This window comes from Enhydra lutris, unplaced genomic scaffold, assembly GCF_002288905.1.
Source record: "Enhydra lutris kenyoni isolate GAN:26980312 unplaced genomic scaffold, ASM228890v2 scaffoldscaffold2, whole genome shotgun sequence".
NCBI lineage: Eukaryota > Metazoa > Chordata > Mammalia > Carnivora > Mustelidae > Enhydra > Enhydra lutris.
The window spans coordinates 90,853,371-90,997,549 of record NW_019154086.1 but is presented as its reverse complement, the minus strand read 5'-3'; positions in this window follow the sequence as shown (position 1 = coordinate 90,997,549).

The window sequence follows — 144,179 nt, the reverse complement described above, 5'->3', positions numbered from 1 at the left end:
AAGTTTCAGGGAATAAGGTCAATATAAGGTAATGTTTTAGTTTCAAGGGAGAACTTGTGACCTAAGAGGGCAGAGAAAGAGAAGACATATATTTCTGGAACTAATAAACTTATAAAAGACTAACCCTTTACTTATTTATGACCTCATCCCAACCAAATGTTATATGACAATTCTTGCATTAAGATGTGCAACCACTGTGTGGCTATATAGAGCAAACGCTGCCCAAGCTACTTGACAGTATTAATACCTTTTCCGAAAGAATAAGTGCATGTCATCAAAGGTGCATTGAACTTTTATCCAGGGAGTTCATTCCTGGAAGACTCTGGTTACTCAAAAGAATTATGGGGCCAAGTCATGATGGTTTTGGAGAACAGCCTAGTCTGAAATTGATCATTTAAGAAAACCAGAAATACTATTTAGTGTGATAGAGCAAAGACTCACATTAATAGCAATATGTATTAGGTACTATATGAATATTATTATTCAAGGAAAGATTGTTTGTAGCAATATGCAGAGAAGCAATTGACTGTGAACTCACGATAAAATATTTAAACAATGCTAAATGACATTAAAGGTAAAGTCTTTGTTATTGTATTCAAAAAATGACTGTACAAATCTTACAAAATTACATAGCCAAAAAAGTAGCATAATATTTAAGAAGTAGATCTGGTTATTAATGTTCTGCAAAAACAATAACAAGTAATTTAAGAATAACAGTTTGTTGAATATAAGCTAAAATATAAATATTACTTAATACTTTACCTTAATAAGGTAAAATGTAACTATATAGAGTAAGCTAAAGCAGATCACATTTTTTTCTAAGAAATACATTTTCTATTTTTCTGGGATATGACTGCTTCTCTCTGAAATAATATAATATGTCTTCTCTGTCATTCTAAGAAAAGGGGAGTATTTAATACCATAAAAATTAGAAATTAATCCTTGATTAGTACTTCATATATGAATTTTATATTCTGTAACATAATTTTTTAAGTAGAGCTACATGAAAGTTTTAACCTGGGTTTTAGTTTTAAAAGAGTAGTAAGCACAGTTCAGCATTAGTCTAATCTCGTTTTGGGTATCCCTTTTTATAGACCTAAACTTTTCCTTCCTACTATCTTCACATCATAAGAAAGTGGCCTTTACAAAGGATTCATTTCATTGATGATATATAATATTTTAATTCATCTTCATAAGAAATCTGCACAGTTTACAAATAACTGACACTTTGTCAACTTTGTCAAGTCTTCCAGAAAAACAAATGAAACTCTCTATTTACTTCCGCAGAGCTAAGTTAAAATGCACCTGTATGTATCTCATATAATGCAAATAAATATATTTTCAATTGTTTAAAAAATCTGATTAGATGAAACAATTAGTTGGACAAAAAGGAGGCAAGTAAAAATTCCTTTATACGTAGGCCACATTCCAGTTTTCTCATGCATTAAAAACTGACCAATTTAACTGAATGTGATTAACAAATTAAAAAAAAAAATTACTGCCTAATGTAGGGGGAGGATCTGTTCTTTCTTGAGTCAATGGAATTTCTTCTTGTTTAAGAATAAGGTCTTTAAACTTGAGAGAAAATGAGGAGCATACAGATTCTGGAACGGACCAGAAATTCTTAGGTCTCTCTCAGATAAATGGATTTATGATACTGTTATTAGCCAATGCTAACTCCTGGCCAGAGAATTCAAGATTAATCCACTAATCAGACTGGAACCTTGGAGTCAATGGAAAAGGGAATTTTGAAAGAAGAACATCCCACAAGGTCCCTGATAGGGACCCCATTGACCCCATCCTGTGGTAATACACCCTCTGGTTTTTTTTTTTTTTTTAAGATTTTTTATTTATTTGTCAGAGAGAGAGGGAGAGAGAGCAAGCACAGGCAGACAGAATGGCAGGCAGAGGCAGAGGGAGAAGCAGGCTCCCGCTGAGCAAGGAGCCATATGTGGGACTCGATCCCAGGACGCTGGGATCATGACCTGAGCCGAAGGCAGCCGCTTAACCAACTGAGCCACCCAGGCGTCCCTACACCCTCTGTTTTGTTTTGCTATGTTTTCCATTTGTCATCTGTTTTCAGTTCCTACATTGCTCCCTAGAATGAGAATTATAATGACTTAAATGGCCCTGGAAAAAGCCTTGGAAGTTGCATTTCCTATACAAGTAGTCAACTAATGATAATAACAGTTGCGGGGAGAGGTAAGATTGGGGATTGCTAATATAACCTCATTCAGTTTGTTTGTTTAGTCAATGCGGAGTATCTATGGATCCTGGGGAATGTTGGCAGATTATCATAAATTTAACCTCATGATGAAGCAATTGTACAGCTTCTCTTAGGGTGCAGTCCATTTGCTGGAGAAAATCAACAGAGACTCAATTTACATGCAACTGTCAGTTTGGAAAATTATCTTTGGTCTATAATAATTGTTAAAGTACACCAAAAGCAATGTACTTTCAATTGGCAAGTTTAACAATATCCTTTCATGTTTTACTTAGTAGCTGTACCACTCTCTGATCTCTGATATAATTTTGTCAACATGGACAGAGATAATCTCAGGGTCCAAACGATGACACCCTTCTCATCTACATTGAGGAGATAATTCTGATAGGAATGGGTAAGCAAAAAGTAGACACACCTTAGATTTCTAGGAAAGAGATATACTTGCCAGAAAACGAAAGATAAATTGCATGTGTTAACATATAATGAGATTTTGTTGTTGTTGTTGTTTGCTTGTTTTTAGTTTTCCCTCTTCACAGAATGACAAGATATGCCTTCCAAATTGAAAGGCAAATCATTTTTAAGAAAGAGGTACAACATTAATGGCATACTGTAAATTCTGAATGTAGAATGTATCACATCTAGTATATTATCTGCTACCTGGGACTGTATTTTAACCTACAGCAAAAGGGGCTCTGTCAGGGGCTCAGTTAGCCAGAAGAGAGAAAACTATACTCTCAGATATTAGAGTAACCAATTAAAGCAATAAGTCAAAAATAAAGAGTTAAGCTTCTAACAAGTTACTGTCATGTAGCAGCAAGAGTCTAAAACCAGAGAGAGTGCTGACTCCCTCTTTTCCATTTGCTTTAATGGAACAGCACTCTGGTTGAAGGGTCAGATGGATCAGAACGGATGTGGGGGAGTCTCACTGTTGAAGTAGTCCTGGATGAAAGTCTTTGGAAGATTTATGGAGCCTGAGTTGGGAGGGAGAGAGGGCTACTAGGCACTGAATAGTACTGGGTACTCAGTCGGTAGGAAAAAAGTGTTTTCAAGGTTTCCTCCTCTTTTCCCTTTAAGCAGTTCTCAGGGGAGGGACCTGAAGAAAATCTCCATCCCTGACCTCAAATACAGAGACCTTGAAATGAAAGCTCCTGGGTAGGAATGTGGATATGTGTAAGAACATGGCCAGCCAGGGGGGCCTGAGTCCTTGATTGCAACACCTTTCAAAGACCACAATGCTCTGGCTGTGCATCTATTGTCAAGCCTAAGAAAATCACACCTAACTTTTTAACTAGGAGCCAGACTCCTCAGTCTCCAAAATCATTTTGATTCCAAGATAAAGTTAATTAGCAGTATATGCCAATTACTAAGAAAAATATCTGTCCTGTTCCCTCAATTTTAACAATAAAAAATGTTTAGAGCCTTCTGATATTTTCTTAGTTCTTTATATCTTGAAGTTCTTCTGTTTTCTTATTTCTTGCATGGCATGAACTAAGATATGTTGTATTATTGGAAAATTCCCATCCATATGTAAGACCAGGCTCAAATGCTATCCAGTCTGAGGAGCATTTACTGACTTAATAGTTAAGCAGTTTACCATTAGTGTTCCCAATATGTCTTATCATAATACTTTCAAATTTATGATATAGTATCTGATTGTAGTTACTCAATGAGTAAATTTTGAAGTAATTCAGGCAGAGGAAATAAAAATAAAACAGTAAGAACCTGATGGATGGAAGCAATATAATATCCAGTCATTTCTAGCATTAAATAAGATACACATAGGGGCGCCTGGGTGGCTCAGTGGGTTAAGCCTCTGCCTTCAGCTCAGGTCATGGTCTCAGGGTCCTGGGATCGAGCCCCACATCGGGCTCTCTGCTCAGCAGAGAGCCTGCTTCCCTTCCTCTCTCTCTCTGCCTGCCTCTCTGCCTACTTGTGATCTCTGTCTGTCAAATAACTAAATAAAATCTTTAAAAAAAAATAATAAGATACACATAAAAGGAGTATGAAGGGTAGTAGAACATGCCACCTCAAAATGCCACTTTGTTATAAAGATTATTTTGAATTGAAGGCAACTGTTAAAAAAAAAAAAAAGCAGATACATAAATATTTCTGCTCTCCCTACTGCTTTCTCTATGAGGAAGGGCAGAATAATTCTGAAATCACCAGAGACAACTCCAAATACAGCCTTAGAGGAAACTACGTAATACTTTACTAATGACCCCCTACCTTCTATTGGCTCCCCTTCTATTTGTCTTCACACAGTTTGCTCTCCTAGAAACTCAAAGTCCTTATTTTTGTTTTGTCACTTCTCTAAAGATTTATTATTCTTTTGTAATTCTAACAACCCCTCTCAGTTACTCATCACAAGGTGCTCCCATGACTACTCAGGAAACACGTTAATAAACGTCTGTTTTTCTCTTATTAATCTGTCTTTGTAGATCTGATTTATAAGCTTCCTACAAATGAACCTAAGATGGGTAGAGGAAAACAGTTATTCCTCTCCTACAAATACAATAATATAATTTATAAAAACAAAAACAACAAAAAAAGGACTTTTTTTCCTATTAGTCAACAAGTTAAACAGTAGTAAAAATTATCCCTGAAATCTCTATTAAGTTCTTGTTTGTTTGTTTTTAAAAAAAAATCTTAATTGAAATATCTCCCAATTTTTTAAATGATAAATTACTTCAAATTGAACTTAAGTTCTTTCTCTTGCTCATTTTCAGGGCATATTCATAAGTCTTTTGTGTCAACATAGAGTTTTAGAGTTGTTCAAAGCAGAGGGGAAAAAAGCTGGAGGATCACACACTAGGTCTTAAATACTTTTGTCTCAGAATAACACATTTATTTTCAATGCTGATTAGACAGAATTTTAATCAAATGACTCCAAAAGTATAAAGGCTGGAGAATGGGGAAAATGGAATATATAAGAATTTAACAGCAGTAGAAGTTTCTGTCACATATCTGTTTATACTATTCTAAAATTTCTCTAAGAAATTAAATCACCTATTTTAAATTAAATTGTATAATGCCATTCTTTGAAAGGAAAGGACATCATAGAATTATAAAAGCACAGACATTAGAGTTATAAAATGAGGCTTGCCTGGGTGGCTCATTCGGTTAAACATTTGCCTTCAGCTCGGGTCATGATCCCAGGGTTCTGGGATCCGTGTCCCACATCAGGCTCCCTGCTCAGTGTGGAGCCTACTTCTCCCTTTCTTCCCTACTCTTTGTGCTCTTTCTCTCTATCTCTGTCTCTCTCTCTAATAAATGAATAAAATCTTTTTTAAAAAGAGAGCTATAAAATGACTGAGTAGTCCCTTCCTAGCGCAGTAGGCAGTGTGTCAATCCCATAAAATGACTGGGAATACCAGATGTAAAACTGAGATCAAGGTTTTGGTAACAAGTTATTTTTCAAAGCTATGCACAGTTTTGTTACATCTGCTATTTACATTTTTCTAAAATTTCTAAAGCATATACGATTTGTATTTATCTACCACTTTCTTTCTTTCTTTCTTTCTTTTTCCTCACTAGTAGTTTCAATGAGATGTTATAGTGATAATTCTAAAGTACATCAGTGCAATTCCAAGAAACTATGAAAGGGCACAGCATCATAAGAAATGCAAAATAAAAGAGATGTGAGTTATGGATGACAACTTTGTTACTTAGTAGCAGCATGACCATACATAAGCAAATTAGCTTTTCCTAGTTGCATTCTTGCCACGTTAAGTCTTATGTAACAGTTTGTTATCAAACTGATGTAAATAACATAATGCTTATAACTTATTTTAGCACAACATACAATACTGTTATTTTTTACTCTTGACCAATTATTTTGAGGATACCATCTTTCATATTTTAAGTTGTATTTATGAAATAGTGAAAGATCTCTATAATCAATACAAGGTAAAGTAAGAAATAGTTGTTGTATGTCATCACCCAAATAATAATAAATATACTGAAATTGAAGTTAAAGAGGTAAGATTGTCAATAGAAAACAAATTTCAAACTTTCAGCAGCAGGAATCCATTCCTAAGTCAGCCATTCTTTAGAATACTGATGTAAATTATTTTAAAACCATGACCGATGCTTTTAAAATTTGAAAAAGATGACATTAAAATTCGATGTACTGATTTTTATGTCTCAAGTAAAAAAAGCGTGATGTTGTATTTAAGGCTGAAACTATTTTAAGTAATTTAATGAAATCATGTACTTGAGGTTGAAATAAGACATGAAAAAATCTCAGTAGATTTTATTTTGGATTCCTTCTTTCAGAGGCTCAGCTGACAGTCCAGTTATACCAATACAAAATGTGTCATTCTCTAATCTAAGGATAATACTTTCTTTTAATTGAACACAGAAGTTTTTATAATGAGTTGCAAATAAAAATTGGGACGTGGAGTTAATAGGAAATTAGGTCACATTGAAAACACCTGAAAAAGCAAAAACAAACAAACAAAAAAACACCTGAATTAGTTTGAGCTTTTAACATGTAGCAGTATAAATAAAATACCTTTTAATATTTTTTCTGTGACACATTCTCTCTATATTTTTCTTTTCAGATGATATGAATCTTTATTTCTGTGATGCAAAATTTGGTGATTCTTATATGAGCATATATCTGCACCAACCAAATTTTAGCTTTGATTTAAAATGAGACACCTTAAATCACGGTCTTTCTTCAGAAAACACAGTTGTTTGTTCTTCTTAAAGTTCAAATACCTGCAAATATTCTAGTTCTTTACAAAGAAGAGAAAAAGGTCAGACTATTCAGGAAACTAGTTCAGACAGGCCCGAGTAAGTTTCAGGAATTTGGGAGTAGTCAGAGCTAATGTAGTCATGATATTGGGTCAGCGAATTGTAATCTAAGACTAGCACTTTGCAGCCATATATGAAAGCTGACTTTGTATTGCCTCCCTAAACATTGCCAGTAGATTTTTACTGATGTATTTTAGAGAAGAGAGATTGTCTTTTATGATAACCATTTAAGATTTCCCTGAGTAAGTGAATATTGTCTGGTTCTTGGGCCAAATTCAAAGATGACACTGTAGGATAGAGTATTAAAGAACACATTCAGGAGAATTTTCAAATGTAGGTTTTTGAGAGTTACAGAATCTTAGTGTGCTGGCTTCCCTGCTGTGATAATACTTGAATAAACAGTATGCAAGAACTTTCAAAGTTAGGAGACCTCTGAGAATAATTTATCTTCAAAAGCAGAGGAGTACTCTAACGCTACACATTATCAGGCAGAGGCTTATGCAGCTGTGACTCTGGCAACATCAATGTACAGAGGAAAATCCTAATAGACTTACTACTTCAACAGAGAGTCACTGCCAACTAGCTGATGGTTATGCAGTCATATCTGGGGTGGAAATCTGTGTGTCAAAGGTCTCAGACAGACTAGTGTTGGCTTGTAGTTTTAGAAATGAGGTGTCATCTTCATTTACCACCTGTGCAAGTGACCAAATGAAAAATGGATTTGGGCTCTTGAATTCAGTCTTACATTACAAATCCTTGTGAAAGAGATACTGAAAGAGATATGAATGTGGTCTTTTTCAAGGTTTTCTTACTCTACAGGTGAAATAACAATGTATATGGTCAAGACAGATTCTTAAAACAAAAGAAAAAACATACAATAGGTAAAGGAATTTGCCCAAATTATATAATCATTATAAGAATACATTTCTTTAGATTAGTAATAGAAACTTCATATATCCATATATATATTATCCATGTATATGTATGTATGTATGTATACACACACACACACACACACACACAGATATACCTCTAATGGAATATTAGTACAATAGTCAATTATGTGAAATAAATAATTTCCTATCACCAAGCTACCTTTGTATACAAATACAGCTATATAATCTATCAGTTTTTCTTGAAGACAGAATTATTTGACACTGAAAATTTGATAATAACTTTTTAAAAAGATTTATTTATTAGAGAGAGAGGGCACACAGGTGAGTGAAGGGAGGAGCAAAGGCAGTGGGGGAGAGAATCCTTAGGCAGACTTCACTGAACGCAGAGCCTGATGAGGCTTAATCCCAGGACCATGAGATCATGACCTGAGCTTAAATCAAGAGTCAGATGCTTAACTGACTGAGCCACCCAGGTGCCCCTAACATTTAATAATAATATTTAATCTATCAAATATTTCCATCTACTAAAGTCAATCTAGTTTTATATTTTAGCACTGAGATGATTTAAAATCTCAGGTGGTAAAGCTAATATGATCATAGTTAAAATCTTATTTTTGGGGTGCCTGGGTGGCCTCAGTAGGTTAAAACCTCTGCCTTCGGCTCAGGTCATGATCCCAGGGTCCTGAGATCGAGCCCCACATCAGGTTCTCTGCTCAGTGGGGAGCCTGCTTCCCCGCCTCTCTCTCTGCCTGCCTCTCTGCCTACTTGTGAGTCTCTCTGTCAAATAAATAACTAAAATCTTAAAAAAAAATCTTATTTCCTATTGAAATTATAAACTATAATTGTTGAGAGTAGAAATATAATTGAGTGATTTAAATACATGCTAAGTAAACTACATAGGTAATAAGCAAAATATACAATTTATTATCTTAAAAGTAGTATTCTGAATATTAACAAAATGTTCCTATTGGCCACAGCATAAGGTTAAACATCAATATCATAATTAAAATGAAATAGAAATATTTGATTTATTATGCTTTTATAAAGTAATCTATCATAATGTAATGGATCCAACTTCTGTCCAGATTTTTCAAGTACAGTTAAAAATGCAGTAGCCTTAATATATTATTCTCTAGGCAACCATACATTTATTGATTTTGTTAAAGGTGTATAACAATATTGTATTTCTAGGTCATATAGTCAAATGGATTTACAAAGAGCATATTTAAGACTCAGTTGTCCAAAACATAGAAATATTATGTCAGAGTCATTATATTATAGAATGGAAGGAAAAATGGATTTCATGACACATAGCTCTGTTAATATGAAATTATTTAGAAAGAAATCTCAAGCTATAATTATTTCAATAAAAATGAAGTGAGAATTTTTTTCCTAGTTGGTCACATTTAAAATATTTGTTATCTTCTATTATTTTTAAACATTGGAACTATTGGCTTCTGTCAAAGAACATAAAGGTATGTCTTTGGAATAAGAGTTCAATCTAATGGAAAATAGACTAAATAAAGAGTAAATAATTTTGATTTCTGGAGTTCAAGTCCTAATAGCCATATTTATTTGGCATGTTACTCAAATTTAATTTCTAGCATATAAACTAGGACTGACCTCATTGCAGCCATATGTACTAACTAACTTAAGGATTTTCTAAATATTCTATAAATGAATAATATATTACCTTTTCATCACAGATGGATACTTGTAAGCATCACATTTCTTTCTCTTTTTTTAAAGATTTTATTTCTTTATTTGAGAGAGAGAGAGAGGAAATGAGTGGGGAGAAGGACGGAAAGAGAGGGAGAAGCAGGTTCCCTACTGAGCAGGGAGCCTGATGTGGGGCTTGATCCCAGGACCCTGGGATCATGACCTGAGCCAAAGGCAGATACTTAACTGACTGAGCCACACAGACACCCATATCCCATTTCTATCAGATGGAGGGAAGGAAGGAGAGTGACAAAAACAGATGAGTTGGCAAATAGGGACCAGAGTAGATTTTTTAAATCTAAATATGAGGGTGCTTTAGATATAGAAGTAGAAAATTACATACTTGGTCAAATAAGAAATTCCAACAACAGGAAAAATTCCAACCTAGGATAGCAATCCAAAGACACAGGATAGAATGTATGAAAGAAAGTTCAAGCAACTGGATTGAAATGATGAAGGGGCCCACAAAAGAAGAAACTTCAAGAAAGAATAGTAGTTTAAATGGCAAGTAGTTTGCAACAATTCAGGAAATGTATTACAAATATAACAGCCAAATGAAGATGTTTATGGCCCAAGCTCTGGTTCAAAGGAACTTGAGAGGGGCCAGTGATGATCATTTGTAGATATTTCAAGGTCTGCAACTTAAAAATGAATAACTCATAAAAAATAAGTTTCCAGGGCACCCGGGTGGCTCAGTCAGTTAAGCATCTGCCTTTGGTTCGGGTCCTGATCCCAGGGTCCTGGGATCAAGCCCCACACTGGGCACCCGCTCCGTGGGGAGCCTGCTTCTCCTTCTACCTCTGCCTGCAGCTTCCCTTGCTTGTGTCTGTGCACCCTCTCTATCAAATAAATAAATATATATTTTTTAAATTAAAAATTAAAAAAGCTACCAGTTCAGTAAATCACAGATGTGGTGAAAGTTCAGTCTTTAACAGATATATAAATATATATTTAAATTACATACAATAAAAAAGCTTCAAATATTAGGTTTACTTTTAACCTAAATAAAACCTTTCAGAACCAGATAGAACCCTTTTATCTACAATCTAAAGCTTCTAGTTAATGTATAAGGAATAAATTTAACTTTGAATTGGAAAAAAATAATGTAAAACATGAGGTAGTTCTTTCTACAGAAGAATAAATTGGAAATTCACACCATTTGGCTAGTTTTACAGTTTTTCAAAAAGCCATGGGTTCTTAATTTATTGTAATGTTTGAATTAATTTGAAAGCAATTTTCTGAAATCAAATTTGAAATTTAACTTCACAGAAAAATACCTGAAGGCCTAATTAAGAAAAATACTAAAACAATAAGAAATAAATTGTTATTCGTTAATTTTAAAAATAAGATCAGATTTCTCTTTCAATATTCATGGGTTGTAAAAAAGAAATGTGCTTGACAAATTAAATTGTGTTTCATTTTTGCTGTTCCTCATGCACTGGTGATTCTGAACAGACACAAAAGGCTCCATATTTATAAACAGTTTATAATCTCCCTAGACAACTCAATTAAGAAAGTAGAGAAACATAAGTGTATTAAAATTCATTACAGAAAATATTCTCTGAGTTTGGAAAGTGAAACTCTAGAATTCAAATACATGGTGTATTTTAAATATCTTTTTAAATGGTTAACAACTGATCCAGAGTTCCCATTGTATTAAGCCGACAATACTCAAACCATGTTTGTAATGTGATTCCCCAGACTTTCATAATCACAATGTTTACCAGCATTAGCATTCAAAAAAATGAACTGAAAATAGAATTTTATGTCTGGATACCTGTGTATCACATTTTTGATGTACAAGCCCTTAGATACAAAAGGTGGAGAAGGTAGACTCCATTACTAGAAACATTTTAAATTTAATAGAGCACACATATACATTCCCGTCAATGATACAAGAGAGTTACTGGTATTTCTTGTTTCTTAATCATATATTGCCATGTCAATCTATATGATTTTCTTCTTAGATAGGCAAGATGATAATGATGATGATGATATTGATAATATTAATACAATAATAATATTAATATTATATTAATATTAATATTAATACAATAATAAACATAATCCCACACACACAAAACAAGGCACTTCTCTGATGATGTTCTAACAATGAATATTCTCGTTTGAGGGATGCCATCCACTGTATTTCTTTAGTGAATTAAAATATTGGCTTGACATACTATCTTGTGGCTCCCATTGTTTTCCTGCAGCAGTTTCTAAACTGAAGGGTGCTCTAGTTTCTGCTATCAATTGTTAGGGTCTTTTCCCATCATCTGCTAGCATAAGGGCCCTCAGTTTCATACCAAGGCTGGAACATTCCATTTCTATCCACTAGCTGGGTATCAGAGTATATATTTTCCTATGCATGTGAGCTACAACAACAGCCAACCAGTAAGCCAAATGGAAGTCTGCCCATTTTAGGGAGACTATTCTAATCTGTTCTGCTGTTGCCAACACAATAGAGAGTCGTGTTTCCTTCCTGTATTACAAGATAAAGAGAAATTATTTCTCTGAAAATGTGGGCTCCGTAATTTACTTTCTTTTCCAAGTAAAGAGTTCCTGGTATTTAAATAAAAATGTTGTTTAATGTCACAGTTTGAGGGCCGTGATGAGAATAATCTTAACTTTTGTTAAACTAAGAAGTACTCTTAAGCTTTCAGATTCTCATCCATCGATTCACTCTATTTTGTAATGGGTTCTACAGAGCCTAGGTCACACAAAATATAAACAGGCAATCCATAAATTGAAAAAAAAATCACTTATTTCCCATAAGGAATTATACGATTTTGCACAAGGTATGTATAGTTCTAGCCAAAACATTATTTAATCAGCATGTGTATGCTACCTGGTTTGGAACTATATGGTCTAAAGATGAAAATACATGGGTGCTGTGTGTAGGAGTTTCCTGGTCTTGTTCACTGAACATTATTTCCAGTGAATTCATTAAAATTATTTTTCTACCTTTGCTTAAACAGTCCTTGCCATTTTAGAGCAGAGAAACCATATTCTAAATTTAGAGTGCAGATAGCTTGTCCAGGATAGCTCTGGCTTATGCCTATTATTCCCACATGATCATTAATAGTAATAACTCCTCATTTTACTCTCAAAAGTGTGGTAGTTTGAGTACCAGGTTACCTGTTTGCCAACTGGCTCTAAGATCTCTTCCACAAAGCATCAAGTTTCTCATGTCACCTTCAACAGGACCAACTACTTCCACAGAGTGATTATGAGGCAGTGCAGTTCTCTCTACAGAGCTTATTAATGAAGTTTCACTTCTCTACATCCGAGGAAGCTGTCAGACCTGTGAGGAAACCACTTTCTCTTTACTAGAAGGACCATATATGCCTTTGCAGCTCCAAACATTTTTTTTTTTTTTCTGATCACTGAGGTGATTCCCCATCCCCAAGTGGAATTTGTTTATATAAATCATTACCTCTGTAGGAGCTCCCAGAAAATAATCTCCAGCTGTCAGCCATTTTCCTCCTTGGGAAATTTAGGGCCTTCAAGGAATGCTCACGTCCCCCTGATAGATATTATGTTTCTGGCTTATTGCTGAGTCCTGTGGTGCATATAAAATGCAACTGTACTACTCACTTATGACTACTATTTTAAAAAGCTGTTTTAATCTATTACAGGAGAGCCAACAACTCTCCTGCAATACTTAAGGACATAGTAAGAAGAATGTTGCTCTTTTCCTTTTTTTTTTCTTCTTCTTCTCTCTCTCTTTTTTTTTTTTTCTTTCAGGAGAGCTTCTCACGCTACAAAACTAAACAAAACAAAACAAAAAAACTACAAAACACAGTTTTGAGTCTCTAGTCGTCTTAGTCTGTTTGGGCTGCTATAATAAATTACCATAAACTGGGTGATTTAAAAAGCAAACATTTCTCACAGTTCTAAAGGCTGAGAAGTTCAAATTCAGTGTGCTGGCAGATCTGGTGTTTGGTGAGAACCCTCTTCCTGGCCTGTAGATGGCCACCTTCTCCTTGTATACTCACATGGCAGAGCCCACAGAGAAAATTCAGCTCTCTTAGAGAGCACTAAGGCCATAATAAGGACTCCACTCTCATGTCCTAATTACTCCCCTAAATCACCCTCTCAAAACTCTTAACATCATCCTGAGGATTATGGTTTCAATACAGACATTTTGGGGAGTCACAAATACTCAATCCATAACAGGCAGTAATCACATTATTGGTATTCTCTATTACCACCGCTCCTGTAGCAAAATTCCTCTGTGCTATTATACAAAACACTATTCCATCATTGTTGGTAGACTGGGAATTCTGGGAAAAATGGATGGCCTCTTAGTGAAGCTTGAATACATCTTTACACTAAAAAATCTTATTTTTCGCAGACCTACTAAAACAATCATTATCTTTTTCTAACTTTTCCATAGCTCCCATGAAAGATTGGGGATTATTATAATGGGACAATTAAATTATCATAATTCCATGCTATTAAGAGCTTTTAATAGACATTATGTAAATGTTACCAGGACTTACTTTTCAGACACAGATTACTTCAAAAGAAAGTAAAGGTTACGAAAATAAGCATAAACAAAATGAGTATCAAACTGAATCAAAATAAAGGAACATTTATTGACAGTTAAAAACAAAAGCAAAAACAAAATGTAATAACAGCATTACAAAGGAGTTAAATTAAAAAGTCTTGCAAAGAATGTGAGAATGTGTAGAACATTATATGTTCATATGGAAATGGACTTTAAGAGGCATGAAATTCTCAAAGGATTACGTCATTATTTTCCATTTGTACTCAGCATAGGTTAAGTCTTTTATTGTATTGCTTTACTGATGTTCTTTTTTTTTTTTTAAAGATTTTATTTATTTTACAGAGAGAGAGAGAGATCACACGTAGGCGGAGAGGCAGGCAGAGAGAGAGGGGGAAGCAGGCTCCCTGCTGAGCAGAGAGCCCGATGTGGGGCTCGATCCCAGGACCCTGAGATCATGACCTGAGCTGAAGGCAGAGGCTTAACCCACTGAGCCACCCAGGCGCCCCTTTACTGATGTTCTTGATAGAGCAAAAGTATTTCATGGGAAAATCAAGAAGTTAATGCCAAGGAAATTGATTACATACTAGAGAACTCTCGCTATACTCCATACACATGTAAAGAAAATATAAATGGATAAATTATGGGACCTACCTATGACATCAAATGACAAATTCAGAACACGTTCCATAATGTTGTAAAGAACAGTTGTTCAACATCTCAAAATTGATTCAAAAATCAATTTAAAACACATTCACATCTTGCTGTAGCTTGCACCTGTCTTGATTCAAGAAACTTACCTAAATTCTAATATGTCTGGTTTATCATAAAACAAGAAAATAGCAGGGAAAACTCTCTTAATTCAAATGAAAACTTAAGGTGTTAAAGGCAAAAATACTGGGACTTCATGGAAAAGGAAGAAGCTAAAACAACCTCAGGCAAATAACTAGGTTTCAGAAATTCTCATGTGAAATAGAACAAATAAATTCATGTCACAGTGGTATTGTATCTATTGACCCAGGCAGGATAAGACATTTCACATAGGGAAATTTGCTTAGCAGAGGGGCTTGTAACAACTTCAACCACAGGCAAGCAACTGTATCTGTCAAGACTTTGTGAAACCTTCTGCAGTGAAGGCAGAAAAATAAGAAACATGTCTAAACACAAATTAATTGTGTTTCATTTTCCCTAGCCTGACAATCTCTGTTAACTCTTATGAAAATGTGAAGGAAAAAATGATCCAAGTAAGAAAAATGACCATAATATTTCCTTTCCTTTAATTCCAATGAGTTAATAATCATATCTTGCAAGGAACACAGGCGATACTTTTATTAACATCATACGCACTAATCATAATGTAGGACTGCACTGTAAAATTCAGTTTACTCTTGTTCCAGCACATTATAATGAATATAATGACAAATTAAACTACTTTACACTTTTTAACACATGTATATAGATAATACAAAAATGAGTAGATGTTATTTGAAATGTATATCAAAATTTAAAATACATGTATTTCTACTTAATTGTAAAGCTAAACATATGGACCCAGTAGAGATTGTCCATAATTTAAGTCAATGTACTCTTAGTAAGAATCCATCATGTACCAGGCTCTTTGCCAAATGCTTTATAGAAATATTAATCTTTAATTCTCACAGTTATATGGAGAAGGATACATATGGCTTCAAATGTACAGATAGAGGCTCAGAGAAGTGTCACTGTAGAGATCACATATCTATCAGATGACAGAACTGCAAATCCAATTCAAGACTTCTGCCTATGGGTCGGGCACAACTCTTACTGCAAATGTAACCCCCTCACTCCATGAGCACCCTCAATAGTTTTCAGGCACTTAACATATTTAAAATGATGTTACCTGCTGTTCCCATTGATATTCTTACATAGATCAAGTTTTAGTTGATTAACATATGCAATCCATTTAAAAATATCCAGTGAGTTACTTATTTGGTTTAGTGGTCTTACTTAAGGCCTGAATAACAGGAAAAACATTTACATTTGATTTAAATCATTTCGTCTTCATCACTGAATGTTAAAGCACACAGCAAAGAGCTTAATAAGTGTTCATTTTCTATACTTTCCATAAGGTAAACATATTTTAAGCACCCTAGCTTTTCTGTATAACAAAGATTTCAAATATGCAATACTTTACTATTACTTCTGTTTACCTCAAACTGATATCTCCTTGGTAAAAAGCAAACACATATATTTAACTCTAAATACATCTCATTCTCTGCTGCTCTCTTACACATGGTCTTATTGTTTCAGTTATCTTTTAAAAATGTAATACGCTTGAAGATATGCCTCTCCCCTTTGTTGCCTTCTGAAATCTTTTTGTTTCAAGTATCTGGATCCCCAGGACTTCACATTGAAATAATAGTATGTTTAATGGATTAATGACCTGTTGTGGTTTATCTTGTCTAAAGCCTGACTTTAAGAATTGAAAGTGGTTCATATGTAGAAGTTAAATGAAATTTAAATGCTGCTGGCTGTAGAACCCAAATGGGACATTCCAAAGAATTTGTTATCCTTGGAATCGCATGTCGCCCAACTAAGTGACATTTTTCTGTCCCACATATAAACCTATAAACCTGGGAGTGATGATTGTCCAAAACCTCCTCTTCTTTGCTGGTCTTGTTGCTTTCATTGCTGCTGTTGTTAAAAAACTAACTACCTAAGATCAGAATGAGGCACATGCTAGACTGTTATCTTTTACATTGGGACTATTAATAATTTTTATTATATGCATATTTTGAGTGATACTCATTTCCATTAATATTTCAGTTAAATACTTGGGATATGAGTTTATGAACAAGTAGACTATCTTACCTTTGATACATCATGAACAATTTGTTTCGAATGTTTGAATTAACTTAGATTGCTTTTCTGATTAATAGGAAACTTTTTTCAGGTAATTCAATAGGAACTTCATATAAGAGTGAGATTAATCTTTCAGTTGTCACTGGATATAATTATTTGGCTTATTTCTAACCAGTGAATGGAAATATGTAAACATTTATAGCAGAACCAAACAACATACTTTATTTTTCTGAATATGGCCTATGAAAAACATTCACAGGTAATGGAAGAACTGTTGATTAAGTATTTGAATCTAAATCAAAGAACAAATTGATTTTGATTGCTAGAACAATTATTTAGATAGAAATATTTTACAAAATTAAAGTTTTATATTAATATATTTTGTAGATTTTTAGGGAAATGTTTCTCTTAAGTAGGTTTGTCTATAACAAGAGAAATAATTCTTCCTTTATGTAAATGTATAAATTAGATAAACTGTGTAAGAACCCTATCTATGACATACTGTTTTAATAAAATGATTTATTGTTAAATGACTAGCTGATCTTTTACATACTGAATTATAATAGCATTGAAATAAAGAACAAAAGGGCAACACAGAATGAATGAGAAAACCAGACACAGAAACAAAAGAAGCACTGATAATATCATCACTGAATACAAAATGTTCCTCTTTTTGGGGGGGGGGGAAGTAAAGCTGCCTTGTTCTAGTTAAAATGCTTAGGGAGTGGGTCATATGATTGCTCTATAAAGAAGAAAGAATACAAATGGATCTGTATTCTACTTTGAAAATAGTAATCTCTTAAAAGATATAACTAGGAGCATTATATGGATAAAAACTGAATTTAGTGCCTTATTTGCATTCAGGAAGAAACCAGTTTTATTATTCTAAGTAGATCTTTGAGAAAAAAACAATGGCCAAATAATAACTGTTAGAATTAAGCAGATACATGTTGACTTTCTTCAGAAATAATTATATTTTACAAGTAAAATATTTCAATACGTCTTTTAATATTGTTTAACTTCTTTTTTTACATGGTCTAGAATATGTAAAAAAATATTTCCTTTTTTGAGAGTCCTTACAATATTATACTTATGGATATTTAGTTTCTGTCTTATAACAGAATAAAAATTTTTAAAAATGTACCTCTCTTTGTCTTCTGGTAACTTCGTATTATCCAGATAATAACCGCTACATTGAAAATTGAAGTCTCTTAGGAGTTTTACTTTAAGATGAAGAAGTATTCCTAAATAAACAAATACACAAATTACTGATAAGTAAGAGACCATATCGTGTGATCTTGAAAGGTGAAATTTTCATTGAACCCTGATCATACATATTACAAACTTCCATATGGAAATATTTCAAGGGCAATAAAATAGATCAGATTCCAGGTATTACCCTCATTTGACCATATTAATGTTCAAAATGCTCATCTATTCCATATTTACTCTTTTTATTCTCTTATTTTTTCCCAGATATACTACCATACATACTGTTGACGTATAACATTGAATAAGTTTCAGAAATACAAAATGTAAATCTATATAAAAATAATTATTACCACCATAGCTAACACCTCCATCACATCATGTAATTAGCATTTCATTTCTTCTTCATGGTGAGTACACTTAAGATCTACTCTCTTAGTAACTTTCAAGTCTTTAATACAATTATATTAAATATAATTACCGTGCTGCACATTAGCTCCTCAGGACTTAGTCATCTTGTAACTGGAAGTTTGGGCCCTTTGTCCAACATGCCCCACTTCTCTTAACCCTAGCCTCTGTAACCACCATTCTACTCTCTGTATCTACAAGTTCAGCTTTACTGAATTCCACAAATAAGCAAGATCACACAGTATTTGTCTTTCTCTTCTGATTTGTTTAATCAAATCATAATGCCTCAAGGCCCAACTAAGTTGTTGCAAATAGCAGGATTTCCTGCCTTTTCATGGCTGAATAATATTCCTTTAAATACATATGCCACATCTTTTTTTTCTTTTTCTTTTTGTTTCAATTTTTATTTAAATTCTAGTTAGTTAACATGCAGTGCAACATTAGTTTCAGGAGAATTTACATATAATACACAGTGTTCATCTCAACAAGTATCCTCTTTAATCCCCATCACCCGTTTAACCCATTCCCCACCCCACCCCTCCAGCAACCCTCAGTTTGTTCTCTATAGTTAAGAGTCTGTTTTATGGTTTGCTTCTCTCTTTCTTTTTCCCCCTAAATTCATCTGTTTTGTTTCTTAAATTCCATGTAAGTGAAATCATATGGTATATTTTACATTTACTCTTTAAAAAAAAGGTCAAAATAAAATATGATATTTTAGATAAACTTGTGAACTAAAGTTTGTGTTATCCAGTGTATTCACAGCAATAGTGAAGAAAATTTGGGATATTTAGCATTCATAAAATATATTTTCACTATGAAGATTTTCAAATATTCTGTAGTGAAGACTAGTTTCTCTTCAATGAACTTTCATCATTTTGACATATTGATAAACATCTGGTTGAAGAATATATTAGAAATATAGAATTACAAATATGATCTGATAGAAATTTAAGGAAATTATTTTGATCTGACCACCATTTTCAGGCTAGTACATTGTTAATGTACTAAGGTTATATATGAAGTGGCTGAGAAACCCAGATAATAAAGAAAGAAGGCAGAAATTCTTCTATATCCTAACAAGCTACTCTTTCTTCTATGCTGAACTTATTCAACATCTTATTCAACATCTAGCCAAATATGTAGATACACACACACACACACATATATATAAGAATTTTAAAGCTTAAGAATGCTTTCTCTATTTGAGATCAACATGAAGATTTGTGGTGACTTGGTTGCTAAAAATTAAAGTGGTGATAGAAATTCTAAGCCCTTATACAGTAACATTTCTTCTGCCTTTTAAAGGATTTTTAAAAATTTTATTTATTTATTTATGTGACAGAGAGAGAGAGATCATAGGCAGAGAGGCAGGCAGAAAGAGCAGGGGAAGCAGGCTCCCTGCTGAGCAGTGAGCCTGATGCGGGGCTTGATCCCAGGACCCTGAGATCATGACCTGAGCCAAGGGCAGAGGCCCAACCCACTGAGCCACCCAGGCGCCTCTTCTTCAGCCTTTTCAAACTTATTTTTATACTGTTATTCAGCAAGTTAGTTAAATACATTGAATTAAGTCTGTGAAAGCTATTTTTTATTTCTATATTACCAGTGAAAAACAAAATACAATGACATCATACAATGTTTTCCCTTATAACATAGAAATGGTAACACATGGTAAGATCATGATAAATTACTTTGAAAACAACACAATCATAGTAAATATTACTGTATTTTTCTTTCTCCAAATCAGAAAATTTTCCAAAGTTAAAGGTTGTATTTATTCTGTTCAACATACTGATATGCCAATTATGCTTGCTCTGTACATGGGATCAATATATATTTTATGAGTTAATTTATGTTGATCTCCTATGGTATCTACTTCAGAAGTTTGGGAATACCCTCAGGCCCGCCACAAAAATCCTTAATGTACACTGAGTTATAATCTGTGAATACATAATGTGATTTCTAAATACATAGTAGACCTATATTTTTACAACTGCTTGTATAAACACATAGTATCAATAGGCAAAGAGCTTTCTTAAACATTTTCCAGCTTAACTCTGCCTTGGTCAAAACAAAATGTATTTTAATATGCTCTAGAAAGTCATGTATCACATCTTGAATAAAAAACTACTCACAATCAAAATCTCATAATAGAAAAAAAGTATAAAGGATAACAAATTATCTGAAATACAAATAAAATCCATTTTCATTAGTGAAGTTGCATGTCTAAGAAAGCTACTTACCCTGATAAGGTAAAGACTATTTGCATTTAAAATGCCAACCCTACCTATTACTTGCATGATTATCTATGATTTCATGTTTCTGAAGATTATTGTGACAGAAAAATGTAATCTTCAGTCATTCATGTCTGTCTTTTTTAAGTTGTATCACCTCTGACTTTTTAAAAAGTTTGTGATTTTTTTCTTAGACAATGTCTGGAAAGACACATAGCTAATACATACACAGTGTTTCTCAAACTCCAATGTGGCTATGAACCACCCATACATATGAGCCATACTACTATTATGTGGATTTCAATGCAGTAGTTCTAGGATGGAGCCACCCAATTCTGCATTTCTAACAATATCTCACAAAATGTTGATGGTACTGGTCTAATCTAGAGACTACATGTTGAGTAACAAGATTCAACATGTTGACAAGGCATAAGAGCTTCCAGTCCACAAGGAGACAAAACATGCAATTTTGAAACTGTTCTACCTTTGAGGGTCTCTCTACTAGTTCTAGAGAAATTAAAGAGACCTAGTAGTCCTAAAGGCCCAAGTGCTGGTAGGGTAGGCTGAAAAACACACCTCCTAAAATATATGCACCTTCTATTCCTGAAAACTGTAACTGTTACCTCACATGACACAAAAAGGAGTCTTTGTAGATATGATTAAGTTAAGGATTTTGAAATGGAGAGGTTGTCCTGGATTATCCCACCAGGATAATCATGCATCTCTTTGTGAGAGAGATGCTTAGAGAGGCTTTAGACACAGAAAAATCAATGTCAAGATGGAGGAGAAGAGATTTGAGGAGACTGAACTGGATGTTTAGTGATGTAGCTATAAGCTAGGGAGTTCCAGGAGACACCAGGAGCTGGAAGAGGCAAGGCATGATTCTCTCATATGGCCTGTTGTCATGTTGATTTCTACACAGTGGTACTGATTTCAGACTCAGAAATCCAGAACTGTGAGGAAATATGTTTGTGTTGTTTTAAGGCACCAGGTTATTTGTTATTTGCTAAAAGCAGACATAGGAAACTAATATAGATAGATTTTTGTCAGAAACTTTTTTTTTAAGATTTTATTTTTAAGTAATGTCTACATCCAACCTGGGTCTTGAACTCATAACCCCAAGATGGAGAGTGACATGCTCTACTGATTGAGCCAGGGGCCCCAGAAACTTCTAATTAATATGTTAGAGTATTCATAAACATGTTACCCTACTGCTTAGGGAAAGATATCCCTCAAGAACCTGATGCTTATATGAGTAATTTTTTAGTGATCCTATTTCTATTTTAAGTTCTAGGGAGTAAGAATATTTTGGTATTTTGCATCAGAAGCTATAAATTTTAAAATTTTGAAATAAAATATTATAAATTCTTAGAACACTGCATAAACAGATATAATGCTAAAAAAATCAAACTTAAAAAAATGATAGCAGTAGAGAATATTCGCCAAATAAATCAAGGAGTGAAATCAGTAGGATATGGAAATTATGCTTTTTAAATATCACTTAATATTTTTAGTGATTAGGTTTTCCAAAAATGAAACTCAAGTAATAATTAAAAAAAAAAGATTGTCAATTCTAGCCCATCTACATAAGTTTAGCAGCAATATGACTCTAATTAAAACACAAATGGAAATTAAATTAAGTCAATTTTGATTTAAACCTGAGGTGTTTCAATCAGAACATTTCATCAAACTAATCAAACTAATTCCCACCTAATATTATGAAGGTAATTGGTGCAAAGCAACAGAAAAACAAATTTTCAATAAGCATTTCAGCAGCTAATTTCTATTACAATGTATTCAGAATCAATAGAAATAGAATAGAATAGAAATAGAAATAGAAATAGAATCTAGATGTATATGCATGTGTATGCCTAAATATATTACATTAATAATCCATAATTATATGTTATCTTGAAAAAACAGCAATTATTATTTTAACCAAATTTAGTAATTAATAATTTCTTTAAAATATCATAGAATCAACTGAATAAGACACTTGAGGCTTGGAAATAATCTTTTTTTTTTTTTTTTCATTTGAATGTTCATCAACATTAACAAAGGTTAATACAACATGGAAAATAGTCATGTAAGTTTTCTCCATTTATTTTGTAAATAGGTACAGACAGCAATTTCCTTCATCTCCTACACATATGAAGAATTGGCACATATTAATATTGTCTTTTTTAATTAAATTTGAAAATTAAATGATTAAGTGCATAGTGTTTAAATAGTGAAAAGATACTATAAGGCTTACTATAGAAATAGTTTTCTCCATGTACACATTTATCTATGAATCACCAGATTCAACAAACTTTAGCTATTTTAAGTTTTCTTACACTACTGGCTGGCTTTTATCTATTTAATATGCATATTATATTATCTCTTGATTCTGAACTTTTTAATGCTATCCAATGGCTAAACCGCAATATTACCTCCCAAACCACCACACTTACTGCCCTGTTTCACTGTCCTTCCAAGATCTTTACACTAGACACTTTACTTGAATCAATATTCAGCATTTTTATTATTAGAATAAATATTGTTTACAACTAAGTAATTTACTATTATATGTCCTAATTTATACAACGTTCATTCTCTTTTACTCAACATTCATATTTGCTTGTTCTTTTAGCTCTTTTTCTTGCTGGTAAACACTCATTAATCTGAAAATTTCTGTTAAATTGTAAAATTGGAACACTTGTCTCCTTAGAGAAAGAACACACTAAATAATTTACTAGTTCTATGTTTCTTTTTAATGACCACTCTCCTATATGTCTCTAATTTACACCGGTTAAATTCTTTACCAATAGAATCACACAATTTTCTTTCTGTTTTTGGTAGAGAATATTTTCTTATAGCTTTCTCAAAAATGGCTCTTGAAAGATAAAATTGCTGTGCTCATAAACAAAAATTAATTTATTTCCTGTAATGATTGACTAATGTGTGTCCTTCTTTTAGTCAGGGTACACTATACGAGTTTATAATCAATGAGAAAATGGTATTGGCTCCTTGGATATTGGTCTATTTTTATTCATAGAAATGCAAGATCCCAAGATCAAGAGTCCATCCATCCAGGGCTGGGTGACTTTGCGGTCTCAACCAGTGAGGTGCATAAAAGAGAAACAAAAAGTAGGATTACATATAGGAAATTTTTTTTGTGACTTGCCTGGCAATATCATTAGCACATTCATCCCATTAACCAGAACTCAACCACACAGCTGAATACAAGAAAATCTGTGAAGTGTGGCTTAGCTAAGTAGATGTGTCCAAGTAGATTAATAAATGGCTGTGGTATTGCTTTTTGAAAGTAATATATATTTTAATAAATATAATTATGGTGGGAAATTACAGAACTTTTACCAAATTTGTATGTATGTTAAAGCTAAGTAGTTTTGGTACCAATAACAGATAATCACTTACCTAATAAACATTAAGTACAAGGTTACAATAGCGAATTTGTGACTTTGAACAAACCACGTAATATCTTGTGCCTAAGCCAATTTCTTATCTATGAATGTGGGTACTTTTAGTATCAACATAATAGGGTAATTATGAAGATTGAATTATTTAATTGACATTTATTACACAGACATGTGCCTGACACTTGGTAAGCACCCAACAAATTCTAGGTGTTTATATTTACATGTGTACTTTAAAAAAATATATATACAATCCTAGAAATTATGCATTCCTTCCATTATGTTACAGATAAGGCAAACAAGCCTCAAAAGATCCTTCAATAAGTCACTTTTCACTTTAACAAGTAGTAAACTAAAACTGTATGACATTAAATTTTACCAATATGGATCAGGATAAAGCTAATTTATACATAATGGGTAATACATAAAAAAATGCTCACACTCTAACAATAGATTTAGGCTCTTTTGCTAATAAGATTTTCCAAGTTATTTTTAACTGGTAAGCACTCTATTATTTCTAGATAATATTAAATATATTATACCCACAGAAATTAAGCTTATTTCCCCCAAAAGTTCAAGAACTCAATGTGAGAAGCATGTTCAGTGAATTTAACAATAAAAAGTGATTAACTTGCTAAGTATATTCTTTCCTCCTTCTTTATAAGGCTTTATTTTAAAAACTATTATATTATGTTCGTCACCATACCATACATTATAATGCTTTATGATACTGTCCTGTATGTGCTTTTACATGTATATTTAGGTTTTTTGTGTTTTTTTTTTAACCTGGTAACTTACAAAATCTCTATCCCTTCTTAAGAAGCTAATGAAAGATATACTCCAGCAAAACAAAATGTAAATCCAAAAAAAAAAATTAAAAGATTATATAAAGCACCTCCAGTTGGATGTCCATATTGCAGACCCAAAGAGCATACAATCCAAATGGCATTCAGAGAGCTATGGATTCCTGGTGGAGATCTTTAGGGAAAAAACAAATGGAGCTTATGTATTTGAACACTGAAGCTCCTGGTTGAAAGGCAACTGGATACATTGTTCACTGGTATAAAATTAATAACAACATAGGAAATGATATAAGTGAAAAGAACTAGACAATAGTTAAAAATAAAAAGATGCAAGAGAAAAGAGAAATTGTATTATATTACTTAGACTCAGTATTGATTAGTTTTTGGATAGACATCATATGCAGATTATCTATTTAACCAAATATTGTGATTTAATTGTGAGGAATGACAAGGATGAAAATGTTGGTTGAAAGAATTTATCTATCTTGCAGCTGTCATGAGATTATGGCTAGAATACATAAATCACAGAATAGCCATTCAGTTATGTAACCTAGAAATGCAGAGATAAGTTCTATGAAAAATTACTATATGAGCTGAGGAGGGCTGCTTTGAAAGTGGAGAAGAGATAGAGAACGTGAGTAAGTTTTCATTATAAGATTTCTAGACATATGTTTTGAAAACAATGAAGCTATATTACATCAATGAAAACTTCTAAAATATTTAAATTTGGGGGGTACAGATTTTTCTGATTCATATGTTTTAAGCAAACAGCTCTAGTTTCAAAGATGGACAATTACATTCTAAATCAGAGTTGCTTTTCCATAATGTGTATCCCTTCAATTCATACACAAAGATTTGTCCATAACACTGTATGTTAATTATACTTCAAAAAACTTGGCAAGAAAAAAAGAAAAGAAAATGCAGTTGTTTCTGTTAGAAAAAAGAAAAGATTTGTCAAAGTATCCTGTTTCAAAACAATCTTTTTAAAATTTATTTTGCAGATGTTTTCTTAATTAGCATCTATATTTTTTATATATATGATTGAGAGGAAAGCATTCTAAATCTGGAAGAATATTGGTCATGTTTACATTTCATTTTATAAATATTTGAGACTGTTTAAATATAAACATATTTGTATGAATGCTATATGTCTTAGTTATTTATTTAATTTGTTAGCAGTTCTAAGGATACATGTGCATTATTGAGCTGTAGTTTGGAACTGCTGTCTCATGTCTAAGAATCTGAGAGATAAACCTGCACTCATCAGAAAATGGGTATCTTTATACTTGTAGAATTGGGTATTTTTAAATTTCACTTGTTATTTTGCTTCTTAAGTCTCTTAGCATTTTATTTATTTATTTTTAAAGATTTTATTTATTTGACAAAGAGAGACACAGGAAGAGAGGGAAGACAAGCAGAGAGAGTGGGAGAGGGAGAAGCAGGATTCCATCTGAGCAGGGAGCCCGATGCGGGGCTTGACCCCAGGACCCTGAGATCATGACCTGAGCTGAAGGCAGATGCTTAATGACTGAGCTACCCAGCCACTCCAAGTCTCTTAGCATTTTAGAATATCTTCTATTATGTCCCAATCCTATGAATATCCTGCAAATAAAATATTTGTCCTTAAAATATACTAGATTTTAACCCTACTATTAAATGCCTTAATCAGTATTAAGGTAAGTCACTATAGTTTTCTACACAGTAAACATACTAAATTGCTAAGTTTGCCAATGGCAATGACTCACAACTAAATGATAGTGGTTTCATTAGAAATGCAGAAAGAGAGACCATAAACATCATTTTATACTATCTTTGGTCCATCTCTTTTATGGAAACATAACCCTTCAAAAAGGTTAGTAAATGTCCTCCAAACAGTGTCATCTCTCTGTAACTATATGAAAGACTGTATTAAAATATTCAAATTTATTATGTCAAAATGCAAAACTCTATTGATGGCAGATACATACGAAGTCAATTCTTTTGAAGGAAAATAATGTAAAAGTATGAGGTTTAGATTTCAAAATTAGTGATAAGATTAATATGATAATATATAAATGGATAATTTATATTAGCTTTATACTTTTTAGTCGATGCATCTGAAAGTAAAAGTGAAAGAAAATGGACCAAATAATCTGTAGACACCATTAACAGATTTCTGGCCCATATAGATTTTAAACCATTTCTGTTATTTTCCCCCTTTTGGTATGCAATGTCTTATTAGTGCTATATAATTCAGTAACATTTCAGGCTGTTGAACTTTAGAACACAGCAGAGATATGCAATTATATTTGGGTAATTCACTTTGAGGAATTGCTAGCATGTTCTATAATTCTATCATTTAAACCTTCTCCTTTAATTTTATCTGTTGATAATTTCAATTATTTTATATTGCCAATAAGTCACTGATGACTATACCAGTGAGAATTTGTTATAGATGTTAGAGAAGCAAATTAGCTTAAATTATGTACTGTGCAAAGCCAGCAAATTTTTTAACATTGAGAATTGGCACTTAATATTAACTTTATACATGGATTATTTGGGTGCACTATTCTTAGAAGATAATTTGTGTCAGGTGTCTCTCCTCAATTTGGAGCATACAAACTTGTACATTCCCGAAAAACATTTTTCAGCTCTCTTTCTTGCTTGCTGGCTCATTGATTTTATTTTGTTTTGCAGGATGAAGGCATTTCTGATAAACATATTGCTGTGGTCAAATGCTTTGCAAGGTTGTGTGTGTGTGTGCATGTGTATGTGCATGTGTGTGTCTGTGTGTGTGTGTGAGAGAGAGAAAGAGAGAGATATGTGACCAGTACTTATAAAACCTATCACAGTGCCCTTCCCATAATTTCCTGCTGTTGTATATTGCCTAGAGAGCAACACCCTATATCTGATTCCACACTGTCCACCTCTGCAACATTTTCTTCACAATCTGCCCAATCTTAGATTCCAATTCTTAGAGGACTCTACACATAGCTTAGAAAAGTTTTATTAACTACTCTTTTTTTTTAGGGAGCTGGAGAGAGAGAATCATAAGCAGGCTCTATGCCCACCGTGGAGCCCAAGTCAGGGCTAAATCTCATGACCCTAAGATCATGATCTAAACTGAAATCAAGAGTTGGATGCTTAACTCTGTGACCCATCCCGGCGTCGCTAGTTAACTATTATATATACCTTTGAAAATAGTGCCTCTTTTTTTTTTTAATTACACCATTTTACTTTGCTTTATTTTGAACAATATGATATAAGAATTTACAGTAACTTTAAGTAATGTTATCATGATATTTATTAGTGGTTTATGTATTAAAAATTAAAGTCTTCAATGTAATTTAAAAAATGCTTGTGGCCATGAGCCATATTTTGTATTGCATTTAAATCACATAGTACCTCCCACAAGGCTAAGTATTTTGGTAAGTCAATCTACCAACTCCATTTAACTGATACTAATTTAACTTATTTATTGCCTACATACTGTGTGCTAGATACTGTACAAGGTGTTAGGTACATTTGTCTCTGATATCATGAAGCTTTATTTAGGCTCTTAGTGGTAAGTAACAAGGTATTAATTTGGTGACTTATGAAAGAGTGTATTTAAAAGTTTTATGCCTAATAAAGTCTATGCTTAATGAAAAATTCATGCTAAGTTGATTTCACTTTAGAGTTTTTATATCTTGCTTGTCATCAATGAAAAAATGAAAACTAGCAATGGGGTTATTAAAAATTAGACAATGTTGAATTTGGGGAATATATGAATTTTGAAACTTCACAAATAAAACATCATAATCTATAAAATGAGGGAGCCTTTCATTGAGTTACACTCAACTGACAGGCTGTCTTCATCCAAAAGCCAAGTGAACTCTAAAAAAAACTCTCTTCCTGGCAGAAGCAAGTAAGAAAATATGCAGAAAAAGGCAAAGTTCTGAAAGTCAAAGAGAAGTAGCACAAAAGGAAGCCAATTATGACGAAAATTGCAGATACAGAGTAAATATACTAAGGCTGCATTAAATGAGAGAATTTTCTTAAAATCTTTGAAAATACGAAAAAAAATTGAAAATAGAAACAGACATAGCTGTAAGTAGGAAAATTAAACTGATAAAGTGAAGAAATATGGACAGGAAAACTGAAAACACAAATATACACACATGCATTCTATGTCAGATTTTAAGGGTCAGTTTGGGTAGGCCACGGTACCGAGATATTTGGTTAAACACCAGCCTGGACGTTTCTGTGAAGGTACTTTTTTAGATGAAATTAACACTAGAAGTAGCAATTTTGATTAAAGCCCATGACCATCCATAACGTAGATGGGCATTATCTAACCAGGAGAAGGCTTTAAGAGAAAACAAACGGGGGACCCCAACAAAGAGGAAATTCTACATCCAGACTGTCTTTGGACTCAAGTTGCAGCATAAACATCCCCAGATCTCCACCCTGCAGCCATACCCTAGAGGTTCTGGACTTGCCATTTTCTGCAATCATAGGAGACAGTTCCTTAAAATAAACTTTTCCTCTCTGTAACTAAATTTCTATCTGTATTGGGGTGCCCGGGTGGCTTAGTCGGTTGAGCATTGGGCCCTCAATTTGGGTTCAGGTCATGACAGGAAGATGGTTGGATCCTGCTGGTGTCAGGCTCCTGGTTCAGAGCTGAGTGGGTTTGGTATTCCTTCTCTACCTCTGTCCCTCCTCTCTCTCTCTCTCATTAAATAAGGAAGTATCTCTAAATTTGTATCCCTATCTATACACACCTATTTATATATCTACCTCTATCTGCCTGTTTACCTACCTAGATTTACATATCTCTATGTATTTGCCTATATATCTATGGCTAGCGTTAGATCTGCAGATAGATGGATGGACAGATGGGTAAGAGAGAACAGTAATGCCCTGAGGTGGTTTGTTCAGGGGAAAGACTTGAAGAACTGGAGGCAATGGTTTCCCCGGACGAATTTTAGATACTTTGAAGTTACCAGGAGGAACAACTGGGCTGAGGATACGCAGTGGAACATGCATTCAGGTTGCCGCGGCCTCAGACCATTAAAGACATGGAACTGGGGCAGGGTGTTTGTCCCTGCCCCCGTCCTGTGTAGTCTTTGCCAAAACCTATTTTCTTATACCTGGGAAGCCTCTCTGGCAAAGGACGGGGTGAGGAGCCTCTGATAGGGGTCCTTTCAGGTGACCAGGAGAATTGGGGTTTGCATGACAAGCGGTGGGAGCCAGACGATTCCTCGCTGATTAGTCTGGCACCAGGGGCCTCCAGCATCCTGGCTAGCCAGATGTTCCCATTCCAGGGCTCTCCTGCCAGCCACCTGTAGAAGCCTGGAGATCTCCCGAGACCCTGTGCGATTGGGCTGATTTGGAGAAGAGGGGTCAAGTCCGCGGTGGTTGGGGGCGGGGGTGATTATGCAGTTCTCGGCGCTGCCCCTTACGCTCAGGAAATCCCCAAACCACGCTCACCCTGGTATCTGTAAGTTCGCGGCTTTGAGTTTCCCGCATGAAGTCTGAAAATGGCCCTGGTGCACTGAGGACAAAGAGACCCTGAAGAAAACGGCAGAGCCCTCCTGATTGGTAGGCGGCAGTTCAGTAAGCAAGATGTTGAATAACAAAAATTCAGCTCAGTCCGTTCTAAAAGATCGAATTGACTTTATTAAGTGGTTCCTGAATCTGTCAGCATTGTAACTATGAAATAGAGGGGCACTCTGAGGAGATCTACAAAATAGAAGAGTTTTTGTTGTTGTTCTGTGTTTTGGTTTTTTAGAAGGCAGGCGGGGCAAGAAAGTTAATAGCAAAGTAAAGAGGATTGTTACTTGCAAGGTGGCTTTCCCTGAGGGGGAAAAGCGGGCAGTCTTATGCAGATGACCTCTTCTTTCTTTGGGGGATGGAATGGACCCAAGTGGCATACTCATTAGCACTGATTGAAAAATTGCAGACTGACCTATGAAGGTGACATTTCTGGGGGGCAGGGGTTGAAATTGTTTGTTTGTTTCATTTTTGTTTGTTTGTTCATTTTTAACAAAGGGAACTTACATATGAGGCTTGTCTTCATGGCTGCAAAATGAGGAACTCTCTGCACCCACATACTAGACTCTTGAGTTTATACAGAGGACTTAATGGGGTCCAGTTAGTCTCAGTAATACATCGCTATCTCAGGGGCTGCTAGTGTTGGAAAAGTGGGCCAAATGCATATTCTAAGGACAAGTGGGGGTGGGGAAGGTGGGCAGGGGGCTGGGTAAGGAACTTCTCTAGTTGCCTGGCTCCAGCTCTCTGGTCAGCTGGTCAGCTGGTGGTCAGGTCCTCTTATGGCCTTTTGACTAGCTCATAAAATCTTATACACCCCATCTCAGACAGTGTGACTTGATCAGTCAGTAAAGGGTTTTCTTAGCATGGAGGTGGTTCATTTGGTGGCTGTCCGGCTGCATTGGAGGCAGATGCCACAACAATATAGACACATGCAGGAGAAAACACAGATTAAGATAATGATTTCCAAAATAAGTAACAATTTTTTTCTACCAAGAGCCTCATGATCTGAATCACTGATTTATTAAGTCCCCTAAGCTGGGGGTCAGACCACTCAGGGCATTCATTTGTGTCCTCATGTGACTTCATAAAGATGACACATTAGCAGACTCATCAGTTTTGAACACACAGCATTCTGTTTGGATAATGGCACAGGTGCCTCCTTATGAGACAGTAATAATACCCAAAGCCCATCTGATTGTGGAAGACAGTTTTTCTATTAGAGACATTTCAGTGTTTAGTAAGACAGGCTTTGTTGGCTATAGTGTGCTTGGGCGAATTTACTAAGGGCTTCTGTGTGTGCAATAACTTCCTCCAGGCCAGTGGAGGGAACAAAGGCAGTGACCAAATGATCATACCAGGGAGAAAGAGAATGTGCCCATCTGGCCTTGAGAGAGAGGCTGGCAACTTTTGTTATAGTGGGGCAGATTCTATCCTATGCCCAGGGAAAACCCAGGATGCAGTGGCCCAACCATCCTGGTGGAAGCCAGGGCCAAAGATTTGTGCCACACAGTCATTGGGTCCCACTCTGGACCACTCAGTAGATATCCAGGCTATGCTACTAATCAGCATCACACCAGTTGCTAACCTTTAATGTGGAAGAATGACTACACAGTTCCAGTGATGTCCATCTCATATTACTGGCACCACTGTTTAGAGTGATTTTTCTGTTCCCAATATAGGACTGCTCAAAAATCCATAACCAGAGGTAAGCAACGTGAACCCATCCCAAATCTGAGTGTAGCCACTCATGGCTCTGATGATGGTATTTTTAGGACCCTTCCAGTTAGCCATTTGAAGTCTTGCCTGTGCAGTTTGATAGTTAGGAGAAAAGAATATACATGCACAGTGTAATATAAAACAAATTGAGAGTATAATCCTAACTTGTTTTCCTTAATATACTGCAGTAGTGGCTTCCTGGAGTGGTGATACCTACCATGGCAGTTTGGAAGAGCTAGTGAAGGGCTGCTGTCCATATACCCAATTGTTGGGCTGATTCCTTTGCTGGGCTTACTGGTGGACTGCCTGTAGAAAGATATTTCTATCAGGGGCCTGTCCCTTGACTGTACACCACATAAGTCACAGTCTAAGGTCAAAAAGATGGCTATTTAGTAGGAACTTGTATGAGGAGGTCTCCCTTCTATAAAAAAAATCACATATGTGGCCTTATCCTTGGTTGTTAATGTGGTTGCAGCTTTAGGAACTTAACCTATTGTGCATACCATACATGTTGGCAAGAGGAAGCATCACCATCAAGCATGAAGGGATGAACTAGATTCAGGTAAACCAGACCAGAACCCCTACCTTCTCTCCTCTTTCAATGGTGTATCTTCAATTCCAGGTACAGTGCATTACAGCAGTTCCAACTTGCAGCAAGAGAACAGGATTCCATTGGAGACTGAGTAGTTCCCCCCATACAGGGAAACTGTCACTCACCCACTTTGCTGGAAGTCCTGTTGCAAATTTCAGTAGGTAATGCCTTCCCCAGGTGATAATGCCTTTCCCAGGGCCTTAGGTGTTCTCAGCAGCATAACACAGTGATCCATAGTGAGAGAGCAATGACTGTTTCCCTCAACTTCCATACCTTTATGGTTTTGGGTGACTTGGCCAGAGTTCCCATCTGGCATATGGGGCAGCATGCCCTACTTACTGATCATTCAAATATAATAAAACCTGGGATAGTACTTTAGTCCATTAGGCCAACCAAGGTGGTTTTACTTGTTAATAATGTTAAAGGCTTTAATATTCTATTTTTCCTTTCTATCAAACCTGCTATTTGTGGATTATAAGGGAGGTGGGACTGCCATTCAGTATCATGTTCCTTTGGATACTTGCACATAATAGCCTTTGAAATGTGACTCCTGATCACTATCTATTCAATGGTGTTATCCATATATGGTTCTTAGCTTTTTGAATCCCCTGATGATGGCAGCCTGGTTTGCTTGGCAACGAGCGACCTTGGGTTAGGACGCATGCAACGTCCACACAGACCAAGGCATATTTAGAACTTTCATTCAGAGCAGGGGAGCCAATATAATCAATTTGCAGAGGCATCGATGGTTGCAAACTCTGGCGGATGGCCCTAGACTCCTTTGGCAGTTATTTTGGATATTGTTTCGAATACACAGGACATGCTGTCACTTCATTAATCAAGTCAGTGTATTTCAAGGGGAAATCCAGCATTCTTGGCAATATGCCATCCCCACCAGGTGCTAAGGTGCCAGCTCTTTCTAAGCACTCAGGCTGCTCTGCTTACTGACTTGTTGGTTGCCCAGGCTTACACCTGGGCTAGGGCATCTGCTTCCTGAGTGCCAAGGGGTGGGAGCACCTTATGAGCTAGGACTTGGGAAACAGTGAGGACTGCTTTGGGCTCTTGCAAGTCAGCCCAAATGTCTTTCCACATAGTCTCGCTTAGTTGTGATCATCCACCCCTTGGCTTCCCTTGGTCCAAACCATAAGGTTAATCCCTTTAGAACAGTCCGACTGTCATTGCAAAGGGTTTATGGTAGGGCTCCTTAATGATCACTAGTCAGACCACTAGTTCAATACACTGGCTGTCATGGTTTGTTCTGTTTCCATCCAGGTGGTGCCCGTGTTGGTTTGGATAGTGACTGCAGTCCATGTGGGTGTATCGCCCCAACTAGACCCATCTCAATGTTTAGTTACTTCTCATTTTTAAATAGATACCACACACACAGTTCAGTATGTTATAGAATAATAACAAAAATAATGATGATAATAGAACTACAAGCTTTGTTATTTGTAGTTATGAAGACACAGATATAGCATGTTTATTTTCAGTGTCAGTCACTGAAATACCAAAAATTGGAAAAGTCATTAAACTGAACAAAGATTTTGATTTAAATTACACATTTAGATATTAACAAGGATGCGATATTTTCCATCTGAAGCCTCAACTCTTCCATGTTCTCAATTTAATCTACTTTCTACCTTCAGAAGAACTTGAAAAATAAATGATAATGAATTTACTTTTATCCTTCATAACTACTTTAATGTAGGGTTGACTCATGAACAGGAAGATATGCATTCGACCCTATCATGAATCTCAATCAGTAAAATACTCTGAGAATAAATAGCTTTCCTGGTGAAGCAAATTAATTTCTCCAGGACAGCAGGTAATTTAGTTAATCATCTTTTCTACCTTTGTACATAATGCCCTGCTCTCCTGAAACAGTTACATTTGCCTTGCAGGAGGAAATTGCTCAACTCCAGAAACCTTTGCTCATCAGATTTACTTTGCACTTATATCCAAGACTCATTTTATTTCACAATTTCCCCGTATTTGTTTCCTAAAAAATGAATATTTATACAAGTAGGTTTTCAACCTTTCCGAATATTTTATATACTTTTGGCTCAAAACACCTTAGCAATTATCAGGAAGAATCCATTATTGTACTACTATAAATATACAGATATTTCCTTTATTTTCAAACTGAATGAACTATATATTACACTTAGCTGTCAGATTTCCATTTCAGGAGACTCAGTAGGGAAACCAGGAGATGTCATTAATGTAATTTAAAGTAGAAACTGAAAACAAAAATTAGTATGAAATACTCTCCTGCCATTGATTTAACAGAAAAGGCTTTAAGAACAAATGAGCAGTAAAAATATGTGGTAACAACAGACATAAATTGTTCTTTGTTTTACTTGACACAGCACTACGACCTACCAGTTTATGAAGTACGGTTATACTCTCAACACCAGAGTTTGATGACATTGATTAAATAATATGACTGTTAACACCTAAAGCAATGGTAGTTTAAGCAACACTGTAATAAAAAGATTACTATGAGCACATTACATTAGGTAGGCAGTACAATGAAATTTTCTAAGGCTCTCTAAATATTGTAATTTGGAGGAAAATATAAATGATGGTCCATTGATTTCTATATATTTTCTGCTTTATGCAATAGGACTAAAACAAAAGTATCACATAAATAAGGACTTGTGACAGTAATATATTGAAAAGTATATTATGAAAAATTTTCATTTTTTCACTAAGAAGATTTTATTTTTAAACTCATTGGTCTATGCACTTAAATTACACGGTAATGTTGTAAGGGAAGAGAAGAGATAAATAAATGAAAGGCACTTATTCAAAAATAAAACTTAAGGGCTGCGTACAAATCACAGTGAGTTTCAGATTGTGACATTTATTGTAAATGGCACTAAAACATTAAGAGTTCTGTCGTAAAATTATTGTTTTATCTTCCAATTAAACGAGAGCATTCATCAGAGGTTTAAACAAAGTGGTTCACAGAAGAGAGGTATTTCTGTCAGACCAGACAAGGATTAAAGGTTTCTCAGTTCTACTCCATCTCTGAGCAGATTCTACTGTCCAACTTGCATTTCATTATCTGCAAAATGGCAAACAGTATGACCTACATTTTCATTAACGTTTGAAAGAAAAGGGATGGGCATGCTTCCATTCCTGCTCTAATGCCATAATTATCTCTATGCTATCCTGAAATACAAACCTCTGAGTGATTTTAAACTTCTCTCTGCCTTTTACATATTCAATCAAAGTCTGCTTCTTCTTGCTTTGTTCCGAAGCATAGTTTTATTTTATGTTACCTCAAAAGCACAGTGTGAAACAGGATGAGGATATAGGCAGTATGGGTGGCGGGAGGTGAAAAGGAGTGCAGGAAGGAACAGTCTGGGAGAGAGGCAGGAGAGGAGGTGGAGAACTGCAACTGACTTCTCATGCCAGTTGTAAAGGACCCGGTTCATCCAGGACATCTAACTCTAGTTGCCTCCCAGAATTGTCTGTTCAAAGGAAGGCTGTCTGGGACATTTATCAATGGGCTCCCAACCTTTCATTGTTCTTGTTGGGAGGGGGGAGGCACATTAATTCACTTCCCAACTGCACTTGTCTATGGTTTCAGTAAAGAACCTGTAGCAGAAACCAGAAAAATGTCTACCATGCACTTGAGGTGGCATACCGAAAACAGGTTGACCTCGGGGCGGGATGCAGAAAAACAAAGGATCTGGTACACAGAGCCTTATCCTTTTAGAAGTTGGATAACATCATCATTGTGCTGGTGTACCCTGCCCACCCTTTATAAAAATATGCCTCATATGGTTTATGATAAGTCACAAAATCAGAGGTTAAGTTGAAAGGATTCTTACTATCCACACTTAAAATGGTCCCTGATTTTCTCTCTGTGGCTAAGAGAAAGAGAGAGAGGTGACTGAGAACAGTGGGAAGTGTTATGCTTAGGAAAGTCTAATAATATTAATAAAAATCTTAAAAAGAGGGATTTAGGAGTAGAATTTCTAGAATTCCTAAGAGACAATGGAAGGGACATGTTTTTTGTTTTTGTTTTTGTTTTTGTTTTTTTGGTTTTTGTTTTTTTGGTAGAAGTAGATGACAAACATTCCCTTCGCTTTTTGACAAATTACCCCTTTGACTTTTCGAAATGCTCCAAAAACTGTACATAAAAAAGTACATCGTCATAGTTATAAGAAAATAATTTGTGAATAATGGTGAGAAGTAAGTCTTTCTATTTGATAATGCAAGTCCACCAAATTTGTTCCTCTTTAAGAATATCTTTTCTACTTCTGGCCATTATATTTTCATATACAATTTATAATCAATCTGTCATTCACACACTGCTGTAATTAATTTAAATCAGTATTGACTTAAATCTACAAATTAATTTAGGGAATCAACATAAAGTATTCTGTAGTCTACGTATATGATCTATCCCTTTTTTTTTTTTAAGTTTTCTTTAGGTATTGTTGTGGGGGTTTTTTTGTGTGTGTGGAGATCTTGCATGTGCTTTGTTGATTTAATGAGAGATATGTGATTTTTAGGTTCACACAAAATTGATGGGAAAGTACAGAGAATTCCCTTATACTTAACTGTGCTCACACATGCACAGTCACACTATCAATACCCCATATCACAGTGATACTTTTGTTATAAATATGAAATAACACTGATACATCATTAACACCTAAAGCCCATAGTTTACATTTGAGTTCACTCCTTGTTATAGACTTCATAGGTTTTGACAAAATATGATGGCATGTATCCATCATTCTAGTATGATACAGAATGGTTTTGTTGTCCTAAAAGTCCTTTGGTCTTTTCATTCCTTCCTTTCCCCACATCCTGGCTCCACTGATCTTTTTACTGTCTTTATAGTTTTGCCTTTTTCAAGATGTCATATAGTGAGAATCATATAGGATGTAGCCTTTTCTGATTAGTTTCTTTCACTTAGTAATAAACATTGAAGATCCCTCCATATCTTTTCATGACTTGACAGTACATTTCTTTTCTTTTTTTTAAGATTTTATTTATTTAATTGACAGAGAGAGGAGAGGGAGTGAGCACAAGCAGGGGGAACAGAGAGCAAAGGAGAAGCAGGCTCTCTGCTAAGCAGGGAGCCAGGAGTGGGGCTAGATCCCAGGACCGAGATCATGACCTGAGCTAAAGGCAGACTCTTAACCAACTGAGCCACCCACACATCCTGACAGTGCATTTCTTTTTATTACTGAATAATAATCCCTTATTGAATTGTCTGGATGTATCATAGCTTATCTATTCACCTACATCTTGATTTCTTCTAAGTTTTGGTAATTATGAATGAAACTGCTATCAACATCAAAGTTTGATTTATCTTTTAACATTAATTTGAATTAGCAGTAAAGTAAACTTAGCCAATATATATTATCTAGTTATGTATTGCTGAATTCAATTTGTTAATTTTGCTTAAAATATTTGAATTTATATTTATGCCAGAGATTTCCTTTCCTTTCCTGTAAGTTTCCTTTCTTGCACTTCTCTTCTTTGCAAGGTTATAGTATTAGTAGTACGATAGCTTCATAGTTTCCTTTCTTGTACTGTATTTGTAAAGTTTAAATATTAATGACATGTTAACCACATAGAATGTCTTGGAAATGTTCCTTTTTTTCTATTCTCTAAGAGTCTCTAAGAAATTGGTATTAATGCTTCTTTAAAATATTTTAAAAATTCTCTAAAGAAACATTTTAGGCAAAGTTATAGATTATTGATGAAACTATTTCTTAAATATACAACTGTTTTATTTCTAATTCTTATAGAATTAGTTTGAAAATCTGTGTTTCTCAAGAAATTCGTCTATTTCATATAATTTAAAAATTTATTGGCATAAAATTGTTATCCTCTGATATCTTAAGATCTAACTGAAAGAATTCATTTATTTTCATTCTGATATGCTATAAATTGTAGCTTCTATTTAATTTTTTATCAATCTTTCTAGAGATATGGGCATTTTATTAACTTTTTCAGAAAGCCAAATTTTAACTCTGTTAGGTTACTCCTTTATATTAACAATTTCTAACTCAATGCTTTTGTTTTCATCTTTAATGTATCCTTTTTTGATGTAGTATATGGATTTTTAGCCTCTCCTTATTTCTGGCAAATTCATTTTAACTGTAAATTTCCCTGTAACAGTTGCCTTGGCACATCTACAAATTTCATGTCATATTTTCATTCCATATCAAGCCAAAATTTTTTTTAAATTGGATTTAATCTTTAACTTACAAGTTGCATTATATTATTTATGTGTAAGTCTAGTCCTTAACTTCTACATCTGTAGGTGTTTTAGCTATATTAAATTTGAATTTAATTCTGTTTTGAGATACCACATTCTAAAAAACTTTATTATTTAAAATTTTGTTAACACTTGATTTATTGCCTATGGTTGTTTAAGTTTAGATTGTATATATCCTGTTTTGGTGAATGCCCCCTGTGAATTTAAAAATAAAATGTTCTGCTGTTGCTCATATAATGTTTCATATATAAAAATAAAGTACAGCTTGTCAATCATAGTGCCAAGTCCTTTATTTATTTACTGATACTATGGGCTGTTTTATAGTTTACTGACAAATACTTTTTAAAATCTGCTGTATAATTAAGGATTTGTTCTTCTATCATAATTATCATATTTTATGAATATAATAAGTAAAATATAGTTTTCAAGGCATAATAAATAAAAATTAAAAATACATAAAATATAATTTTTATTTCTAGTAGCATGTCTTGTCTAACATTTTGTTTTAGGCAATACTGATATAGCTATGCTAGCATGTGTGTGTGTGTGTGTGTGTGTGTGTGTGTGTTATCTATTATTCTTTTACTTTGAGTGCTGTGTATCCTTATAAATACATAGTTCATAAGCAGTGAATAATTGTAGTATAATTCTTGTAAAATTACAGTATGCAGTTTATGACAATTTATTTTATGACAGTTTATTTTCTAATATTTCTAAGTGGAATATTTCTTTGATTTAAACTTAAGGGTATACATATTTTTAGATTAAATCTACTACTGTATTCTTTGTTTGCTATTTTTCTATCTGTTCTTTGTTTTTTCTCTTTATCTTCTTTTAGATGAATCAAATACTTAATATTATTCTATTTGTCCCGTTATGAATATTATGATTATAATTTTAATCACTTTTTAGTCAGATACAGTTAAAAAGAGTAATGCTCATTTGATTAAAAAATGGGCAGAGAATAAAAGAGAATGAAATTTTGCCATTTGCAATTATGTGGATGGAGCTAGAGTGTATTATGCTAAGTGAAATAAGTCAGAGACAGACAAATACTGTGTCATTTCAATCACATATGGAATTTAAGAAACAAAACTGTGAACATGGGGGAAAGAAAAAATTAAAAAATTTAAAAAAAAGAGGGAGGCAATCCACAAAAGAGACTCTTAACTATAGGGAATAAACTGAAGGTTGCTGGAGAAGAGGTGGGTAGGAGGATGGGCTAGATGGGTGATGGGCATTAAGGAGGACACTTGTGATGTGCACTGGATATTACATGTAAGTGATAAGTCACTAACTTCTACTCCTGAAACCAATACTACACTATATGTTAAGTAACCAGAATTTAAATAAAAGAGTTAAAACATTGAAAATATAAAAATACTTTAAAAATGGCCACAGGACCTGAATAGACAGTTTTTCCAAAGAAAACAGACACATGGAAAGATGCTCAACCTCAGTAATCATCAGGGAAATGCAAATCAGAAGCACAATGAGATACCATCTCATACCTGTCAGAATGGCTAGAATCAAAAAGACAATAGTAAGTGTTGATGAAGATATGGAATAAAAGGAATCCTCATGCACTATTTGTAGGAATCCAAATTGGTACAACTGTAGAAAACAGTATGGGTGTTCCTTAAAATAAATAAATAAATAAATAAATAAATAAATAAATAAAAATAGGAGAACCTGGGTGGCTCAGTCCTTGGGCGTCTGCCTTAAGTTTAGGTCATGATCTTGGGGTCCTGTGATCAAGCTCTGCATTGGGCTCCCTGCTCAGTGGGAATCCTGCTTCTCCTTTTCCCACTCCTTCTACTTGTGTTTCCTCTCTTGCTGTCCCTGTCAAATAAATGAAATCTTAAAAAAATTAAAAATAGAATTATGATATGATTCAGTAATTCCAGTAATGGATATTTGCCCCCCAAAAATGAAAATAAAAACAATAATTTTAAAAGAAATATGCACACCTCTATATTTACTGAAGCATTATCTGCAATAGATAAGATATGGGAGCAACCCAAGTATCCATCAACAGATGAATGAATAAAGATGTGGTGTGTGTATATGTATATATGCACACATACATACACATAAACACTCACTGGAATGATACTCAGCCATAATAAAAAATGAGGTCTGCCATTTGCAACAACATGGATGGACCTAGAAGGTATGTTAAGTAAAATAAGTCAGAGAAAGACAAATACCATATGATTTCAACGTGGAGGCCAAGAAAATTAAGGCCATCCCACCTCAAGTTTAGCTGATGTAGGAAACAGAGACAGAAGAAAATCATTAAAATTCCTTACCTACTGACAAGCCCTTGAAACAGACAGAGTGGCTCTCCCCTGGGGACTTAACTGCCCTTACCTTGAGGTTTTGCTAAGGACAATCCTAGGCTGACCAATCCCCTACCCCAACAGGTCTGACCAGGATCCTGTAAGTCTATGCTAGGAAGCTTTATCTCTAAACCTCCAAGATAGTGTCAAGAATCATTCCCAAGCATATGGCCCACTGATATATATCTAAAGGGTCTCAAGAGAAGATTTTTACTACTGGTAATAAATAACCTTTCTCCCAACAATAGCTAGCCCCTCAAGGTCCTGGAGACCTTGCTTCCTTAGAGACTTACATCATCCATAATCCCCTTTGTCCTCACCCACTGCCAAGTCCACCCCTACTCTGCCTTTAAAAACTCTGACTATGATCTGGTGTGGGGTCCAAGTCCCTACTCTGCTGTGTTGGGTATACTTGGGCCCAAGCTTAAGCTTGTAAAATAAACCCTCGTGTGATTGCATCAGTGCTTGGCTCCTTGGTGGTCTCTCAAACGTGAAAACTCGGGCATAACACATTCATATGTGGAATTTAAGAAACAAAACAAATGAACAATCAGGAAAAAAGGGACAAATTATAAAAACAAACTCATAAGAACAGAGAACAAACTTGTGGTTACCAGAGGGGAAGTTGGTGGGGGAATGGATGAAATAGATAATGGGGACCAAGAATATGCTTATTTTGGTGAGTACTAAGTAATGTATAGAATTATTGAATCATTATATAGTATATTTGAAAGTATTATAATTCTGTATGTTAATTATACTTCAATAAAAATAATAATTTTTTTTAAAGATTTTATTCATCCACTTGACAGACAGAGATCACAAGTAGGCAGAGAGGCAGAGAGAGAGAAGGAAGCAGGCTCCCCACTGAGCAGAGAGCCTGATGCGGGGCTCGATCCCAGGACCCTGGGATCATGACCTGAGCCGAAGGCAGAGGCTTTAACCCACTGAGCCACCCAGGTGCCCCTAAAAATAATAATTTTTAATTATTTAAAAATATTTACTCTAATGATATTGTGTATCTTTGACTTGATACAATGCATCCAAAATTAATATTTTTATATTTTAAAGAATAAGAAGGTCCTAAGGAGAACAACTCTCAAATTCCAGTTGTTTCTGGAAGTTTATGTACATAGATGCATATATAACATGTACGGATGCATGGATTGTTGGTATACAAATACCACTTGGGGGTTAGCAGATATCTCCAGGGGCTGTTCATACTTAGTTTAAACTCAGTTATTTCTAACTCTCTTCTCTCTGAGATCTTGGCTCCTCAGCTCATAACCACTTTCAAAGTCTAAACTTCAATCACAGTCTTTCCAATTTATTTATTTTTTAAAAGATTTTGTTTATTTTCTTGACAGAGAGAGATATCACAAGTAGGCAGAGGGGCAGGCAGAAGGGGAGGAGGAAGCAGGCCCCATGCTGAGCAGAGAGCCTGATGCGGGGCTCAATCCCAGGACTCTGAGATCAAGACCCAAGGCAAAGGCAGAGGCTTAACCCACTGAGCCACCCAGGCACCCTCAGTCTTTCCAATTTAGTTGCAATGAAGGAAACACCAAGCTAGCTGCTGCTTCCCAGAAGGCCTCTGTTCTCTCCACCTACTATATCGTTCTTTCTCTCTCTTCAGCCTTTTGATTGACTTGATTGCTCTTTGTAATGAAGAGAGTGACTTTTCTGGAGGTACTCGGAGTAATTTTTTAGAGTTTTTCTCAGTGAGAGGATTATTGTAACATCAGCTACTCTCTTATGTCCAGAAAGAGACATTTGTCATAGTCTTTATGTGCTTTCCTGACCCCCTTGATACCCAACATGGTGCATGGTACACATACTTCTTCAAGAAATATTAATTTAATGAAATATTGTAGAAGCCATTTTAATAATGCAACACCCTTAAAACTACATGGAAATGAGAACCATGCAAAATACTAAATCTATGAGTACTTTTGAGAATTATCTGAAATATGGAGTGAATTCTTTTAAATGAATAACAATGAAAATGGTAACTGTTATATAAACTTTTAATTATAGAGAATCTGACTAAAGGATAGGTAAGTAAAATAATAATCATACTGTATTATAGTAAATACATTTAAAGATATAGTAAAGAACCATATGTGAACTGGGAAGATGAACATTTGTATCATCAGTGGAAAGTTTGAGAAGGCTTCCTTGAGGTTAAATTTTGCCTAAAACTAGAAAGTAAATTAATAATCCAAGTAAAGAATAAGAAAAGGTCATTACAGACAAGAGGAATGGCACATGTGAAGGCCCAGAGGTATGAGAGTAAATCTACAACAAAAGAAAGGGGCATGCAAATGTAACTAAATGCTGGAGGCATAATTGATCCCATTAAATATTAGTCAAATAAAGAAAGGATAGTATTATAAATCCTTGACATTTGTTAGTCACATAGTAATTAACCCCTCAATATGAATAGCCTCAAGAATGGTTGTGATAAATTAAGAAAGATATCAGGATAGTGAGGAACACTGAGTTATTGAGGAGCAGAACTCTAACCCGTATTAGCTCACATGATTGAGAAAAACTACTATGTCTCCTACAAAATATTCACTCCTGCTACTCTTGGGGGCAGTGCACTTTATTGACTAATCCTTTTTCTGCTGAACACAGAAAGTATTTTCTTATAAAATAGATGTTCTAGATAAAAGCCCCATACTGTTTTGACACAGTAAGTATGGTCATATTTCTATATTTATTAGTGGTCCAAGTGGTCTAAAATACAAATCTCTACATCAAAAACTAACAATGATACAGTAACTAACATAACAATAAAAAATACAGATCTCACTTACCTTTTTGAAATGAAAGTATTGATGTTGATATGTTTTCTACAAACACAATTTTTTAAAAGATTTTATTTATTTATTTGACAGATGGAGATCACAAGTAGGAAGAGAAGCAGGCAGAGAGAGAGAAGGAAGCAGGCTTCCCATGGAGCAGAGAGCCCGATGCGGGGCTCAATCCTAGGACCCTGGGATCATGACCCGAGCCGAAGGCAGAGGCTTTAACCCACTGAGCCACCCAAGTACCCTAAAAACACAATCTTAACTAAAGAGTTTTCCCCTGCAGAATTTTTTTTTTTGGAAGAAGAGTAATATATTATGTCCACAACTCACTTCTCAGAGCTGCCAAATAGTAGGCAGTTATTAAATTGTACTTAAATATATGAACATGAACCTCAAGTGAGTTGTTAAAAATCATCATTTTGTTAGCAATGTTTAGACCTAGAAAAGGTCTTATTCATTTTAGTGTATTAAGTATAATGTATAAAAATTCTCAGATCCGGGGTGCCTGGGTGGCTCAGTGGGTTAAGCCTCTGCCTTCAGCTCAGGTTATGATTCCAGGGTCTAGGATCAAGCCCCACATCGGGCTCTCTGCTCAGCGGGAAGCCTGCTTCCCCCTCTCTCTCTGCCTGCCTCTCTGCTTACTTGTAATCTCTGTCTGTCAAGTAAATAAATAAAATCTTAAAAAAAAATTCTCAGATCCTCATTAAGAACATTAGACTTCTAAATATAAAGTTTACTTAATACCCCATTATATTTTGAGCATACTTGGTACAATTTAGAAAATGTGTTGTTACAAATCAATAAAAAAAAAAAAAATTAAAGAAATACATAAGACCTAAAGAAGAAAATAGCTTTTCAGTAATTCAAGGCAGCACATAAGAACTTAAAAACCTGGAATAAGAAACCTAGTAACTGTCAGCTTAAACTTGGGATTCAAAACTAGCAGTAAAGAATTAGGATTGCCTTATAAGTGCAACACAGGGTGTCTAAGGAATAATAAAAAAGGAGTAAGTTTAATTGCCAATATGTTACAAATGGGTTTCATTTTGCTACTTTAAAGTGTTGCCCTATTTTAACATCTTTTTCTAATTAAAAAGCACGTTTTAAGAGCTTAATTGTTAATACAACTTCACCCTTTTATTTTAAATTATTGATATGCTCAGGGCTGAAAATACATTTCTCAGGGCACAGGCTGCCCCAAATGAATTCAATGGCTAATTCTCTAGGATAAAGATGGCTCTACAGATCTATAAAAATCAAAGAAGTGGAAAACTGCAGACTTTAAACCGTAACCAGTTGTTCAAACTCAGACTATGCTTCATAGGCAAATAGGTGTTAAGTCACACACATTGGAGCCTTTATTAAGTGGCCCAGTGATATTTTGTTAAATTGATGAGTTACTATAAGTTATCTTGATATTGATATCAAGGTATCAGTGTGGTTACAGCTATACTTAAGAGAAAATTAGAAATCCTTGGAAGAGTCTATAAGATAATTCCTTTTCTTTTCAGGGAATATACATTTTATGAAAGAAAAGAAAGAAAGAAAGAAAGGAAGGAAGGAAGGAAGGAAGGAAGGAAGAAGGAAGGAAGGAAGGAAGGAAGGAAAAGAAAAGAAAAGAAAAAAGAAAAGAAAAGAAAAGAAAAGAAAAGAAAAGAAAAGAAAAGGAAAGAAAAGAAAAGAAAAGAGGTGCCTGGGTAGTCAGTCTGTTGGATGTCTGCCTTCGGCTCAGGTCATGATCCTGGAGTCCCTGGATCAAGTCCCTCATGGGGCTCTCTGCACAGCCCCATGGGTAGTCTGCTTCTCCCTCTGACCCTCCCCACTCTCTTGCTTTCTCTCTCTCTCTCTCTTTCACATAAATAAATAACATAAAAAAAATAGAAAACTTAGTTTTCTAGTATAACATGTAACTTCATTTAAATCAGGATTTGCATATTTTCAAATATTGCATGTCACTATAGTGACTGTGAAATAATTAAAACAATAAAGATATGTTAATTATTATCAAAAGAATGGTAACAGATTTAGATAGTACCTTCATTTTTTAAACTGCTTGAAATAGTGTTTTCTTCTTCCTATAATTAGAGTTAAAGAATTAAGTCAACAAAATTAAGCACAATGGCAGTCTGTTAGTTTCATAGCTCCTAACTTCATAATTAAACCTCTATGATTATTCTCTTCATTTTGTATAATTTTGATGTTTCTAAAATAATGTCTTTATTCCAGACATGGAATAAATAATGTCTTTATTTTTTACTAAAAATTATGTTTGTTCTAAAATTCTTGAAGTCAGTATTCATCAAAGTGTATTGTGTCCAAAGGCAGAGAAACAGTCCAATCACGTGAACCTGAAAAATTCAGAAGAAAACTGATTTTCTCTGCTCTTCTTCCAATACTGACTTTATTTAGAAAAGTGAAACAATAATAAAATAAAGCATTTGAGCTTCCAGAGTAAAGTTTAATAGCTAACAATAAAAATGTTTTAAAATGCATATTTAATAAATTACAGAATGGCAAGTAAAAGAAATTTAAGTGGTATTTGGCATTTTCAATTGAACAATGTATCTCTGTCCTTCAAATATAAAAAAGCACTCATAAACTATCAAGTAGTTGTTCAGGCAGTGAAATATTTTCAGAGCATATCTAATGAAAGTAGAAATGAAAAGCAGTGGAAATCATTTGAAGTGTCAGTTTGAAAAACTTACTTTAGATATAGTTTTGCTTATTTTTTTTCTACAAGAAAGGTATTTAAAAAGAAATATAGTCATTCTCTTTAATGCGTGAACAAAATAAATCACCAACTCAGTTTTAGATGGTGAATTGGTTAAGATTTCATATCTATGGAAGGGTTTCATATGTAGTGGTTTCAAGAGAAATAGTACCTAAATCTGTTTATTATGTGTAATCCTTATGAATTATAATAGCCAGCATGTATTAAAAAAAAAAAACTAATTTGGTACAGACACTGTGCTAAGTATTTTCTTGAATTTTCTCCTTTGGGCTCCATGACAACTCCATATAGTAATTATTAGTAATTATCTTTCAAAAATTAGAGAACCTACATAACTTTTCCAATTTCACAGAGCTCAGAGTGGCTGAGCTGGAATCTGAAGCCACATCTGTTAGCTTCCAGAAACTAGTTCTTACTTTCATGGCATACATATTCTGTCATTTATTTTATTATTTTATTTTATTATTTTGTTAAGATTTTATTTATTTATTTGACAGACAAAGATCACAAGTAGGCAGAGAGGCAGGCAGGGGAGGGGGGAAGCAGACTCTCTGCCAAGCAGAGAGCCCAATGCAGGGCTTAATCCCAGGACCCTGAGATCATGACCTGAGCCGAAGGCAGAGGCTCAACACACTGAGGCACCCAGGCACCTCCATCTTCTGTCATTTTAGAAAAGTGTTTCTGATAACTTTCACTTTTAAGCAGAGAAACTTTGTTAGAAGTTAGTAATAGCATCCACTGCAGAAATAAAATGATGTGTTGTTTATGACTTGATTAAAATATATTTCTACCATATTGACACCTTTAAGGAATAGGGGGAAACTGATTTATAAATTAGGAATTTATACTGTATAATGACTCAGTTATGTAGTATGTTACTTAGCAAATTTTTAATCAAAATTATAAATCCCACTTTGTACCAAATAAAATTGAGGTCATGAGTGTTAAGCAGTTTCCCTTTTTTATAACTTTTTACATACTTAACATAGCACAGTTGCAAGAGTAGTAAAATAATTTACTTATACTTTTTACCTAGATTTAAAAATTTTGTCATTTTTAATTTATGTATATATTATATATATGTAATTTTTATGCCCTGTCTCTCATCAACTTTTTTTCGGTGGATCTGACATCGGTTATTGAATCTTACCTGAAACAATGATTAATATCATGATTGGTAAATGACAGTTTTTAAAAATCTGCATCATTCCATCATTCCTGTTCAAATCTAAATGCTTAACTCTCTTTCTCCCTCTTTATATATTTCTTTATTTAGGTGTGAACACATGATTTCTCATTTTATTTATTGGGTTAGAATTTGTAGGCATTATTACTGCATCAGGCTCTGTTCCTTGGAGTCAGACAGGCTGAAGTTACACAAAAAGGTAGGGGTCTAGAAGCAAGGCCCCAGAGTGCTTATTGAGTCAGTTGACGCAGAGCTCAGAGCAGCAGTCTGAGGGATCTCCCAGTGGCAGGAGATCAGGCTGGTAGCCCACAATTTGTGTTGTTGATGTAATTAATAAAATTTTGCTACTTATCATTTGGAATCTAAACTCATGGAAACCTTTCTTGCTGGTGGTTTAGAGCAATTCTAAAGTAAAAAATTTGAGAGTTTTAAATTTCACTAATGAATTTGCTGCAGGAATCAGACCAGTTTAGTTCTGTATCATCTATCTATAAATACATAGGGAAATAGGATTTGAATTAAATCAGTTTGTACATATGAAAAATCTTAAACATAGCCTAACATATAATAAGCACATCACAAATGTTAGTATCTACTGTTGCTGCTATTAATGGTGATGTCATTGCTATAGCAAGAACCATTTCCAGGATAGCCAGAACTCTGAGATTGCTAAAAACTTGGTCGAGTTTTGCTCTTCTGTGGTGCATAATTGCAGCATGGCTTGAATCCTCTATCACCTTAGGCTTCTCTGTTTGCAAATACCAGGTTCCTGGATATTGAGGTTTAAATACTTGGAGGGATCAAATATTAGGCATTTCTGATAACCTTCTATCCATCTCCTCAAAAATATATCCTATCTTTATTCTGTTTTGGTCTTACATGACCCCAGAAATATATCTGCTGGTATTATCAAAGCCCCAAAGGAAGCATATGTGACAACAAAGTATGAGAAAAATCGCCATCCAAAAAAATTGCTAGACCAAAAAAGGACTTGAAAGAATGGATTGTCCGGGTGGCTCAGTTGGTTAAGTTGTCAACTCTTTGTTTCAGCTCAGGTCATGATCTCAGGGTCATGAGACTGAGCCCCACGTTGGCTTGAGCTCAGCACAGAGTCTGCTTGTCCCTCTCCATCCTCTGCTCCTCTCCCCTTCTCCTCCTCTCTGCAGGCAAGTGCATGTGCTAGCTCTCCATTACAAAGCAAGTAAAATTTCAGGTAGAGAATAATTTAATGGGCTAGCAGATCCTCCTAAGAGATGCTCTGTTTAACTTAATAATGTGGACAATTGATTAAAGCACTTTTCAGTTGTTAATTTGTTGATATAAACATGAACCTATATCTTGCAATCACTGAAATGAGAAACTGGAAATTCACTGATAGCGATGATGGGAGGGGAAGTTTTGAATACTCATTCTGTTCCTGCTTTCAGTTATGTCTCCTCCCACCCTTGACTCTCTTCTTGGAAAATTATGTCTTTCCTCAAACATTATTTAAATATTGACACCTGAAACTTCTCCTGACGTCTGTGACTACAATGCCTTTGAAATTTACTTAGATTGTAGCCCATGACACGTTATTGTAATAGGATAGCGAGCAGTGAGATCATGGTAGTTAACTAGCTTAAATAATGCTTTGTTTCTTCATTATAAAAGAAGGGAAGATGTTATACATATCTCAACCGGTTCTTAGGATTTAAAGAGAGTATGTATTGAAACAGTGAGAATCAGAAGAATGGTAGGAGTTACTTCTTTGTAGCTAGAGCATGTTTATTTTCACATATAAATAAAGAATATTCAAAGCCTGTGTAGCCAAAATGAAATAATTTTGTTATATCTACACTTAACATCTTGGCTACAACTATTAAAATTAGCAGTGCTTCTCTGTGGTTCATCTATTTATGTATCAAGGAATGCATTTGCCAGTGAAATGCAATGATGAGTGAAAACAGACATAGATCTGCTTTCCAAAAGTTTACAGATATTGACCAAGGAACAAGCCAATAAATAAACAGATAAGTAATAGTGATCTGTGAAACTTTTCTAAGCAGATAAAACAACATTTGAAAGGACACTTATTGGAGAGAGAATGGCCCATTCAACAGAAAGATGCTGCTGTCACTGACAAGAAAAGGATGTAGGGTCAGTAGTAGTGCCAGCAACCAGTGTGGCTGGAGCAGATAGCAAGGAGTTAAATCATGTAAGATTATAGAACAAAGCTGAATGGATGGCAGATGCCAGATCATATATGGCTTTGCACTTATCAATATTATTTTTATATTTATCCTAACAGCAATGAGACAAAATCTAGCAAATACAAATTAACAGGCCCAAAGACAATATTTCATGAAGATACGATGTATTAGTTTCCTAGGGCTGCTCTAAGTATATCAACTGGGTGTCTTAGGAGGAGAGAAATGTATCTTCTCACAGTTTGGAGGCCAGAAGTCTGAAATCAAAGTGTGGGAAGACACATGCTCCCTTTGAAGGTGCTAAGGAAGGATCTTTTCAGTTATCTTTCCTAACTTCTGGTAGCTCCTTGGCTTGTGGCGATATAACTGCAGTGTTCTCATGGCATTTTCTCTGTGTGTGTCTGTGTTCTGGTTTCCTATTTTTATAAGTATGTCAGTCATACTGAATTAGAGCCCACCCTAGAAGCCTCATCCTAACTAATCACACCTGCAGTGATCCTATTCCCACATAAGGTCATTATTTTAAGATACTGGGGGTTAGTAATTCAACATAAGAATGTGGGGGAGAGGGGCGCCTGGGTGGCTCAGTGGGTTAAAGCCTCTGCCTTCAGCTCAGGTCATGATGCCAGCATCCTGGGATTGAGCCCCACATCGGGCTCTCTGCTCGGCCAGGAGCCTGCTTCCTCCTCTCTCTCTGCCTGCCTCTCTGCCTACTTGTGATCTCTATCTGTCAAATGAATAAATAAAACCTTTAAAAAAAAAAAAGAATGTGGGAGAGACACAATTCAACTTATAAAACAATACATATTTTAATGGTACAAAATTGATCATAGCTATCAAACAAAAAACTACTTCTTATTAATTCCTATTTTATTTTTATTGTTACTACTAAACATCATTGTGTATTTACAGCTTATTGTCCACCATATTTGAGATCTTCTAAAAGATTTAAGTAATTTTATTTTATAGACTAAATGATATTTAAGATATACATACATAAATTATATGAAATTAATGTTAGGGTAACTGCATATTCATTTTTCATTAATTATGTAGGGTTCAATTTAAAAACTATGCTAGGATTATATTGTCACATATGTTTTCTATATAAAATCTAAACAACATTTGGATTAACATGGCACTCAAAAGTCACATGTATTCACCTTACCTTTTATGATAAACTAACACTACAAAATGCAAAAAATAAAAGATTTGAAAAATAAATAAAAAAGGACAGAATTTAGGAAGTGAGGCATGAATAGGAGATTAACAATTCTGGAAGAGAGAAGGAGAATAGAATTGGGAAAACGTTAGGAGCAGTAGAAATGTGAATGAGGTAGGGCCTTCATGTACCTGGTGGAGGGAAAAAAAAACACACAAGATAACCAGCATGAGGGCATAGAGGTAAGTCAGAAGAAAAAAGAAATTTAAATCAACATCACACTTTTAATTAATTTTAGTAAAAAATATTGAGCACTTACCACATTTAAATAATAAATATGACATCTAAGCAGCTAAAAATTAAAAAGTCCTAAATATTAGACACATGACTGGTGAAAATAAAAATTCTATGGAATGACTGGTAGATAAAAATTCTGAAATGTTTTCATATGTGGTGGGGGAAAATAATCCCAGAAAATATAAGAGAAAAGAAGCATATATAAAAGCAATAAATAAGAGCAAATATATAAAAAGAATCCTGCAAAAGAAGGAAAATAGAGTAGAAGGAGTATTACACATGGGCATGTGCACACAGTATACCAGCATTGTAAGAACTGAGATGTAGCCTGGATCTTTAGATTGAAAATGATCAAGTGGGAAAAAAAAAAAAGTGACCAAGTGACTAGAATTGTATTTAAAAAGGAAAAGGAGAGGGGTGCCTGGGTGGCTCAGTGGGTTAAAGCCTCTGCCTTTGGCTCAGGTCATGATCCCAGGGTCCTGGGATCGAGCCCCACATCGGGCTCTCTGCTCAGCAGGAAGTCTGCTTCCTCCTCTCTCTCTCTCTCTCTGCCTGCCTCTCTGCCTACTTGTAATCTCTGTCTGTCAAATAAATAGATAAAATCTTTAAAATAAATAAATAAATAAATAAAAAGGAAAAGGAGATATTCTTATAGTTATTTGACTTTCTCTAAAATGCCAAGGGCAAAATCAGGTAAAGATCTAAGAATAAAGGTAAAGATTTAAAAATTAGGTGTCTTCTAAGATGCCTCTAAGATTTAGTATCGCAGAAAACTTTGAAACCCTTATAAAAATACACATAAAATTTATAGTACATAGAAATAATGAAGGCTACTACCAGCAGAAACTTTCCAGCAGTGTGAACTGTGATTTTATAACACTATGTAAATATGTCCTATGACCTTTCAGAGGTGTCAGCCAGAATGTTGGGTAAGCAAAGTGTTTGTTACAGTTGGAAGAGAGATGTTATGTGCCAATAAAAGTCATGTCGCTGCACAGATTATATTCTTCAGCTTGTCATCCTTTCAGCATATGTCAGTTAAAAAATGTGTGAGTAGTGACATCAGTCATAGTAGTTCATTTTTTTTTTTAGATTTGCACCACAAACGTTAAGTTGTACAAGTTAAGAAATACAATAGATACAGCAATGAAGGAAGCTGAAGATTAAAAATTAGTGACAAAGGGAAAGATCTTTGCATTCCTTAATTTAGGGAGATATTTGAATATTCCCAGCCTTCAGTGTATGTTTGCTATATGGAACTAGTCTGTAACCACTACACTGATTAAAAATAAAAGTTCAGACTCATATTTGGGAGAATTGTTTTGAAAGTATTGAAGTTTAACATCCAAAACTAATGATGTACTATATGTAAGCTAATTGAATATAATAATAATTTTTTGAAAGTACTGATGTTTACATTGCTATGATAAAAAGTAAATTGCAGTGGAAGTTACACAACCAATTAAGTAGATTTTTAAAAATAGAATTTACACTGTGTGAATATGTATTTCTTTCTTATGAATGACAATATATTGTATCCAAATCTAATCTAGTCGAGAGAAATTAAAATTCCTGGCATTGTGTTTTATGAAGGAAAACACTGACTTTCTATTACTTCTTAATATGTCACTCTGAAAATGCAATGAGTTTAAATAAAACAATTAGCTTAAGGACATGAGCTGTAAAATATTGTTTATTTAATTCTCTTGAAGCTTTCATTTACATAATGCATTTATTTCATGTGCATTCTTTTCCAATGTATGATGTAGATTATAAGGGATGATATTTTAGAACAACTAAATGTATTTCCAAAAAAATAATTGGAAAAGATAATTGTGGATTGAGAAGGACAGCAATGTCTTTAAAGTGTCTTCACATTGATTCTTCATGGTCACAGGTGAACTTTTATTTTGAGAGAAAAATGGTTAGAAGTGATTTTTTTCCTTTTTTTTCTTTTTTAAGAGATTTTACTTATTTATTTGCCAGAGATAGAGAGAGAGATTCCCCATAAGGGGCTCAATCCCAGGACCCTGAGATCATGACCTGAGTCAAAAGCAGAGGCTTAACCTACTGAGCCACCCAGGAGCCCCAGTAGTTTTTTGTTTTTTTTTTTCTAAAAGTTTAATATAAGAATTTTTGGACTTAATCTGATTGTAGTCATCATTTTTCAATGGCAAATAGGGGGGAAGTGATTTTTTTTTTTTTTTGGTAAAAATATTGTGTATTGTGATAGGATATAAAAATATAAAAGCCAAGAAGTATTAAAAAGTTCAAAGCTGGGGCCACTGGGTGGTTCAGTTGGTTAAGTGTCTGCCTTCTACTCAGGTCATGATCTCAGGGTCCTGGGATGGAGCCCTTTATTTTCATCAGGCTCCCTGCTCAGTGGGGAGTCTGCTTCTCCCTCCTTGTCTGGCCATCCCTCCTGCTCATGCACACTTTTTCTAAAATAAAATCTTTAAAAAAAAATAAAAAGAATTTGGCTAATTTTATTCATTAAAAAATGCTGCCATATATTACACAATAAAACATAGAAATTCACGTAACCAGAAATCACAATAAATCAAAAGATGAAAAATATATATTTAATACCCAAAACAAAAAAAATTAAATATAAAATATGCTATGAGAATGAAAACTAATGAAAACATTATTTGTTATTTAGGATAGGTGTAGCTAGGTATAGCCAATCTAATTTATTACAAATAAACTGTTAGTGAGCTTGTTTAAAAAAAAAAAGTACATATATATGTATGTCTAATATATAACAGTTAAACAAATACTTGCTAAAATGGATTGTTCCTTTAGAAGGACATGTCTTTTTTACTAACCTATGAAAGTTTTGCTCTTGTTGCTTAGTTTGATATTATTTTTTTTACTCTTAACTATATAGTTTATAAAAGATATACCACCATGCATTATCAAAGACTTCAGTAGAGTTTCTTAGATTAGGTTTTTATATAAGCTTTTACTCTTTAGCCCCAAAGAGTCAGATTATAAAAGATAATTAAAGATAATTCGGATACTGAATTCAAGTCAATTGAATAGCGATAAAACAGTTTAGAACTAATGTTGAATGAGATGGCATTAATTTTATTTAGTCTGGACAAAAATCCTATTTGATACACTGGAATCCAATATAATTCAACCATTGAATAACAAGATCATGTAAGTGTCCATACCCAGTGTTTCTACTAAGTAACAATGCCAAATAAATAAAGTAAAAACAGCCTAACAGTAAAAAGGTTATAAGGATTTGAGAATGAACCTTCAACATTAAATGAGTCCATTTAACTATATTCATGAATCTGAATTATTGACAAATATTGTTTAAATGTAAGCAGAATAGAAGCAGCTGCAGCTTTGGTAACTGAAACAGAATATGGTGTCATGGTCCCCGTTGAAATGCTGGCAGAGTTCTGGCAGGAATTTGGCAGGGACAGTTGATTGCAGGATTTAAATGTAAAGATACAACATCAAGTGAGTTTAACTCCAGGGAAATTAAAAAGATATAGAGTAATTCTCTGAAGAAATTATACACTGTTTGGGGGAAGCAAATTTTTTATAGTTTCGGTAATCATCCAGGGCAAGCATTTATTTAAGAAATACCACCTGTGGGGCAGGTGGCACTAGTTTTCAAGCAAGCATGCAACATGCAGCTTCATCCAAATATGTGCCCAAGAGGAACAGACTTATATAGACTAAGGCAGAAGAAACACACATTGGACAACCAAGCTGATAGTTTTCAGTATAAAAAGTGACAAGAGCTATATAGATAAGATAAAACACAAATTAAAAAAAATGGTTAAAGATGTGGGAAGAACTATAAGTTAATTTATAGGTGAAAATACATGAAAAAACTTCCTTAGAGATCAATGCCTACACAAGAGGTTTACTATATACTCTTTAGTATATAGTAATATAGTGATGTAAGAATTATAGAAGTATAGGATTAAAAGGATATTATGCAGAAATAAGCAATAGGACAAATGTAGAGTTGATGCAAGTAAAAATTATGATTGACAAGGAAACCAAAGTTTCAAAAGAAGTATAAGAAACTATCTACAAGATAATTCTCTTAAAATTAGGAGCAAAGATACGAGTAAGGAAAATATATGAGAAATGGTAACAGATAAAAGATACAATAACTGAAAATAACAATCTAAGAACTTGTAAGAAAAGAGATTATCAATCAAATAATAAAGTTTCCAAGAACATTTGGAGAATAGCTTTCTAAGAAAAAGGGTCCACTGCGTACTGTATCAAATAATCGGACACATGGTAATTACTCATTTATGGAGTCTCATGTCTACAAGAATAAAGAGAACCCAAGTGATTCATGTCATTTACAAAGAAATACATGTCATGTTGGCACAAGTCTTGTTATCTGCAAGTCCGGATGCCAGAAAATTATGCAACAACTCTTCAAACTTTGAGATGAAAATGGACTGCATATGGATTATATTAAAGTCCACAAAAATTGAAATAAGTCAAAGATATGAAGAGAAAAGATATGAGAACCAGAAATAGTCACTCCCATGTGGAAAACCGTGCAGGGGGTAATATAGAGCAATAGCTTTAGTGCAGTTCTGAAGAGTAAATAGGTCAAATTAGAGGTGGAAGACAGGACACTAGGGAAGAGGTCTACAGGAAGGAAAACAGGATTCCGCTAAACATATGCTATGTTACCAATCTAGATAAGTGCAGAAATAAAGCAGACCTGTTTTTGTAAATAGAAAAAATAAGGTTAATTTCAAAATATCACATACACTCCCCCCCACACACTCATACATGCACAAACACAAATGGCATAAAAGAAAATGTTAATTCATATTCAAAGCAAACAAATATGTAGCAGGGTTTTCGGTAAGTGAGGAGTGTTAAAAAGAAAGGTGGGGGGGACGAATATCAAGATCTCAAGCAGACTCTGCCCAGCTTCTCCATCCCAGGACCTCAAAATCATGACTTGAGTGGAAATGAAGAGTTGGACTGAAACTTCCTTCCAATTATATGTAATTATGTTGCTTTTCTGGCTCAGATTTCAGGAATGCTATTCATTGATAATACCCATGCCTTTGAATGACTTTTATCCTAAATTTTATTGCAGGTCATCTGCTTTATGTATAAAAATGTTCTATAGAGTATATTTCTATGATTTTATGTATTTTACCATAAACATACGTTTAGTTAAATTTTATAAATTTTAGATTTTTCTATATGACTCTAATGTAGTATATTATTTTCATTAAATACATTATGTTATTTTTTAAATTCTCCATATATTCCATCATAATTACTAATATGACAAAGAAAATACTCTAGTTCTCCACTGTCTCCTGTTTTCTAATGTTTTATTTGAAGTTTTTGTGTTAGTATTTATTAACGTGATTGCAAAGGTTTTCTTGTTTTTAGATAGTTTTGAATATGAGTCATACATGATTTATAACATAATCTGTTAAGTGTTCATTCTGTTTACTCTGGAATATTATCATACACATGGGATTTCTGCATCTTATAAAGTTGCAGACTTTGATTCCAATATGTAGTTTATATATAGGGGCTATTCTTTGGTATACAGTGATGATTAGAAAACATCGGGTACTGGAGACAAGAAAGAAAGCTTGATTGACAAGACCACAGATGGGATCCTGGAGGAATTAGATATAATGGATTGTAAGTCAGTATAATGCCAAGGGCTTCTTGAAGCCTGTTGAAAGGAAGGCAGTATTTGAAACTAAATAATAATTCATGAAAAAATAAAGGCAGAAGATTCCACGGGTGGAATGTAAATATATAGAAAGTATTTATTATATTAGTGGGTGAAACTTCCAAGCAACCAACTAATCATATAAAGATTTCTCAGTCAGCAAAGCTTCCTACTGGGAATATAATAGAAGCCGAGGCTATATGTGGTCTAGTAATTCCTGCCGGTAGTGAGTGCCCCGTGGCTGAGAATGCGGGGAACAATCTCAGTATACAATAAAACAACCTCCTGGTAGTTACATGTCTCCAAACAATAAAGTAGGCCTTTGAAAAATAGTAGGCTCTTGTTATGAGCAGATTCTTTGACAAATTATAAAAGATAATAAGTTATAAAGGGCTTTTCTATGTAAATAGAAAGATGATTCCTGATTCCTGTCATTTCTGATTCTTTTTTTTTTTTTTAATTGAAGTCTGCATAGGAAGCTAGCATGCACCAGGCTTAACTGACTGATTTTTAAAATTTAAAAGAAGAAAAAGAAATGAAGACCTAAAATAACCTGCTGGGCACCTGGGTGGCTCAGCCAGTTAAACACCTGGCTCTTCGTTTTGGCTTCAGGGTCCTGGGATCAAGCTCTATGTCAGGTGTGTGGTCTGCTTAAGGACTCTCCCTCCTCTCTCTCTCTCTCTCTCTCTCTCTCTCTCTCTCTCTCTCTCTCCTTCTGCGCCTCACCCTGTTGTGTCCTCTCCCTTTCAAATAAATAAATATTTAAAAAATAAAATAAGCAACTACTAAAGTTCATAGAAAGTTCAAAAAAATCAGACAATTTTTATCATTCACTCAACTACAATTGCACACAAAAAAAGCAATATTACTTAATGGTTGCAGTACTGGAATTGAATATTAAGCAGAAATAAAAGAATGGGTCTATATTTTTTTGTTTTTGTTTTGTTTTGTTTTGTTTTGCCAAATACTGAGGAGGGAAGTATCTTTACATGGTAACATCACTTTTTCAGTTTGTTTCATCTTACTTTTTCATCTTATTTTTTTAAATTTATTTTTTTTTATTTTTATAAACATATAATATATTTTTATTCCCAGGGGTACAGGTCTGTGAATCGCCAGGTTTACACACTTCACAGCACTCACCCCAGCACATACCCTCCCCAATGTCCATAACCCCACCCTCCTCTCCCAACCCCCCTCCCCACAGCAACCCTCAGTTTGTTTTGTGAGACTACGAGTCACTTACGGTTTGTCTCCCTCCCAATCCCATCTTGTTTCATTTATTCATCTTATTTTAAATTAGAGTTGGAGGGACGCCTGGGTGGCTCAGTTGGTTAAGCAGCTGCCTTCGGCTCAGGTCATGATCCCAGCGTCCTGGGATCGAGTCCCACATCTGGCTCCTTGCTCATCAGGGAGCCTGCTTCTCCCTCTGCCTCTGCCTGCCATTCTGTCTGCCTGTGCTTGCTCTTTCTCCCTCTCTCTCTGACAAATAAATAAATAAAATCTTTAAAAATAAATAAATAAATAAATAAATAGAGTTGGACATCCTTGTTTATCCTGTTTGACTAAAATATCTTTCCTTATTGTAGACAAATATTGAAGCTTCCTTAATGATAAATTTAATGCAAATCAAAATGGCTGAGCTTTAAAACTAAAGTTGTTACTTAAGTATGTTTCTAGGGATACCTTTATTTCACTGGTTTCTTATATTCCTAGTGCTCGCCATCAACTTATCCTGAAAAGGAATAGCAAAGTAGGATTTTATTTTACTATAAATGAAAAAAAAAAAGGAACTGTTGCATAAAAGGTGGCTTTTTTGTTGTTTGTTTGTTTGTTTTAGATTTTATTTATTTACTTGATAGAGGGAGACACAGTGAGAGAGGGAACACAATCAGGGAGAGTGGGAGAGGCAGAAGCAAGGTTCCCATTGAGCAGGGAGCCCGATGTCAAGCTCAATCTTAGGACCCTGGGATCATGACCTGAGCCAAAGGCAGGTGCTTAATGACCAAGCCAAGGGTGGCTTGTTTATACCATCTGAATTTGAAGAACATCAGTTTTCTTGGTTCATAATACAAATGATCGGTAACTATCAAACCTAAAGGAAAATATGTTTGCTAGAATTCACGTAGTTTTCTATTTAATGTGCTTCAGAGATTGAAAATAAATTATTTAAAGATATACGTATTTTATGTTCTCCGATTTAATAGTTCCCAAAATAAGTCATAACCCATCAAATATTTTAAACATGGCTCTTATTTCAAGCTTTTATATCAACATTTTATAACTTTTTATTAATTGCATGTTTTATATTCATAATAGCTTGGTGAATATTTTTTAATTAATTTATGGCATTCAACTTTGAAAAATAAATATTTGACAAATTTTACAAAAACATAGTAATTTATCTACCTTTTTCATTTTTTTACAGTAGACACTCTGGTGTGGAGCTATTGTAGCAGCAAAACTTGGATACATGGATACATGGATACAAAACCTGGATACATAGATTTTTCCTTATTCAGATACAGGTTAGATTCACTGCATGTAAATAACATGGCATATAGAAAAATCTAAATACATAAAATTTGGTGGGTTTATTATTAATTTAACCTCAGTTGTAATTTAACCATGAACTTTTAAGTAATTTATGCAAGTATAAATACTTATAAGCTTGAGGAGTAAATCTTCTGGTTCTGTGTTTTAATTCTCTTAAGTCATCACAAGTTTGGGTAAATGAAATTTGAACCTGAGAAACTATTTGTTAAATAAAAGTAAAATGACATGAAATTTCAAAATATACCTGAAAACTCTTTTTAGGCAGACATAATGTCATTTACATTAGTATGAATAGATTTCTAATCTATAAAGTCTGTCATTTTGATAGTTTTGCTTTATTTTCAACTCTACTCAAGTAATTAGTGAATTCTCCAAATTTAAGAAATAGAGAATTGTTTTATAACTGATATTGAGGTTTGTTTGTTTGCTTTCTGTTTACATATAGACCCAAGAAAGAATCCAATCCTTTATTCCCTCTCCAACGAACTTTTTAGACTTCAAGATCTTGAGCACAAGTAGTCTTGAGAATTACTGGATATAAGAGCATGTCATATACATAAGAATATTAAGCACCAAGGAAATCGGGAGACTGTCCTGCAATATTCAGTATTTATATTATTGAGATTATTTCTTTATTTGTTCCATAACTGAAAGACTTTACCTCCCGTTCCCCTTCACCCATTTTGCCTATCCCCCCACCTCCCTCCTCTCTGATAGCTTTCAGTCTGTTCTCTGTATTCATAGGTCTGATTCTGACTCTTCTTTGTTTATTGATTTGGTTTTAGATTCCATGTATGAGTGGAATTTGACTTTTCGGTTTTAGCAAGTATGTTTAAGATCTGTATCATTTAGAATGGAATACTATTTGAATTATTTCTTTGTAAATAATAACATTATAAATCTTACAAGGGGTTCAAAAATAAAATATTCGGCACATTTCATATTGGATTTTGCTGGCTTTTTCCTACTTTCTATTGATCTAGTTTTCAGTGTTCATTTATTCAACTAGTAATATAGTACTTTATAGTATTTTGACATAATTAAAAATGTATTTCCAACTACAGAAAGAATTTCTCTTACAAGGTAAAGAAACCCAATTAAGCCTGTATATCATGGAAAAAAGTTGTGTGACAACAAAATATTCCAATATATTAAAATGTCTGCTTCTCTAGTCATGTCAATAAGAATTTTTTCAGTTTTGTTCACTATTTTACTTCAGTGGCTAAAATTATGCCTGGCACATACTAGGCACTCAATAAATATTTGTTGCAAGAATAAAAAATCAATGAACATTTTTTTTCAACCCGATCACTACTTTCATCACAATAGTCAATTTGTAACTAGTGCAACTTAATTTTACTATGTTAAGCATTCGCATGTACCAAATTCTGGAAAGTGATTTAAATCATTAACACATATAGAAAACAAGGAAAAAAAACACCCTACACTATTAAAAACTAATGTATATACTAAGCATACAATTAAATTAATATGTAAATTACAATATGTAAGATGTGAACTTTAGAAAGAGAAACAGAACATAATTATTGGCTGTGGAATATGGACATGAAATGACTCCACAGTACTCTAAATTATATTCTCTCAATCTGTCTCTTCGTCCCCCTTCCTCTCTTCTCTCTGTTTCTCTTTCTCACACACACAAATTCACTCGAGAGACAGTCATATATTTCTACACGTGAGCCATTGTGCTAAATGTTCAGAATAAGGCAGTAAACAAATAAATAAAGACTGTCCTAATGGAGTTTATATTCTAGTGGTTGAGGCAGATAATCCAACAATTATGTAAACTACCACTTGTGTGACAGGCTAATGGTAAGGCAAAGCAATCGCAGATATGAAGCTTATTAGCAAGGAAGTGTAGATTCTGAAGAAAAGTATCTGATGGCAGAGGTTAACTAAAAATTTTTGGAAACCCATCCATATTAACAGTTTATTTCTAGTGTGGAACTTCTTAGACTATTGCAAAGAAAACCTATTTTGTAAATCTGTAAGAGAAAGCCATAGTAAATAGCATTTGCCAAATTAAAAAGCCATAAATGGAAATGTTTGGTATTTAAAGGAATGTCAAGAAGACTAAGAAAGGTAGAATAAATTAGAGGAAGAGTAGAAACATGGTTTGAAACAATGATTTTGTTTTTGAAGAGGTATAATGTATTTATCAAAAATTCTTTTTTATTCTTTAAGAGTCACAAGAGCACATGGAAAGAACCCCGATTTTATTTTAAATATAATGCCATTTGGCTTTAAGCAGGAACTGGCTTGACCCAAAGACTACACTGAGGTCTTTGTGGAGAAGAGACTGCAAATAAGTAAAAAAATGAAAGCTGAGCAATTGGTAGGAGGGCTATTAAGGCTGACCAGGTATGAAAAGATAATAGAGTGGGATTGGGGTCCTAGGGATGGAATTGGTGAAAAGTGATCTGATTTATAATACAACTGGAAGATGTGAGATTTTGCTGATGAAATGAACTATACAAGAGAGAGTATAATATGTATTCTAAGCTTTTAATATGGGAAAAACCCACAATAGAGAAACTGAAAGAATCACAGATTTGAGGCAGGGAATCATGTTCATTTAAAATTACTCATTAGTCATCCAGGCAGGTGGATAATAAGTTTGCAGTTTCAAGACCATTTCAGGACTTGAGAGAGATATTTGGGCATTTGGAAGCATATGCATGGTATTAAAACTGTATAACTAGATGAATTCATTCAAGTGGTGGGTAGACAGAGAAGCCATAAAATGTGAACTCATATTCCTAGAGAACTCCAATAATTAGGGTCAGAAAGAGGAGGAAATTCAGCAAACAAGATTGAAAAGTAGTACTCATCAATGAGAGGGTTACCTGGGCACGATGGTATCTGTGAAACCAGATAAAAGTATTTTAAGGAGTCCTCAATAGTTTCAAATGGGTTGAGAATATGTAGGGCATCCAAGAATGTATAAAGCAGTTTCAAATTCATAATCTCATTGAATAACCAAATAAACATCACACAATATTTATTTCTATTTCCATAGTATAGATTTAAAAAATAGGGTCTGAAGAAGCCACATAGTTAAGCTATCAAGTAACGTAAGGAAGAAATTAACTCAGGTTTTGATTCCCTAAGTGCACATCCCCAAAATAATAGATCCTGTCACTGTTATCTCCCATTATGTACACCTTAAAATGCCTTTCTTGCATTGATACTAAGTTTAAGGTATTCTTGAATATCAACATCCATATGCAAAAAAAAAAAAAAAAAAAAGACTCCAGGCACAGATTTTACATGTTTCATAAGTCACTTCAAAATGTATTGCAGACTTAAATGTAAAAATCAGTGGGGCACCTGGGTGGCTCAGTGGGTTACAGCCTCTGCCTTCAGCTCAGGTCATGATCCCAAGGTCCTGGGATTGAGCCCCGCATCAAGTTCTCTGCTCAGCGGTGAGCCTGCTTCCCCCCTCTCTCTCTGCCTGCCTCTCTGCCTACTTGTGATCTCTGTCAAATAAATGAATAAAATCTTTAAGAAAAATGTAAACATCAAAACTATAAAACTTCCAGATGACAACAGAGCAGAAAACTTGCATGACTTTGGATATGACGAAAACTTTTTACATATAACACCAAAGGCACGATCCACAAACAGTATATTGATGAACTAGACTTCATTGAAATTAAAAACTCTTGCTCTGTGAAAAACAATGTCAGGAGAATGAGAACACAGTCCTAGATTGGGAGAAAATATTTGCAAAATACATATCTGCTAAAAGACTGTTATCCAACATGCACAGACTTCTGAACAACTCAACAATAAGATAACAAAAAACCCTATTAAAAAATAAGATAAACAACCCTATTAAAAAACAGCCCTATTAAAAAATTAAAAAATCTTAACCACAGAAGATATACAGATGGCAGAAAAGCATATAAAAAGATGCTTCACCTCATATGTCACCAGGGAAATGCAACTAGAATAACAGTGAGGGGGATGCCTGGGTGGCTCAGTTGGTTATGCATCTGCTTTCAGCTCAGGTCATGATCCCAAAGGTCCTGAGATCAAGCCCCACATTAGGCTCTTTGCTCAGCAGGGAGCCTGCTTCTCCCTCTACCTACCACTCCCACTGCTTGTGCCTACTCCTTCTCTCACTTTCTCTCTGACAAATAAATAAAATATTAAAAACAAACAAACAAACAAAACAGTGAGGTACCACTACACACCTATTATTATGTCCAAAATCCAGAACACTGACAACACCAAATGCATATGAGGAATGGAGCAACAGGAACTTTCATTCACTGCTGGTGGAAATATAAAATGATCTAGACACTTTGGAAAACAGTCTGGTGATTTCTTTCAAAACAAAACATATCCTTACCATACGATCCAACAGTTGCATTCCTTGATATTTACACAAAGAATTGAGAACTTATGTCTGTATAATCACCTTAACATGAAAGTTTAAGGCAGCCTCATTCATAACTGCCATAACTGTGTATTTAACTCTTGTGGTAAAATATATGGTTAAAATAAAGTATGAACAAGGGTTGGAAAAATTTTTAAACACTTGCTTTTTTTCAAGTATGTAGTTATTTACCTGTTAATTTTAATATCCATTTAGAGTAATTAATGCTCTGTATTCATAAATAATCTATGCTTATAAACACATTTTTCAAGTACACGTATATACTTATATATACATGTATATATACATGTATATATAATATATATGAACCAATCTTATTGGCATGTGATATATTTCTGCATTTTCAGACTTCCGTTTTGATTTAAATTGAAGCTAATTTTCAAAAGCTTAATTTTCTGCATATCTCACAATCAAAGATTCTGAAAGAAAGAGAACATCGGAATATAATTTTATCTTAACTGAGATTCTTAAAACCGATAATCCTCTGCATTTTTGTGGATTAAAGGTTTTTCTAGTACACCTTTGGACCTTTCTTGTTTTTATTGTTCTCTCTAGTTCTTTCTCCACTTAATTTGGTGAATTCTTGTTTTTTTCTCCATTTAATTTGTGCATTCTTGTTTCACTTTTGCCAATTGGCTGTATATTTTATTTTTGTGATCATAAGCCTACATGTGTAATTATCTGCACCCCTTAAGGAAGTTACCCGAAAGCATCTGTCTTGCTTTAAAATAGGAAGAAAAAGCCTTCAGTTTTGTGGTTATAAGACTTAGGAGATAGGAAACCATCCCCAGAAAAGCACTTTCTGTCACATCTTATTGCTTCATACCCTTTTGATTGCATTGGGAGAAATGAAACGATATAGAACCTTCTGGAGCTAGATTGCACAGGAAACAATTGGTATATTAGAAAGCTATTACAACTAAAATAGTTTCTGGAAATGTTACTGAAAGTATTTGAGTAAAGAATAATTGAGCTTTGATGGGGGGGGGGGGGTTGGGAGAGGGGCGGTGGGGTTATGGACATTGGGGAGGGTATGTGCTATGGTGAGTGCTGTGAAGTATGTAAACCTGGCGATTCACAGACCTGTACCCCTGGGGATAAAAATATATGTTTATAAAAAATAAAATTAAAAAAAAATAAAAAAAAATAATTGAGCTTTTTGATATTAGAAAATAACTTAAATGTATTTGAAAGAAAATGCTAGCGCTTGTTTTAATAATGAAAGTAGAAAAACATGAAGCTAGAGTTTTGTGTTCTGATATGTGGCATCTAAATTCTCATCGTATATACAGAACTGAGTACATTGCTTTCATACATTTAATATTAATAACTTCTATACAAATTACTTTGCATATACATTTCTGTTTTTAATTAGCTGTTTCTTTTAGGTATAGAAATTTTTATATCATTTTCATATTGTAAACATGCCCCAAAGACAGTTATTTTAAACTTCTTAAATAATAATGACAACTGATATATTTTTGTTCTTTAACATATGACACAATATCTCCTCACACTATATTAAGGCAAGATGAGTGATTTGAACTTTTGTGCACCCTTTCTTGTATATGATGTCATCGCTGATGCTAAGTGAGGACGGACTTGACAATATCTAAGCCCTAAATTTTCTTGTTCCCATAATATAATAGATCAAAATAAAAATCACAGGAAACTGATAATACTTGACGGAGGAAAACATGTCAGACTTCTGTTTTAATTTTTTCTAGCCACACATGCTTGAAATAAGCTTTACAAGAAGAGAACATAACTTTTGATGCATGCAATGGATTGGTTAGTGCATATTTAAGGAAACGTAGGTACTCTTCTTCTGTGAAGGACAACTACATTCCCTAACTGAACCAAAAGACAGACAATACATGCATATATTTTCCAAACCAACCAACCACACAGATGTAACATTGTTACAAGAAGTTATCCACTGAAGCACAATTAAATAAACAAAAGCAATAAAGTGAGAACATTGAAGAATACCTATTATAGATTAAACAGATAATGTTATCTGAATTTTTGTAGCCTTAATACACCTGTGTTCCTGAGAGAATATTTTCCTCTAAATTACTTACATTCCTATTCCTGTTCTTCCAATTCCTTGTTAAGTACAGCCAACAATTAGAATATCAACAAAGGAAACAAATTGAAACAAAATTACCCCAGAAGTTTTTGTGTATTGTAACTCCTATAATGCTCTGTTTTTCTTTTAACTATTCAAAGAAAGAAAAGCAACATGAGCAGAAGGAAAAAATCATCTCTCATATTTGTTAAAAATTCATGAATAAAATAAAATAAATTAAATGAATGAAATAAAGATGGCAGAAAACATGGGCAAAGAAAAAGGGGGAAAATGAATTATGTCAAGATGATGTAAAAGTGGGCCACTCAGATTCTACATAAACTCAAGAAGCCTATCACACAAAGAGTGATTAACTCCGAATCACTCCGAAGCCATTGGGGAAGTTTGATGTTGTTTTGTTTGTTTGTTTGTTTGTTTCCAACAGCAGATTTCTTTCTTTGAGTAGGATTTGCTATGATAGCTAATAGATGATAGAGATTAAAGTAAGGCTGCTTAGCTTGAAGCAGATGGGTGAATGAGGCCCCATAATTCATACCTCCATGACTGCTAAGGGCTCTATGTATTTTGGAATAGGCCCCTTTGCTAGTGATTTCTTTTGGTCAGGAATATAACCCACACTTTCTGCATTTAAAAAAAAAAATTAGGCTTTCACTTCTTATTTCCTTAAAAATAGAATGTAATAAAAAATAAGGTATATGGAAGAGTAAAAAAATATTTTTTCTAACTGCTATAATGAAAAGTTGACATCCAAGGGCAGAAATTTTGATTTGTATTAATACTTAGTTTTATATAATCTGAATGCTAATAAAACTAGAAATTATTTTCAGTTTTAGGATACTGCTTTCTGGGGTCCTTACACATTAACACCCTTTGCACGTTGTTATTTTGTAAGATGGCTAAAAATTAACACTTAGAAACAGTTTCTTTTTCTGGTGTGAGAAGACAGTTTTAGTAAAGCATGGGGACAAGACCTATGGGCAGAAAGGTTAGAAAGGTTAGAAAGACCCGTGCCTAGAAATAGTTATTTTTCAACCATTTCTTGGAAAGCAAAAACAAATCCTAAATTTAAGAACAAACCATGGTAATATGTTTAGAGCAATATTTAAAAAGTATTCATGCTCTGTTAAGTTGCAAACAGAAAGATAAAATGTTAGCAGTTTATTTAGTAATGGTTTATGTAATTAGAAAAATAGGTTTTTTTAATACATGGAATTTATTTTCATGAATTCCCTATAAGATACTATGATATTTGCCTTTAGCTTTTCTCTAAGTAGTTTTTGTTTTATCATCTAATTTTCATATTAGTGCCTTATAGTACTGATTAAGGCCTTACCTAATTAAACTTATATATCAAAAATATTTTTTCAAAAGAATATACATGTAAAATTTAATGTGGACAAGAACCAAACGATAAATGATAGTAAGTTTAGCAAGACTTTTTTAAAAATTGTCTATTAACAATGAACTGGGAAAATTTTAATATATTTAGAAGTGATAAAACATATAATACTGTTAATATGAATCATACTTATAAATGAGCTATATTTTTATCAGTCAAAAAGAAACTATGGATTGTAACTTCAGTTATCTAAAAAAAACACACAAACAATTCAGTGGCAAACATTAGAAATAGACATTAACAAACACAAATTTATTTTCAAGACTAATATATTCGCATATTTCTGTTGAATAAGGAGTGATATGCAGAAAGTATGAAGGCACGAAATTCCCACCCATATTATTTTAAATAAAAAATTCTATAAATCTGACCTATTGACAAGTAATAGTGAGAGGATTAAAAATATCAGTGTGTTGGTGTTTGTAGCTTTCCTCTGCACTCCTATCAGAGCATTTGGACATCACCACAAAGCTGCTTTCATCACCTCTGTGTGGACAACAGAGCCGATAAAAATTGGGCAGAATTCATGACAATGTGGATGGACCTAGAGAGTATTGTGTAAAGTAAAACAAGTCAGTGAGAGAAAGACAAATACCCTATGATTTCACTCATATGTATAATTTAAGAGACAAAAGAGATGAACATATAGAAGAAAAAAAGAGTGAGGCAAACAGTAAGAGACTCTTAAATATAGAGAATATCCTGAAGTTTGCTGGAGGTGAAGGGTGGGGGGATGGGGTAAACGGGTGATGGGCATTAAGGAGGGCACTTGTGAAGAGCACTGGGTGTTATATGCAAGTGATGAATCACTAAATTCTACTCCTGAAGCCAATATTACACTCTATGTTAACTAGAATTTAAATCAAAACTTGAAACAAAACAAAAAAAAGTGTATATTAAAAAAATGGTGGGCAGGGGGCGCCTGGGTGGCTCAGTGGGTTAAGCCGCTGCCTTCGGCTCAGGTCATGATCTCAGGGTCCTGGGATCGAGCCCCGCATCGGGCTCTCTGCTCGTCAGGGAGCCTGCTTCCTCCTCTCTCTCTCTACCTGCCTCTCTGCCTGCTTGTGATCTCTCTCTGTCAAATAAATAAATAAAATCTTTAAAAAAAAAAAAAAAATGGTGGGCAGAATCCAGAGCAAGCAGCCTGAGAAGAAACCCTAAATTTCTAGGGATAGGAGTAGTAGAAAAACAGTTAAGAGGGGAAAGGTTCCCAGGATTTTGGATTACCAGAGTGAAGGCAAAGAAATTTCCACAATACTCTTAGTAGAACATTTCCTGTTAATCCTTTCAGGTTTTCAGAGAATATATTAATGACTGAAATTTCTGTTGTGACCACATTAAAAAAAAAAAAAAAAAAAAAAAAAAAGGAGTTACCACTCCTTAAGTGAAATGTGAGAGTTTTACCTTTATATGCCAAATATAAGTCAAAGAGGCAAGAATTTTGGAAATCTTTAGAACTTCGTATCCCGCGATTTATTTTCAGCCTCCATCCCAGTGCCTTTTGCCTTCTGTCACTTGACGTGACTGTCTGGACCCCTACTGGGTTATAGGACAGTCATAGCATAGTCTGTGTTCCGGGCTGTCCCATGTAATAACACCCAACACCCACTTTCTTTTTTCTTAACCATGTTTAAGGGTGATTCTGATACAAGTCTACTGAGTTCTTGAAAACACAAAGAAAATATATCCAATGTTCTGCAGGGTTCTGGTGAAACTCCATTTCCTAAGGTTGAGGTAGGCACAAGTACCTCCCAACCTTTATGGCTGGCACTGAGAAGAGAGAGTGGGGTGCAAACACAATCGGTGGCTGTATTGTATTAGTACACTTTTCAGAGAATTAAAGGCAGTAATCACGAGAATCAATGCCACTATAAATACCCCATCATGGCTACATTAATAGTTCTGCTGAATTTTAGAGTCTTTTTTTTTTGGTAAATTTTCATTCTGAAAATGACTCCCAAGAGATTGCACAGGTAATGCAGAGGGTTCTCATTTACCTTTTACCCAGATTCCCTCTGATGATATCTTATATAACCATGGTACAATGTCAAAACCAGGAAACTGACTTCAGCATAATGTGATTAACATAATTAAAGACCTTATTCAGATTCCCTTTTTTTTTTGCATGCACGGTTTTGTTGGCGTATCATTTTATATAATCTTATCACATATGTGGATTTATATAAGCATGATCACAACCAGAAAACAAAACATGTCTCATTAAAATAAGAAGTTCCCTTGTGTTACAACTTCCTCCAAACCTTAATACATGAAAGACAATAATTTGTTCTCCATTACAATAACTGTATATATAACTTTAAGAAAATTGTATCAATGGACTTACACAGTATGTAAGCTTTTGAGATTGGCTTTTTTTTTTTTTTTCTTTTCCACTTAGCATAATAACCTTGAAATCCTTCAAAGTGGTTGGGTAAATCAACAGTAAATTCCTTTTCGCTGCTGAGTGGTATTCAGTTGCACGGGTGTACCATAATTTATTTTCATGTTTACCCATTAAAGAACATTTGGATTGTTTCTAGTTTTTGGCTTGGTATAGGCCCAAAGTTGCTATGAATATGGATAAAAAAGTTTTTCTATAATGCAATTTTTTCATTATTCTAGTAAAAGTAGCCAACAGTGTCATTGCTGGGTTGTATGGCAAATGCATGTTTTATTTATATAAGAAAGTGCCAAACTGTTTTCTGGAATGATTGTATCATTTTATTGGCCATAAGGAATGTATGAGAGATTCAACTCCACATTATCTCCACCATTTGGAATAATCAGTATTTTTTTTTTAATTTTAACTGTTCTAATATGTGTGTAGTACTGTCTCAACATGGATTTAATTTGCATTTTCCTAATGACTAATGATGTTAGACATCTTTTCATGTGCTTATTTTCTATCCTTTTTAAAAATTTTTTAAAAGATTTATTTATTTGAGAGAGACCGAGAGAGGGAATGAATGGGGTGGGGCAGAGGGAGAAGGGGAGGGAGAATCCTCAAGCAGACTCCCCAGTGAGTGGGAAGACCACAAAGGGGCTTGATTCTAGGACCTGGAAATCAGGACCTGAGCTGAAATCAAGAACCTAACCAATTGAGCTACCCAGGTGCTCCATAAACTCTTATCTTTTTTAGTGAAGGTGTCTGTTTAACTCTTTTGCACGTATTCTAATTGGATCTGTTGTTTTCTCACTGTTGAGTATAGGGAACCCTTTATATAGTCTCGGTAAAAATCCTTTCTTAGACACATAATTTGCAAATTGTTTCTCCCATTTTGTGGTCTTTCTTTTCATCTAATTTATAAGGTCTTTTGCAGCGAAGTTTCTAATTTGGATGACATATAATTTATTGGTTTTTCTTCAGTGAACCTATTTTATTTTAAAGATTATTTGAGAGAAACAGAGTATGTGGCGGGGGGTGGGAAGGACATGGGGGAAAGGAGAGAGAGAGTCTTAAGCAGGCCTCATGCTGAGTGGAGAGCCTGATGTGGGGCTCAATCTCATAATCCTGAGATCATTAACCTGAGATCACTACTTGAGCTGAAATCAAGAGTCTGACACTTCACTGACTGTGCCACCCAGGTGCCCTAATGAACATATTTCCCTTTTTTTTTTTTTTAAGATTTTTATTTATTTATTTGACAGACAGATCACAAGTAGGCAGAGAGGCAGGCAGAGAGAGGAGGAAGCAGGCTCCCCACTGAGCAGAGAGCCCAATGTAGGGCTCAATCCCAGGACCCTGGGATCATGACCTGGAACCAAAGGCAGAGGCTTTAACCCACTAAGCCACCCAGGTGCCCCTAATGAACCTATTTCTATCTTAATTTCCAGTTCTGACTATTTTGTGTCCTGATGTAGGTGATGTTGAATGAGTCACAAACTGGTTTTTGGGAAACTTCCTTGCTTATCTTGCAGATAATATATCTTATATGTATATCTCACTTTGATATATGAATAGTTGATATTTTATTATCTTGGAATTTGTATTATATGTGAAATTTAAATAACCTGTTATAACAGTCATTAATTCTTATAATTTTCATCAATGACTGGTGACAGAACTATCTTTTAAGGGCAAGATAAAGAGAATATATATATAGTATGGTGAGATGAAATGATAGAACCCTGAGGCTTCACCACATTTCAGATATTTCATATGGGAATTAAAGGTGCTACATATATGTAACATATAAGATCATATGATCATAAGCTCCCACTAGTTTATCTTAAGGAATCTTAGAAATTAAATTCATTCCATGTTTAACTGAAAAATATATTGCTAAGATCATTACATGCATATCAATAACTCCATCACACAATTAAGTCTGAGAGTTTGCCAAAAATTCCTAAAATTAAGTATTATCAGTGGATGATGGGAACCCTAAGCTTCTATTAGAACTTTTATGATATACTCATATTTTTCAATTAACAGCTTTTCATCATCCTTAATGGATACTAATTCATACAAAGTCTATGAGGTCAGATACTTTGAGTTTTTCGTTATGGTCTGACAAAGCTATAGCTTAATCTCTTCCTTTTATATAGCTCATAAATTTAGTGATCAAAATGAAGAAACTATATACTGTTGGAGATCATCTTAATGCTTATATCTTATTTTATGAAAGCAAGAAGCTACAAAATTAGAGCAGGTGTAGAAAGAAAACAGTTCTATTTCAAGTACATATTTAATTGACATTAATAGAAAGGATAGTGACTAATAACAATGATTGGCTATACAATCATCCTTATTCAAGAAGTATTTGTATAATGATAACAGAGCAAATTGTCTTCATCATGAGAGATGAGATAGATTTTTATTTTTTAACAGATTGATATGTGACTTTTGACAAGGCACTTAACCTTCGTTGTTCAGGCAACCTTCTGTGTAAAATGTCTGATGATTGGTATTAGTTACCACTATATCTTCCAGTGGCTTTTGATGAAAAATTAGCTACCTGGGTATATATACATATACATATATATGTATATAATATACACTTACTAAGATAGTGGGTAATAACTAGAGTTTTCGTATCCTGTTTGTTACAGCAGGCACTTCAGAATACTGCCAGCATTAAAACTGGGTCATTTATATAGTGTTTATTCTGTCCAAATTGGGATACACTGGTGAGTGAGTGAAATTATTTCCTGACTTTTTTTTTTCCATTTCTTTCGCCATTTATTTAAGATAAATGAGCTAAAATGACAGAGGAAGAGGAATGCAATTGACTTTGTTGTATTAGAATTTTGGCTGAGTGCATTTGGTAATTCAATCAAATCCTTCTGTCAGTACCAATTTGTTATAGCATTTGATAGTCTACTAACAATAAGAATTTTGCCATAATAATCTGACCTTCCACAAACTAGGAATAAATTTTCAGTGCATCAGTTCCAAGAAAACAAGTGGCTCTCTGGATTGGCTAGCAGTTTTCCATTTTACTTTGGCAATTTTATAAGAAAAAAGTAACATTTTAGACTTAATTAGACACAAGGTAGCAATAAGTAGTACTCTTTCTTTTCCTTTGTTTTTAACCTGCAATTCCCTATATATTTTGTATCAGTTTCTATATGTACAGTTATGTTTCTGGATTCTGCTCTCTTCTTTTAATATTTATAAATTTTCTTTCCAAAACATAACTTCCTAATAACCATGATTTTTATTTATGTATTGCTGCATTAAAAATTATACCTAAACTTAGAATAACAACAAATGTTTATTATCTCATACTATTTCAGGGTCATCTATTTAAATATGACTTCGTCATGTGGTTCTCAGTCAAGGTCTCTCAGGAGGTTGTAGTCCAAGTACTGTATGGGCTATAGTGTCAGCCTGGGGGAAGATCTACATCCAGATTTGATCTGTCTTGGTCCCTTACCACCTAGAGTTTCCACCTAGAGTTTTCATGACATGATAACCAGATTCCCATGCCACAGAAAGAGCCATCTGAGGAAGAGTGAGAAAAGCACTCAAGACAAAAGCCACAATCTTTTTACTTTTTCACATATTATCTTAATTAGCATCACATCATATCTGTTCTATGATATTTGTTACATTTAAGTCAGTAAATCTAGGGTCACTTAAGGTGGGAGGATTGCAGTGTGTGAAGACCAAGAAGTGCAAAGCATTGAACTCCATCCTAGAAGCTGCCTACCACAAGGTGTATTTAAAATTAGAATTCCTATCTGGCAGGGAAGTGCAACCAATGTATCCTTCTTTGGGAATATCTTGGCTATCCTTGGGTCTTTATTATTTTATGTAATGTTAATAAGCTTACCAAGTTTCCAAGAGAAAAAAAAAAGTGTATTACCACTTTGATTTAAACTGCATTGAATCTCTGAACCTATTTGAAGGTTGATAAGTTTGTAATGTTGATCATTCTTATCTGTGAAAATGGGTTAAATGTTGATTTTATGCATCCTTTAAAGTCATGCCATAAAATTTAATTTTTTTCTCTTTTAAAGTGCTCATATTGTGTGTTAGATGTATTCACTAATTGTTAATTCATGTATTTATGTAGTTATTTAACATCTAGTATCTCCATCCTTTCTACTAAGTTCATGGATTAAAGAATTGAACACAACAGACAAAAATCCCTACACTTACATAATTTATACTAACTTAAAAAAGAACTAGAACAAGAGTGTAAACAAATTAAGTTATGTTTACAGATTACATAGTGAAAGTGTTATAAAAATAAGATGAGGAGAGAGGAAGAATAAGGAAAGAGAACTTGATTTTAAACACCATGGTTAGGTATCTCCCACTGAGAAGTTAGAATTTGAGAAAAGACTTGAAGCTGATGAGTGAACAATCCAGAAGTATTTAAGGCAGAGAGCCAAGGAAATGACAAATCCTGGAGGACTGTGCAGGCTTGGTTTGATTTAAAAGATTAGTGAAGCCTTTGTGACAAGATCAGAGAGAATAAGTGGAAGATGATACCGGATCTGAGTGGGAAGCCAGATCCTTTCATCCCTGTTATCCATTTTAATAGCCATTAGTTCTTCTCTGATTGAGATAGGAATGGATGGTTTTTGAGCAGAAGAGAAATATAATATGAATTACTGGGGCACCTGGGTGGCTCAGTGGGTTAAGCCGCTGCCTTCGGCTCAGGTCATGATCTCAGGGTCCTGGGATCGAGTCCCGCATCGGGCTCTCCGCTCATCAGGGAGCCTGCTTCCCTCTCTCTCTCTCTCTGCCTGCCTCTCTACTTGTGATCTCTCTCTGTCAAATAAATAAATAAAATCTTTAAAAAAAAATAATATGAATTACTATTATCAAGATCCCTATGGAGGCTGTTGCAGATAACCATGTGGAATGGAAATTTAATCCAAAATGGAGTAACGTATGTGTTAACAAGTCACCAAATTATTGGTATATTAGAAAGGTATAACTAAAAAAAATAAAAAAGTTAAGATATAGTTTATGAAAGAAAAAAGGGTGATTTTAGGGAATTTTACATGAGGAACTAGAAAGATGTATTAGCCATCAACTGATATACAAATATAAGACATATTTGACTTGATGGCAAAAAATTAGTAATTTGCTAAAAATCATCCAGGTGAATTTATGTTTGAAAAATAAGTTTAAAGTCTAAGCTTCTGCATTAATCTTTTACATCTTCTATTCATTATAACTCCAGGATTCCCCTTTTATCCTTTGCTTTGGGTCCTATGTTTTCTTTTTAGTTTTTTTTTTTTTTTTAAGATTTTATTTATTCATTTGACAGACAGAGATCACAATAGGCAGACAGGCAGGCAGAGAATGGGGGGGAAGCAGGCTTCCTGCTGAACAAAGAGCCTGATTTGGGGCTCAATCCCAGGACCCTGAGATCATGACCTGAGCCAAAGAGAGAGGCTTAACCCACTGAGCTACCCAGGTGTCCCTCTTTTTAGTTTTTATTTCATTTTTGTATATGCCATTTTTGGGTCAGAAGCCAGAAATTAATTTAAAAATCAGCAAAATAAGTGAAAAATATCTATTAGAGAGTGGATAATGCACTGCAGATAAATAGAAGGATGTGATAATGCAATACTTAGTGTTTGGTTGAGGAGAGACATTTTCTCTGCAATGGGGCCATTAAGGTTGAGACATGAAAAGATAAGATATCAGCTACATGAAAACCAAGGAAAAGCATATTTCAAGAAAAGCAGCCAAGTATTGGAAAGATCCTGGGGCAGGAACTGCCTGGAGCATTTTTAAAAGCCAGTGCCATTGGAAAATAGTGAGAATGTGGGAGAGTAGACAGTTCTGTAATCCAATTTTAAAAGGTGGTGCTTTATTCTTACTGACTTGGGAAACCAGTGAAACAATGTAAGCAGGGAAATTCTGTAAATAATTTTGTTTGGAATAATTGGCTATGTGGAAAGTGAATTACAAAAGCCTGATAAGAAGCAGAGAGGCCATAATGTATGTATTGAGCAGCTTAGGAGACAGAGAGTAGTGATGTGGATGGTTGCAGTAGATATGGAATATGTGAGAGAATTTAATATACATCTTAAAGAAAGAGATTGAAGAATTTAATGATGGATGAGATAAGGTTTGGGAAAGGGAAGAACCAAAAATATGTCCTTGATTTTTATGTTGGGTAGATGGAATAGGTAAACAGAATCAGGAAAAACTGAGGAGGCATCAGTCACTGGGGAGGGCAGGAATCCATCATTCTGTTTGTGTCTATGTTAACATTAATGTGTTTTAGGTTGTCAAATGCAGATGTCAAGGGAATTTATACATGCAAGATCTGTGGAGATGACGGAGCTGAAAAATCATAGATTAGGGAGTCAATAGTATGTATGGTATTTACCAGCATGGGAAAAAGTGATCAGAGAGGTAAAGCTAGAGAAGCAAAGGCGAATTTTTGCTTAAAAAATACTGTTTAAAAATCGTATCAGCTTATGTACTGAGTTAATTGGGAGTGAAAATACTTAAAAATACTCTAGTATGTTGTATCAAAGACAGCACATTTTTACCTTTTGGTATTTTAAGGACTTTTTAATAAATTTGCTTAAATCTGCTGTCATAACACCCCTTGTACTTAGAGAGAGAGTTCCTACCACATTCTCAACTTTTATTTCTTCAGTCTTTCAAGATACATTTTCTATTACAGCCTGTCTCTAATATTGAGTGAACTTTTACTATAACAAACTGGTCTGAAATACTAACATGGTATAATGTCAAAGATCTTACACCATCTGTCTTTGTACGTACTTTGTATTAATCATTCACCCAAAAGGTTTTCATATATACTTTAAAAGGCCATAGACCTTTAGATCCATTATTATTGTTTGCAATGTCATTGCAATGTAATAAATCATTAGACTATTTATGTATTAAAAAACACCACTGAAAACCTTAAATAAAGCTAGCCAATATAATTGAATTAATGTTGAACATGTTTAAATGAGAATGCATTTATTACTAAAGGAAAACATTAAGGATTAGAATAAAGTTAGTTAGAAATGGAAAGGAAGTCAATTTAGAGTTTCTGACAATACAGAATATATGGGGGTAAATTGTTTGGTGATCCAACTGAAAACAGAAGATTGTGATTCTTAAGGACTTCGAGAAGTTTCAGCTGTATCTTATTAAATTTCTTTAGCACAATCTTTTTGAAAAGTAGAATTGGCTAATTTGACTTTCCTACAGAACCAAGGCTAATCTCTTTAATGTTGGTTATACAGGTTACAGCACTTCCTACTTCTCATTCTTTCCATTACTGAACATATTTGTTCTCTTTTAGACAAGAAGCTCTTTATTATGCTTTTACTTCTCTAAAAGGAGCTTTTGATGTAAAAATGTCTCACATTTGTAATTATAGTCTTAGCAACGGAATATTTAACTCCTTTTCACTTTTAATAATTCATATACACATCTATCTCAAGCCACAGACTGATACTGCTTTTAAAATATTTTGCAAAGTGTACAGGGCAAAAATGCAACATCAATTTATTAGAGTGTGACATTTAAAAACTTTAGTTTCTAAAACCAAATGTAATGAAGAAGGAAATTATCACTTTTTGTAAATCGCCTTCTGTCACATCAAAATATTATGTCTAACAACAAAATATTGTGAAGCCACATGAAATTCATGGATCCTGTAAAATCCCTGTATTTTCTTGAAAGTAATTACACACAAAAAAGGTTATGTGTGATCTTCTCTTGCTTTGCTTTAGATTGTAGATTCTCTTTTTTTAAGTTGATGCTGAAATAGTAAAAACACTAGGTGAAATGATGCAAATAAATAAATTAGTGAATTATTAAAACTAGGGCAATGGAACAGCAACAAAAAAAGTATAAAGGAATGTGGAATAGCTGTGAACAGCATTTTGGTGCTCTTGATATTAATTCAACCAGTTATTATGCAATCCTAGCTATAAAATGGTAGGACAAGGGTATGTGTGTGTGTGTGTGTGTGTGCATACACATGTGCTTATGTATGTATGTTTATTAATGTGTGTATTCTGTGTGCATGTGTGTGTATAAGTGTTGGATATGGTAGTTGCAATGCAAGGGACCTAATTGTTAGTTTCAGAAGAAAGTCATGAATTAATGCCTAAATTATTTTTAAAGGATTAAAGGGGGGGAAAAAGGAAGAATAATGGAAACATGTTATTTTTTAAGTGTTTGCCCAAATACTAATAAGTATGTTATTTAAAACTACTTTGCTTAATACTGAAGAAAAAGTTAATAAGAGCTGAAAGTTTTCCCTTTAGGAGATAAGAATCAAAGGGGTAGAAGTGTGTGGGGAAGAGAACTACTGTTCTGTTTGGGTTTAGTAGCTGTTTATTGTAGGCCACTTTGTTTACACTGTTTCATAAATTTCTGATTTACATATGTCTGGAACTCTTTTCAACTTGTGTGTGTGTGTGTGTGTTTTTTTAAGATTTTATTTGTTTATTTGACAGACAGAGATCACAAGTAGGCAGAGAGAGAGAGAGAGGAAGAGAAGCAGGCTTCCCGCTGAGCGGAGAGCCCAATGCGGGGCTTGATTCCAGGACCGTGGGATCATGACCTGAGCCGAAGGCAAAGGCTTTAACCCACTGAGCCACCCGGGCGCCCCTCAACTTGTGTTTTGCCAGCTAACCATTATGACAACCTCTGTTTTGGCTCAACCAAGCTTAGCCCAAGTAGCAGGCACAACCCAGCATCTCTTTTCCTTATGTCCATAGCAAGTGTCCCTCACCTCCCCCTCAATTTTTTCCTGTGACCTTGAGACATGCAAATCAATGGGCCATGCATATCAGCCTCACATATCTGACCTTGAAGAGACATTAAAGCAAAGTTTTGAGCAATGAAAGATAGAAGCCAGCAGATTAATGCTTATCCTTCCACTCCAGGGCTGGGTTATGACACATACTGTTTCTCAGAAAAATGGTTTCATTTGATACAAACTTCATGGTAACTACCCTGGTAACATCTGGTTTTATTTCCTTACTGGCATTCCCTGTTTTGCTCACCTGTTCCCCGCTCTGGTTTCTTTTGGATTGTATGTCCTAATAAAGTAGTATCCTGAGTGTTTGCCTCAAGGTCTCCTTTGTGAAGAGCCCAAAATAAAAGAACTGATACCAGAAATAAACTGGTGGTAAAATATGGCATGTATTCACTTCGCAAGTGTTAAGGATTTCACCTTTGATTAATTGATATTAGGTGTAAGTGGATGGAGAGGTGCTGGATTTATGGGAACTGTGGCTCTTGAATGGTACGAGAGCAACGATAATGATAATGACTGAAGAGTGGATGGGCTTCTGTTAATGACATTGGAAGGCCTGCAGAAAGAAAATTATAGGCTCAGGGAAAGCCAACTGGAAATTGAAGGTGTGCTGTAAAACTGTAAAAGCAAAGAGCTTCTGTGGCAGTGTTGGGTAGACTGTCATCTCTTATTGGCTTAGGGCAGCTTTTAAGCTTTTATTGAAAATTAAGCCACAGACCTAATTGTAAAAGTAGCAAAGCTGACAATTAAAATTAATAGCTAGCTTTGACAGTGTTCTTATTTTAGGGTAAGTCTCTGATAAGTAAATATTGGAGACTTTCAAACTGGCAAGGAGATTGAGGAAATTGAACCTGAAAATAATCAAACCCTTATATTCCTATGAACCCTCTGGGCCTACATAAACAGAATACCACTTCCAGTATTACGTGTGAGGAATGTCCTCCTGCCTAAACATGTACAGTGACCTCACAGGAAGCAAGTTCCCCACAAGGTGATAGTTTTTTTCCTCAGTGTCTGTCTATATCACTTCTCATTGCCTTTAGGCCATTAATCAGGACCATTCCTCAGAGCCCAGGAAAGGGCTGTGTGATTCATCCATCAAAAAGAAATTTGCCATAGAGTATAGAATCTGGTAAATAAGTCGTTCAAAACCTGGGGCAAGGCTTCGTAAGTAGACTGGAAAGTGTAGGAGTAGGACAGATGAGATACAAGTTTGGGTTGTAGAGAATTTATTGATATGGCCACAACTGTTGCTCACAATACTATATCCTGGAAGGGAAATTGGGCCTGGTCCTCATAGTTTTCTTGAATGTCTCCTCGAAAGTTGAGCATGATGATAGCCTAGAATAAGTGAGGTGAAAATAACAGTACCATCTTGTTGGAGTATTGAGGAAGGGATAAGGAGGTTCAGAGTATATTTAGCACATAACATCTAAGAATTCTGTTTCCTGGATAAGCCCAGAAAATACTCCCTTCACTGGAAAATAAGGAATGTAGTTGAGGGGACTACTGTTACTTTTGATGGACTCCATGGTGGCTATTCTCTGAAGATGAGAGTTAATGTGGGCACTGCTGTCATGGAAATTGCATCCATAATATCACTGATATTGGAGATTTTTAGAATGATAACATGTAAATATCAAAAGTGATGTGAAAAGAATGCCATAAAAGATAAAAGGCCAGAGTTATAATCAAGGTATTTGAACACCAGTGAGCTGATAAAACAGGCTGATTCATCCTGGTGCTCCTAGGGGCATGATAGGTATACAGCTAACTACAGTGTTTCTTGAATTGTCTGAATTCAGTAATAATAAATTAATAACAAGATATACAAACAAACAAACAAACAAAAACAACCAGAGCAAACAACTAAAGTTTAGCACTTCATGAAAAGTTGTCTCCCATGCAGTGCCCAGATGTAAATCTGTCAATCTCTTGATCACAAAATTCTGAGTCCTCTTAAGAAAACAAACACAGGGTGCCTGGTTGGCTCAGTGGGTTAAGCCTCTGCTTTCCACTCAGGTCATGGTCTCAGGTTCCTAGGATTGAGGCCCGAATAGGGCTCTCTGCTCAGCAGGGAGCCTGCTTCCCCCTTTTTCTCTGCCTGCCCCTCTGCCTACTTGTGATCTCTCTCTGTCAAATAAATAAATAAAATCTTTAAAAAAAAATAAAAAACAAACAAACAAAAACACATGCTGGTGCACGTCTGTTGCTTATGTATGTTCCTTGCAACCTACCTGAAAATATCAATAGCCAGTTGTGAACTCCTAGATTTTGAATCTTAGTTGACACTGCTGTTAGGGAACCACACATATTATACAAATCAGTGAATTCCATGAACTTGCTAAACTCCACATAGCATCCTATTATAAGGCTCTATTGAGGATAAGTGATAGGAAAAGGAAGGGAAAACGAATGTGGACAAGTTTCGGAGCCCAAAAGACTCCCAGGCATATCCCTCAGTGTTCTTTTTTACAATGCTATTTCTTAGTCTTCAGATTTTGAATGACAAAGGTTTGTGTGAAAAATGTGAATTTTAGGAAACTTCCATAACAGTTTCCAGCAGGATGTTTTATATCCTTGTCACATTAGCCACCAATAAACAAGCCAGACTTGGGAGCCAGTATGGGAATTTGGATCCTTAAAAAACATATTATAAATTATTATTTAGCCCATTTGATATTAATTTGGCCAAAGATATGTAGCAGAATAACAAGTTTCTTCAGAGATAAGAAAAAGGCAGTCCCAGTCCAGCTGTAAAATAACCTTTTTTTTTTTTTTCAAGATTTTATTTATTTATTTGAGAGACGAAGATCACAAGTAGGCAGAGAGGCAGGCAGAGAAGAGGGGGAAGCAGGTTCCCTGCCAAGCCTGATGCAGGGCTCTATCCCAGGACCCTGAGATCATGACCTGAGCTGAAGGCAGAGGCTTAACCCACTGAGCCACCCAGGTGCTCCATAAAAAGGACCTCTTATACTAGGCCCTAAAATACTACCAGATGTTCTGGTTAGTTTTTTGATGAGTAGAGTTTTGGTTCAAGCCTATATCACACACAGTATAACTTTGAGAGATATACTTAGGATCTGATAGAATTCTCATGTCTGTTACCTCACCTGTGGAATAAAAGGAAATTATTTTAAGAAATGGCTTATTTCTGAGCAAAATAACAAATCAAAAGCAATATCAAATTTCGGATGGAATTCAGATTTGAGTTCCATCACCAACATCTTGAAAGAATGAAGGAGTGGTGGTTCTCATCAGTCTCTATTCATTTTATTTCTTTGGCCTCTATCAAACCACATGGTTATGGTATATGATTAAAAATGATAGTAAGCATAATCCTAACAAAATGAAGCCCTAATTATATCTTCTTTGATAGATGTGATCCCCTAACTGGAAGAGATCTACCCAATATTTGAATGTTGAACTAGTGAATCCTTTCTCCCTAATCTTTATTATCAGAGAGGATCAAATTCCGTTCATCTTTATATGGCAAGGGCAAGAGGGCATATATATTGTCTTGTCACAGAACTAATTAAAAATGTCTTCTCTCTGTCATAATATAGTTCAAGTCCTTGACCCTCACATTGCAAATAATAGCTGGCTTGCACATTATATTAATGGAATGTTAATTTGTTCTGGTAAGAAGGGATGGATGAGTTCTTAAAATTTTCTTATAAAACAAACTAATTCCAAGACATAGAAGATAAATTCCATGAAGATTCAGAAGCCTATTCTATACAAGGAAATGTTTTAGGAATCCAGTAGCCCAGCCCATATTATGACTTCTAAGGTAGGGATTTTTTTTTTTTTAACCTCACTCTCCTATCATTAAGGCACAGCACTAAATGAGCCTCTTTGTACTGTAGAGACAGCATAATGTGTTTCAAAAAACTATTGTGAACATTTTGGTAGAGTTAGAAGGCTGAAAGTTTCAAGAGTATCCCAGAGCAAAAGCAGATCCTGAGCAAGTTGAGAATGTGTTAAAAACTACATTACTACTTGAGCGATATAACCCTGCAGATCTGATAGCTTTAGAATAGAAGTATATTTCATTGATGAGGATACTTTGTCTCTGGCTAGCTTCAGTAGAACAGTAATAGAATATAATCTAAAGATTCCAGAGCAAGGCTATGATGTCTTTATCAGAAAATTAACCATCATTTCTAAAACAGTTCCTCTACAAACTTAATACTGAGCATTGAAATATGGGACATCAAATGATAATGCAATTAAATTAAGACCTTCATGAAGTGGGTATTAGAATCACCAAGTGATGAGGTTAAACAAAAACTGAAATAATCCTCTGTCCATTGGAAGTGGTTTGTTTGAAATCAGGCTAGAACACTCTAGAAGACATGAGTAAATTATACAATAAGAGGTCCAAACAACTATATTACTTACCTCAAAACTAGAGATTCATGGGGGGTCTTCTCTACAACTAAGTGATGATAGATGGATAAGTAAGGAAGGAATAAACCTAAGGCTCCCTCACAGAAAAATTAGGGATTTGTGTTGGTGATAGCCAGAAATTAAAACAAAGTTGTCGCATTAGTAAGCTGCAGCAGTTGCCTATTAACAAGAGAAAGTTAACTAAAAGAACAAACTTCTCCAAGATGATAGTTGAGACCCATTACTAGTCAGGCAACCAGACCAGTAGAAATTCTGTCTGAAAGTGTAGGAAATATTGAATGGATTGTGGGAAAAGATCATTCACACCCTTGGGAACAGCTGCAGTAGTAAGGATTGTAGATTATTTCACTAATTCTCTGTCTTTTCAGATGTTGTGGCTGGTCACCAATATGAAGGAAGTTATGTGATGATGTGGATTTGTATGTCTACTCTTAGAGGTTAGAAGTGAAGGTATATTATTTGTTATAAAATTTACCGTTTCTACAGAGTTGGATACTACCTTGATAATAAGGGCACAGATGGATTTGAATGGGCTAACATGACTTTATAAGGTACTTACTAGATACAATCTCAGATTTTCTTGACTCTTTTTCCTGGCCCTTGGTCATTTGCTTCATCTTAGATTCCACTGGGATAACTGACTATGAATAGGTTTTTCTCATTATATATCAATTTTCTGGATTAAAACATAAAAATGCAAAATTATTCTATATCTATTGTTATATTGATCATTAACCATTAAATTGACTATATGAAATATTTCAGATTGTTTCTCCTGTTACTCCTGTTACTCCTGTTAGTTACTGGAGGATATGTTTAATTGCTTAGTAGAAATACAGAAAAAGAGTTAAATTATTTAACTAAATTTATTTTCTTAAATTACCCAACATATCTGTATTTATAACAACAGGTGTCTATTTTTAGGTGTTAACTTAAATTTTAGTTAGTTAACATACAAGTGTAATATTAGTTTTAGGTGTACAATATAGTAATTCAACACTTCTATACAACACCTGGTGCTCATTAAGAGAAGTACATGCCTTCATCCCCATCCTATTTAACACATCCCCCTACCTACCTCCATTCCTGTGACCATCAGTTTCTTTTCTATAGTCAAGAGCTAGTTTCTTGGTTTGCCTCTCTCTCTTTTTTCCCCTTTGCTCATTGGTTTTGTTTCTTAAATTACACATATGTGTGAAATTATGTGGTATTTGTCTTTGACTGACTTATTTCACTAGCGTGATATTGCCTAGCTCCATCCATGTCATTGCAAATGGGAAGACTTCATTCTTTTTTGTGACTGAGTAATATTTCATTGTGTGTGTCTCTGTGTGTGTATATATATATATATATATATATATATATATATGTATGTATATATATGTGTGTGTGTGTGTTTATGTATAGATATGTACACACTATACAGACAGACAGACAGACACACACACACACCCCACATCTTCTATATCTACTCATCAGTCATTGGACACTAGGACTGTTTCCATAATTTGGTAAATAATGTGGCTATAAATATCAGTGTGCATGTATTCCTTTGAATTAGTATTTTTGTGTTCTTCGGGTAAATACCTAGAAGTGCAATTGCTTGATCATTGGGCAGTTCTAACAATAGATATTTTTGACACTAATTACTGTTCAGGCCTGATCACCAATGATTAAGGATAAATTCAGAGTACATACTCCAAGCAGAAATATGGGGTGTCCATTTGCTTGTTTCACAGGAATCTAGAGCATGGAAGGTAGTATGTAGGAAGTTCATACAGTACAATAAAGTGGAAAACTAACATCTTGGGTAAATAACTGTTAAACTATACCTTAACAGTAATCAGTTGGACTGGATTATGCAATTTTTACATATCCTTTTTCTCCAATCTAGATGTATGCTTTTCTTGGATTTATAGCCACTCACCCATCTTTTTCTTCTGTCAGTGATTCTGTGTATTTGTTTTTGATCTGGTATTATAGAAATCTTATACTTGGGGTTCATTTTGGCTGGGTTCTTCTTTTTTTCTTGTCATTTACTTTTGTCAGTCTTTTTGTTTGCCCATTTTTGTTTGTATACCTTATAAATCTTACCTTTGGACCCATTCTGGCTGGGTCTTCTCTCTCTCTCTCTCTTTCTCTATATCTCTCTTTCTCTCTCTCTTTTTTCTTTTTTTCTTTTTTTTTGGTGGTGACTTCTGATTGCTCAGAAGTGTTCCAGGGTGCACCTTGCCTGGATCACAGTTGATATATTCAGCTACACATCCCCACAAACACGCCTCACCAAAATGACTAAGAGAAGGAATGCCCAACAGAGGAAAAATTCAGGGACTGTGCCCTCTCCATCATAGCTATTGGGTATGGACATAAACAGTATGTCGGAAAGGGAATTCAGGGTAACAATTATCCAGGCAATGGCTAGGTTGGAGAAAACCATTAATGACAACATGGAATCAATAAGGGCAGAAGTGAAAGCCACCTGAGAAGAAGTTAAAAATTTTATCAATGAGATACAATCTAATCTAAACTCTAACAGCTAGGGTAACCAAGTCAGAAGATAGAATTAGTGATCTAGTGGACAAAATGGTAGAGATAAAGGATCAGTAGGAGGCCTGGTACAAAGAGCTTAGAAGTCATGAAAACAGAATTAGGGAAATAAATGACACCATGAAACATCCCAATGTCAGAATTATTGGGATCACGGAGGAGGAAGAGAAAGAAAGAAGACTAGAAGATATAGTTGAAAAATTCTCCATAAAAATTTTCCAGTCTGGGGAATGGAACCAGTATTCATGTCCGAGAGGCAGAAAGGTCACCCCCCAAGATCATAGAATTTAGAAAGACCTCAAGACACCTGATTGTGAAAACTGATGAATCATAATTTTAGACAGAACTCTTGAGAGCAGCTAGGGGGAAAAGATTCCTTATGTACAGAGGAAGGCCCATTAGAATAACGTCAGACTTGTCCACAGAAACATGGCAAGCCAGAAAGGGCTGGGAAAGCATATTCAGGGCACTAAATGAGAAGAACGTGCAGCCAAGAATACTCTCTGCAGCAAGGCAAACATTCAAAATGGATGGAAAGATAAAGAGATAAAAACCGGCAAGATTTAAAAGAGTATGTGACTGCGGTGCCTGGGTGGCTCAGTGGGTTAAAGCCTCTGTCTTTGGCTCAGGTCATGATCCCAGGGTCCTGGGATCAAGCCCTGCAGTTGGGCTCTCTGCTCAGTGGGGAGCCTGCTTCCCTTCCTCTCTCTCCACCTGCTTCTTTGCCTGCTTGTGATCTCTGTCTGTCAAATAAATAAATAAAATCTTAAAAAAAAAAAAAAAGTGGCTAGTCTTGACCACCAAGCCAGCACTACAAGAAATACTGAGGGGCATTCTATAAAAGAAAAAAGAACCCAAGAGTGTCATAGAACAGAAATTTACAGAGGCAATCTATAGAAACAAGGACTTCAGAAGCAACATGATCTCAATAAAAACATATCTTTCAATAATCACACTCAATGTGAACCACCTGAATGCTCCCATAAAATGGTGCAGGGTTGCAGATTGGATGAAATGATAGGGCCCATCCATATGTAGTCTACAAGAGACCCATTTGGAACCTAAGGATGCATCCAGACTCAAAGTGAAGGGATGGAGAAGCATCTTTCATGCCAATGGGCCTCAAAAGAAAGCTGGGGTAATGATTCTCATATCAGATAAATTAGATTTTAAACTAAAGACTGTAGTCAGAGATACAGAAGGACACTACATCATTCTTAAAGGGTCTATCCACCAAGAAGATCTAACAATTGTAAATATTTATGCCCCTAATATAGGAGCAGCCAACTACATAAGCCAACTGTTAATCAAGATAAAGAGTCATATTGATATTAATATATTAATAGTAGGGGATCTTAACATGCCACTCTCAGTAATAAACAGATCATTCAAGCAGAAAAGCAATAAAGAAACAAGAACATTGAATGACACATTGGACCAGATAGACCTTATAGACTATACATAACATCCTACCCTAAAACAACAGAGTGCTCATTCTTCTTGAGTGCCCATGAAACTTTCTCCAGAGTAGACCATATACTGGGTCACAAATCAGGGCTCAACTGATACCAAAAGATTGAGATTATTCCCTGCATATTCTCAAACCACAATGCTTTGAAACTGGAACTCAACCACAAGAAAAAGTTTGGAAGGCATTCAAACACTTGGAAGGTAAAGACCACCTTGCTTAAGAAAGTTTGGATCAACCAGGAAATCAAAGAAGAACTTAAACAATTTCATGGAAATGATTGAGGATGAAGACACTTCAGTCCAAAACCTATGGCATACAGCAAAGGCAGTCCTAAGGGGGAAATATATAGGCATCCAAGCCTCCCTCAAAAAAAATTAAAAAATTCAGAATACACCAGCTCTCTTTACACCTTAAAGAACTGGAAAATCAACAACAAATTAAGCCAACCAAAAGCACACACAAGAAGATAAATAATTAATATTAGAACAGAGATCAATGAGATAGAAACTAGAGATATAGTAGAACACATCAACAAAACTAGAAGCTGTTTTTTTGAAAGAATCAATAAGATTGATAAAACATTGGCCAAACTAATCCAAAAGAAAAGAGAGAGGACCCCAATTAATAAAATTCTCAGTGAAAAGGAAGACATCATGACTAACACCAAGGAAATGGAAACCATTATCAGAAATTATTATCAACAGTTATATGCCAATAAGTTAGCCAACCAAGATGAAATGGATGCATTCCTGGAAACCTATAAACTTCCCAAACTGAATCAGGAAGAAATTGACAACCTGAATAGATCAATATCTAGTAACAAAATTGGAGCAGGGATCAAAAACCTCCCCAAAAACAAGAGCCCAGGACCTGATGGATTCCCAGGAGAATTTTATGAAACATTCAAAGAAGAAATAATACCCATTCTCCTGAAGCTGTTTCAAAAAATAGAAACAGAAGGAAAATTTCCAGGCTCTTTTTATGAAGCCAATATTACCCTGACCCCCAAACCAGGCAAAGACCCCACCAAAAAGGAGAATGTCAGACCAATATCTCTGATGAATATGGATGCTAAGATTCTCAACAAAATCCTAGCTAATAGGATCCAATAGTACATTAAAAATATTATCCACCATGACTGGGGGGATTTGTCCCTGGGATGCAAGTGTGGTTCAACATTTGCAAATCAATCAATGTGATAGAACAAATCAATAAGAGAAGAGAGAAGAACCACATGGTCCTCTCAATTAATTCGGAAAAAGCATTTGAAAAGATGCAACATCTGTTCCTGATTAAAAGGATTCAAAGTATAGGGATAGAGAGAACATTCCTCAACTTCATAAAATCCATCTATGAAAAACCCACAGTGAATATCAACCTCAATGGGGAAAAACTAACAGCCTTCCCCTTGAAATCAGGAACAAAACAAGGATACCCACTCTGGTCACTGTTGTTGAACATAGTACTAGAAGTCCTAGCAACATAATCAGACAACAAAAAGAAAAAAAGGTATTCAAATTAGCAATGAAGATGTCAAACTCTCTCTCTTCACAGATGACATGATACTTTATATGGAATACCCAAAAGACTCTACCTCCAAACTTCTAGAACTCATACAGAAATTCAGTAATGTGACAGGATAAAAAAATTAATGTACAGAAATCAGTTGTTTTCTTATACACTAACAATGAAAATATAGAAAAGAAAATTAGAGAATCGATTCCATTTACTATAGTGCCAAGAATCATAAGATACCTGGGAATAAACCTAACCAAAGAGATAAAGGATCTGAACTCGAGGAACTACAGAACACTCATGAAAGAAATTGAAGAAGACACAAAAAAGATGGAAGACCAGTCCATGCTCATGATCAAAAGAATAAACATTGTTAAATTGTCTATACTGCTTAGAGCAATCTATACTTTCAATGCCATCCTGATCAAAATTCCACTGGTATTTTTCAAAGAGCTGGAACAAACAATCCTAAAATTTGTATGGAACCAGAAGAGACCATAAATTGCTAAGGAAATGTTGGAAAAAAAAAAACTGGGGGCATCACACATGTTGCCTGATTTCAAGCTTTACTACAAAGCTGTGATCACCAAGACAGCATGGTACTGGCACAAAAACAGACACATAGACCGGTGGAACAGAGTAGAGAGCTGAGATATGGACCCGTGACTCTATGGTCATATAATCTTTGACAAAGCAGGAAAAAATACACAATGGAAAAAAGACAGTCTCTTCAATAAATGGTTCTAGGAAAATTGGACAGCTATATGTAGAAGAATGAAACTCGACTATTCTCTTACACCATACACAAAGATAAACTCAAAATAGATAAAAGACCACAATGTGAGGCAGGAATCTATCAAAATCCTAGAGGAGAACATAGTAACCTCTTCGATATCAGCCACAGCAACTTCTTTCAAGATATGTCTCCAAAGGCACAGGAAACAAAAATGAAAATGAACTTTCAGAACTTCATCAAGATCAAAAGCTTCTGCACAGCAAAGGAAACAGTCAACAAAACAAAGAGGCAACCCATGGAGTGGGAGAAGATATTTGCAAAGGACACTACAGACAAAGAGTTGATATCCAAGATCTATAAAGAACTATTCAAACTCAACACACACAAAACAGATAATCATGTCAAAAAATGGGCAGAGAACATGGACACTTCTCCAAAGAAGACATGTAAATGGCTAACAGACACATGAAAAAAATGTTCATCATCATTAGCAATCAAGGAGATTCAAATCAAAACCACACTGAGGGCCACCTGGGTGGCTCAGTGGGTTAAGCCTCTGCCTTTGGCTCAGGTCATGATCCCAGGGTTCTGGGATCAAGCCCCACATCGGGCTCTCTGCTCAGCAGGGAGCCTGCTTTCGGCTCTCTCTCTGCCTGCCTCTCTGCTTACTTGTGATCTCTCTCTGTGTCAAATAAATAAACAAAAATCTTTAAAAAAAAACACACTGAGATATGACCTTCACCAGTTAGAATGGCCAAAATTAAGAAGACAGTAAATAGGTGTTGGAGAGGATGTGGAGAAAGGAGAACCCTCTTACACTGTTGGTGGGAATGCAAGTTGTTGCAGCCACTTTGGAGAACAGTGTGGAAATTCCTTAAGAAATTAAAAATAGAGCTTCCCTTGACTCTGAAATTGCACTATGGGGTATTTACCCCAAAGATACTGATGTAGTGAAAAGAAAGCCTTTTGGGGTTCTTCTCAAGAAAGTACTTTATTAATACAAAACAGACTATTATGGCAAGAGTCTTTTCCCAAAATAGCTCACACATATCTGTAACCCAATTTTCATAACAGCAATGGCCACAGTGGCCAAACTGTGGAAAAACCAAGATACCCTTCAACAGATGAATGGATAAAGAAGATATGGCCCATATATACAATGGAGTATTATGCCTCCATTAGAAAGGATGAATACCCAACTTTTGCATCAACATGGGTGTGACTGGAAGAAATTATGCTGAGTGAAATAAGTCAAGCAAGAGAGTCAATTATCATATGGTTTCACTTACTTGTGGAGCATAAGGAATAACACAGAGGACAGGGGGGATATGAAGAGGAGAAGGGAGTTGGGGGAAATCAGAGGGGGAGACAAAACATGAGAGACTGTGGACTCTAAAAAAACAAACTGAAGGATTTGGAAGACAGGGGTGGGAGTTGAGTGAGCCTGGTGGTGGATATTATGGAGGGCACATATTGCATGGAGTACTGGGTGGGATGCATAAACAATTCTGGAACACTGAAAAGAAATAATAATTAAAAAAAAGAATGAATTCATTTATTTTAAAACGTCAAATAAAATATTTTTCCCTAAGGGATGTTAGGTACAGATGTAGATAGAGGTTAAATTGTATGGCACTAGTTTATATATATGTTGAAACACAATTATTGACCCAACCATGTTTTATATTATTATAATATTAAGACTATTTCTCTTAGTTTAATAAAAATCTTACTTAAATAGAAATAATCCTTGGAAAACTAATCATTTACACCTTTGTATTCAAATCCAAATATTAGTTTTATAATTCTATTTAAAGCATACTTTAAGTTGCATTTTTAAAATAGTCCATGAAATATCTTTAATAGGAAAACTAGCTCTCAATAAAATCTAAAAGAATAATTATACTCTTTATAATCATCATGAACAGCTTATTTCATTTACATTGAATATACCAGCAATGGTTGTGTGTGAGCTATTTTTGGAAAAGTCTCTTGCCATAATAGTCTGTTTTGTATTAATAAGGTACTTTCTTGAGAAGAACTCCAAAAGGCTTTATAAATATTATTTCATTAATCCCCCTACACTCAAGTGGCAGGTATATAGTGAAAATTATCATCCCACTTTGTTATATAAATGAGCCAAAGATGGCCTCGGTGTAATTGATCCCTAGGTTGTTTATTTCTTCACTGCAGGCTGAAACCCATTAGTTTGAAAGCCCATCAGCACCAGACTCAAACTTTTACACATCCAATTATTTCAAAAGTAGCGTCAAAAAGCATATTTTTAACCATTTAGAGCCTGCCTACTTTGCACACTGGTGAAACTTCACCCTGCGTGTGTTGTCCATTGATAAGGTAGTACCTTGGAGTTCTAAAGCCCCAGACATCTATGGCCCTTTGTAGCTCTCTGATGCAGAGACTCTCTACCATGCTCCTGAGCAACATTACTTAGACATGTAAGCGCTTTCTCTTATCCCCCTCCTCCTTGGCAGTTCTACTACCGTCCTCCCTTTCCAGATGGCGGCCCCTTCACCTTAAGTTTCTGAATGGTCTCTTGGTCTCAGGGACTTCCCCTCTTATGAAATCCTGCCCAAGCATTACCCAGTAAAACTTAATTGTGAATTGCTGCCTGTTATGGTCTATGATTTTTTTTTCCTTCATCAACCCCCACATCCCTGGAACCATCTACACACTTTTAGATGGATATCAGGCATAGACATCAAGTGGTTATGTAGTGAGCTGATAGCAGACAATGGGTAACTCAGCCCTGAGACTCCCAGCTTCATGCTTTATCTAGGCATATTTCTCTTTTTAGGTTATTACTTTCCATAATCTGCTTTGTGCACATACATAAGATCTCTGGAGTGTGCTTGTCATATTATGTTCTTTCACTGTTTCTACAGAGATTTAGTGAGTAGATACAGGATGTAACAAAGCATAAAAGATTGTGTTTGACACTGGGATTTATTTAATTTTTATAATTGTACATTTTTAAGGAGTGGTAAAGTTAAGGTATGAGATTTGGTTGTCATACAGATAAAGCAAAATGGCTATGTTATACAGGTAATATTTTTTTTCTTTTCTCATGTCATTAACACTATATCTATAAAGAATTATTAGTAACATGAGGGAACTGGCATGGTGATTTTGTGTATTTTACATTTTTCTATTTACAGGCTAGTTTTATGTATGGGTATGTGCTTGAATAATAAAAACATAATTTGAGAGAAGTGGTTCTAGTTAGAGGAATAAAAGAAATTGCAGGGGTGCCTGGGTGACTTAGTTGGTTAAGCCTTGACTTGGGTTCAGATCATGAATGCAGGGTCCTGAGAAGGAGTCCTGTGTCATAGGGCCCCCCTCTCAGCAGGGATTCTGCTTGTCCCTCTCCTTCTATCCCTCCCCCTGCTTGAGCTCTCTCTCTCAAATGAATAAACAAAATCTTAAAAAAAAAAAAGTTAAAGAAAGGAAGGAAGGAAGAAAGGAGGAAAGGAAGAAAGAAAGAAAGGAAGAAAGAAAGAAACAACCCTGTCAGGACCTCTTTCACTCTTGAGAGCTTTATCTGTATCTTCACTTAATAAACTTCTATTGGTTTACTCACTAAAAGAAAGAAAGAATACAAGATATTCTATAAACATTTTCAAGTCTGGAAATGTGTTATAGCAGCACAGGTAGTATATAATCTTTATATCATTGAAATGTTGGGATCAAATATAAACTCTTGGTTTACTGAGTCCACAAATTTCACAGTGGTAATGAATGTGTAACCTGAAGAAAATAGGGAAGAAAAAAGCAAGGACATGGAGGAAGGTGAAGCCTGGGGCATGACAGCTACAACAAATTGAAACACAGCCCAGCCTAGGTGGATTAACATAAACCTCACATTAAAGGCCTTTTTACCTTAGTACCTACTACCTAATATACTATGCCTGTCTTTGAACAACAACAAAATATAAGGTTTTGAAAGGCAGGAAGAAAAAACACCAAAGTCTGAAAAGACAAAGTCTGCATCAGAACCAAACTCAGAAATTACACAGATTTTTGAATTATCAGTTAGGGGATTTAAAATAACCTTGATGAATACATTAAGAGCCTTAACAGGAAAACAACAACAACAACAACAACAACAACCAAAACATTCAAGAACTAGTGTGTGACGTAAGAAATGGAAACTAAGAAAAAATTAAAAGGAAATACTAGAAATGAAAAACGTTGTAATAAATACTTTTGATTGGGCGCTTGGGTGGCTCATTGGGTTAAAGCTTCTGCCTTCCGCTCCGGTCATGGTCTCAGGGTCCTGGGATCAAGCCCCACATCAGGCTCTCTGCTCAGCAGAGAGCCTGCTTCCCCCTCTCTCTCTGCCTGCCTCTCTGCCTACATGTGATCTCTGTCTGTCAAATAAAAAAATAAAATGTTAAAAAAAATACTTTTGATGTACTCATCAGTAGATTGAACATGGCCAAAGAAAGAATAATATGCTTAAAAGTAGGTCAATAGAAATCTTCCCAAACTAAAATACAAAGAGAAAAATTAATAACAGAAAAGAACATCCAAGAACTGTGGAGCACTTAAAAAAAATGCAACAGATTCATAATTGTAGCAACAGATTCATAATTATAGTACCAGAAGGAAAAGACAGAGCAGAGAGGATATTTGAAGTAATAATGGCTGAGAACTTTGGAAAAATTAATGTCAGAAACCAAACCACTGATCCAAGAAGCTCTGAGAACAAACAAACAGAGTAAATGCTAGTAAAACCCAACCAACTGATCAAACAACAACAAACTACACTTAGGCATATCATATTAAAACTGCTGGAAACAAAAACCAAAGAAAAAATCTTTAATGAAGCCAGAGGAAAAAAATACCTTTCTTACAGAGAAACAAGTATAAAATTATGAAAGAGTTTTTGTTAGAAACCATGCAAAAAAGAGGAGAATGGTTTGAAACATTTAAAGTGTTCAAAACCCACAAAAGAAAAACAAACAAAACCCACCAACTAAGAATTCTATTTCCAGCAAAATTATTCTTTAAATGTAAAGGAGAAAAATGACTTTCTCAGACAATAGGAATGGAAGGAATTAAAAAATATTAGATTCTTTTTATTTTTTCTTTTTTAGAGAGGTGGGACATTATAGAAGTCTGTAACCCAGCTCTATCTAAAGAAGAGTGTCAGAGAAGGAATAATAAAGGTTAAAATAAGGTTTAATAGAGAACTGGAATGTAATAGACAACGTGAGGAAGAAATTAGGACTCCTGTATTATTATCCTGTATTCACTATACTGCCCCTGAATTTGAATTTGGACTTAACTGAAAGTGGACCTAGATTAATTTTAAATAAATCTTGCAAATGCTAAAGCAATCTATAAAAATGAAGGATAACTGATATGTTTTGGTTGATAAAGTTGTAAACCATAGGATTAAGTTTAAACCATAGGATTGTAGTTTAAAAATTCTGTTACTGCTCTAAATGTGTTCTGAAATTTAAGAATCAGATAAATCATGGAAGATTGTGGAGCCAAATTTCTCACTGTTGGAATGAGAATTTACAGTAGAGGAAGCTAAATTAGTCCATGTGGTAATGAATACAAGTTGATGATAACAGAATTCATGTTTAGTTTAATATAAATGCAGATGGTTATATAAAGAATATTTATAGGCCTATGTACATATCCAGAGATTGGCATTTATACCATACTTTTCTCCATTGGCTAACAGGTCCTAGAAGAAATCACTTCTCAGTCACCAACACCACACCTAGCACCTGGGTGTTAGTTTCTAAAACCATTCTTCAATAAAATGAACTAGCACTCCTTGGAGAAATGGTTTATTCTAAGACTGGGGCAGGAAATATAAAATGTGGACCTGGAGCATCATGTAGTATCAGAAAAATAAAGAAGCACTCAAAAAAAAAAAAAAAAACCAAAACCAAAACAAAACCAAAAACAAACAAACAAACAAACCCAAACCAAACCAAAACAATAACTTTCACATTGATAAAAGTATGTCAAAAGGGCTGAAGAGCCAAACGAAAGAGTTGTCAGTGGCTAAAATGGGAATAATTTGAACAAAAAATAAGTAAGGTAATATTGGATTAAAACTCAAACTATACAATAAATATTCATGAGTTTATACTGATACACATAAATGATCAAATAATTTAATAAGTGGAAAAGACAAATGACCCATGCAGAATTCCAAATCATTTACATAGATACTGCATTCTTAAGGAAGGACAACATAACTCTCCATGTGAATGTGGGCTGTACATAATGACTTCCTTTTAAAAAGAGTACAGTGTGGAGATGGAGAAAAAAAAAGAGTAACTCTAGAGTGTTAAACTTGACAAACTGAATTTCATTCAGATCAAGGTCTGTATTAATAATCATAAAACTTGATAGTATGTGCCCTTTGTATGATGTGATGGAAATACCACTGTACATCTGTGATCTTCCTCCCAAAACCCATAACCCCACCCTACTCATAAGAAAAATGTCAGACAAATTCTAATAGAAGGACATCCTACAATATACCTGGCCAGTATTCCTAAAAATAGTAATCTGCAAAAAGTGATCAAAATCATGGCAATTCTGAGAAACTGTGACAGCCAAGAGGAACCTGTGGTGATATGACAACCAAATGAAAGGTGGTATATTGGAAGAATCCAGGAACAAAAATATTAGGTAAAAACTAAGGAATTTTAATAAATCCAGGACTTCAGTTAATAACAATTTGTCAAGGGGCGCTTGGATATTGCATTTGGTTGCATCCAACTCTTAGTTTTAGCTCAGTTCCTGGTGTCAGGCTCATGAGATCAAGGCCCAGTTCAGGCTCTATGCTCAGTGCAGAGTCTGCTTGAGTTTCTCAAATCCTATTGTCACTTTCAATTTTCAATTAAAATTATGTAAAAAATAATAAAATCTCTGATAAAAATAATGGAATTATCTAATGGGGCGTCATAACAAAGTCATTATAAATAGTAGACATATTTAGATGCTTTTGCAGATCCATGCTTATTAAATGATATTGGAGTCAATAGAACAGAAACTTTCATGTTTTCTATAAAAATAATTCTTTGACAAAGATTTGTGACACCTAGGACATGAATTACCCATAACTAACCATGTTTCTCTAATTCACTGTACATGTATAGATGCATTCAAGTATATTGAAAGAGAATTCCATTTTCAACCCACTGTTTTGAGGAATGTAGATAATTTTCATATGCAATTATTTCATGAACAACTGTAAGTTCAGTTCAGCACAATGGACTTGCCTCTTTAAAAAGCTTATTGCAAATTGGTCCTTTAGATCTCCATTTAATTATTAGCAGGATTTTAATATAACTGTGTTTTCTCTTTGTGTATAAAAAGAGTGAAAATGCCTGACTTTTTCCTCAAATTCTCATAGGTGTTTCTTTAAAGCAGAGAATAGGCTTTGCTAGAGACCATGACCCCACTGTGAGGCTGTTCAGAGATATTCAAAATAGATAAAATTATGATTGTGTTCAAAAAGTATGGCTTCAGTTATTTCAAAACAGTTATTTCTGTCACTTAATAATAGTAGGAAAAGGGATACAAAAGTGGTAGTTACGAACCTGATTTGCATTACTGTTCTTATTACTATTATTTTTTTATAAAGGGAAAGAAGCCAGTGGCTCATAATTAAAAATAATTTTTTAAATTCTGTCATTCTTTTCTAATACTCTTTACATAGTGAAACAAAATTTATGTATTAATGATTGGAGAGAATCCAAAATACTAATATTCCTAATTCTTTGAAAATATGTCAACATAGTGCCCTGTAAAAAGCCAAATGTGTATCTGAATTCCTTTCATTTTGTGGGGTGGGGAGTTTTCATTAGCAGCAGGTTGGGTTGGAAATGACTGACTGGAGAACTTGGGAGTTGTGAATAATTCCTTACTGGGACAATGAGACTTACCTGAATTGCAGTTTGTAATTAGGACAATTTGTGCTTCTGAATGCAAGTTAGCATGGCAGAAATTATATACTACGCTTGAGCAAGAAGTTCCCAAAGAAAGGTATGAGTCTTAGGACCCTGGGGGAGCTCAGTAAAATAAGCATTTGACTCTTGGTTTCAGCTCAGGTCATGATCTCAAGGTCATGAGATTGGGCTCCATGTTCAGCGTGGAGTCTGCTTGAGAACCTCTCTCCACCTCTCCCTCCCCCTCTTCTTCTCCCTCTGCTCCTACTTTCTCTCCTTCAAATAAAATCTTAAAAAAAGAAAGAAAGAGAAAGAAAGCAAGCAAGAAAGAAAGCAAGATAGAAAGAAAGAAGGAAGGAAGGAAGGAGTCTTGAGTCTAAATCATTTCTCAGAGGTACTGAGGGTTCACGCTTCACTAGGCTTGAGATAGAAGGCAGGACTATTTCAAACTTGAGTGAAGAACAACTACCTAAAGGCTCCTAAATGATCAGAAAAAAGCCTATGGACATTTACCTTTTGCTGTACTAATATAATGCATCCTATTCTCTGCCTGAGATCTTTGGAAACACGGAAAATTTATATACTGAAGTCTTAGGCTTAGAACAATTAAAATTTGAATGTAATCTTTTGGTGCACATAAGACTAGCCACACTGCACCCTCTGATGAAATATCCTTTCCTCTGTACCTATTTGGACACCTTTCTGTGGGAACAAGAAGTTGACATTATGATGAAAGGTTATTACTGAATCTTTAAAGTAGCAAAAAATTAGAACTGACAATTATGTTTTTATGTGCTGCTCAGAATGTAGTCTGGTATTACAATTTATTTGATCAAGAAAGATGAGCACAATTCTAGTTAGTAAAATAAATAAAGACTAAGTTAACTTGAGTTTTTCAATATTGTGCCCTGTACTGTCAATTATAAAGGTTTCTGAGGACCAATATTAAGAAGAATTAACTTCCTAATGTATCATGGGTACCATGTTGTCACTTTGGGAGCAGGGGACAAGAATGAAGGAAATGGAACCATGCCTAAAGTCTTGGTTTGGAATTTTATTTATCTTGACACTGTTTTCTGAAGAAAGATTTGACTTCTACAGTCCTATATCCATGAATGCACAAGATTTTCATTTCCTTCCTGTGCTTTCATTTCCTTTCCTTTTATTCCCCTCCTTCCCTCCCTCCCTCCCTTTTTCCCTCCCTCCTTTCCTTCCTTCCTTCCTTCCTTCCTTCCTTCCTTCCTTCCTTCCTTCCTTCCTTCTTTCCTTCCTACCATCCTTCCTTCTTTGTATTACTTTATTACATGAACAGTTTTTTACACTATATAATTTTGTCATCTACATCTCTCACCTCTGCCATGACAGAACTCCTTATAGAAAGTAAAGAACTTAATTTTTGTAGAAATTTGCCACATGTATTTTCAGTCTGGGCCTCAGAGAGTGTCTTTCCTCCACCCTTGCCTGTTTAGCAATGACTTTCAGTTTTATATAGCTTCTATTTATTTCCTTTGGATAATTTCTTCAGTTTCAGATAATTTCATTTCTTTGAAAATATTCTCCTATCTACCAGATTGCTCTGAAAAGTCATACTGAAGTAAAGTTTCACAATTACAAGTGAAGTTTTCTATTTACTGTCACCTTCATTAATCCAAGAAAATAAAATTTTAGTAGGTTAAGTAGGAAAAATACTGAAGAGGATTAATGTTCAATTGCATTTTAATTGATAATTTATATTTCTTCTTTTTGAGTTCCTTCTGCCCATTTTTTCTTTCTTTCTTTCTTTCTTTGAGATTGTATTTATTTATCTGAGGAAGAGAGAGAGCACAAGAAGAGAAAGGGTAGAGGAAAAAGGTGAAACAGACTACCTGCTAAGGAGGGAGCCCAACAAGGGGAGCTCAATCCCAGGACCCTGGGATCATGACCTGAGCCCAAAACAGACACTTAACAGGCTGAACCACTCAGGCACCCCAACTGACCATTTCTGTATTGAGATCAGCCATACATATTCTGGCTTGAATGGTCTGCTTCTGGGTTTTAGGAAGAATGGTTAGCAGTTTTTCAAAAGACTGTAAGTTCTGAAGAAGTTTAATGTAAAAATGGACAAAGTTTGTGGCTTTATATATAGGATTAGTGAAATCCTTTGCTAAGTTATATTTATCTGACAAATAAATATAATTATCAAGTAAATATAAATATGATATGCTGAGAATAAATATTTATTGTGTCTAGATGGTGTTGTATGAGAACATAGAGAATCTTTATGGGTAGACATAGGTGTAGAATTGTCAAGACTTGACTTATATTCAGCCCTCAGTTGTTATGGGTATTGGCTGGTAATGGCTCACAGCGACCACATATTTTTAGAGAATTCCCCTTGAATGACAGGATATATCAGTAATACCAATATATCACTAGGAAACTTAAAACACCACCCCCCTTTTTTAGGGACTGGCTTGTAGGCCATGATTTTAAAAATGGGAATTTAAAAGCTCTACCCTCTGACCTAAAGGAGGGACAAGTCTTGTGGGGTGATGAATAGTCCAGACTCTTTCCCTGTGGGTCACAACATCCTTGCTCTTCTTTCACGCTTCCCTATCCTGCTTCAGTTCTTTTCTTAAAGAACACTACCCTCCCTTTCCCAGATTCAGGCTCACCTTGTCTCAGGCTTTGCTTCTAGTGAACTTAACTGTCCAACTCACTGTACATTCAAAACAAAACACCCACAAAAAACCACAAAACTTTGAGGCACCTAGAGAGGGTATTATCAATAGTGTTAAAAGAAGATTTGTGAAAAGAGTGAAACCATGGCTTTCATACTGATATAACATTGAAACTGAGAATCTTATTAATTCATGAGGGGACCAAACTGATGATGTAACAGATTCAAAAAGGAATCCAAAGAAGAAATACATTTATAAATCAGGAATGTTGAGCGTATAAATGAAGGCTTTTTTTTTTTTTCTTTAGAGTCTAAGAAGTTTGTTAATTGAAACTGTCCTGGCCATAACAGAATTTAAATATCCATAGAAATAATTCTGCTAGGTTATCTGTTACTACCACTGCAGAGTTATAAAACAGAGTAAAGACAATGGAAGACTAGAATCAGGTACATAATCTATAATATTGTCCTCCTCTAGACATAGAATAGCTTTAAATGTCTATCCAATGAATCACATTTTTTTATAATAGCAAATAATCAGTGAATAGGCTTACATGTATACATTTATTTTTCAAGATGGATAGCTAGTATTCCTACTTCTAATTTTTTTTTCTATTCTTCCATAATAGTTTTCTTCAATATGTTATAAGGAGGAGTGCCATATCAAGGAAAAGCTTATCTGGCTAGACATCTGTCTAAGAGTAATACTGTACTTGGGAAAATTGGTTTATATATGTACATACAGTAAATAGGTACTCTGTATAGACATCATTTGAATAGAAATTATGCAATTTAACTATGAGTTTCTTGATGAATAGTTTTGCACAGTTAAGTAATCTCAGACTTGTATAGTAGTCAGAATACAATGTCATCAGTATTTTTAAAATGAACTTAATTTGGAAAATGATGAAGGCATTCAGTAAATAGTGGGTATACTATGATTAGTCTGCCATCTCCAGTTTCACCTTTGTTATTTTTAAAGCACTTATGACTTTTGGTGAGTTTATCTGATGACAAGCCTCTCTCTTTCAGTTTGCTATAAACACCTCCATGGCATGGGCTTGATTTATATATCACAATAGTTCCAGAGACTGGTACTGAGTCTGTTATGAAAAACTTTCAATATATATATTTTTTAACTGTGAATGAAGAGCAATTTAAGAAGATTGAAACTTTGCCCATTTGGCAATTCTGCATAGGAATGGATAGGCTTAGATTTAAAGTGTACATTAAATATTAATAACTGCTCTTTTGTATTCCTTCTCTTTTGTACTTAGAGAAGCATTTTAAATGTGATCTCCCTCTCTCTATTTCTTTCTCACACTATCTTGTTCACACACACAGACACACACACAAACACACAGACACACACAAACAGTAAAGTACACATTCAGTCCTATTAATATCTATCCTAGATACTTTACATAATAGTCAAAACAGAGATAAAATTTCACATTATTTTGAAGAGAAGTTAATAATATTTGTGTCACAACCTACAAAGAGTTTTCTTTTCTTTTGGGTGCTATACATATAAATCTGGAAGTATTTTATGTTTATTTCAAAGAGAAAGCAAATTTTATAACACAAAAAATTAAGTTATATATTGCATTTGTGGAAATGTGATGATAAATGTGACAGACACTATTAATTACCCTCATACAAATATTTGCTGAGTTTTTTTTTTTATGCAACACTGAGTAAGTTAGATTAAACAAATGCAAATATTTAGGTAAATTTTCATACTTATCCATGAACTTCAAAAAAAAAATTATTATCTTTTAAATTTGCAACTATCACAAAAAGTGAATGAACTACTCAACCCTGTATATCTAATTGTATCAGTATCTTCCCAGTGATGTTTCTGTTTTACAAAATTTTTGTGGTGTTTTAAATTGACATTTTTAAAGATAATATTTTATTAAGACATAATTTTCATACAGTATATTTAATCCTCTTATAGTGTAAAGTTTTGTGAGTATTGATAAGGCATATAGTTCTGTAACTGTTATAAAAATCAAAATAAAGAAAAATCCATCAACCCACCAAATTCCACTGTGTTCCTTCGTAATTACTTAACCCTATGAATGTTCATAAGAATATGGGGAAACTGGAACCATTATACATTTCCTCCCAATAAGTCCACTCTTAGGTAAATTCCCAAGGGAACTGAAAATATGTTAGCACCAAAATGTTGCACTTAAATGCTCTTAATAGCATCATTCATAATAGCCAGAAAGTAAAAACCCAGTGCCTATTAAGTGATGAATGGATAAACAAAGCATGATATATACAAACAATGAAATATTTTTCAGCCATAAAAGGGAATGTAGTATGGATACATACTTCAAAGCAGATGAACCTGGAAAATGTTTATGCTAAATTAAAGAAGCCCAACCAAAGAAAAAACACATATTGTATAATTTCATTTACATGAAGTGTCTGTAATAGGCAAATCCTTAGGGACAAAAAGTAAATCAGTGATTGCCAGTAGCTAGCTGGAGGGAAGATTATGGAAATGATGCTGATATAGGGCTTAAGTCATGATAAAAGTGCTCTGGAATTAGAAACTAGTAATGGTTGCATAACCTTATGAGCATATTAAAACTACTGAATTATACACTTTAAAAACTGAATTGTATGGTTTTGTGAATTATATCACAATGAAGAAAAACAACTATAGAGACTGGGGAAAGGTCAATGTTTGCCAGATTTTGGTGGGTGGGAACTGATTACAAAAGAACAGTGAAGGGGACATTTTAAGGTAAGGGAATGTTACAGTGTTGGGGTGGTAAATGCATGACTATTTACTATGCATTTGTTGAAATTCATAGAGCTATACATAATAAATAGTGAAATTTGGGGCGCCTGTGTGGCTCAGTGGGTTAAGCCTCTGCTTCAGCTCAGGTCACGATCTCAGGGTCCTAGGATTGAGCCCCGTGTCGGGCACTCTGCTCAGCAGGGAGCCTGCTTTCCCCCCTCTCTCTCTCTACCAGCCTGCCTCTCTGCCTACTTGTGATCTCTGTCAAATAAATAAATAAAATCTTAAAAAAAAAATTAAATATAAATAAATAAATAAATAGTGAAATTTAATATGCACAAACAACAATAAGAAAATCAACCAGGAGGTTCAGGATCCTAAGATAGAATGTATAGTATGAGAAATGAATTTAACTGTATGATACATACATGGACATAACTACCCTAAAATGTTTCGGGGCGGGGAAGGCGTTGACCTAAGTAACATTGGAAAAAGTTGTTTTGACTGGAATCTATATGGCTAAAGACAAAATGAATTGTGCATAGTAAATATTGTATTAATGTTGTAAATTAATTTCCTATATCCATACAATTTTAACATTCTGAAACTCCTTTACATGTATAATTGGTTGAACAAATGTATAAATACATGGTTTATGATGGGAGCAATTTTAACTGTTGGCATAGAAGTTGCAAATAAGCAAAAAGGGAAGACTAGAATAAACTGTTAGAATTGAAGACAATATGAATTTATGCTTAGCTTAATATAAATGCACATGAATAGATGAAGAAACAATTATAAATATGCATGTATACATGGACTGGTCTATGTTAATATATTACTAATTACATCTGCTCAGAGGATCTTGACCAATGACATGCCCCAACAGGCACTCCTTAACCCAGATCTAAGATTTCCTAAATCTAAATACCTTTCTTTAACTAATAGATTAATAGAACCAAGACATCTATGAGAAATGGCTGGTTCTTTTTTTTTTTTTAATTTTTTTTTTTTAAGATTTTATTTATTTATTTGAGAAAGAAAGAGAGAGCATGAGAGGAGAGAGGTCAGCGGGAGAAGCAGACTCCCTGCCGAGCAGGGAGCCTGATGTGGGACTCAATCCAGGGACTCCAGGATCATGACCTGAGCTGAAGGCAGTCGCTTAACCAACTGAGCCACACAGGCGCCCCGATATGGCTGGTTCTACAGCAGGGACAGGGCAAATACAAAATGGATCTGGACTATCTTGCATAATCCTGAAACCTAGGGAAGTGTTCAAAAAACAAAAGGATGTGAATATGTTAAGGGACACAGGGGCCAGCCTAAAATAGCACATGTTGTAATGAGCACTGGGTGTTATACACAAATAATAAATCATTGAACACTACATCAAAAATTAATGATGTATTAATGTTGGCTAATTGAACATAATAAAAATAAAATTAAATTAAATTAATCTGGAGCAAAAAAATAACATTACTTTTATACTAACTATATATATTTTATACTAACTATAAAATAAATACAAATTGATATAAATTATTGAAAAAATAAACAGTAAGGAAGGAATATATTTCTTACAGGGCAATTCCAAATAAGATAGGTAGGGGAATCCCCCTCCCAAAGGTGCTTAATATCTCCCTCTGTAGAGTGTGGTCTAGACTTGGTGACTTGCTTTCAAATTATAGGAGTACAGAAAAGGGATTCTATAGGACTGAAAAGAGAATCCTGTAAAGATCTGCCAAACACTACATTAACCAAGTGATCAAAGTTAACCTCATAAGTGATGTCATATGGATATCCTATCCTATATAGGATATATATAAGGAGTTATCCTATAACTCCTTAATATGCCTCTTTGGCATATTCAGTTCAACTTTTGCCTCTTTGGAATTCAGTTCAACCAAATATCTGATCCTTACTCATCAAAATTGTTAAGGTCATGAAGAACAAGGAAAACTATCACATACTAGAAGAGACTAAAAAGATATGACAACTAAATGCAATGTGGTAATCTGTACTGTATCTCAGAGCAGAAAAAGAACATGAATGTAAAACCTTGTGAAATTTGAATACAGTTTGGAGTTTAGTTCATTAAAAAAAAGTGCAATCAAAATAGGAATTTAGACTAAGTTTGATGTATAGCCCTTATAAAGTGTACAAAAAGACTACTTTTATTCCCCAAAACATTTCGTGTTAATGTAGTTAATTCTCCCATAGTGACAGTAATTATCCAGAAGAAAAAGTTAATAATATATGTTATCAAATCTGTTATTTTCTTGAGGTGTAGATCTCTAATGACACTTAAATAATATTTAATTGAAATGGGGAGATGTATCAAGTTAAATAATATTTTTGAAGAAAGGCAAAGTTTTTTTTTTTTTTAGGAAATTCACTTAAAGACAATTAGCAAATTAGTTATCTGTAATATATTTATTTATGTCTCTATGACATTTGTTTATTTGTTTGTTTAAAACCTGTGATTTTTTTCCCATCTAAAATATATGAAATTCTAAGGAATTAAACATAATTAACTCAGTTAATTTTAAGTCAGAATCAATGCTCTTATCTTTTGATTTAATAACAATTTTTATTTTAGTATTGAAATTTTAGTATTGAAAAATCCTGTATAATTACAGAATTTTGGAATATATTAAAGTGAGCACAATTGGAAAATTCTGGTTAATAGTAAAGAAGATAGCAGTACAATACTGTACACATATAATTTAATTTTTTGCAAAGGTGTTAAGTTTATTTTCACCTTTTATCAATATAAATTTATTTAATTATGATTGCTCAGTATAAAAGACAGGTTTTTTGGAAGAGGATAAAACCAACACACTCAGTTTTATTTAAGTCAATAGTAGAAGATTATTACTGGTTGATTGCATTTCTTTCACTTTTTATGAAGGGTAATTATGAAATTCAGTATGTTGAACTCAATATTAATACTGCCACCCAAGGTAGAAGTAATCACCACCATTAATAGAAGTTTTAACATAGTGGTTTAACCTTTAGCTGAATGTCCAAGGCAAGAAGCTACTGAAGAATTATGCTTAAATAATGTCTGAAAGTAAAATAAAAGAAAGGAAAGGCTATATAAAATAGGTAAGGTTGACACAAAAATGAGTTTACAATGTCTTCTTGCTTCTCTTACTGTGAATAAGACTAATCACTCTCCCATTTTTGGTTGTTCATGTCAATCAAAGCAATCTTCACTTTCCCAATTCTTACTTCTTTCTCTTGATGTTTCTCTGTTAACTGATTTATTATTGTTTTGGCTTATCTCCTTTATAATAAAAGTGATTGTATAATAACTTTAGGATTAATCTTAACAGCCAGTCAGCTTTATTTTAACTTTTACTATGGGATCCTACTGCTTGTATTTAAAATGTTCTTTTATGAAATGCATAAATAAATTAAAGAATTATGGAAAATTATATGCACTACCAAATAATCTATATATCAAATAATTTTCACTACTAATATTTTTGTAGGATGTTTCACAACCCATGAAATCAATTTAAAAGGTGGTATTATGAAATAATTTGTTTTTCAAAATTGCATTTTCAAGGATTATAAATAATCAAACATTAAAATTACTTTATAATTGAATAGGGTATGCTAGTCACAATTAAATGTGATGTCTTTTTATTGAACAACTTTTGATAAATGTTATAAATACATTGCATTATCTTTTGTTTCCAACCTCCATATTTTTTGTTGCCCACTAGTTATTATTATAACTGCCAAAGCAATTAATTTTACTGCTTTTACCCTTAGAACAACAACAAAACGTAGGATTAAGTACATCTATGTGCTAGACAAGTCCTTTAGAGAACATATTTTCTTCAATAATTTGCTTTAATATTATATATGTATTTGCATGTACAAGCACATAATCCTATACTTATCATTTTGTTTTTAATATTCTGTGTTTTTTTACAATGCAATAATGGGTCCAGTATGTGTTACCTATAGCCAAAAGAACACTCAATCTTTTCCTAAATAAACACTTCTACAGATCTTATATCATGTTTATTTTTTACATATAGCTATGGCAAATTAATTAACTAATAGCATACTTAAAACTTAATAACACTTAATCACTTATTTTTCCAATAAACATACTAGTTCTTTATTAATATTTTTAACAGTGTAGAATTCTAGTTTAATTTTCTTTACAAAATCTCTAAAAATTTTCTTTTAAAGTTTAAGAAATTCCCAAGTTAGCATTTTTACCTTATATCTAGGGTAAGGAAGAGATACGTTCCCAAATTTAAGTATCTCCTTGGTTTTCCTTTTGGACTATTTACATACATAGGAACATTCATTTATATACTAACAAAAATAATACAAATATTTATACACAAACACAAATACATACAGCACATATTTCTACAACATATGTTTATTCTCCATGGTTTATCTCTTTGGAATTTAATCATTTAATATCATGTATTGAGAAGATAGGAATATGGTTGCCACTTTGTGAGATTAAGTTATCCTGGGAGCTTGTACCATGTGAATTAATCTGGAATTTGGATAAAAGCTAAGAGAATTATGAAAGGAAAGGGAAAGTGCAAACCGGAGTACAGGGGGAATATTCAGAAAACAAAATAATTCAATTTTAAACAAACAGAAAAGAATTGAAAAGGTAAATAATTAATTTAAGAGTCACTTGGCATTAGGAAGAAAAGCATAATATATTGAACGTAATTTTGCTTCTCTTTCTCTCTTGTGTTTGGATTAAATCATAATAATAGTGTCAAAAATATAAATCCTTAAGGTCTACTATATTGCAGAGATGAAAGGAATCAATTATTTTTAGGAACTGAGAAAAATGGTGATTCAACAGACTCAACAGAGCAGAAGCTGAAATCTAAGTCTCAGCACAGGAAACAGGCAAAGCCAACAAAAGGAACCTGAACTTTTGTCACATAAGCCCAGAAAAATACTAGGCATTCTAAATGTGAAAAGCTAATTGGCATTAGACATAGACAAATCATGTAGAATAAGTATTTCAATGATAATATTATATTGCTCATCCAGGAAACAGTTCTGGCAAAGACCAGATTTAATCTCTAGAGGTCTGACCAAAGGGAGTCAACTCTAGGACCTTAAAAACTACTAAATGCTTGGATATTGAACTTTGTGTGGACCGAGAAATCCCTAGTTCTTCTCCCTGCCTCTGTATTAAAATCATAGAAAACCTTCTTTAAGTAATATAGTAGAGTAGGAGAGTAGGAAGATGATTATTATGGTAACATTTATGATTGATAAAAATGTATTTAATCAAGCAAATCAGGAAGAAATTAAGGTCTCTCTATGGGGAAAAGAAAACAAACAAAACAAAAAACTAGAGGCCTGTTTCTCTGATGAACATAGGTGCAAAAATCCTTAACAAAATATAAGCATTCTGAATCCAACAATACATTAAAAAAAAAAATCACTCGCCAATATCAAGTGAGATTTATTCCTGGGATGAAGAAGTAGTTCAGTATTTGCAAATCAATCAACACAATACATCACATCAACAAGAGAAGAAATAAAAACCATACATACAATCATTTCAGTAGATGCAGAAAATGCATTTGGCTAAACACAACATCCGTTCATGGCAAAAACCCTCAACAAAGTAAATTTAGAAGGAACAGACCTCAATGTAATAAAGGCTATATATGAAAAACCCACAGTTAACATCAAGCTCAGAAGCTCTCAGGCTTTTCCCCTGAGAACAGGAACAACACAAGGATGTCCACTCTCACCACTCTTATTGAACATAGTACTAAAGGCCTAGCCACAGAAACCAGACAAGAAAAAGAAAGAGGTGTAGCCACTTTGGTAAGGAAGAAGTAAAACTTTTATTATTTGCCGATGACATGATACTATATGTAGAAAACCCGAAAGATACCACCAAAAAACTACTAGAACTGATCAAACGAGCACAGTCAACTTGCAGTGTGCAAAATCAATCTACAGAAACCATTTCTATACACTAATGGTGAAGAAGCAGAAAGAGAAATTAGGAAAACAATCCCGTTAACAGATACATCAGAAATAATAAGATACCTAGGAATAAAGTTGACCAAGTTGGTGACAGACCTGTACTCTGGAAATGATATAAAACACTGATGAAAGAAATTAAAGGTGACACAAACAAATGGGAATATCTTCCATGCTCATGGATTGGGAGGACAAAGAGTGTTAAAATGTCCACACTACCCAAAGTCATCTTCAGATATAATCCATTCTCTAGCAGAATACCAACAACATTTTTCGTATAACTTGAACGAATAATCCTATAATCTGTATGGAATCACAAAACACCCTGAATAGCCAGAGCAATCTTGAGAAAGAAGAGCAAGACTGGAGATAGCACAATCCCAGATTTCAACATATACTACAAAGCCATAGTAATCAAAACAGTATGGTATTGGCACAAAAATAGGCACATAGATCAACAGAACAGAATAGAGAGCCCAGAAATAAACCCCAGATTATGTGGTCAAATAGTCTATGGCAAGGGGGCAAGAGTATGCAAGGGGAAAAAGACAGTCTCTTCAACAAATGGTGTTGGGAAAACTGGACAGCAACTTCCAAAGGAATGAAACTGGACTACTTTCTCACACCATAACACAAAAATAAACTTTAAATGGATTAAAGACCTGAATGTGGCCTGAAACTGTAAAATTCCTAAAAAACAAACATAAGCAGTAATCTCTTTGATATTGCCTTAGAAATGTATTTCTAGATATGTCTCCTGAGCTTCTGCACAGCATAAACAAATAAATAAATAAGAGAAAATCGACAAAATAAAAAGACAACTCACCAAATGAGAAAAGATATTTGCAAATTATATATCTAATAGGGGTGAATATTCAAAATATATAAAGAACTTATATAGCTCAACACTAATAAACCTCAAATAACTCAATTAAAAATGGGCAGAAGACATGAAGAGACATTTCCTCAAAGAAGACACTCTAACAGACACACGAAGACTGACTGACATATGAAGAGATGTTCTGCATCACTCATTATCAGGGAAATGCAAATCAAAACCATTATGAGATATCACCTCACCCCTGACAGAATGGCTAAAATAAAAATCAGAAGAAACAAGTGTTGGCGAGAATGTGGAGGAAAACGAACCCTCATGCACTGTTGGCAGGAATACAATCTGGTTGCAGCCACTCTGGCAAACAGAATGAGGGCCCCTCAAAAAATTAAAAATGGAAATACCATATGATGCAGTAATTCCATTACTGGGAATGTATTCAAAGGAAATGAAAACACTAATTTTAAAAAGATATATGCACTTCTATGTTTACTACTGCAGTATTTACGATAGTCAGGATCTAGAAACTGCGCAAATGTCCATCCACAGATGAATGGATAAAGAAGTCACACACACACACACACACGCTGGAATATTACTCAGCTATTTAAAAATGACATATTGCCATTTACAACAACATGGACAAATCTTGAGGGTATAATATTAAGTGAAATAAGCCACAGAAAGACAAATACCATATGATTTCACTCACATGGAATTTAAGAAGCAAAACAAATGAACAAAGAGAAAAAAGAGAGAGAGAAAAAAATACTCTTAAATATAGAGAACAAACTAGTGGTTGCCAGAGTGGAGGTGGGTTGGGGGATTGGGTGGGAAAAAAAAATGGGAATTTTGGTAAAGACATTGTTTTCTAAAACTCAGTTCTGGAAAAGCTTCTCATTTCTTTGTACTCGAACTGTGTATTCCTGGTTAATAGTAACTTCCTCATGATTTAACAATGTACATTTTCATCTATTCATGGTCTTCTCTCTAACAGTCCAGAAACATACAAATTTTTTTTAGAATTTTTAACATTTTAATTATTTTTAAATATAAAGTTCGGTGATACTGAGTACATTCATATTGCTGTGCAACAATCACTACCATTCATCTCTGGGACTTTTTCTTCTTCCCAAAGTGAATTTTTCTACTCTTTAAACAAAAAATTTCACAATTTTCCCTTTTCTAGTCCTCAAACAGCCATCATTCTACTTTCTGTGTCTACAAATTTGACTATTTTAAGTACTTTGTGTAAGTAGAATCATGCAATATTTTCATTTTATGACAGGCTTATTTTATGCAGTATAATATTCCCAGGTTTCATCTAGGTTGTAGCATGTGTCAGGATTTCTTTCCCTTTTAAGGCTGATTAATATCCCATTAAATATACACACATGCACATACATACCCACACACAACATACTGTTTATCATTCAAGCACTGATAGCAAAAGACATATATACTCAAAAATTACAAAATTTGAAAAAAATAAAGAAATAAGTGGAAAGATACTTCATGTTCATAGATTAGAAGATCTTACATTGTTAACATGTTTATACTACCCAAAGAGAACTATAGATTCAATGAATTCCCTATCAATCAATGCCCGAATGACATTTTTTGCAGAAATAGAAAAGTTTATCCTAAAATTCACATAGAATCTCAAGAGACTCCAAATAACTAAAACCATCTTCAAAAGTAGCTCCTCTTCGGGAAAAGCTGTGGTGTTCCACTTGTTCCTTTTATTATGTTCCCAATACTAAATCATGCCTGTGGTCCTCTCTTTTTTTTGCTTATTCTGTTTCATTTTAGTTAGACATCATGACAGTGTAAAACACAAACATGCATTCATCTACTGATTCATTGGTTCCTTGATTCATTCATTGATTCTTTCCTTCCTTCCTTCTTCCCTTCCTTCCTTCATTCATCAGTATTTAATGACCAGTGTGTTGGGCACTGTTCTGAGTGCTGGTGATGTAGTTTAAATGGCACTTACAAGTAAATACGTGCATATATATATATGTATATATATATATATATATATATATATATATATATACACACACACACACACACACACATACATATATGTGTATATATGTGTGTATGTATGTATGTGTGTGTATATGTAAATACACTCATACATGTAAATGTATATTCAAATATCAGTATGAATTCTACGAAGAAAAAACAATGTTGAAGAACCAAATAAATGCTATTTAACAAATGTTATTACCCACCGAGAAAATGTGGGTAATAACACACATGTGTGGGTAATCTCCCAACTCATTCAAAAATATAGGGTCTTAAAACATCAGTCGTTTATTTTGCTTAAAGTTTTGTGGTTTGACAATTTGAGAGGGGATTATCCGGGTGTTTTTCTGATCTCAGGCTCACTGGTGCATCTGTGATCAAATGCTAAAGTGACTGGTTTGGGATGATCTCAGTTGGGATGGCATTTTTCTGTTCCATGTCATCTCTTATCCTCCACCTGAGAAGTTTGAACTTCTTTACATAGCAGAACACTTTCAAGAAACTGAGCCAAAGTGCTCAAAACCTTTTAAATCTTAGGCCACGAAGAGGCATAAATGTCACTTTCACTGTATTCAATTAGTCAAAGCAAATCTCAGGGCCAAGCTGCAAAGGCACACTGTAAAGCAGTAGGTTTATAGGAAAGAGAATAATCATTGCTAGTTTAAAACCACATTTGAGCAGAGAGTTGAATAACATGAAAGATAAAGGAAAATATCATTGGAGGAGATGTGTTTCTAGTAGAGGAAGCAAGTGGCACAAATTTCTTAACGTATAAGAAAACTCGGTGTGTTCTAGAAACAGAAAACCATAAATCATTGCTCAATATTCTACCTGAAGCTAGAAAATGAGGGAGATAGTTATAGGAGATAAGGTCAAAAGTCAAAGAAGTAGCCATGAGGACATATAGGTAGACATTTAGGTTATGTTAAAAATCTTTGAATTTAAATAATACTAAACACCTCTTAGGTCCTCTTGTTTTCAGAGTTGATAACACTTCTATTAATATACTCTATTTAGTCTGTACTTGAACCTGTGTTAAAAATGAACTTTTTTATTTTGATGTAATATAATCCATAAAAGGCTCACTTAGAATCACATATTTTAAATACCATAATTATAGTTTAACTAGAAATATAAAATCATGTTTTAAAATTAGATTCCATTCATATTTTTTACTAATATAAAATACACTTTTGTAATATAGATTTCCAAATTCATAATCATTACAAATCTAAATATATAATTGAATAGCCTGCATTGTTAAGGTTCTACTTTTTAAAAAGCCAGTAAAACTCTGTAGAGTATGAACCAGAATTCACTAAGGTAAACTACACAGTTTCCACACAGTACTGATGAATGTTCCAATGATGCTCATTTTCTTCTCCCATTTTAATAGTGTCTCTCATGCTACACCTTCCCTGACCTACATGTGAAGTTTGGGTAGCTCCCCTGTTCTTTGGAGGCACCAATCATAGTCTCACAAATTGTTCATATATTTTAAACACAAACATTATGTGTGGATAGAGGGTCATTGTGGTGACAGGGAGAGTGGTGTCACAGAAAGGAAATTCTGATTTTGTTAGGCAATCTGAAACTTAGGCCCCAAATAATACACCACTTCTCCAGAGATTGTTGCCTGTTTGATACTCCCTACTGGTGTGGCTTATTTATGTGATAATTCATGTGCTACTTTTATATATAGGAAGTAAAAAAGCTATTTAATAATTCCCATCTAAGAAAAGCTGGTTTAATGCCTAATTTTTTTTTTTTTTTCCTCATGACCAGGACTTTGAAAACTGGAAAGTTCTCAGTATAACATATAAACTGGGAGGGCACAGATTGCATGGAGCACTGGATGTCACACACAAACAATGAATCATGGACCACTACATAAAAAACTAATGAGGTATTGTGTGGTGACTAACATAATACAATTTTATATATATATATAATTGTATGTATACACACACACACACACACACACACACACATAAACACACACCTACTGGAATTGAAGGAAATGGTCAGTAGGTATATATTCATATATTCAAGTATTATCCAGACCAGCTAACTGCATAGCAATTGCTATATACTTGAGGATTCTTTTATTAATATGCTCTTTGGAATAAACTAAGGAATAAACTATTCTAAAGGAAGATGAGTCTATTCAGAGCTTTCTATGGTAAAACTTCATTTTGGCAGAGACTCAAACATAAGCAGGGTAGTGGTAATGCCTTATAGTGAAAAAATGAAGGCTTCATGTGTGCTCTAATTGGAAGTTGTTCTCATGAGGTTGCTTGAGGTCACCTAACAGCAGGGCATTTTATGTGATTGGTTTGAGGAACATATTTGACATTCTCTGGTTGGTCCTAAGTTGGAGGCAGAGACAAAAATAAAGCTGGTAGTCGTGACCAACCTGGGAACATTCTGGACCAATTGATACAGAGGTTATGGTCTGCCTTCTTGAACTTCTTGTGTGGGTCATAGTTCTTTTGTCATATGTGGTCTGGCCATTGTTTATTTGTATAGTCATTTTCTCAGCTCCACAGTCTATTCACACTTGGGTTACAATTGAGCTAAAGTAATAATATAATGTAACACTATATTATAATGTAATATGAAGTGATGATTATTGGTCACTTTATAATTATATGTTTTAAATGTAATACTTTTTAGATTGCTTAAATAAAATTTACATCTTAAGATTGATTGCCTTAAAATTTTGTGATTTTAATGGAAATCATACTCCCTTCATATATATTTCCAAAACGTTTTCTTAGCTACCTATTTAATCATGTGGTCAAAATAAATTGAGAAAAGTGGTATTAGCAAGATGGCAAAATAGAGACATACCTAGAAAAATGTTTCTAAGGCAATGTCAAAGAGATTACTGCTTATGTTTGTTTTTTAGGAATTTTACAGTTTCAGGCCACATTCAGGTCTTTAATCCATTTAAAGTTTATTTTTGTGTTATGGTGTGAGAAAGTAGTCCAGTTTCATTCCTTTGGAAGTTGCTGTCCAGTTTTCCCAACACCATTTGTTGAAGAGACTGTCTTTTTCCCCTTGCATACTCTTGCCCCCTTGCCATAGACTATTTGACCACATAATCTGGGGTTTATTTCTGGGCTCTCTATTCTGTTCTGTTGATCTATGTGCCTATTTTTGTGCCAATACCATACTGTTTTGATTACTATGGCTTTGTAGTATATGTTGAAATCTGGGATTGTGCTATCTCCAGTCTTGCTCTTCTTTCTCAAGATTGCTCTGGCTATTCAGGGTGTTTTGTGATTCCATACAGATTATAGGATTATTCGTTCAAGTTATACGAAAAATGTTGTTGGTATTCTGCTAGAGAATGGATTATATCTGAAGATGACTTTGGGTAGTGTGGACATTTTAACACTCTTTGTCCTCCCAATCCATGAGCATGGAAGATATTCCCATTTGTTTGTGTCACCTTTAATTTCTTTCATCAGTGTTTTATATCATTTCCAGAGTACAGGTCTGTCACCAACTTGGTCAACTTTATTCCTAGGTATCTTATTATTTCTGATGTATCTGTTAACGGGATTGTTTTCCTAATTTCTCTTTCTGCTTCTTCACCATTAGTGTATAGAAATGGTTTCTGTAGATTGATTTTGCACACTGCAAGTTGACTGTGCTCGTTTGATCAGTTCTAGTAGTTTTTTGGTGGTATCTTTCGGGTTTTCTACATATAGTATCATGTCATCGGCAAATAATAAAAGTTTTACTTCTTCCTTACCAAAGTGGCTACACCTCTTTCTTTTTCTTGTCTGGTTTCTGTGGCTAGGCCTTTAGTACTATGTTCAATAAGAGTGGTGAGAGTGGACATCCTTGTGTTGTTCCTGTTCTCAGGGGAAAAGCCTGAGAGCTTCTGAGCTTGATGTTAACTGTGGGTTTTTCATATATAGCCTTTATTACATTGAGGTCTGTTCCTTCTAAATTTACTTTGTTGAGGGTTTTTGCCATGAACGGATGTTGTGTTTAGCCAAATGCATTTTCTGCATCTACTGAAATGATTGTATGTATGGTTTTTATTTCTTCTCTTGTTGATGTGATGTATTGTGTTGATTGATTTGCAAATACTGAACTACTTCTTCATCCCAGGAATAAATCTCACTTGATATTGGCGAGTGATTTTTTTTTTAATGTATTGTTGGATTCAGAATGCTTATAATTTGTTAAGGATTTTTGCACTTATATTCATGAGAGAGATTGGCCTATAGCTCTCTTTTTTGTAGGGTCTTTATCTGGTTTTTGTATCATAGTACTCCTTAACTCATAGAATGAATTTGATGGCTTTCCTTTTTCTTCTATTTTTTGGAATATTTAAGAAGAATAGGTATTAGCTCTTCTTTAAATGTTTGGTGGAGTTCACTTATGAAGTCATCTGGTCCTGGGCTTTTGTTTGTTGGGAGTTCTTTGATTCAGTTTCATTGCTAGTAATTGATCTGTTCAAATTTTCTATTTCTTTCTGATTCAATTTTGGGAAGTTATATGTTTCTATGAATTACTATTTGTTTAGGTTGTTCCATTTTTTGGCATATAGTTTTTCATAATATCATCTACTTAAAAGCTTTTTGTTTCACATTATTTTTTTCAGTGTTCCAAGATTCATTTTTTTGTGGACCACATTCAGTGCTCCATGCAATATATGCCCTCCTTAATACCCACCACCAGCCTCATCCAACCCCCCAGCCCTCTCCCATCCAATACCCTCAGTGTTTCTCAGAGTTCACAGTCTCTCATGGTTTGTGTCCCCCTCCAATTTGTAAGCCTTTGTATTTCTGTGGTGTCAGTTGTTATTTCTCCTCTTCCATATCTGATTTTATTTATATGTGTCTTCTCTTTGTCTCTCTCTCTCGATCTAAATGATGATCAATTTTGTTGGTTCAAGGAACCAGCTAATTGATCTGTTCTCTTGTTTTGTTGTTTCTATTTTGTTTATTTTGCCCTATTTTTTTTTTTTTTAATTTCCTTCCTTCTACCGGTTTTGGGTTTTGTGTGTTCTTTTTTTAAGCTCCTTTAGGTGTAAGGTTAGGTTGTTTCATTGAGATTTTTCTTGCTTCTTGATGTAGGCCCGTATTGCTATGCACTTCCTTCTTCCTAGAATAGTTTTTGATTCATCCTAAAGATTTTGGACCATTGTGTTTTCATTTTCACTTGCTCCGTGTATTTTTTTTTTTCTTCTTTGATTCTTGGTTGACCCATTCATTGCTTAGTAGCAATGTTAGTAGTAGCATGTTATTTAGTAGCATGTTATTTAACCTCCCTGTATTTATGTTTTGTTGTTGTTGTTGTTGTTGTTGTTTTGGTGATTGATTTCTAGTTTCTTAGTGTTGTGGTCAGAAGATGCATGGCATGATTTTGATTTTTTTGAATTTGTTGAGACTTGATTTGTGGACTAATAAGTGATCTATTCTGGAGAATGTTGTATGTGTGCTTGAAAAGAATGAGTATTCTGGGAGTGCCTGGGTGGCTCAGTGGGTTAAGCCTCTGCCTTCAACTTACGTCATGATCTCAGGGTCCTGGGATCAAGCCCTGCATCTGGATCTCTGCTCAGCAGGAAGCCTGGTTCTCCCTTTCTCTGCCTGCCTCTCTGCCTACTTGTGATCTCTCTCTCTCTCTGTGTCAAATAAATAAATAAAATCTTAAAAAAAAGAAAAAGAATGTGCATTCTGCTACTTGAGGATTGAACATTCTGAATATATCTGTTAAAGCCATCTGGTTTAATGTTTCATTTAAAGTTACTCTTTTCTAGTTGATATTCTGTTTGGATGATCTATCCATTGATAGAAGTTATGATTGTTAGCTGAAGTTAGAAGTTATGATTGTTAGACTGTTTTCTTTGCTGTGCAGAAGCTTTGATCTTGATGAAGACCCCAAAATTCATTTTCACTTTTGTTTCCTTTGCTTTTGGAGATATATCTTGAAAGAAGTTGCTGTGGCTGATATCAAAAAGGTTACTGCCAATGTCTCCTCTATGATTCTGGTGGATTCCTATCTCACATTGAGGTCTTTTATCCATACTGAGTTGATCTTTGTGTATGGTGTAAGAGAATGGTCGAGTTTCATTCTTCTACATGTAGCTGTCCAATTTTCCCAGCACCATTTATTGAAGAGACTGTCTTTTTTTCCACTGTATATTTTTTCCTGCTTTGTCGAAGATTATTTGACCACAGAGTTGAGGGTCCATATCTGGGCTCTCTACTCTGTTCCACTGGTCTATGTGTCTGTTTTTATGCCAGTACTATGCTGTCTTGGTGATCACTGCTTTGTAGTAAAGCTTGAAATCAGGCAACGTGTTGCTGCCAGTTTTGTTTTTCCTTTTCAACATTTCCTTAACAATTCGGTCTCTCTTCTGGTTCCATACAAATTTTAGGATTGTTTGTTCCAGCTCTTTGAAAAATGCCGGTGGAATTTTGATTGGGATGGCATTGAAAGTATAGATTTCTCTAGGCAGCATAGACATTTTAACGATGTTGATTCTTCAGATCCATGAGCATGGAATGCTCTTCGATCTTTTTGTGTCTTCTTCAATTTCTTTCATGAGTGTTCTGTAGTTCCTCAAGTACAGATCCTTTACCTCTTTGGTTAGGTTTATTCCCATGTATCTTATGGTTCTTGGTGCTATAGTAAATGTAATCAATTATCACATTTCCTTTTCTGTGTTTTCATTGTTATTGTATAAGAAAGCAACTGATTTCTGTACATTGACTTTGTATCCTGCCACATTACTGAATTGCTGTATGAGTTCTAGTAGTTTGGGGGGTGGAGTCTTTTGGGTTTTCCATATAAAGTATCTTATCATCTGCAAAGAGAGAGAGTTTGATTTCTTCATTGCCAATTTGGATACCTTTTATTTCTCTTTGTTGTCTGATTGCTTTTGCTAGGACTTCTAATACTATGTTGAACAAGAGTGGTGAGAGTGGGTATCCTTGCCATTTTCCTGATCTCAACAGGAAGGCTGTGAGCTTTTTCCCATTGAGAATGATATTTTCTGTGGGTTTTTCATAGATAGATTTTATGAAGTTCAGGAATGTTCCCTCTATCCCTATACTTTGAAGAGTTTTAATCAGTTGAAAAGTTTCTGCACAGCAAAGGAAACAGTCAACAAAACAAAGAGGCAAATCACGGAATGGGAGAAAATATTTGCAAATGACAGTACAGACAAAAAGCTGATATCCGGGATGCCTGGGTGGCTCAGTTGGTTAAGTGGCTGCCTCGGCTCAGGTCATGATCCCAGCGTCCTGGGATCGAGTCCCACATCGGGCTCCTTGTTCAGCGGGGAGCCTGCTTCTCCCTCTGCCTCTGCCTACCACTCTGTCTGCCTGTGCTCATGCTCTCTCTCTCTCTCTAACAAAAAAAAAAAAAAAAAAAGCTGATATCCAGAATCTATAAAGAACTTCTCAAACTCAACACACACAAAACATATAATCATGTCAAAAAAAAAAAAAAAATGGGCAGAAGACATGAACAGACACTTCTCCAATGAAGACATACAAATGGCTATCAGACACATGAAAAAATGTTCATCAGGGAGATTCAAATCAAAATCACATTGAAATACCACCTTACACCAGTTAGAATGGCCAAAATGAACAAGAGAGGAAACAACGTGTGCTGGAGAGGATGTGGAGAAAGAGGAACCCTCTTACACTGTTGGTGGGAATGCAAGTTGGTGCAGCCACTTGGAGAACAGTGTGGAGATTCCTTAAGAAATTAAAAATAGAGCTTCCCTATAACCCTACAATTGCACTACTGGGTATTACCCCAAAGATACAGATGTAGTGAAAAGAAGGGCCATTTGTACCCCGATTTTCATAACAACAATGGATATGGTCGCCAAATTGTGGAAAGAACCAAGATGCCCTTCAACGGACAAATGGATAAGGAAGATGTGGTCCATATACACTATGGAGTATTATGCCTCCATCAAAAATGATGAATACCTAAATTTTGTATCAACATGGATGGAACTGCAAGAGATTATTCTGAGTGAAATAAGTCAAGCATAGAGAGTCAGTTATCATATGGTTTCACTTATTTGTGGATCATAAGAAATAACTCGGAGGACATGGGGAGATGGAGAGGAGAAGGAACTTGAGGGAAATTGGAGGAAGAGATGAACCATGAGAGACTATGGACACTGAAAAACAACCTGAGGGTTTTGAAGTGGCAGGGGATGGGAAGTTGGGTGAGCCTGGTGGTGGGTATTATGGAGGGCACATATTGCATGGAGCCCTGGGTGTGGTGCATAAACAATGAATTCTGGTACACTGAAAAGAAACTAAAAACAAAAACAAAAACAAACAAACAAAAAAAGAAGTTAGTTGTTACTAGTTCTAGTTGTTACTAGTTACTAGTTGTTACTAGCTAGTCCCCAGCTATTATTTTATTACTATTGATCACTTCCTTAATTTTGTTATTAGCTGCTTTATGTATTTGGGTGCTCCATGTTTGGTCCATTAATATTTATCTTTGTTAAATTATCTTGTTAGATTGTTTCCTTTATGATTATGTATTGTCCTTCTTTGTCTCTTGTTACAGTGTTTGTTTTAATGTCTATTTTGTTTGACTTAAGTTTGCTACTCCAGCTTTGTTTTCACCACCATTTGCATGAGAAATGCTTTTTCTTCCCTTTGCTTTCAATCTGCCTGTGTCTTTAGGTCTGAAATGAGTCTATTGCAGGCATCAGATGGATGGCTCTTGTTTTTTTATCCATCCCTTCAACTTACATCTTTTAATTGGAGCATTTAGTCTGTGTACATTCAAGGTAATCATTGATAGGTATGTATTTATTGCCATTGTGTTACTTGCTTTATGGCTGTTTTGTGGTTCTCTGTTCCTTTTTTCTCTTGCTTTCTTCTCTCAAGGTTTGCTGGCTTTCTTTTGTAATATACTTGGGTTGTTTCCCCTTTATTTTTTTTCATAACTATTACTGGTTTTTGATTTGTAGTTGCTATTAAGTTTATATGTAACATCTTCTGCATATAGCATTCCATATTAAGTTGATGGTCCCTTAAGTTTGAACCCATTCTTTACTCCTTGTAACTACCTCCAGCAAGAAAGTCCTATATTTATATATTTTACATATACTCCCCCTTCTGTTGGACCCAGAGGGTTGCATTAAAACTGCTTCATTTCACTGGGTGAAATGGTTGGTATAAAATTGCAGTTTCCTTTGTTAACTGAGGATTTTTTCCTTAGTAATAGTGACTGAAATGTGACAACTTCAGCTCTGAATTGATCATATTTCTTTTTAACTTCAAATTGCAGAAAGCTGGGTAGCTGCAACCTGGAAACTGTGTACTCTACATGATGTAACAAAAATTAAATTATGTATTTTAATAATGTGATGACCTGGAAATTTCATATACTAATCACATAAAATTTTTTTTTGGTTGTATCTAAAGTATATTAATCAGCAACAAATCTTATTTTGAATGTAATCTTTTATGATTAGGATTATAGACTTTCACATAGCAGTATAAGTAATCAGTGAGTAAATTAGCAACAATAATTTATAGCTTTCCAAGTTTTCTTTGTATGTAGAATATTGTTTTACTCCACGCTTAGATGAAGCACGGCATTGTGATTGTTGTAATAATGAAGATGATTATCTGGCTATTTAAGTGAAAGAACATTATTCACAATATTTCAAACATTTGGGGTAAATAAGTTGAAGAATGTAAAAGTGCATCTACATGTCGCCTGGGTAGTTCAGTCAGTTAAGCATCTGCCTTAGGCTCAGGTCATGATCCCACAGTCCTGGGATTGAGCCCAGCATCAGACTCCATGTTCAGTGGGATGCCTACTTCTCCCTCTGCCCCTCCCCTGACTTAAGATTCCTTGCTGTCTCTCTCTCTCTGAAATAAATATATAAAATGCTTTTTAAATTTTATTTTGTTTGTTTGTTTATTTATTTATTTATTTATTATTTTTTTAAGACTGTAGGGTGCCTGGGTGGCTCAGTGAGTTAAGTGTTTGCCTTTGGCTCAGGTCATGATCTCAGCTTCCTGGGATTAAGCCCTTCATTGGGCTTTCTGCCCAGCAGGGAGCCTGCTTTCCCCCTTCTCTTTCTCTGCCTGCCTCTCTGCCTACTTGTGAACTCTGTCAAATAAATGAATAAATAAATGAAATCTTTAAAAAAAATAAATTAAAAAAGAGTGTAAAAGTGCATCTAAATAAATGACACTATATCAACTCTACTATATTTAAAGATGCCTCTTGATTAAAAGAAATAACTTTTCTTTGTAATAACTTTTTTTGTGATTAGCAAATATAAAATGCTTTCTACTCCCATGGAAACACAATTTTTAAATAAATTTATGATTTTGAATATCTTTCACAATTAAAGTAGTAAACATAGTTTCATAAATCACAATAATTATATCATTTATATTTTTCAGATTTAAGATATTTTTGATTTGTTGTTGGCACTACACTATTAAGCCTTGTATAAAACATTACTGTACGAAAGCCCTGATAATTCAAATTAAAGCACTTGGTAGAGTTATTTCAGTAAGTATTTATTGAGTGTATAAAAATCATTTTTTATCATGTATATAAGGAATTCCACTAGGCTCTTTAGGGATTACAATCATAAATTTAACACAGATTATCACTGTTTAGAATCCTACACTCACATAAAGGCAACATGTTCTCTCTGTGGTGGAATTTAATGTCACACTCATGACTCTAAGTATGAATTATTGATTATGAATTTCAAATAAATAGAGTTTCTTAATCTGGGTTTTTCCCAAAGCAGAGCTCAAGATGAAGAATTTTATGTGAGTAGTACATTTGGAATGATAATGATGGGATGCCAGAGAACAGAAATGAGAGACATAATAGTAAAAGAGGGAAGGGGGAAGAGTCATGCAAAGACTCATCGTGAGCCACCCCTACACACAAGATTCTCCCGTCCATGAAGTGGCTACCTTAATGAGCTAATAACCCAGCTACAGGGGCAGTTGCATTAATTATAAGTACATTTAAAATGGTTTTTTTTTTATAGCAATGGAAATTTTATTTTTAACAAAAGAAACAAATAAAAATACACAGTCATATCCATAGATCTAGGGATTTAAAAGTTAATTTAAGGGCACCTGGGTGGCTCAATGGGTTGGGCCTCTGCTTTCCATTCAGGTCATGATCTCAGGGTTCTGGGATCAAGTTCTGAATTGGGCTTTCTGCTTGATGGGGAGCTGCTTCCTCCTCTCTCTCTCTGCCTGCCTCTCTGCCTACTTGTGATTTCTCTCTGTCAAATAAATAAATAAATAAGAATCTTAAAAAAAAAGTTAATTTAAATACACAGGAATGAAGCTACAGATATTATACACTAAAGAAGACAGTGGTTCATTAATAAAAGAAATATTTATTGAATATCCACTAGGTATCTAAATAATCTCAGAATTCTAAAAATCTAAGAAATTTTTTCCTTAGATAATTAATCTGTTTTTATTAATATATTAATAAGAATTTTATTTTAGTTGTTACTCTATCAATAATTATTAAAGCAGTGGCATCAACACTGTGACTCTTACATTTGAAAAATTCTTGGATTTAACCTTACAGTGACAGATTTTCTGTGGCACTTCTGGAAATATCAATTTTCTTTTATTAAGCATTTATCTTTCCAGTGATATCTGTTATGCTATGATTCATTCCTGACAAGCAGTGCTCTCGGGTGAAACATGTTTGCTTTTCATGTCACCCTGAAAATCTCACAGAGGAAGGTTTGACAGGTTATATACTGTGTTCTTGGTGGTTTATTTTGTATTATTTAATATATTTTCTACATTTTAACAATCCCTATTTTAAAAAAACAACTTCCTTAAAGATATCATAAAATATTTTTTCAACATTAAAGATTCAGAGCTACATATATTTAAGTTTTCTATGACCTTATAGTGCCGCATGTTTTTAGGGTGTTTGATTAAAAGAATGAAATATAAACTTTCATTATTTCACAATTAGTAAAATATTTCACTTTCTGTGTTGCTTATGTCAATATAAATATAAAGCCCCTTTATACAAAAGAAGAAAAATAATATATATTTTGGAAAAAAATTCTCTTGTTCTTTTTTAAATGAAGAAAATGATTTATTTAATTTTAAGTTGTTTTGATAATCTTCCCAAAGTAGTTTCTACATATTTGATTAGTAACTCTTCAATTGTAGTTTTGTCGATTTTTTCTATTTCAGTATTTGAGAGTTTATTATCAAAATAATAAATAATAAGTACCATTTGTTACCACTTTCCATGTGCAGCTTAGATGCTCTATGTTTGTTCAATGTATGACTTTATGAAAAATATTTAAACTCTAAATATCTCAGTTTCTTTATTTGTAATGCAGTGATAATAATTGTTTTTATGTCAAAATTCTGTGAAATAATGTATATAATTTGTCAGAATACCTCTAAGAATTTTGCAGTAATGAACAACTACCACGTTTATATGTTGGAGATAGCACTTTGCCTTATACTTTACTTTTATTATCACTGCTTCTTAAAACTCAAGTGCTTTTTACTTTAAACTGGTTTAAAAGAGCCAATAATTTTCCCTTTCTAATTTTGTATACCTCGAATTTAAAAACTATATATATATGTGTGTGTGTGTGTGTGTGTGTGTATGTGTGTTTACTAAAAAGCATTGTCTCACTTTAAATGTCTTTAAATGATAAAACACCACAGTGCACTGAATCAATGGTACTAAATTCTATGCAAGCTTTTTGGGTTGTCTGTTTGATGAGAAGGTTTTTGGCTTATGTTCGGACTTAGTGCTGAAAACCCTCTGGACTGTTTGATTTCAACTCTATTTTTTACTTCCTAAGTTCTTCACATCTCCTACTCTTCTTTGTGTGAAATATGTCTTGCCTTTTACCTGTAATCATGCCACCCAACAGATTGGTCTTTCTGAATTACTGTATGCCTATTAACAAATTGCATCCCTTGATCTTTCATCTTGTACAAACATATCCTACTTCATGAAGCTTTGGCATAATATATTTCTTAGCTTGGGTTACTCAGTAACCCAAATATATACCACTATGAAATTCAAAATTGAAGAAATAATGTGTATATATGGCTAGGAAGTTGGGAAAGAAAAAGGGAAAGAGGTACAGAAAAAGAAGAGACATCATAGCTGGCTAATCTCCAAATGCTTCTTATAAAAATTAACAACAAATTTGACCAGTTAGAACATGCCAAAATGTAAGACTACTTTAAGTTAGGGAAAACTCTTTGAATTACACCTAAATTACAAAATGATTTAAAAATAAAAGTAAGTTTGCTTTTGAGAAAATCTATCATTATTATTTTCTAAATAAAAAAAAATACATTGTCTAAAGTTTCTAAAGAGAAATTCTTCATGATACTGACTGCATTAAAACATATATTGTAATTATTTATGTAAATTTCAAGATGAAAGATCATTTTCCAAATAGGTTGAACACCTAACAAATTGACTTATGCTGTTTCTTGAAAAAGCTCAGAATGGAAAGATTTATCTAGGTAGGAGTCGCCAAATTGTATTTCTATTTAACTCTAAGTCATAGTCTCTCTATTTAACATTTATAGATTCTGCCAAGAAATGAAATAATTTTCATTTTTATTACTGTACTTAAGCATAGAATCTTCAATAATAAAAGCTTGTAAATGTTTAAGAGAACACTCTCTGGTCCAGTGTCACTGCTGTTAATTTTCTGTAAGTTTTGCTGATGTTCTTTTAAAGACCTTGCTAAAGAAAAGTGATTTCCCCCCTCTAATATTTCCAAATATTTGACACTGAAAAAATATTAAATTTCTACTGTTGAAGTTTTTTTTGTATGTTAAATCTTTTAATTATGTAATATGGGAGACTATATTTTAAAATAGTGTTGACTGGAATAAAAGACTCACTCTTTCACTCTTAAACTCCTTAAATTTGAAAGTAATCTTAAAATACTGAAGAATGCTCCTAAATAAATACAGGAACTTATTATTATTATTGTTACTAATAGTATTTGAGGAAGTGTGTTATGTTTCATTTGACATCAAGTAAAAATTATTTATAAAGCAAGCAAAATAGAATGATAATAGCATACATTATAACAGTGACTATTGTGTCATTTATAAATGATGGTTTTAACTTAAAACCATCAGATGAGAATTTTATCTACATAGTTTTCTCATATATATATATATGTAAATATATTATTTATAATTTTAAAAAATGTTTAAAAATATTAACAAATAAGACTTCCACATTGGGTCATGACTGAATAGTGTTTATAAAAATAAACTTTCTGCTGAAAACAATGATAAGAGATAGAAAATAAACAAAATACTCTTAAAAGAATACAAAAAAAATTTAAAAAGACAAAATGTGAGGGGTCAACAGAAAAGGAAAGTACACTGATATAAGCACTTTTTTTCCCTCAAAAGAAATGTACAAATTTCTAGCAAGAAAAATAGAGTCCAAGAAGAAAGATACTGTTTTGGACTTTCACTAGTCTCACCTGATACTGTAGACAGGTTGAAGCTAGGAATTAGCAAGACATCTGGGTCTCAAAGAGAAGGAAACCCTGGTCACTCAAGAATTCTACATGCATATAGTCTTCCTGAGTCATTTGTCAACTTCTAAGCTGAACATGTATAAATGGGAGTTACAATATGAAGAAGAAAGCAATTACTGGAATGCAGAAAAACTAAGTAGAGACTTTAATAGTCTTGTTCTGAGGAGCAGAGATTAAAGTATAGGGCATGCCATAGTAAAGTGATAAGGGCTTTTTACAAGCACCCTCAAGGTCTAAACTTTAATAATAAAGCCTAGGTTCTAGGAGTGAAATCTATATCCATGGACTAAGATGAAAACATAAATAGACAAAGAATATGTGGTATATATATACAATGAAATACTATGCAGCCATCAAAAGAAATGAAATCTTGCCATTTGCAATGACATGGATGGAACTAGAGGGTATTATGCTGAATGAAATAAGTCAATCAGAGAAAGACAATTATCATATGATCTCCCTGATATGAGGAATTTGAGAGACAAAGTGGAGGGGCTTGGGAATGGGGAAGGAAAAAGTGAAACAAGATGGGATCCAGAGGGCGACAAACCATAAAAGACTTTTAATCTCACAAAACAAACTGAGGGTTGCTGGGGGGAAGGGGATAGGGAGATGGTGGTTGGGTTATGGACATTGGGGAGGGTATGTGCTATGGTGAGTGCTGTAAAGTGTGTAAGCCTAACAATTCACAGACCTGTACCCCAGGGAAAGTAGTACATTATATGTTAATAAAAAAGAGATGAAACCATAAATAAACTAGGCACAAGTGAAGCAAAGTTATTGTCTTAATTCTAAATAATAGAGGAGAATTAAACCATTCTGAAGGAAGAGTATATCAACTAAGGAATGATTTTTTTTAATAAAATTGAAGAGATTTCAATAAAAAATTTCCAGACATGCCAAAAAGACCCACAAAAATTCCTCACCAGGTTCAAAGTACTATAATTTGAAGGGGGCGGGAAGAATATAGAAATAGATAAACACGTCAAGCAATAGTTTTCAGTCTTTTCACTCTCCATATTCCAAACTGGAACATTTTACTTTCTCTTCCAGTTTCAAGCATGAGAGGAAAAAGGGACTTAAATGTATTTTTAAAACTTATAGTGAACATATGGGAACTTGTGAAAAGGTCTAATGGTAATTTAATTAGAGAAAGCTAAAATAAGAGAAGCAATTTTTGCTGAACTATAGATTATTATTTTTCAAAATAGATGAAAGACTAAAACCAATGAATTTAAAAAATGTGTGAACCAGAAGTAGGATAATTACAAAGAAAAGAAAGCCTCAGAATAGCACAGTAAAACTTCTGAATGCCATTTCAGAGGAAAAGCTAAAATCTTAATGTGGCCAAATAAAAAAGATATATTATCTTCAAGGAGGAAAAAGAGGACTGACAGATGACCTTTCAATTTAGAATATATAAGTCAGGAGACCAAAAAAAATGGGACATTATAATGTTTGGAGGGAAAAAAAATCTAAAGTTCTATAACATTAAAAATCATCCTTTATTTTTTAATTTTATTATTATTGTTAAGATTTTATTTATTTATTTGATAGAGAAAGAGAGACATTGAGAGATGGGAATACAAGCAGGGGGAGTGGAAGAGGGGAAGCAGACTTCCCGCTGAGCAGGGAACCCGATGCAGGGCTTGATCCCAGGAAACTGAGATCATGACCTGAGCCAAAGGTAGACACTTAACAACAGAGCCACACAGGTGTCTTGAAAAATCATCCTTTAAAAATTACAATGACGTAGATATTCCAAGATGACAAACAAAAGCTCCTGAGATTGTATTAAATAAACGTATTGTATCAATATTAAATCTTCTTTTTTAAAATATTTTATTTATTTATTTGACAGAGAGATCACAAGCAGGCAGAGAAGCAGGCAGAGAGAAGGGGGAAGCAGGCTCCCTGCTGAGCAGAGAACCTGATGTGGGGCTCCATCCCAGGACCCTGAGATCACGACATGAGCTGAAGGCAGAGGCTTAACCCATTGAGCCACCCAGGTGCCCCAATATTAAATTTTCTGATTTTGAACACTGTGCTTTAACTGTACTATGATGACATATGGAATTAATCTATTTCTTTAAAAAATACACACTGAAGTATTACGGAGTTTAGGGTATGATATAAGCAACTGATTTTGAAAAGTTTCAAAAGGTTATATGTATATTTTTTAAAAGGGGCAGAAAACCTGAAAGGTATGTAATGGATACTATTAGTGCTCTAATATATATGTTATACCCTATACAGTTATACCATATACAACATATATGTTATACCCTATATAGTTCCTGCTAAGCCTTCCTGAATATTTGCCTCTATGAGAGTTTTCCAGCTTCAGGACTATAGCAGCTTCCATGGAGAAGGTTGAAGAAACATAATGTCCCAGATATGACCCTCAAATGAAGAATGAGATATAATGGACAAATTCCTTATACTAGTTTCTGTTGCTCTACAACACTTTAACACAAATTTTGTTGTTTATAATAAAATAAGTTTATTATTTTATAGTTCTATAGGTTATAAGTATGAAATGTATCTTGCTAGACTAATGTTGCTTCTGGAGTTTCTGTGACCTGATCCATTTCCTTGCCTTCTCCAAATTCTAGGCCTACCTGCATATTTTAATTTGTGTCCCCTTTCATTCTTCATGGCCAGTGATGACAGGTTGATAGATTCTCAAGATGTCATCTTTGATTCTAACACTTCTGCCTCCCCATTTCAGGATCCCTGTGACTTCCTTGGGCCACCTGGAGGTCTAAACTAATCTCTAAGGTCAGTTGATCTATAACCTTAATTCTATCTGTAACATTAATTCTTCCTTGTCACATAACCTAAAATAGTTGCAGATTCTGGGAATTGAAACATAGACACTTTGAGGGAACATTCTTTTGCCTATTCCATAACCCAATATAGTTAGCCCAAAATGTGAAATTTTGAAGTGTGTTCTCAATCTCCAGTGAATTCATTCCTATTTTCCCACAACAGTTATCCATTCCCTTACACAGACTTTTGAACCTTTTCTTTCTCCCTCTCTTACTCTACCATTTCTTTAATAAGCCTTCCTTGGATCACTTTCCAAATAACTGCTTGAACTCATCTTAGATCCTGCTTTAGTTGGAAATTAAATTTGATGAAGTGCTTAACAAAATGGAATACCATAATATCCAATTAACTTATTAAAATGTGCTTAACATTATTTTATAAAAATTATTTCAATTAAAACCACACTGACATAATGCATATACTGACTAGAATGGATTATAACACACATACACAGATTCTCACACTCATATACCCTAAGGACAACAATAAAAAGGAACTCTCATGGTGAAGATATATATTCAATGTCTATTTGGAAAACTTCTGGGTAATAATATTGATATGTCATAAATTACACCTCTTAATGTATGTTCTTAGGAAATAAATGCTAAAGTACTAAGGACTAAGGTATATGATGTAAATAATCTACTCTCAAATGGTTCAGACAAAAATAATATGTATATTTAAAAAACAAACTGAAGGCTTTACCACATATGTAACAGTTGGTGTTATTAACCCACTCACACCCTCTAGCTTATTCTGGTAGTCATGTAAGTGCATATATGTTTCTAAAGCATATGTTTATAATAGATTTGTTCATAATATACCAAACTGGAATCTATTGCAAAATCCATCAAAAGCAAGATGCAAATTATTATCTACTTATAATTTAAAATAAAATAACAATGAGAAGATACAAATTAAAATTAACATGCCAACTAATATTTCCATTGCATTGTGTTTTTCGTGTTACTATCATTAGAAATATCCAAACTCTACACCTGTTTATGTGTCAAAATTAAAGATTTTTCATGATATTCTGACCACTGTGCTCTAAATTAGCTTTGACTTTCTCCCTTATTGAACATCCCTTAAATTAATTATATATACATGAGAATCATAACTATAATCACACAACACTTCTATTACATGATTGTTCAAACATAGTTTATTTTAGTATATCTGACTTTTTCCCTTTATTGTTACCTGAAAAAAGTCATGGTTAGTTCTGGTTTCCTGGTTGCCAGTCAATGCTTTTGTCACCATGTGATCAATGTTATGTGTGTGGGGGGGGGCGGGGTTAGATATTAGAGTTGAGCATTTTTTCTGAGCATGGCAGAACACTTTAGCCAGTTATCTCACAAATATATGTAAGTTCTCTTTAAAAATCATCTACTACCAAATAAGTACTGCTGCAAATTTTACAGATGTATTTGTATCTTAAACATTGCTAAAGAAAAGTATAAAACATTTAAAAGTTACATATTTAATAGAACTGGTGGAAGGATAATGCTATTTGACAAGAAACCAAATGCTATTATGAAAATATATCAAAAATGGAAGCATAGTTAAGGATATTTAGTAGAGAAATACATAATTAGTGTTATTATTAATATATAGTACCCTCTAAAATACAGATAAGATGCTTAAAAATGAAAATTGAAATAGTGAAAAACAATATGGTGAGACAAAATAACAAGTTTCAGGTTTTTGGATTATTGTCTTAAGTACACAAGAACAAAGCATCTGATGAATGTTTTACTACTTTATTTTTCATTAAGTAAGCATACAGTGGTCGAAATTTGGGAACTAGTATAATTAAAGCAAATAAAATAAAACATAAACCATCCAACCATATAGATTGTTAATACTGTGTAGATTTTTTCAGACATTTTTATAGCATGCTGTAGATGTAGATTTGCAATATTTTTATTTACTGTATCTTTAATATTTTCCCAATTCAGTATATTTTTATCTATATTTTTTCTTTAAATAATGATACCACCCAAGAATTCTCTCAACATTTTACAGAATCCACATGAATCATTTCTGTTTTGGAAAAACTGGTGTGAGTTGCTTGTGAAAATTCATCTTATTACCTTCCTAGAGCCTTGTTCATCCTGAGTTCTTAATCTTAGTGAAGAATACTACCATAAACCCAGTAGTAACTCATGTTGAAACTTGGAAGGTGAACTTGACCCCTTCCCCTCCTTTAATGAGCAGAGGACTTGAATTTAATTGCCTTTCTTAACCCACAATGGTATTAGTGTTTTGAAAAATGACTTTCATCTGAAATTATTACCACAGCTTAATTGGGTGCCATCCCACTACTCTTCAGTTGATGCTTCCCTGTGCCGCTAGAGAAATTCTTCTAAAAAACGGATCATGACTCTTGTTTTACACGCTTTATTGTTTCTCTTTGATTTTAGAATAAACCTCAAACTCCTGAAATATGGATTCTAAATGCCGTAGTCCATTAGAGCTGCTATAACAAAATACCACAGACTGGGTAGCTTATAAACAGCAGAAATGTGTTATTCATAATTTGGGAGGCTGGAAGTCTGAGATCAGGGTGCCCCAGCAAGGTCAGGTGTGATTCTTCTTCCAGGTCACAGACTTCTTGTATCCTCACAGGGTGAGGCAAGGGAGCTTTCTCAAATCTCTTGTTAAGGGCACTAATCTCATTCATGGATGCTCCATCATCATTACCTAACCACCTCAGAAATCCTCACCTCCTAATGCCATCATCTTTGGAGGTTAGGATTTCAATATATGAATTTTGGGAGAACACAGACAGTCAGGCCATGACACTGAGATTCATTGTGACCTATAGACCTAAGGTCCTTCATGACCTCGGACATGTTAAAATTTCCTAAGCATCTCTTCCTTGGCTGGGGAGCTTCATACTTGTTCTATCAGACTGAAACTTTTCTTTCCAATCTCAGATTAATGACACATCTACTGAAAAATATCCTCCAAATCCAATTAGCTTAGGTTAAGTAATCCAGCTGCATTTGATGCATATTGCTTGATTGTATCTTCTGTGCTAGACTGTAAGCCCAGTGAGGACAGACTTCATGTGAATGTATCTCAAAGCTTATCAGACAGTCAGGCACATAAGCACTTAATAAATCTCCCACTATCCAAGTAACAAATTAAAGGACATTATAGGTTTTTCTATTTTTGACTGCTATAGACAATATTTTTATTAGTATTATATGTATATCTGAAGAATTATTTACTATTCTTTAAAGCTTAATTTTGACCCCCCCCCCAAAATAGTGATGTTTGACATTTTTGAGGCAGCAAGCTCAGAATGAGCTTAAATTATCACAAGATTCATACCAAAGTACATATTGGGCATTGGGGTGGACTCTGAAAATACATTGCTAATGTTATATTACATTTTATATCATTAGTGTTCAAAATCCCAACATCTTTTCAAAAGGAGATTGAGTACCTTTGTATTAAAATAAAAGAGAAGATAACAGTTTTATGTGGAGAAGAGAGCAAAAGGTCTGGAATTAGGGAATCCTGATGTATCCTTCTTCCAATACAGATATTAGCAAAGTAACAATTTGCAGGTCACCTAACCTTTCTAAGACAAGTCTGAGTTTCCACCTCTAGTAATTAGGAAGTTGCATTAAATGAACTATTAAATTCAGTATCTATGAAATAAGTTCTCAAAGAATAGCATAAGATTGAAATGGATATTTAGATAAGAATATTCTGAGAGTCTAGTTCTAAATTCAGTTGATTTGAGCAATTTCTTCACCTATTACTGAAGCTAAATATCAGTTTAATTTTCCTAGTGGCATGGTGAAGTAGTGTATATGTGCACATATATAATACATATTATATATGCATATATTTGTGCGTGTGTGTGTGTATATATACACACTTTATACAACTTTAAGAATAGCAGTCCATTAGAGTTTAACTTGTGACTTTATTTTAGAAAATTTCTAACTACAGTTACATTAATAAATCCAATTATGTTAGTAATTCCTTACCAACTTCTGTTTCATAAATATGGATACTTAATAGGATATGATATATAATTAGTATTTGAAATGATAACAACTTTATACTTTGTGTGACACATTATACCATTAGTATAAAATGACTAGAATTAAAATACAGATATAATTTTTAAAACAATTTTAAAAGTCTGGAGTCAGATTTACTGTCCATATATGTCATATATGTACATACACACCTAGGTACACAGACACACATATTGGTGTGTCTGTGTGTGTGTGTCTATCACTAAGTATAGAATTGCAGATATTTTCTCTTTAATTACAAATTATTTCACTCAGTAAAACAATAGAATAACATTGTATTTTTAAAAAAATATGTCCCCTGGGGTGTCTGGGTGGCTCAGTCGTTAAGTGTCTGCCTTCAGCTCAGGTCATGATTCCAGGGTCCTAAGATTGAGCCCTGCATTGGGCTCCCTGCTCAGTGGGAAGCCTGCTTCTCCCTCTTCCACTTCCCCTACTTGTGTTCCCTCTCATTGTCTCTCCCTCTCTGTCAAATCAATAAATACAATCTTTAAAAACAAACAAACAAACAAAAAAACCTCTCTCCTTTAAAACAGGAGAGGTAGAAAACAGAAAGATATATATTACCTCCCAGAGGGGTATAAATATTATAAATAATATTTCCCTGAAAGATGCATCAGTTACACTATTTGCAAAATCAATGAATCATTTACTTTGTTGTAATTATTAGTGTGTGCCATTCCACATATTAATACTATGCAAATCTTTAATGTTTAGTGTTCAGTCAAATTTCCCTTGTTCTCTTACTTATATAACGTTGCAATTTCCTATCCCTAGAAGCAAGTGTAGGTGGGAAAATTAGCTAAGAAAGTAATGAAGAGGGAAAAATATGAACCTTAAATTTCTTGTGTGTGTCTATGATACAGAAACAGTTTTATATCTGTATTTTCCCCACAGTGTTTATATCAAAGTTGGATACAGTCTGAAAGAACATCCAACAAAATGGTAATTGTGGTTATCTCCTGTTCATAAACTTAAAGTGAAAATGTTTTTGTTTGCTTATTTGCACCTTCTAATTTGCCTACACCCATATTGGATTAGTGATCTTATTATAAGTTAAAAAAATAGAACAAAATTTATGCAAATGGAAGTTTTACTCCTCAAATATTGTATCCTACTTTTGTTGAGTGTTTGCTCAGGGAGGCTTTATGGCAGTGTGTTAATTACACTGTTTCTTTTTATCCTAACTGCATTTGCATAATTATTATTTCAATAATGCAATCAAGATCCTAAATGTCTCATGGTATAAAATGAATATGAAACCCAAAATAAATATAAGGCGAAAGTCACCTGACTGTAAAATACATTCACTATTCATCATTCTATTTAACCTTCCAACAAAAATTTAAATTCATGAGAGTTTCCCCCAAATTTTGTGAAGAGTAGTCCATGTTTCTGTTTTAAAGCAAAACATGCTGCTCAGACATCCAGATTATACTTTATCATGCCTCTGTTTGTAATTTTCTTTGCTAAGTTTATGAATATTTTTGAACTATACATTTTCCTGATTTTATGTTAAATATTGTAATTGCTGAGATTATTGGATTCCAAGTTAATAAATCCACTTTCCTTCTCTTAGATTCTCATCTGTGCAAATTACATTTTCAATATTCTACCAAAGAGTCTGGTATTTGGAAGTAGAAAATGAGTCCATTTGGTCTATATTACAATGGATAATCCATCCAGGCTAGGGAAGGCTTCATTTAATTAAAAGGCACACTGCTGGAATATTTTATAGATTTTTATGCATTGAAGGTTCAGTTTGTGCTTCTGAGATCAAAATAAATTTTCTTCAACTTTCATTGTGCTAAGCTGAGTTTAGTATGTTTGCCACAAAAATAAAATTATAGTGATAAAGTGAGTTTTGGAATTTGAAGGGAAAGCTACAAATAAATAGCAAACAAAAAATGGAAAATATAAATAGATTCTCAACTCTAAATTGGGAATATAAATTACATCCTACAAGCTTACCATTACTTAAATATCAGCTTCTATAAAAAATTCACTCATCTCAAAAAAAAATTCATTGAGTATCATGAAGTTCAACAATTTTTTAAAAAATGTATCAAACAAAAAGATGAACTCCTTAGAATAAGACACTTTGATCATTTTTTAAGAAAATCACTTCTACATGAATGTGGAAAAATTATGTGAAGAATTTAGGCATTGGTAAAATCACTTCCTCATTTACAATTTCTGTTATAGACAGCTTTCAAAATGGATCCCAATGTTCTCCACTCTCTGATATTTATACCCTGTGTAAAACTCTCCATTTGAATATAGGCAAGAACTGATGACCTGCTTCAAATAAATATAACATGGCATAAGTTATATTATGATATGTTACTTCTAAGATTACACTACAAAAGATTGTCATTTCCATTGTGTTCCCTTTCTCTCTTTCTCTCTCACACCTTTTTATTTTCTCACTCTGATGAAGACAAACATCTTGTGAATTGTGAATTTCCTGTGAAAATATCTGCATGGCAAGGAAACAAAGGAGGATTTTGGTCAATAGCGTGCAAAAAACTGAATCCTGCCAACAACCACATGAGTTAGCTTGAAAGCATTCTTTCTCTAGAAGGTCTTAAGATGACTGCTGTTTTCAGCTCCCTTGAAGGTAGCTGTTTGGATATCCAAAGCCATCAGACCCAGATAAGCAGCACATAGTTTCCTGACCCACAGAAACTGAGATAATAAATGCTGCTATAAACCAGAGAGGTCAAGGGTATTTTGTTATACAGCAATTATAATTAACACAATTTTATACAAATTATGTTCTGAATTCCTATAATGACAGATTCAACAGATGGTAATTTCCCAACAACTACACATACAATGGAACTAATTCAGAGAAATAAATATACTTAGTTGTTCTTTTATGTAATCAGTGGGAGTGAAGAAAGGAAGGGATTAAGAAAGATGTGATGAAGAAAATACTCATTTTCTACCAAATTTATAGAATACAAATTTTCAATAATATATAATTATTCATCAAAAATATATACATTTATTTTTATAAAGAAATTAATAGAAGTTTAAGAGTTGTATATATTTTAGGGCAATTTGGCCTTCTAGATAGATTGCTTAATATCACCATTATAACTTAGTTCTAATCAATAGTCTGCTTATAATTTAATGGGCTTTATGTAACTAGTTTCTGTCTCATCTGGATGAGATGATCTTTAAGATACATAGCAATTATAAAATTCTATGATTATAATTTCTATTTTCTTACTAATTTTTACACATTTAACACTCATAAACTTCAGTAAACTGAAGTAGAAATTATTACTGGAAATAAAGATTAAAATAGATTAGGACAAATTTTAAACAAAGTGATACAACTGGACTTTCAAAAAACCTAAGGCAGTTTTTATATAAAATATTTTATAATTAAAGGAAGGTTAATTAAACTACAGCCATTTTGATTGATTGATTGCAATATTTCAGGCTCTGTGCTAATTTATATTTGTACTTTATTATTCTCAGTTATAGACCAAAAATGTTATTATGTGACAAGCCTATAGACACATATCTATAAAAGAATAGAGATAAGGTTTAAATTTCCATTCCCAAATCATATAATCACAGTGGTCATGTAACATGTATATATGTTAAAATATTTTATTTTAATTTACTGAAAACATTTTAGTTTTGTGTTAGAGAATGAAATATTATTTAAAAACTTAATTAACTACATTAAAATTAAGAACAACCAGAAAAATCTCCATCAAATAAGAACAACCAGAAAAATCTTCATCAAATAAAGACTAAAACAAGTTTTATAATTATAAAAACAAAAGTTGGCATTTACACTGGAAATCAACACAAATTTGATAAAAAAAATATATACAGATAACTTGTAAATCAGTTGCCAGAATATTGACATATTTCTTACTACTAGGTAAAAGTAAAATTAGATCATCTTTGAAATAGTGAGCACAATTATAGCTATTTCCCTCTAGTAATAGTGAAGGATCATTGCCTTTCCTCATAAAGTACAAATTTAATTAAGGTTGTGTTTAATTTAAATATCAAAGTTTTTTTTTTAAGCCAAATAAATCCAATTCATCTTAAAGAGCAATTTATGTGATGGGTAATAAGCATGAGACACTGGCTCTTCAGGTGAAGCAGAAAGATAAAGATGACTATATTTAATTTTTAAGAGATGTGACACATAACATAATAACTGACCTTAAATAGGAAATCTCTGTGATTATATAAATCAGAGAGCTTCTGTGATATGAAATAAAGCCTCCTGGGTAACTAATATTGTGAGAGTTATATTGCTGAAATGGAAAAACCAAAGCTGACAGGCCATGAGATTAAGCAAAGGGCATAGAGTGCACCTCCTAATGCTTGACTTCAAGAGGTGATATAACAGAGCCCCTTCCTTTTTAATAAACTTTCACTTACTATTTTACTGTTTCCAAATATTATTTCACAAATGGAATTGTTTTCATAGTGTGTATAATAACATGTTTGAAATTCACCAAGAAAAACTCAAGTCCTTAAATCATATATTCATTATGTTCTTTCAAGAAACAATAAAATAGAGGCATCTGGGTGGCTCAGTCAGTTAAGCGTTTGCCTTTGGCTCAGGTCATGATCCCAAGGTCCTGGGATCTAGCCTTACATTGGGCTTCCTGCTTGGTGGAAGGCCTGCTTCTCCATCTCCCTCTGCCTGCTGCTGTGCCTACTTGTGCTCTCTATATCTGTCAAATAAATAAATACAACCTTTTAAAAAAAGCAATAAAATAAGCATTATTTAATGGCTATTTTTGTGTTTTACTCTGTACCATTTTACTGTCATTTAAAATTATTTCCTATATCTTGTATAAGAATAAATGGGGAGCCTGTGCACAGTTAATTGAACCAATATAAAAACTGATTCGACTTATCAGTTCAGTCATTGTTATTTTTGTCTGATCATTTGACAGCAGGATGATCAGAAAGAGTCGTAGCAGTGACTTTGAACCCATAGCTCATGTCACCGAATTAAGAAGCAGAGCCAATACTGAGAGAGCTCATACTTTGAAGTAATTAAGCACATAATTATTAAGTGAATATATTCAAACTGTTTTTGAAATGCTAAAATATATAGCCATTTATAAAACACTCAGATTGTTATAACCAAATCACATTGGGGTTCTTGGTGGTGGTGATATATTGTGACAGGGGATATTTTCATAATTAACTAAATATGTACAATAAAGTAAACAGACCAAATTTATTTCAAATTTTCTCTCATTTTTTATTTTCAATATTATTTGCTGAAAATTTTAAAATACATTTCCTTAGATCTTCTTAAGATATGCAAATGCATATTTCCATTGAGAATTTTAGACCACCTTTGTTATAATTTCTCCATAATTCACTATATTCTGTCATATGATTCAATAATAGATCTTGCCACTTTTATTACTAGTGAATGTGTCTGCTATGCTACCAAGAATTAAAATTATTTCTTTAAGGTTGTGCTTTAATAGCTCTAAATCTAGCCAATTATTCTATTAAATTGCTAACGGAAGACAGGCAAGGGATATAATTCAGGAACTACAGTGGCTCTATATTTAGACTGATATTTTGGTTCATTCTTTATATAAACTGAATTTATCTGATAGTTCAAGCATTCTACCTTCCCAATAGTGGACGATTTTTGACTGGCCTATAATTTCCTGATAATTCACATGTAAATATCCAACTGGAAGCAGAGCTGTCAAATCTCCCAAATAATTCAGTCATTAAGGATTAACATAATGATGCTTCTACCACATTCAAATATGAATAAATTTATATAAGATTTTTTGAATATTATTTATTGAAAAATGGAATATTTTGATAATACAATACATTATTGGGTAAAGTAAAAGTCAAAATTAGTTGTTTTCCATCCCTTACTTTGCTGGATAAATGTAAGTTTTTACTAATAAATTTTTGAAACAGCCTATAAAAATTTTACAACTGAACTGATTTAACACAGAAATGAATATTCCAGGGGCTCCTTGGTGCCTCAGTCAGCTGAGTGTCCAGCTCTTGATTTAGCTCAGGTCATGCTCTCAGGGTTGTGGGATTGAGCCCCATCTGTGGTTCTGCTGAATCTGGTTGAGATTCTCTCTCTCCCTTTCCCTCCATCCCTCTCCCAGTTCACATTCTCTGTCTCTAAATTAAATAAATAAAATCTTAAAAAAAAAAAAAAAAAAGAAATGAACTCCATAATATTCAATTGTATTCACTATAAACTGCCAATTAGAAATTCATTATCTACAATCTTTCAGAGGGCTATACTTCCTTTCACTCTAACTCATAAATATGTGTGTATGCAAATCTTTCAATACATACATACATATATACATATATATAAATATGTGTAAATGTGCATTCATTCACATACTAAGACACACCAATTAGGATAAGTCTTAAAACAAGCGACCAAATTAGTATATTGCAACTAATACCTCTAGTTTAGTAATATTTAATATTGTTAACATACATTCAATATCATTTCAGGTCTTCTTTATCTGGTATTTTACACTTTTTTTTGGAAACAGGCATCATTTGTAAATCCATATCTTTAGACTTATCTTGCAAAGCAGTGAAAAAAAAAGGCAAGAAAGAAATAATAAAAAATTGAGGATGAGACTTATTCCTGACAAATATGACCATATGTACTAATTTTACAAACAAGTAACATATGTTTGAGGATTAATCAATGTGTAGATCTGCATTTTTTTCCCCACTTCCTCTTAATTTTTACTAGCAATGCAAAATTTGAACTTGGGGACCTGCAACTGTGATCACTATGCAAGTGTTGTTTAATGGTGTCATTTGCATTCTGATTAATATGGTTAATTTACTTATTGCATAACTCATTTAATTTTTTGAGTGCATAAAAATACTCAATGGCCTATATAAATAATTGATGTTACTTAAAAATTATAATTATTGTTCACATATATATCTTCAAACAATATATATCCACTATTAAACTTATCTTCCATAATAGTTAAACCTTATTTCTTGTAAAATATCTTTGAATTAAAACTTTCATCCAAAAAGTTTAAAAAGTAAACATTTATAAATAGCTCATGGTAATACTAATTTTGTTGAAAAATAAGTTTTATCAATTTGATGACAGGTGTCATTTCCAATGAAATATTAATATTTGTATTTCTCCTCGAAAATTCTCTGATCTGTTTAACTTGCAATAATTGAACCTCTCTATAGCTACTGAAAATAATTATTTATAATCTTACTAAATAACTGTAAATTTTTAAAATTACCAATTATTCAGGGTTAAGTGAGGACTACAAAAAATACCTTATTCATATCTTATAGATAAATTTTGAGGGAGCATGGATCATAAGATTTTTGTATATTCTTTATAACATCAGTTTAAATTTGTTCAGCTATTTCCTTAAGGACTAACAATTATGCCTATTGATGGTTTTATGCTTTAGTAGCTTCTTTGTCATCATCATAAGGATATTTTTATGCTTTTAAAGTTGTCACTTATCATCTAACACATTTTTTATAAAATATGAAAACCAATGAATGGAAATCTTTCTAATATATATGCAATTATTTAAGAAAATGAAGACAGGGGCGCCTGGGTGGCTCAGTGGGTTGGGCCGCTGCCTTCGGCTCAGGTCATGATCTCAGGGTCCTGGGATCGAGTCCTGCATCCGGGCTCTCTGCTCGGCAGGGAGCCTGCTTCCCTTCCTCTCTCTCTGCCTGCCTCTCTGCCTACTTGTGATCTCTGTCTGTCAAGTGAATGAATGGAATCAAAAAAAAAAAAAAAAAAAAAAATGAAGACAATTTAACTTGTGGAATGAAACAGAAAACTGATTTAAAAAATCTCTTAAAGAAATATATTTTTCTAACTAACTGCTAACAAGCAGTTCTGCTATTAAATTAATTTGAACATCAGAACTTGTCTGAAAATGCATTGTCCTTGTATCAGGCAGAATGTTAAGATGGACCTTGTTCAGAGCTATGCCCATCAAAATCCCAGTGGCATTTATAGAGAAATAGAGTAAACAATCCTAAAATTCGTATGGAATCACAAAGTGCTTAGAATAGCTTTAAAAAAGCACAAACAAAAACAAAACAAGAAAACATTAAAAAAAAAAAGAAAAAGCTTAAAGACTCATACTTCCTGACTTCAAAACATGTTACAAAGCAACAATAATCAAAATAGTATGAAATAGTATGCTACTGGCATACCATACTAAGACAGACACATAGTCTATGAAAAAGAGAGTCCAGAAATTTTATATATATATATATATACACATATATATGTGTATATATATAAAAATGTATATATAAATTTATATATATATATATATATAAATGATTTTTGATAAGGTGTCAAAGCTATACAATGAGGAAAATATAGTCTCTTTAACAAATAGTTTTGGGGGCATCTGAGTGGCTCAGTTAGCTAATCGATTGTCTTTAGTTCAGGTCATGATCCTGGAGTCCTGGGATCAAGTCTCCTATTGGGCTTCCAGCTCTGTGGGGAGTCTGCTTCTCCCTCTGACCTTCTCTCTCATGCTCTCTCTCACTCTCTCTCTCTCAAATGGATAAATAAAATCTGTAAAAAATAGTTTTGGGAAAACTGGATATTCACATGTGAAAGAATGAACCTGGACCTTTATCATAGACAACACAAAAATCAAGTCAAAATGGATTAAAGACTTAAATGCAGTTTATGAAACTCTAAAACTCTTAGAAGAAAGCATGGGGAAAGTCTTCATAACATTGGTCTCGGAGATGATTTCTTGAATATGACAGCAAAAGCACTAATAATGAAAGCAAAAACAGACAAGTAGGATTACATCAAGCTAAAAGCCTTCTGTACAGTAAAGGAAACAACAGATTTTAAGATAACCCAGGAATGGGAGAAAATATTTGCAAATGACATATTTGATAAGAATTCAATCTCCAAAACATATAAGGAACACCTACAATCAAGAGCAGAGAAACACAAGGCACCTGTGTGGCTCGGTCAGTTAAGTGTCTGCCTTCAACTCAATTCATGATCTCAGGGTTGAGGTATCAAGCCCCATATTGGGCTCCCTGTTCAGTGGAGAATCTACTTCTCTCTCTGCCCCTCCCTACCACATGCTCTCTTTCTCTATCTCTCAAATAAATAAATTAAATCTTAAAAAAAAGAACAAGGAAACAATTAAAAAATGGAAAAAGAATTTGAATAAACATTATAACAAAACAAGACATGGTAATGGCCAACAGGTACATAAAGAGATGATCAATTTCACTAGTCATCAGGGAAATACAAATCAAAATCACAATGAGACATCACCTTACACTTGTTAAGATGGCTATTTTACTAAAAACAAAACAAGCATTTGTGAGGATATGAAAAACTGGAATCTTTGTACACTGTTGGTGGGAATGTAAAGTGCTGTGTCCACAATGGAAAATAATATGGAGGTGCCTCAAAAATTAAAAATAAAATTACCTTGTAATCCAGCAATCCCATCTCTGGGTATATTCCCAAAAAATTGAAATCAGGACCTCGAAGAGTTATCTGCATGCCCATGTTCACTGTAACATTATTGACAGTAACCAAGGTATAGAAACAACACATGAATGAATGGATACAGACAATGCGGCACATATATTCAATGGAATATTATTCAGCTATTCAAAATAACTAAATCTTGTCATTATGTGGCCACATGGATGAATTCAGAAGACCTTATGCTAAGTGAAATAACCTGGTCACTGAAGTACAAAAACTACATGAATCTACTTATATGAGGTACCTGAAATAGACCCAAAGAAATAGGAGTAGAATGATGGTTTTCAGGGAAAATGGGAATTTGTTGCTTAACAGGAATAAAACTTCAGTTTTGCAAAATGATTAAGTCCTAGAGATCTGCTGTACAACACTGTAAAGTTAACCATACTGTATTATGGGCTTAAATATTTGTTGAAAGTGTAGATCTTACCATAATTAAAAAAAAAAAAAAGATGGCTTTGTAACCTTTGCCTCTGGCATAACATCAGTGATTATTTAATATTTATGGCAAAAGGGCAAAATATATATGAAATATATTTTACATTGCAGATGTAGTTAAGGTTACTAATTTGGTGACTAGGTAGAGACATTGTCTGTGTGTGCATAATCTCATCCTTACAAAGGGGAAAGTTTTCTCAGGCTGGTGGCAGAAGAAGTCAGAGAGATTTGAAGCACAAGGAGGATTCAATCCACTAGTGCTGGCTGAAAGATGAAGGTGGTCATGTGACCAGGAATGCAGTAGTCCTATAAAATCTGAGAGTGGTCTCTGGTTTGAGAACAAGAAAGGAAACCAGAACCTCACTCCTACAAGCAAAAAAACCTGAATTCTGTGAACAATCTGAATGAGTCTGGAAGCAGATCCTTCCAGGTAGGAACCTATTAGACTCCTTGCTTATGCCTTGGAAGGCCCTTTGCATTGGTGGCAGATAAGCCTGACCAGCTTATCTTCTAATCTACAGATTTTTCAAGACTTTTATGGGCAGATCTATCAGCTTTGTTGATTACACACTTATTTGATATGCATCAGAAGGATTAGAA